Genomic DNA, 144,179 nt, shown 5'->3' on the forward strand with positions numbered 1-144,179 from the left:
TACACACGCACGCACACACACAGACAAACAGACAGACAGACAGACATACTCACACACACACACACACACACACACACACACACACACACACACACACACACACAGACACACACACACACACACACACACACAATCCTACTCACACTCACTGCCCCAGATTTCCCCCATCAAATACACCCACACACACACACCTGCACTGACGATGCGATGTGTAGCCAGCTGCTGGGCCAGGGGGCCCATGTTGGGGTCCCGGTGGGGGTAAAGCTGCCAGCGGGAGATACCAAGGTGGAAGCGGAGCCAGGGAGGGTGAGTCTGACTGCTGCTGTTCCACTGGACCGGATCATACCCATCATCACTGTCACTCACCCTGGGATAGGTCCAATAAAACATAAAGTCAATAAATAAAGTACAATTGTGGGATGGGATGGGAAAAAGGAGTAAAAGAGAGGGAACAAAAGGAGAGGGTAGAGATCTGGATGGATGGGTCGGGTTCCACAGATTCATAGCGTTTGGCCAGTGGCTTGCCAGTATGTTTGCCCCCCCCCCCAACATGACATACACACACACACACACGCGCGCACACACACACACACGCGCACACACACACACACACACTCACCACATCTGTGTGCTCTGATCGCTGCCTTCACCTTAGGCTTCACTTTCAGCAGCATGTCGTCCTCAGGTATGGCCGGGCTGGGCAGGTTGTACAGCGGGTGGCTAAAGGGCTTCCAGCTTGGACAGACCAATCCCCAAGGCCTCCTTGTTGAACGAGTCCTCATCGGCAATCCTAGGCGCAGCGATACCTATTCCATGTGTCCCATCCGTGTGAGAGGAGCCCACGTGTCCGGGGTCGGGGGAGAGCTTGGAGCGGTCGTCACCCTCTGAGGAGGCGTACTTGGTATCTACCAGGGCCCTGAGGCTGTGGGTCTGGCGGTGGGGGGAGGGGGAGTCATCACAGGGGGTCTGGTCGTCAGAGAGCGAGAGGAGGGCCAGGAGGAGGTGGAATACCACCGAGGAGAAGGCCAGCGACAGACAGGCGACCCGGGAACGACGACGCATACACCGCCTCATCATACTGAGAGGAGAAAAGAGAGAGACAAAGGAGATGAGAGATGAGAGAGAGAGAGAGAAAGAGAGAGAGAGAGAGAGAGAGAGAGAGAGAGAGAGAGAGTGGATACGGGTGGGGGGAAAGTAACAAGAAAGAGTGGGGAGGGATACAAAGAGAGCACTATAGAGAGAGGTGAACAAGTGGGGAGACAGGTGACAAATCCACGTCACTGGTTCTATAGCAGGTCACTGAACAGAATGAGGGCACAGCTATCACCTTACACACCTTTCTTTCCCGATAAAGGTTACTCGGAATGTTCCCTCTCTCCTCTCTTTCTCTCCAGAGTGCGATGGCTCTCCAGTCTCCAGAAAACCTTCGTTCATCTGCTTGTACTCTTTCGTTCCTCCCTCCTTTATCTCTCTTTTATAAGCGGGGAATTGTGCCAGGTTAGGGTGATCTGGTGGCACAGAGATAAATGTGTTTGCTTGTCCCTCTGTCTGTCTGTCTGTCTGTCTGTCTGTCTGTCTGTCTGTCTGTCTGTCCCTTCACACATATTCACAATGTAGGTATGTGAGTGTGTGTGTGTGTGTGTGTGTGACCTGACCAGACACACACAAGTCCCATTTTAATTGGATAGCTATCGTATGGTCCGTACGGTATGGTGTGTGCTTTATTTACTCAGAACTCCAGCTTTCTTTGATACAGGCTCCATGGAACATCCCTGAGTACACTCTCTCTGTCTCTGACGCTTTTAAGAAGGAATATGTATTAGAATGTATCATGTCTGCAGAAGAATACACGCGCACACACACACACACACACACACACACACACACACACACACACACACACACACACACACACACACACACACACACACACACACACACACACACACACACGCATTTTATACACATATACAGGGTACTCTTTTTATGGCTGCTTAGTAGCAGTGTGTGTGTGTGTGTGTGTGTGTGTGTGTGTGTGTGTGTGTGTGTGTGTGTGTGTGTGTGTGTGTGTGCGTGTGTGTGTGTGTGTGTGTGTGCGTGCGTGTGTGCGTGTGACCTGACCAGCTTTGAGGATCTGAATGTCATCAAAATGTGATGCTCATTGTTTAGCTGACGCACGCTACAGTACGTACTTGTAACTAACATCGCTGCATAGTGTCGTCACAAAGACACTTCACACCTCAATGATGTTCATCGATGCCTACTTCCTCCTGCTTGACATTTTCCTTTGTCTCTCCTGTTTTCCTCTCTGGTCTTTTACATCCCTTTTACTCTCCTACTTCTTCTACCCCCTTCTTTTCTTTTCTCCCCTGTACTCCACACAAGTTGAGCTGATGATGTAACGTCTACCACTGCCACATATTCAAATGGCCTCTGAGATTTGCCACGCACACACACACACGCGCACACACGCACATGCGCACACAACAAGCACACACACACACACACACACACACACTTGGTGGTGCACAGTCATATTTATATTGGATTCTTATTCATCATTCCTCAATAGAAAATCCCATTGGCACAGATGAAAAATTCATCCCTCACAATCTTTTGGCATCTCTTTACAATAATTTTTTTAATCATTCATTTCTATTCCTCCAAAGGCACTGTCGTTTTAAAGAGACCCCCGCCCCTGTTTCCTTTTGTATGTCTATCAGGAGGATAGACACACACACACACACACGCACACACACACGCACACGCACACGCACACGCACACGCACACACACACACACACACACACACACACACACACACACACATACATGGTCAGGGGCAAGTCCAATCTTTATGTGAAGGGATCCTGTGAAGGGGTTGCTAAGATACAGCACTGAGCTTTCAGCAAGCCAACATGGAGTGAGAAGTGAACATGTCCAGTATAATAATGGAAGAAGTACTTAACGCCTGCATTAAAGATGCTTTTACCCAAATCACACTTCTGGATTCATGTATTGGTTTGGTGCAGCACTGTGTACTGTGCAGACTTTCATGTTGACATTTTGTCGGCAGAAAAAAGTCTGACTGTGTCTGTGTGAATGTATGAATATTTGAAGAGACCAGGGCGGACATGGGGGACGAGATATATAAAGAGCATCTGAGTTGAATTATCCATGAGATCAAACCGCCACCTGAGAGGGGGTCGGCGGTTTGCTGGAGAAACTCTGAAACATTTTGGTTATGGTTACATGAACTTGCTAAGGTGTGTGCGTGTGTGTGTGTGTGTGTGTGTGAGAGAGAGAGAGAGAGAGAGAGAGAGAGAAATTAGAGATAAGGGTAGTGTGACTGTGTGTGTGTGTCTGTGTGTGTGTGTGTGTGTGTGTGTGTGTGTGTGTGTGTGTGTGTACTGTCAGAGGGCACGCTGACCTGAACAGAGGTCAATCTGTGTCTCTTTGAGTAAACATCTGCTCAGGACCAGATTGCCACACTCCCAGTATAATAATCTGCCACCAAAATCGGGCCTCCGTCCAAATTCCGACCCCTTTTACCCTCCTCTGTCAAAATCCCTCTTTCCTTTCACTAAGTCTGTCACTCACTCTCATCTGCCTCATCCAAAATCCGCTGCTTTCCCCCATTTGAACAGAATCTGCCTTTTTAGTTGCTTAAATCTGCCAAACTCTCATCCCTCCCTCCTTCCACTCCTCTAACCAAACCTGCCTGTTGCTTCATCCTCTGAATAACATCTGCCTCTTTTCCTCTCGCAAAATCAAAACCAGCCTTTACTCTCCTCTAGAATATCTGCTTCTCTTTTGTCCTCTTCTGCTCGTCGGACATCACCTATTCCTGGAGGTTAGAGAGGCCGGCTAGCAATCCAATATAGATCATTTTGACATTTTCATACTGTAATAATGTTAATGTGTCTGGCAACTAGATACCACAGCCATGTTCCTACAGCATTAGTAGGTGTTCTGTAATTACTTTTTATAACCCTAAAAGCATATTTCCCATTGGTCATTGATCCTTCTTCCCATCTCTCCTTACCTCATAATGTTCTAATGTAAAGAAGTGAGAGGAGAAGACAGAGAAGTCGCCAGGTACTGAATGTGTTGTTAAGTTTGGGAAAGAGAGAGAAGATTGCACAGTGAAAATGTCAAGGCTTTAGACTTTAGTACGATGAGGGTAAAAACGTATAACAAAACGCAGTTAAGAGACAAACAAGTTCACTTTTCAGTACAATTCAAATTTTATTATACAATCAATTAATTTCAAATACAGGCCTACTCCATGTGGCCATTAAAACTTGCACCAACTTTGACATTCATCACATGACTAATATTACCATGAGGTGATATTTATTCACTGTTTGTGCTATTAGGCTTGTTGTCATGTCAACCTGTCTGGCCTCACGTCAATCTATATGTTTGAATATTTTATCATTAATGAGCGACGTGATTCAATCATCCCAACAGCTACCTTCCAATAGCACATACAGTCTGGAGCCAACAGGCATATATTAATGAGGGTATTAGTACAAATACTGTAAGTCAAAAGCAGACATATTTAGGAGTGTAACGGTTCACTAAGGCCACAATTCAGTTCTTACTTCGGTCATGGTTCTGTTCACGACTCAGTTCAACGTCCTATAACTTTGTTGACTTAGTTAGCAAAAACAAAGTGAAATAGTATCCCTCTGCCAATCTCTGTTGTTGAAGCAACTCATCCATCAAGGTTACAGTGGGAATTGAAGGAGCACATGTTCAAAGGAAGCCGCCAAAATAGTTTTTCAGCCAAACGGCAGCTGCGTCTGTCATGTGAAATGGACAGCATTGTTTTCAGCGAGCTGTACAATGAATCACATTGTGTGAATTAGTTTCAGTCTACGAATACACGTAGAATAGAATGTTGAGCTTGTTGATAAAACTGAGAACTTACGGAAATGTTGTAGACATGTGGGGAACCAAACACATCCCCTAACCCTAACCCTTTACTGAGGGGCTGTACCAACCGACATGGTGGATACCCAGGAATCATTACACCCCTGCCTGACTTGTATTGACTCTTGGTTTCTGGGGGCCTTAACAACATTGAGACATTACCTTAAAAAAAAACAACTAAAATGCATCACAGTATTTACACATACCTACAATTATTATAAAATATTGAAAATATTAGAAAAAGACTGAGAATGGTGAGGGAAGAGAATGGGGGAAAACATGTAACATGAAAGTACATAAGAAACAAAGAGAGAGAGTGGCACGGCTTTTCATGTTTACACAAAATCTGCCCAGATTGATGAGGGTGGAAAACATGTTATCAAAAAGGTGTGTGTCCAGCACACACACTCACACGCACACACACGCACAGTCCCTGAAAAAAATGGGTTAAGGCCATTGGAGACCCTGCACATAGGCACACACATTTTTTCTCCAATACAGTTAGTAGCTTAGGGATGTATTGATTTGAATAGAGACTGAGAGAGAGAGAGAGAGAGAGAGAGAGAGAGAGAGAGAGAGAGAGAGAGAGAGAGAGAGAGAGAGAGAGAGAGCGAGAGAGAGACCAAGAGAGAAATAAAGAGATGCTAAGAGCACTTCCACACACACACAGCCAGGCTCCCTCCGAAGAACATGTAGAGCAGGTTCTTGACCTCGTGTGTCACCTCGAAGCCAAAGCCTTCCCCGATCACTACATGCCACGAGCTACCAAACTTCTTATCCATCGACTCCTTTATCATCTTCGCTGCATTCTGAGAGAGTGACAGAGAGGGGGATGGGGATGAGAAGAGAGAGAGAGAGAGAGAGAGAGAGAGAGAGAGAGAGAGAGAGAGAGAGAGATGGTCTTACAGCAACAACAGTCTTTGAGATTGAGCCATTCCATAAGTAACATCTCAGGAAAATCTAGCTGCATCATCCGGCATAACAAAATATCCAACAGCAAGCTATGGATTCAACATTTGTGACAACACTCCCGCTGCTCCTGCCTCCTCCAGCTGAGTGGAACTGCTGCGCATCTCACTCATGCTTCTCCTACATATTCGCCATTTAGCTGACATACATATTCGCTATTTAGCTGACGCTTTTCTCCAAAGCGGCTTACATTGCAGTGAGTGCATACATTTCAGTATAGATGGTCCCAGCAGGAATCGAACCCACAACCTTAGCGTTGTTAGCGCCATGCTCTACCAACTGAGCCACAGAGGACCCCCTGACTTCCCCTGACTTTCAAACAAACCCTATGAGCTTTCGTAGTTACAACCTCGCCTCTGGTTACAACCTAAATAAAGCAACACAGTCAAATTCAACTACACCCGACAGTACGAGGTAGCAACTTACACGCGACCGTGTGAGATAGAAAACAAGCGTAACATCCATCATTTTCAATGCGTCAGAAGTCATGCTAATGTGTTTTTTTTTATATCTTTGCCTTAATATTGGTTAAAAAAAATTTAGACACCTTGACTGGTAGACCAAAAAGTGAATTGCATACCCACTATCTAGCTAGCACTAATATTCGCTAGCTAGCACTAACATTAGCAAGCATACGGCTCCATAAATGCTCTGCAGTCTTTTTAGTTAATGTGAGATACACTTTACAGTGCTCATATTACAGTGTAATTATTATTGTTAAACACTATTGTGAATAATCATTGTTATGCATGTGTTGAGAATCGCCTCATGAATTCACTAGATTTCATAGACAGCTCTCTGGAATTAAACCATACAGGGTATGGCAACCTCTATTATGCATTCATAAAGGCTTACAATTACACTTTTTTTTCTTTAAAAACAGTCCTATTTCTATGGGATTAGATAATTTTTGAATGTTTTATTTGAGTTTTGACTTACAGGAATTTCCTCCTGGACAGTTCCTAAAACGTTATAACTAATAACTGAGTTATTAGGAAGTAGTTAGTTAGTAGGTAGTGTCGCCGAGGGCGAGATTAGTATGGCCTTTTCCCGGCCTAAACACCATTCCCAACGTTACCCAGTTAAGCACAGCAGGATTGGCCCGAGGTTTGAGAGCAATCTTGGTGAATCACCATGACACTGCTAGAAAGAGAAAAAGTTTAGCAGCTGGGGGCCCAACCTGACGAGGGACACTGCGGCTGCGGATGTTCCTGAAACACATTTTATCTTTGATCTATCCTTCAAATAGGTGCAACTGCATAACTACATATGAATGATAAGTTGATTAAAATAGGTGTAAACTGCATTACTGCTTATAAATGATAAGTTGATTCAAATGTGTGTAACTGATTAATGATAAGTTGATTCAAATGTGTGTAACTGATAAGTTGATTCAAATGTGTGTAACTGATAAGTTGATTCAAATGTGTGTAACTGATTAATGATAAGTTGAGTCAAATATATATAATTGGTTAATGATAAATGAGTTCAAATATGTGCAAAAGGCAAAACTGAATAAAATAAATTATAAAGGTAGTGTATGACTCCGGGTCAACATATCTGGTTGGACCTCGTAGTGATAACGGTTTAACTGATACTGAAGTAGGCAACCAAATGCATTAATGTTTGACTGTATAATTCTTACTCAGGGATGATTACTGAAGTAGGCTAATCATGTGTGCTAATGTTAATTGTATACCATATGTACTAAATGTTAACTTTGAGAAAGGCCTAGATTAGTATGGCACAAAAATAGAGTAGGATTGCAGAAGTCCACAATAAAAAGTGGCCTTGAGTCCATGTTTGAGCAGGAGAGTGATAAGTATGTCTAGTAGACATAACAACAGGTGCCCTTATGCCCATGACTAAGCATGGGTGCGAACTCAGGGTGATGTAATGAATTAGATCGAATTCTATGCTTGACTGAGAACTAGATCGAATTCTATGCCTGATGAAATGAATTAGATAAGAAAGGGTGGGGGTAAAGGAAAGCCCCATTGCAAATTATAAAAAGAGCTCCCTGGAGCAGTACAACGGTCATTCCCCGCTGTGGAGCGTAACACCTGAAGGACCGGAGCAGGACTGAGTGTGCTGAAAACCACCCCGAAGTGGAAACTGGAGCCTTCATACTCTAGCAGATCTCCTTGTCCGGAGCTCACACTCTGATTGAATTCTGACTGTCGGCCTCGCCACACTAGCACAACGGAGGACCTTGGCGGACTTTTGTTTGCATAACAACAGCTCTGGCGGATAGAGGAACCGGCTACGCTCGGGCCAAGTGAAACTGGGACTTCTCTAAATTTCACAGGCAGAGTAGGGACAGACTGATAGGTTTTATTCTTTTCTAATTTTTATCATTTTTGAATACTAGCATTTTACCATTTAATCACTCTGCCTGTAATGCTGCAATGTTTTAAGCCATCATTAAAGAATTTAACCTGCATTTAAAGGAACAGTTTTCTCAATTTTAATTATTAATTTTTATTTTTGTATTATTATTATTATTATTATTTTTTAAATATTTTTAGTCATTCCATCCCTCATAAGCCTTTTTACCTCCTCCTGGTAACATAAAATATTATAGACTACTGCGCATAATACATCTTAGGATCTGAAGGGTTATATCTGGCCCCTTATTACCTCCTTTGACTAAATTATCCTTACTGATAAACCCTTTATCCGCAACCACACCAACTGGCACTCATATCAGATTAGAGCGGTCGTTAACCATAGAGACTACCCACTTCGGTGTACAGTTTTTAGGTTTGGGGTGATTTTTCAGTGCAGCTGAGGTGGGTAGAGGAAGATATGGGAGGAACTATGGGATGTAGACCGTTAACAGCGGAGTGAATCAAATCGACACCAACCTACATAGGACCAGTCAGCATCTGACAGGGTAAGACCCCTCAGGCTGAGGATCCATAACCTGTTATCTGAGGGTTGGTCGGGGGTTCTGTACAGAGCCTAAATTCCCGGGAGACAGTAGTTAGGAAGAACTGAAGCGGGTGCAGAGGAAGCTCAAGGAGAAGCTGAAGGAGAGCAGGGACACCTACAGGCGGAAGATGGATAACAACCTGCAGGACAACAACACAAGAGAGGTGTGGAGCAGTGTGAGGAAGATCAAGCAAGTTAGCGACCCGCAAATGGCTGGAGATCTGGACAGGGCCAATCGACACCACTGCCACAGCCAACGACCCTCCCACCCACCGCCTGCTCCAGTGTTTTCATCAGTAAGGCTCAGGTGAAGAGAGAGCTGGGGAAACTCCGCACCAGGAAGGCTGCAGGCCCTTACAGTGTGAGCTCGAGGCTGCTCAAAGTCTGCTGGACCAGCTGTCTGGAGTACTCCAGTACCTCTTTAACCTGAAAAGGTATCATCAATGTGGAAAACATCTTGCCTGGTACCGATACCAAAGAAAAGGAACCCCAGTATTCTGAATGACTATAGACTGGTAGCCTTGACATCCCACATCATGAAGACCATGGAAAGACTGGTGCTAGCACACATGAGGCCCCTGGTGAAGACATCCTTGCCATCATCTACCTGCTACACAGAGCTCACTCCCATTTAGATAAGGCTGGCAGCTCTGTGAGGGTCATGTTCTTTGACTTCTCCAGGGCATTTAACACCATACAGCCCTTTGTTGCCCTTTGGACTCCCCATTGTTTCCTGGATTACAAACTACCTGACCAACAGGCTACAGTTTGTACGGCTGCAGGGATGTGTGTCAGACTGGGTGGTGCACCCCCCAGGGGACAGTTCTGGCTCCCTTCCTCTTGACCATCTATACTTCCGACTTCAGGCACAACACGGATACTTGCCATCTGCAGAAGTTCTTGGACGATTCTGCTATTGTGGGATGTGTCAGTGGAGGCCAGGAGACCGAGTCCAGAGGACTGGTGGACAGTTTTGTTGAGTGGTGTGAGTAGAACCACCATCAGCAAGACAAAGCAGATGGTGGTGCACTTTAGGAGTACTAGGGTCCCCCTGTCTCCTGTTTCCATCCAGGGAGAGAATGTGGAGGTGGTCCAGAGTTACAAGTACCTGGGGGTGCACCTGGACAATAAACTGGACTGGACTGGTAACACAGATGTCCTGTACAAGAGGGGCCAGAGCCGGCTTTATCTCCTGAGGAGGCTCAGGTCCTTTGGTGTGCAGGACACTGCTGAATATGTTCTACCAGTCAGTGATGGCCAGTGCAGTGCTGTACACGGTGGTATGCTGGGGGGGCAGCATCAAGGAAGGTGACACCAAGTGGCTGAACAAGCTTATTAGGAAAGCCGGTTCTGTTGTCGGTGTCACCCTGGACACTGTGGAGGAGGTGGCCAATAGGAGGATGAGGACCAAACTCCTGGCCATCATGGATCCCTCGCATCCCCTACATGACACTGTGGCAGCGCAGAGAGGCTCCTTTAGCAACAGATTATTACAACCATGTTGCACTAAGGAGCGTTATAGGAGATATTTTCTGCCTGCCGCAATAATAACTCCTCCTCCGGCTGGCTCGATCAGGGTGATCAGAGTCAGGCTGGGGGATGTTAAATCATACTTGACTGTATATAATGTTTCAGATGTCTATTGTATTCTATTATGCTATTGTCACTTTATTGTGTTGTTGTTTGTGATGTGAGCTGCTGCAATGCCTTAATTTCCCCTTGGGGATCAATAAAGTACATATCAATCTATCTATCTATCTTATCAAGCAAAAAAACACGGCATGGCTCTTTACAATTAATTGGAAAGTAGAGTGGTTCAAGCTTCTAAAAAGACAAGAAAGTGAGGGAGTCTCTGGCTTTAACCCAGCTACATGATGCTGTTGTGAAGTACGCACTCACACTCACACACCTCATTGTTGGTGGCAAACTTCTCGCAGGCAGTGACACACAGCTCCATGGCCTCTACTCTCATCTCCTCTGGCATATCTGTGTGCTGAAGAGGGAAACAATACTGATATGAGACGTCTGAGAACTATTCTAATAAATGTCTGTCACTACATACTCTCGCATCCTTGCTAAATGCCCTCCCTCTACCAAGCACACACACATACAGACAGACAGGCAGGCAGGCAGGCAGACAGACAGACAGACAGATAGACAGACAGACAGACAGACAGACAGACAGACAGACAGACAGACAGACAGACAGACAGACAGACACACACACACACACACACACACACACACACACACACACACACACACACACACACACACAGAGAGAGAGAGAGAGAGAGAGAGAGAGAGAGAGAGAGAGAGAGAGAGAGAGAGACACCCACCCACCCATCCACACACATTACCCTTATAAGAGGAAAGCTGTGGAGCCTTTTGTAGTCTGCCTCGTCTTTCTTGCTTTCTGCCGTCTCTGCCATCCCCCTTCACAGCTGCAAAAGAAAAACACAGCATGTCAGCTAGCTAGTTTGCTTGCTTACTTACTTACTTACTAATCAACTGCCGATAGTGTAGTTAGCTATCAGCCACACATAACAACGTTAGCTTGTAGCTAGCTACAATAGCTACCATGCTAGCAAACCTTAGCTAGCTGGCTGGCTTGCCGGTATCAGCTAAAATTCCCTTGAATTATCACATCAAATAATGATGCATTGGCTCAGATTATGGCACTATGTCAACATACACTATAGCAACTGCAATTTACGCACCGTTTGCGACAAAACAGAAGTTTCGTCCACTTTCAGCCCGGTTGTTAAGGAGACATTTCAACCATAGCAACAAGCGCAGTCCCTTCGCCCTCGTTGTCCATAACAACGTCTGTTTGACGGCAGACTTTACGACCCAAGGGATCCATTCGCTTAATATTTTGTAAATGCTTGTCATTGCTGGAATCATTTTGTTAATTTAATTAAATATGCCATTTATGATAGATTTTTCGTATGGATGAATATAGTAAAATGTGATATGTACAATCTTCCGGCGGCTAAACATGTACACTAAATGCCCGACTGTTGCATATGTGAATGATAGTTTCATCAGCAGACTGGAGCAAGGACAGTATCATCTCTTGCTTGGCCTGGGCCCTGATTTATGTCTGACCTATATTGTACAGCTGGCACATCTGTTTGGGTGAAATCCCCAGGTAGTTTTGGCCCAAATATTCTGTCCTAAAAAAAAATCATCTGCACACAAGCATCAAATAGATCATGTTAGTTCCGTGGCCCTCGGCCGGGCTGAGTAGACATGTGTCTTATGCCCTCTTTTAGGCACTAAGTCATTACGGCGCTCTTGTTTTACAAAAAGGCATCGACATCAGAGAACAGAAAATTAGTTGAGCGTTTAGTGTGTGAATCAGATCTGGATTATAGGGATTATTCATTTCTGGAGAGATGGACAAACAGAAATCTCTCCTATTTCATTCTGTTGAATCTGGGAGATGCAATGAAAGGGATATTATAACATATACCTACTGTACTGTATATGTCCTTCTCAGTTTTTCAGTAGGGTAAGTTGTCTGAAAGAGACAATGAGTCATTAGTTAATGAATGGTTGCAGATTAGGCCTACATTAGAGAATGGATTGACATGGGTTCGTTGGGTTTCTATCTGCCTGAGTGAACCTGAGGTTATGACATGAGTTGGTGACTCGGTTAGATGTATGAAATGATAATCCAATATCACATTGAAAAGTCGCAAAAATAAGTTACCTCACAGGAAAAATAACGAAAAATACGTCACATGTGTGTGTGTGTGTGTGTGTGTGTGTGTGTGTGTGTGTGTGTGTGTGTGTGTGTATGTGTGATCACTTTCTGAGTGAAAAGGTGACTCAAACCATCTGTTTATCATCTGTTTATAAGCCCATTAAGGTAAGAAGATTTGATGGACTAACCATGCTCAATCCTCATCCACTTGAAGTGGGAGAGGGAGAGGGAGAGGGAGAGATATGAAGAAAGAGACAACAAGGAGAGAGAGAATGAGAGGTGTTTGACAGATGGGAAAGTGTAAAGAATGACAGCAGAGATACCAGCTGGAGAGAGGAGAAGAGGAGTGATGGAGAGGAGGAAAGGTAAATACTCATTGCCTTCAGTGGAGAACTTGACAAAGACATTGATCATCTCTGCAGAGGGGGGCTGACTCACATTACAACCATGAAATACATGCTGTTTTGACCAAGAAAACCAGTTTGTGACAAAATGTTAAAGGGAGAGAGGGAAGAAAAGAGGAGCAGGTAAATCAGAAGGGAAGGGAAAGGAAGGGAAATAGAGGACAGCATAAAGGAGAGAATAAACATAAAGAAAAGTGCAGAAGTCAGATGGATGACTAGTGTTTGAAAGAACAAAACAATGGAGGATGAGAGAAAAGGTTAAAAGAGAAAACGGAGAGTCGATGACTCAAATATCAATATTCATGGTGAGAACACTGAAGACAGGGGTGAAGACAGGGGTGAAGATAGGGGTGAAGACAGGGGTGAAGATAGGGGTGAAGACAGGGGTGAAGACAGGGGTGAAGACAGGGGTGAAGACAGGGGTGAAGACAGGGGTGAGGACAGGGGTGAAGACAGGGGTGAAGACAGGGGTGAAGATAGGGGTGAAGACAGGGGTGAAGACAGGGGTGAAGATAGGGGTGAAGACAGGGGTGAAGACAGGGGTGAAGACAGGGGTGAAGACAGGGGTGAGGACAGGGGTGAAGACAGGGGTGAGGACAGGGGTGAAGACAGGGGTGAAGACAGGGGTGAAGATAGGGGTGAAGACAGGGGTGAAGACAGGGGTGAAGATAGGGGTGAAGACAGGGGTGAAGACAGGGGTGAAGACAGGGGTGAGGACAGGGGTGAAGACAGGGGTGAAGACAGGGGTGAAGATAGGGGTGAAGACAGGGGTGAAGACAGGGGTGAAGATAGGGGTGAAGACAGGGGTGAGGCCAACAGGTTCCCAAGCAGAGTGATAGGTAATTAAGACACATATTTTATTCAGGAGGGGAGGGAGAGGACCAACAACATCATATGATGCTGGTAATACCCTAACCAGATGTAATAGATAAAATGGTGGTTAGTGAGAGCCACAGCACAGGCTATTGGACAGAGAGACAGACAGAACAGGTAGACAGAACATTTTAGAAAACATAACAATGACTAGAAAGTATGTAGTGACAGACATTCATTAGAATAGGTCTCAGAAGTCTCATATCAGTATTGTTTCCCTCTCCAGCACACAGATATGCCAGAGGAGATGAGAGTAGAGGCCATGGAGCTGTGTGTCACTGCCTGCGAGAAGTTTGCCACCAACAATGAGGTGTGTGAGTGTGAGTGACTACTTCACAACTCCATCATGTAGCTGGGTTAAAGCCAGAGACTCCCTCACTTTCATGTCTTTTTACAAGCTTTTGGCTCAATCTTGTGACTCATATGAAAATAAGAAAGTCAGAAAACTAGCTATGAGAAGCTCGAGGATCATAAGAGTGGCAGACAGGCAGGCAGGCAGACAGGCAGACAGACAGACAGACAGACAGACAGACAGACAGACAGACAGACAGACAGACAGGCAGGCAGGCAGGCAGACAGGCAGGCAGGCAGGCAGGCAGACAGACAGACAGACAGACAGACAATGCAAGAAGTGGGAACCAGAGCACAGTTCAGTTGTGTGGGCGTAGCAGCAGTCACAAATCTGTATAAACACACGGAACTGCTAGCACAGACATCTCTACTTCACAACGTATTATACCTGCCTTCGGCTATGAATATGATAACAGTAACAGGATGCTGTCAAAGATCAAGCTGTCTGTTTTTTTTTTTTTTTACTCCTGTGGATTCTAGGGTTATTTGTCCTGTTACACAATTCTTTGAGATGTAAAAGTCGTGGACATATACTTTTCATGGAGGAAATGTACAGTAAAGGGGTTGAAATGCCAACATCGTTCAGGACCTGGTTTCCCATCACAGCGTAGGAGGGGTTGAGTAGGACGGTTAGGGATGGAAGGGAACCGCCAGAGTCCGTCTGGAGCTGGGGAAGTGGATGGAGGAAAGAATCGGAGGACAAGCTTGTGTTTGATACCATTACTCGTTTTATTCCATGTGTTACAATGAGCCTGTCCTCTGATTTCTACCTCCACCAGCCTCCCCTGGTTTGGACAAAGGGTTGAAAGGAGAGGATCGAGTGGGCAGGCAGTTGCCCAGTTGGATGTTCCAAGTTGCGGGACAACAGCAGGAGGGATGTTAAACCAGAGCTCCGTTGTATTCTGTGTGTGATGTGTGTTGTTTTGTTGTAAGCCATGGAAACCGAATACTAATTCACATTTTAACCTAAAAAATTGACAATAAAGCTTTTAAACTGTCTATCTCAGGGATCTGGGCAACACATACATTGAGAATCATAAGAAACACTTTTCAAAATGTTACAAGGCTAAGATTGCAAGACTTGAGAATGAAATGTCTTCAGCTTGAGACAAACAAATTCATGTTGAGTCTCCACGGTGTGTTAGTCTGCAACTAGTATCTGACCAGACCTATCTATGTGTGTGTTGGTGTGTGTGTGTGTGTGTGTGTGTGTGTGTGTGTGTGTGTGTGTGTGTGTGTGTGTGTGTGTGTGTGTGTGTGTGTGTGTGTGTGTGTGGATTTGTGTGTATATATGTATATGTAATCTGAGAGTAAAAAGGGTTAGAGAGAGGAGGGACAATAAGCTACATACTCTCTCTCTCGCACACACACACACACACACACACACACACACACACACACACACACACACACACACACACACACACACGACTATAAGCTGATCCTTTGATCTGTAGAAAATCCTTTTCTACAAAACTGTTTAAATACCAGCCCTTGGGCAATTAGTTCCCTTAGTTTTAGGCGTTAGCTAATGGTTTTAATTAGTAGCTTTTGACATGTGCACAACCTGACTGTACACGGCCTGCAAATTGCAAGCCTCCCAAAGAAGAAAGCCAAGCAACTGGCAAAATATTGCTCTGTGTCAGCTGTTCTGGTTAGTTGAACCTGTGTGACGGCAAGTCCGGCATCTGCAGGACCTTTGACATGTTTTGGCTTCTTTAAATGTAATGCTTTACTGCCAACCCAAATGTATTTATTATGTTTGTGTATGTATGTGTGTGTATGTGTCTCATTCCTCCTAGTCTAAATTGTAACTTAGAGAGTGAGAGGGTGAGAAAGAAGAGCAACAATAAGATGACTATCATGTTGCCAGCAATATTTGATATCATCACCATTTTATTTCTTTTCATCCACATATTTTACGATATCATAGAAGATCCACGGAGGTGCAAATGTGAACAAGCACAACAATGACATCACCATTAGCAGAAAATAAAGAAAAGAGAAAGCGAAAGAAAGGAAGAGGAAGATAAAAAGACGTTTGACATTGTTTTGGGGTGTGTATACCCAGACAGGCACTTAATGACTGTAATATATCAATGGTGAGGGGAATGCAGTTGTTGTGTTCCAGGGGCAATGCACAATAATAATCTTCAGTGCTCTTTCAGCTGAATTCCACTGCCTTAAAGTCCAATTGTTAAGTTTTGTGAGGTTAAAAGAGCTCATTAATCATTCATGTGAGGTGTGGTTCACAGTGAGGATTGTATGGTAACAGCTACAACTACAGTATCTTCAATATTTTTACAATTTGGATTATTTTCTTCGAAATATTAGAAATCTGACCTCTTCACTGAAAATGCGTTGCTCATGCATACAGTTAGTTCAATCAGATATATAACATAACATTCATAGGATATAGAAACAGGTCAGAAATCACTCTAATTCACCAAGATTGTTCATAGTTTTGAGTATCTAATTGTATCTTTGAAATCAAGCTGGCTTAAATGCACTGTACATACCAAAAGCCACATGACTTGCACTATTAAGCGCAACGTCCCCATAACAATACATAACAACCCATAACATTGCGTTATACAATAGCAACTTTGTGAGAGGTTTTTGTGAGTAAAAGTAAGGAGAGTTGGTTGTACAAATCTGGCACAGGACAGACGTTTAACTACGTAATACACATACACAGAACAATACGGTGTTACCACAACCATCTCTGCAAGAAATCAACATAATGTGCGGTAAAAAAAACAAAAACTAACTTAACTTAAAAGAAATACAGCGATACATGTCGCAACATGAACCGGTGTCATTTAAAAAAACAAAATCACCATTCAAAGAAAAACACAAGCATCAGAGCATACAAAGACAAAGCTCTGGAACACTAAACACTCTAGTTTCATTTCCTTTCCTCAGTGGCAACGCAGGGTGCCACATAGAAACACACATTTGGCAAACAAAAAGAAATACCGGTTACATTCGCAAAGACCCACAGCCTCTGGTTAGAAACAAGTACAGGGGCCACCACTGGAACTTAAAGTTACAGAGTGCACCTTTAACTACTGCTTCCAAAAATCAACTCAGAAGTGCCGAACGTTGATTCAGACACTATCTCCCCTTATAAGTGAGTTTGCTGTCATGTTCTGTACAAGTTGCACTGTGTAGAACTGTAGAAGAACACTCAGTGTGGACATCTAGAAAAAAACACCTATACTGCTCCTAACCAACTCACCTTCGCCCGCAATCCATCATACCAGCCTTCATTCCCACCTTCCAAAAACCCACCGTAAACCCCTTCTCTAAGAGGCAGCACCCCTAAAAACAGACATACACTTCGACCCCCATCTCTCTTCACTGTTTGGGGCTGGAGTGCTGGGCGCAGGGGTCCACAGGCTCCTTGGTGGCCCCTCCGTAGACCTCCACGTCACGGTCGGTCCAGGGGGCCACGGTGCCCAGTGCGGTAGAGCTGCAGTCGGCCAGGGCGGCCACCTCTGCGGGCTTCAGGAGCCGGTCCCAAAGGTTGAACTGGGACAACTCTCCCACCAGGGCTTGGGAGGCATCAAAACGACCGCCCAGGGTGTCCTAAACACAGCAAAACACAACCTTACTGTGCTGCCACGTTGGGATATGGGTCATATTTCAAGACAAGAGCAGCCAGGAGTGATATATATTCCAATATATACAGTGGGGGAAATAATTATTTGATCCCCTGCTGATTTTGTTAGTTTGCCCGATTACAAAGAAATGAGCGGTCTATAATTTTTATGGTACTTTTATTTTAACAAATAGAGACAGAATATCAACAAAAAAGTCCAGAAAAAACACATTATATAAAGTTATAAATTAATTTGCATTTGATCGAAGGAAATAAGTATTTGATCCCCTACAAACCAGCAAGAATTCTGGCTCATACAGACCGGTTATATGCCCATGAGGCACACAGATTAGTCCTGTCACTTTAGGAAAAGTACTCCTAATCTCTGCTTGTTATGGGTATAAAAGACACCTGTCAATAGAATCAATCTCTTCCATTCCAACCTCTCCACCACCATGGGCAAGACCAAAGAACATTCAAAGGACATCAGGGTAAGAGTTGTAGACCTGCACAAGGCTGGAATGGGCTACAAGACCATCAGCAAGAAGCTTGGTGAGAAGGAGACAACTGTTGGTGCAATTATTAGAAAATGGAAGAAATACAAAATAACCATCAATCGCCCTCGGCCTGGAGCTCCATGCAAGATCTTGCCTCGTGGGGTAAGGATGATCATGAGAAGGGTGAGGGATCAGCCCAGAACTACACGGGAGGAGCTTGGTAATGATCTCAAGGCAGCTGGGACCACAGTCACCAAGAAAACCATTGGTAACACACTACACCGTAACGGATTGAAATCCTGCAGTGCCCGCAAGGTCCCCCTGCTCAAGAAGGCACATGTACAGGTCCATCTGAAGTTTGCCAATGAACACCTAAATGATTCAGAGAAGGCTTGGGAGAAGGTAATGTGGTCAGATGAGACCAAAATTGAACTCTTTGGCATAAAAAAGACTCTTCGTGTTTGGAGGGAAAGAAATGCTGAATGCTACAATCCCAAGAACACCATCCCCACCGTCAAACACGGAAGTGGAAACATTATGCTTTGGGGTTGTTTCTCTGCTAAGGGTACAGGACGACTTCACTGCATTGAGGGGCCAATGGACGGGGCAATGTACCATAAGATCTTGGACGAGAACCTCCTTCCCTCAGCCAGAGCACTGAGGATGGGCCGTGGATGGGTCTTCCAGCATGACAATGACCCAAAACATACAGCCAAGGCAACAAAGGAGTGGCTCAAGAAGAAGCACACTAAGGTCATGGAGTGGCCTAGCTAGTCTCCAGACCTTAATCCTATAGAAAATCTGTGGAGGGAGCTGAAGCTTCGAGTTGCCAAGCAAAAGCCTTGAAACCTTCAGGATTTGGAGAAGATCTGTAAAGAGGAGTGGACCAAAATCCCTCCTGAGATGTGTGCAAACCTGGTGACCAACTATAAGAAACGTCTGACTTCTGTGCTTGCCAGCAAGGGTTTCTCCACCAAGTACTAAGTCATGTTTTGCTTGGGGATCAAATACTTATTTCCTTCGATCAAATGCAAATTCATTTATAACTTTATATAATGTGTTTTTTCTGGACTTCTTTGTTGATATTCTGTCTCTATTTGTTAAAATAAAAGTACCATAAAAATTATAGACCGCTCATTTCTTTGTAATCGGGCAAACTAACAAAATCAGCAGGGGATCAAATAATTATTTCCCACACTGTATATACACTTACGGGGGAGCACTTTATTAGGAACAATGTTAACCTTCTCATGGTGGAGATGGTGTAATGGTGTTCGGAATGTTTTCTTGGCACACTTTGGCTTGAATGCCACAGCCTATTTGAGTATTGTTGCCATGTGCATCCCTTTATGGCCACAATTTACCCATCTTCTAATGGCTACTTCCAGCATGATAATGCACCATGTCGCAAAGCAAAATTCGTCTCAAACTGGTTTCATGTACATGACAATGAGTTCAGTGTTCTTCAGTGGCCTTCCCAGTCACCGGACCTGAATCCAATAGAACACCTTTGGGATGTGGTAGAAGGGGAGATTCACAGCTTGAAAATGCACCTGAAAAATCTGCAGGAATTGCGTGATGCAATCATGTCATCATGGACCAGAATCTCAAAGGAATGTTTCCAACATCTTCCAACATGGAATCAATGCCACGAAGAACTGAGGCTGTTTTGAGAGCAAAGGGAGGCCCTACCCAGTATTAGTATAGTGTTTCTAAAAAAGTGTTTGTGAGTGTATATATATTGGAACCAGTGGCGTGTGGTACGAAGAGGCAAGGGAGGCAGTGCCTCTTCAAAAAGTTGAAAAATACATTAATTTGTCAAGAAATATGAGAGAATATACAGATATATAGAATACACAGAGCGCTGAGATTTTCAGACGAATAGAAAAGTTTACAACACTGACCCAGTATTGTAGTGGTCAGAGACGGTATTGTTCCTGCCTCCCTGAGAGCTCATGCCTCCAGATAGGGGACATACAGCGTTATGTGATTATGAATGGTAATGCCCTTATTCATATTGAAAGTCACATGATGAAGGCAGTGTCTTTACGTTCCTGTAATTGAACAACTGCTCTGTCAAGAATGGGTAGACCCTCCTACATTGATGAAAGTAGTCATGCCCAGCTGTCAGTAACAGATGGATGTGATGAGGAAACAGGGCCATCCAGGAGAGGTTTATTAGCTGTTAGAATGTCTGGAGAGGACGCGATGCTCAATCTGTGTAATGTGGTGACAGCTGAGATGGCACACTTTGGATAGTAGTAGCAAAACCCTGACAGGGCTGATCACATCGGCTTAGAACATGCTACCAGCGAAAGTGGTTACTGAGCAGTGTATTCATTCACTGTTTTATGCACGCAGGTTGAATCTCATGTTGAGTCAAGGGGCAAAGTGCAGCAAGCAAGAGATCCCCCAAAACCCCCAAGTAAGGTTTTGCTCCTCAAATCCCAGAGGCAGGAAATGCCACTAATGGAACTAATGCCTCTACTTTTATGAAGGGGTGATGGGCTCCACAAGTAGGTGTGAAGGATGATTATGCTTTTGGGTGTTTTGGATGTGTTTTGGAGGCTCTACGGTAATGAAACATCACTCGTGTTATCCTGTAAAATACTGTAAAATACAGTATTACTATATGTGCCCAACAATGCATACAAACCAGTCATTAGAGACCCTCCCCCCCTTACCTCCGCCTCTCTATCTCTCCACTCCTCAATCCCTCCACCTCTCCACCCCTCTACCTCTCCATCCCTCCAGTCCTCTACCTCTCAACCCCTCTACCTCTCCATCCCTCCACCCCTCAACCCCTCTAGCTCTCCATCCCTCCACCTCCACCCCTCAACCCCTCCACCCCTCCACCTCTCAACCCCCCTCACCTGTTCCTGCCCCAGAATGAGCACTCCTCCGGGCTTGATTGGATGCCAGGCAGCCAATCCCTCGCCCCGGCCCTTCAGCTTGCCCCCCTGGTAGGCCTTCCACACCCCGTCCCTCAGGGTCCAGCTCACACAGATGTGCTGCCACACCCCCTGGGGCAGGGACAGGGGCAGCTGCGCCACCTACAGGTGAGTGAGGGTAGTGAAACAAAGAATAAGACGTTATCGATGTTTAATGAATCAAGGAACAAACAGAACACTATGACTTCATATGTTAGAAGTGATTGACATTTTTCTTTTCCACAACATCCCTGATCCTGTCTCCCTACCTTGTCATTGATGAGCAGCTCCACGGGGTTGTGGACACCCTGGAGGAGGACCAGCTCGTTGGGCTGCCCAGGGACGGAGTAGGAGAAGGGGGTGCCGATGCCGCCTTCTTTAGCCTTGAGCCACACGCAGGCGGTGAAAGCGTACATCTCAGGCATCTCTCTCCTCACCAGGCCGTACATGTAGTTGGTCCGCATGGGGAAGGAGAGAACGTAACCGTCGGGGAAGTTGTAGTCGGTCAGACCTGAAGATGAAGACATTTCAATGTACAGGGAGTCCACCCACTGTGCTCAGAGTCCCAGAAAACGTCCTCTAGTGACATAAGACATTTCATTTCCTTAAGGTATAAAATACAGTTCCCCAAGAGAATACCAGCCTTTGTGGCTCAGTGGTGTATTTCTCTAATCATGAACATGAATTATATGTTGCATCTGTCCTCCTAAGTTGTTTCTTAGGTTGCAACAAGTAAAGAATGACAGTAGCTGAAATAAATGCAGAAGGCTTTGAATATTAAAGTCATGTGGTACGCTTGAAGCTCTGTTGAGAACAACTTTTTTGTTTGACTTACAATGAGCCCCTGCTTTTTTACACAGCTTACAAATATCTGTTACGTCAAATCAAAATCAAATCAAAGTTTATTTGTCATGTACCTATAATACAGCCGTAGACGATACAATGAAATGCTTCGGCCATGCTAGCTCCTCAACAATGCAGCAATCAATAATCAAATAGTCAACAATGCAATGCAGTATAATAGTGCAACAATGACCATGAGGTGACAAAGTGTATAGATTGGATTTCTAAGAGCGTTATCTACACAATTAGGTATATTCTGGACCCCCCCCCCCACACACACACACACACACACACATACATGAGCCCCACTCACTCTGTTCCAGTTCGGTGATGCGGTGGTGCAGTGTGTCGATGCCCTGGTCTATCTTCTGATGGTGACTCTGCGTGTCCTTCCTCAGAGTTTTCCTCTCCTTCTCCAGAATCTTAATCTTCCTCTCCAGCTCGCCCTCCAGGTCCTCCACCCTCCAGGGGCCCTTTCCCCCAGGGAAGCCAGGGGCGGGGGCGGCAGGGGGGCCAGGGGGGCCATGAGGACCGGAGACAACCCCTGCTGCTGCCCCCTTCACACCCACACCACCACCCTCGGGACTTACAGTTGGCTCTGTGAGGTTCAGAGCAGCTGGGCCAATCTCTGACTGTGAGAGGAGAGAGAGAGGGAGGAGGGATTAGTAAAGAAGAGGGGGGAGGGAATGAGGGAATGAGGTAGACAAAGAATAAGAGAGAGAAAAGAAAAAGAAAAAGTGAGAGTGAAGAAGAGAAGAGAGAAAGAAAGAGAGAGGGAAAGAAAGTTAACGGAAGGAGAGGGTAGGAAGAAAGGAGTAAGAGGTCAGTGTGAGCGTGAGCATGGAAGAGGGGGATGAGAAAGAAAAAATGGCAGGAGGCATTATAAAGATTAGGGAGAGTTGCCACGTGGAGCTGATTGGGACAGATATAAATTCCCACTAAATGGACACACACACACACACACACACACACACACACACACACACACACACACACACACACGTGCACACACACACACACACACACACACACACACACACACACACACACACACACACACACACACACACACAGCATAACACAGCAGAGCACAGCACACACAAACCTCAGCTATAGTTTGATGGCTTACATGTAAAGGTCTCTCCTCTCTCAAGGCAGCATCATCACATATTTTATTTATGTGTCTAACCCCCCTCCCCCATCATTCCTCCCCCACCATCTCCCCCGGATGTGGAGATAAGGCACACAGGGGAGAAGCAGCAGGTGAGAGGGGAGCGATAATGATGAGTGGGGAAGTGGGTCGTTTCTAACTTGGATGGATGGGTGGATGAGATGGGGGGGGGGGGGGGGGGGGCGGTGGAGTGAGGGAAGAAGTGGGGAGTCAGGACCCTTACGTCAGTACATTCCCAGGTTGATGTTACTCATTGTCATTTTGGGATACTAGCTCGTTGGCGTGATATACACCCTGCCGGCTATATGTCACGTTCGGTTCTTATTTAGATTGTGTTCATGTCTGTTGTTTGTGTTGCTTCAAATAAAGGTTAACATTTTCCCTTTGTGTGATTATTTGCGGCATTTACTAACATATAATCCTTCATTTTGGTGGCAAGAAGCCAAAAACAGTTCTCAGAGTCAGATCGTAGGGCTTTCTCTGCTTCACCGTGTTTAGACTGTTCATCATATTGGAGATCTATAATAAGCTTTCTGTATATCTTGATTAATATTTACCAATTGGAGATCAATCAAGATATACAGAAAGCCGAACTATAGGCACACACATGCCGCTATATAGCACCTATACACTTACAGGCAAAATAGTGCTCCCAGACACCAAGTGCATATGGGGAGACAGGCAATGACAACTTGTTACAAATTGTTGCATTGCATTATTTGAAGCTATACGTCTACTGTCTACCTCTCCGCTAGCCTACTAGACCTAATATTCACCCAGCTCACCTCTAGTTTCTCGATGCGATCTTTCAGGTTGAGAATGGCCCTTTCCAGCTCCTCTACGGCCCGTGCTGTCTGCAGCTGCACTGCAGCCGACGAGCTCACGTCGTCCCCGACCATAAGGCGGCGATTGCCCGCCCAGACCCCGAGGCTCCGCTCGTCGAGACCCCTCTCTTCCAGGCCGCTCTCGCATTCGGACAGCTTTCCCGTCAACTCTCGGATGGTCCGCTGGTCCATCAGAATCTGGTCGTTCTGTTGAACGACCGTTTGCCGTAGCTCGTCGGCGGTGGTGCGGAGGTAACTCCAGTCCTCGTCTCCAAAGAGCGACGGGTCGTCCGCCTGCTGTTTGAGACTCTTGGGCTTACATTCTCCGACGGGGATCGGGGTGCAGATAAGCCGACTGAAGCTAAACTGTTTCGGCGCCCCAGCGCCGGTCACTTCGCCCGGGCTGAGCTCGTTGAGAGTGGGAGCTTCCAAGCCCATCCCCAGACCGCCTCTTCCCTCGTAGGATTCAGCACCGTGGAGAGCGCCCAGCGGACCGGCGTGCGCTACGGAGCCGGGGGCGAAAGGCTGCAGCAGGGTCTGGGAGGTCAGCGTCCCGTTGTCGGCCAATGCTTGGGGCGCGGCCCCGTCCTTACGAGGGTACACACTGGCGATGATGCAGATGACCGCGCCGAGGAAGGCCAGGCTTCCCGCACCAACCAACATCACGATAAACTTCATTGCAAGAGCGATCAGAGCGATCGATTCACGAAGAAGATTGTTTTAATTGGAGATATAAGATCGAACCGTCTTTTAAATCAGAATCTGAAACACATGCATAGGGTTTGTCTATAGGCTCGCCAACATCACTCAACCATTTTATAATCCGCTCTTCGATATCGGATGATGGATTTTTGTCCACCTGGTACTTTTCCTGGCAAATTTTATCACCCAGAAAATGGCTTTTAGCCACAGAATGACTGTCGGCGGATGGCAAACACGTCCTTACCAAATGAAAAATGTCAAATGAATGTAGCACCAGACCGCTCACTCCATCCGCCGATAGACGGTATTCTTCTCTCTGTGTTGCTAAGCTGCTCTCCTCCGTAGTTACTATGGGGACCGTGAGAGTAGGCGGAGAGAGGAGGGTGTAGAGAGGAGGGTGGATAGGGGAGGGTGTGGGATGCGTCACTCAGAGTTGGACACAAACAACATCATGATGAACACCATATTAACGCCAAGGTTACTGCAACTAGTATCTGACCAGACCTATCTATGTGTGTGTGTGTGTGTGTGTGTGTGTGTGTGTGTGTGTGTGTGTGTGTGTGTGTGTGTGTGTGTGTGTGTGTGTGTTGGCCTGCGTGCGTGCGTGCATGTGTGTGACGAAGAGGAAAACAACATCATATGGCATCTGCACCCACCCTCCTCGCCTGGTCCCACATGCCCAGTAGAAATGGGAAAGAAAAAGGGAAGGATGGAAGTTAGAAGAGGAGAAAAGGGGAAAGCAGAAGAAGAGGAAAGAGGAGAGGGAGTCGGAAGGAGTGTGAGAGTTTTTTTCAATTCCACCAATTAATGATATGATTTTAAATTAAATTCAAGAATTGAAGTGCCACTTATTATAAATTTTTTTTGTTTTTATTAAATTCAGTTAACTTCAGTCAAGAATTGGGGGAGACCAGGTCTGGTTGTCACATGTTTTACTCTTTCCAATATTATTCGGCCTCTGTGAGTCACACACAACTCTTTTACACATGAATTGAAAGAATTGCAGAGTATTCCATGCATTTACCACTAAAAGCTCTCCTACCCAGCTCTGACCTGGGTCTGGACCTTGGTTCTGTTCTGTGTAGGAGAGTGGTCTGTTTTTAAAGCTGCCCTCCGCAGTTGTGAATTGGCTGGCCCACCACTTGTTGCAGCTAAAAGTAACCCGAGACGGCTTGCTAAAGCCACTGGCCCTAAACAATGAGTTCAGATGTAAAATCATAGTAAGGTTTATGGTTACAGCAGCACACAACAATCTGCAGCGCTTGTTGTTTACGCACCTCCTCTGGGACTGTGGAGCCTCAAGGAAGATCCATATTTCTCCTATTTGTTGTAAGTCGCTTTGGATAAAGGCGTCTGCTAAATGCCACAAATGTAAAAATAAAATAAAAAGGATTTTCACTCAGGTAAGCTTACACGCTGCTAACAATTTTGCTATAAACCTTAACTTTTCAAGGTTGTCGTGTTGATAAACTGTCTCCAGGTTTATTTTTACTATGTGAAATGCCATGTCTTCCACATTGTTTACCCGGAATGAGAGCCCATTCCACTTGCGGAGGGAAACTAAATGAAAATCACAGTTTGCAAATGGTCTCTTTGAGTTATGGATGCCATTGCATTTCCCTAAACAACAGAACAATAATTGATGTGGCATTTAAAAGAGATTTAAATGTTTGTATCTGCCATTCACATCTACTCATTAGATGGGACCACCCTGGAATCTGTCAGCTCATGAAATACCTAAGTATCTGACTGGACACAGCATTAACATTCCACACTCATATCAATAACCTTCAAGCAAAGATCAAGTCCAGAATAGGTTTCCTCAACCAGAACAAATCTGCATTCACACACTTTAAATACTACATACACCCTGGTCCAAATGACAATCCTCAATATTTGGGATTATGGAGATGTCATCTACAGAATTGCCCTCAAAGTTGCCCTCAACAAGCTGGATGTACTGTACTGTATCACTCGGTCAAATGCTTCATCACCAGGGCCCCGTTCTAAACTCTGCCACCATGACTCATCCATCAACTGGCCATCCCTACATATCCGACGTCAAACCCACTGGCTCACACTCATATCCAAATCCCTCCTCTGCAAGACCCTCCTTTATCTCAGCTCACTAACACGTATTAACACCAACAGCAATTACATCAACCTGGACACACAGTATCTTCAGAATTAAAAGGTCAGAATGCTTTTCAATTCTCTGCCACTAGAGACTGGACCATCCTCCAAAAAACAGTGAAATTAAGCACTTATGTTTCCATTGGTACTTAAAAATAAACTGTCAGAGTCCATAACTAACAACTCTAGGTGATTTGCCTCTGAAAGCTGCCTGTTATTGACTGGATATTAGAGTATTAATATGAGTATTTGCTACTGTTGTTTATATGTTCTTGTTACTGTAACTTATGTTTATGTTATACTAGCTGCGCTTGCTCCTTGACAGGTGGTCATTGTAAATAAGAATTTGTACTTAATTTACTTACCTGAATAAATAAAGGTGAAATAAAAAAATAAAAATAAAGAATGTGTACTTACAAAGGGATCAAGATTACAAGACCACCCTCCTGAAACACCGCTTTAACCAGCTGCACAAATGAAAAAGCGAGCAATTGGATATTACTGGTGGGGGTATTTCAACTTGAGGAATGAGTTTAACCAACTAAACTGGTTTACACACACAGAACATTTACCCTTCAGTGGGTAAACCAGATACAACATTGTTATGGGGGATCGCTCTCATCGACAGACACGCCTGTGAAGCCACGGCTGTGAAGCCACGGCTGTGAAGGCCGTTGGCCAGTCTGAGGAATCCCCGTCTTTCTTCAGGGAACAGTGGTTACAGACGTAACCTTACATTAACCTTTTGTTTTCTTACATAAGGGTGCAGCTGGTTATTGTATTGATCCAATCAGGCCACTTGTTCTATTGTATTATGGTATTGAATTTATGTGACTTGAAACAACTGAATATGAATGTACATATATCCCCATTAGTCCCGCCAAGTATTTTACAGTATATACTAGGGTTGCACAATATACAGTGCCCTGCGTAAGTAATGGGACAGTGACGCATTTTTTCTTCTTTTGGCTCAACAAAAATCAAACAATTACTATGAGGTTAAAGTAGCTATTCCCAGCTTTTATTTGATGGTATTTGTGTACATATTTGTTTCACCATTCAGAAATCACAACACTTTTTATGCATTGTCTACCCTATTTTAGGGTACCCAAAAGTAAGAGGACAATTGGCTTGACAGGTGTTTCTGGTAAGTCAGGTGTGTTCCGTCACATAATTTGTGCAGGCATAAGAGAGCTGTCAATGTGTAGTATTGATTCTAGGCTTTGAAACATAGCCAACACCTTAGGCTTGCCAAAATCAACAGTTTGGAACATCATTAAAGAAATGCACTGGTGAGCTCAGCAACCGCAAACGGGCTGGTAGGCCAAGAAAGACTTCCACAGTGGATGACCAGAGAATGTTCACCATAATTAAGAAAAAAAAAAAAACGGGATCAGGAACACTCTCCATGAGGTAGGTTTGAATGTGTCAGAGACTACCATCCACAGAACACGTCACCAGCAGAACTACAGAGGCTTCAATGCAAGGTGCAAACCACTAGTTATCCTCAAAAAGGATAGTCAGGTTACAGTTTGCTAAAAAGTACCTAAAAAGCCTGCAGAGGTCTGGAAAAAAGTATTGTGGACAGATAAGATGAATGTGATCATGGATCAGAGTGACTGCAATAAGAAAGTTGGGAGAAAAAAGGATCTGCACAAGATTTACAGCATACCACCTCATCTGGACTTGATCTTTTCTTGAAGGTTATTGATATGGGTGTAGAATGAATGAATGCTGTGTCCAGTCAGATACTCAGGTATTTTATGAGCTGAAACATGGTGAAGGGGGTGTTAGATTTGGGCATGTATAGCTGCCACTAGAACTTGCTAACTTGTCTCAACTGATGATTGTAACTGCTGATGGAAGTATGTATTCTGTACTGTACTATGTATTATGTATGTATTCTGAACTGTACAGAAACATCTTGTCTGCTCGAGTGCAAGCAAACCAAATTCATTGGATGGCGCTACATCATACAGTAAAACAATGACCCAAACCATACTGCCATAGCAACTGGAAAAGTCAATCTTCATATTTAAATCCAATTGAACATGCATTTCCTTTCCTGATAAGATTTTGCTTTTGTTTTACTTTTTTTTATTTTTTTTATTTCATTCTTATTCTCTCCATGGAATGTAGTGTCTTTCAGGACAGAGAAAAGCGCTATACAAAATAAATGCATTTTTATTATTGTTATTATTTTAACAAAAAAGACCTAGAAACAAACAACAACTGAAGATGGCTGCAGTACAGGCCTGGCAGAGCTTCACCAGAGAAGATACCCAGCGTCTGGTGGGGTCAATGGGTCACAGACTTCAGGCAGTTATTGCATGCAAAGAATTGTCCACCAATATTAAATATAGTAATATATTCCAATATTAAACATGACTGCTTTTTGATTTGATTAATCTGTCGCATAACATTTGGGTACTCTGAAAAAGGGGGAGTATGCATAAAAAGTGGTTTAATTTCTGAATGGTGAAACCAATATGTACACAAATACCATCAAATAAAAGCTGAGAATCTCTACTTTAACCTTATAAATCAAACTTTTGGAGTATAGAGCCAAAAGAAGAAAAAATGCTTCACTGTCCCATTACTTATCCAGGGCACTGTATATCGTATGACTATCGATATTGCAATATGAACATGGGCAATATCCACATTGCAAGAGGCTGCGATATTGGCCTTTCTTTGACACTCACTCAATAAAACTAAAACTCATGAACACGGTACATTATGCAACAAAACAGCATAGTCAGTTATAATCTTAAATGTTATTTATTTAAAATTCATATATTACCTATATATTTATTTATTTAGGATTTGCACACATAATAACAAATGAAAGGCAAAATGGAAGAAAAAAGCAAATTGTACAGGAGAGGTTAAGAAACCCGGTAGGGCTTGTCAAGAAGCCTCCCCTAAAAAGTAACAGAATAATAAGAAAACATAAAATAGTAAATGAATATAATATGAATAATAAAATTAAACAATACGTTATGTTATTGTTGGCTAGTGAATTGTGAATGCTGCCCCAAACAATCAAATAAAAGCTTTCACAGTATGAAATAAACAGATATATCATAGTATAGTACAAATAAACAATACTTTTCCTATAGGTAGAAGACGTTTTCCAATGACTACACCAATATTCCTAGCCATTTAGTTGGAGATCAGACATTTTTTCAGTAAATATATATATATATATATATATATATATATATATATATATATATATATATAGACAGAAAGGTGATAACCCTAACCCCTGGCCATAGCAACATGTTTAGAAAGCGCTTTCGCAGGACCAAAACAGCGTTTGTAAATGAAATATTTCTTTCAAGGGATCTCATTCCCTGATCGCTACCGATTAAACACAGTCATGACAACCATTAGGAAGCTTTTAGAAAGCTTGGATGTTTCAGTACATACTAAACTACTGGCTAAAATGTGCTGTGATACCGTTACCTTGGTTATAATGTGTAGAATACTCGTAAATGAAACAAGAAATCTGTCAATTAATAGTTTTTCTCCAGCAAATTTCTTAGTTACATGACCTTGAAACAAGCAAAGGACTTTGGTGGTTGAAGGTGCAACAGTTATTTCGTTTGAAATGTACACAAAAACTAGCATAGATCGTTCAGTGAGCCAGCCAGCTGAGCAAGTCACATTGCAACTCAACAACGATGTCGCAATATCCATAGGATTTGTCATACAAAAACTCATGGATACTGTACTGTACTTCAAATTAGATGGTTATCATATTTCAACCATGTCCAGTGGAAATATGTGTTCTGTTGTCCATGTCCAGTGTTCAATATGTGTTCACCCAAGTGGTATATCGCAACTCATATCATTATCGAATAACTAACAAAAATATCCCAATATATTTTGTTCATATCCTGCATGCCTAGTACATACTAACTAAAACACTCCATCACTGGTGCCTTGCTCATTAAATTTAGTACTGACCTTATTCACCTCTGGAACTCTCTAATGCAATGCTTCTCAAAGTGCGGTCATCGGAAACGTTTCTGGCGGCCCGCGGTGAGTTAAGGTGACATGATGAAATGCATGCTTACGTTATATTTGTAATCATCCATCACACAGTGCTGTACTTTTAAGAAGGGTAAAACTGCGTCCTCCTGGGCTGTCAATCCTAACTTGACAGCTCAGTCTAAACCACAGGTGTCAACCTCATTCCATGGAGGGCCGAGTGTCTACAGGTTTTTGCTCTTCCCATCTACTTGATTGATGAATTAAGGTCACTAATTAGAATGGAACTCCGCTTTGACAAGGTTTTAATTGAAAGGAAAAACCAAAAACCTGCTGACACTCGGCCCTCCATGGAATGAGTTTGACACCTGTGGCTAAACTGTCAAGTTAGGAATGACAGCTGGTAGAATCTTGCTAGGCAACTGGTTGCATGGCAACTAGACATCTCGCGATGACGCGGGAAATGACAATCTGTTTCTGTCAGCTAGACTTTAGCTAGCGATTTTAGTCGTTGCCATTTTTGCGAGATCGAAAGTTAGTTAGTTAATTAGTTAACGTTAGTTAGTTAGGTTGTTTCGTTGTGGAAGCGAGATGGAGGAGCTGAGGCCATCGCGCATAAAACGTTGTGTCAGTGAGGAGAAAAGAAAGTTTCAGGAGAGATGGAGCAACGTTTACTTCGTTGTACCTCATGGCTCGGATAAAGTCATGTGTCTCATCTGCAAGTAGGTGAATGCAACGCTGAAGGAGTTCAACATAGTTAATCTGTGTGTCTATGTTTGCAGGGCACTTTTGAGACAACCGAATGTTTTCATGAATCTTAAACTGACCTCTTGAACGACTCTTGTAAAGAAGTTTTTGTGATCACTGGTATGTATGATTGGTTAGGGTTTAGCTAATAAAGAGATGATTTTTTGGGAATTATTTTGTGTTCCGTTTTTTCCTTCCTCAATCCAATGTGGGGTCCCTAAATTGGCCCTCAGTCATCAACACTTTGAGAACCCCTGCTCTAATGTGTATTTACTCAGGAGTGGGTTCCATCCAGTACAGATATCCAGGGCATCACAATCCAGTCCTCATATCACTATGGTGTTAACAGTGTCACTGTGTGGTGAAAATCTGGAACAACCTGAAATGTTCTCTGCATTCAGTTTAAGACTTCAGACGGATAAGTGACCACCGTCTGACCAATAAAGACCTGAAAGCAGAGGACAAGGTATCAAAAAGGATCAAATTCATTTGTAAAGAAATAAAAAGGTCAACAACCCAAGACCTGTCTTTGAGGTGGGTTTTTATTAAAAGCCTCATACAAGAAACACACATAAAGCAACAACAATAACATGACACTTATACATAACCTGTACAATAAGGGTTTGCAAAACATGCTTCAGATACATCACAATGTAATCATCATCTTCATCATTATCATCACCATCAACAGAATGTACATACTTCATATTACCATTAAGGAGACAAAATGCTATCTTGACACATTAAATTCATTATCAGGGTTTCCCTTCTGATCAAACCCATATTGGACAATCAAAACAACAACAATGGCAATCAAATAAAAGCATCACAGTATGCTTAATTCAAAGGTAGAAAGGAAAAAAAAAAAACGAACGAAAAAAATGCACATTATCGGTAGACAAAATATCTCATTCGCCTTTTCAGGATCCTTCCTTTTCGTTAAGTGCCATGACTGGCCCTCAAAATTATATCCACCAAACAATGTAAAATAAAATATAATGTAAGAAAAGTATTTACAAAAAAAAAATCCAATAAAGGAAAAGAACACCGGAGCCCTGTTTGGTATAAATATAGGCCACAATGTAGAGTTGTGCTACCCTTTTGACAGAAAACCCATCTATATCAACTGTTCAAAATCATCATGAAGTAGGTGACCGACTCCCAATGGCTTAACCAAGGACATTCAGCTAACATCTTCACCATTACAGGTTTGTGGTGCAATGTGGAATACAGAATACAGTATCGACGACAACTAGGACCACCTACAGTACGGATGAAATGCATTTTTGAGTTGGAAAGAGCAGCTATAAGGCAACACATGCTTTGTTTTAAATACCATGATATTATACAAATACACCAGACAAAGAGGAGGGGGGGAGGCTGAGGCAGGGTTTTCCAATCCATTCCTGAAGTACCCTCATGGTGTACATGTTTTATTCGAGCCCTAACACTGACTCACCTGATTCAACCCATGAAGAGCTTGGTGACTAGTTGAAAAGGTACCTTAGAGTTGAGCTACGATATGTAAACACCCTTTGGGGGATCCTCTGGGAATGGATTGGGACACACTGCTCTAGAGGACAGAAGGAATCCTGAAGGGTACGGGGTTAGCACCAGAGGATGTTCTGGGTCTGGGAAAACCCCCAGGGGTCAAAACCCTGGCCTCCAAAACCCCAAAGATAACACAACAACAGCAACACTAGTCTCTTAGCGGTCATGTGTCAGAAAGAGCCAACAAGTGAGGCTAGCCCCACCCATACAGGTTCAGAAGGCCATGGAAAGGTTGGCTTGGAGTAAGGGGGTTATGCAGATACTATCTGGTATAGACACAAAAAAAAATCTGACAAGTATGTGGGGGGGGTTAAATACCATCTACGATCACTCGATGCAGTCCACAGCTTAAATACCTCAAAAGAGTCAGTTTAGAGTCTTCTCGGACATTTCAGAATTGAGGGTGAGTATAGGGACAGACAGACGCTGAAAGATAGCAAGGAAAGCAAATCACTTAATCCTTTGCCTCGTCCTTTTAATTTTTGCAGCTTTAACATTGTGCGTGCATATAAATATATATTCATATACGTATGCCTGTGCGTTTGAGGGAGCAAGAAGGGCTTGAAATTCATATGAGAATAAGTTAATCATACAGCATCAGGTCCTTTATGATGCAATCAAGTGTGTTTATCTCAATGTAATAATGCAGTGTTGCCGAGTTCAACTAAGCAAGTGCAAAACAATCATCTTATTTAATTTTAATTGTTACAGGTCGGACTTTCAACGAAACTAAAGTAAACCCGATGTTATGACTGAAGGCATCCAATACCAGCTTCAAAACTAGACCTTCATCAAAAGAGATGTTTTCTATCAATTGTATGAGGTACACTTGATTTAGCAAAGCAACTAAAACCAAGCGCACCTGAAATAATTGAAAGAAAACAAATTATTTGACCCAAGTCTACACCAAAGTCACTGTTGTGCGAGTTGACATGCACTAGGAAGATTACTAAGTAACAGCAGCAGCCCTGCTTCAGATCTATACATCTCTGTTTAAAAAATAAGCTATTTTTTATTTATTGGTTGGGTGGTGTAACATACACTAAATAGATTTAACTAAAACATGATTTTTCATGTTTTAGGGGGCCTGGTTTGCAGTATTTGAAGGGTGTTTTGCGTATCACAATGGCAATCTGCTGTAATCTCTTCCTATGGCTTGGGGTTTTCAGTGGTGGGCGGTGTAGATGACTGGGTTTTTTCTGGTGGTGGGGCGGGGGAACCTGGGTGAGAGGAGGGAGAAGAGGGTCCGGAGCCAGACGCAGACCCAGTCTCGGCGTCACGTGGCTGGCAGAACTCCTTGATGGTGACGGTGAGAAGGTTGGTGGTGACGTCGGTCACAACCACATTCTCGCAGCTGGGTGCCGTTTCGGGGTGCCAGTCAGGGTCCCCCTCTGCAGGGACCCTCTGGGGGGCGGGGGCAAGGGGGGCGGAGGCGGTGTCGGAGTCCCGGGGGGGAGGCGGAGGGGAGGCGGTGCTGTCGGAGGCAGCCTGACGTTTCTGCCGGCGTCGACAACGTAGCTTCCTCTTCCCCTCCTGAGGCACGGAAAGGTCTAGAGCATCCTCGTCTTCCTCTTCGTCCTCACAGGAGGAAGAGGAGGAGCAGCCAGAGGCAGAAGACAGGGTGGGGGACGAGGGGAGGAAGGGGGTTGGTGCTGGTTTGGGGTCAGATGTCAGGACAGGGGCAGGCTGCGGGGGGTTCTGCTTCTTCTGGAGCTGTAAGGAATGGCTGGGGCCAAGTTGGGCCGAGGCCAAAGCCTGGGGGTTTGAGTTAGGATGCCACCCTGAAGCGGAGGCCCCTGTGGCAGGCTGGGGCTGGGGGGGCGGAGGGGTAGGCTGGATTTGTGGCGGGCAGGGAGGCTGGATCTCTGAGCCACTGGAGCTGGAGGGGGTTGAGTGCCTGTCCCTGGCCCCTGTACTGGAGCAGGTGCCTGGGTGGGAGTGGAAAGGACCAGGTCCCCCACACTGAAGCCCAAAAGGCTTCCCATACATGGGGAACCCAAGCATCTTCAGGGGGGGCTGGAAGGGCCTGTAAGGGGCTTCTCCTTGTCTCTTCCCAATGATGCGGTTTCGGGAGGGTATGTTTTGACGGCCCCCTGAGAGGAGTAGAGGGGACCTTCGGTTATTCCCACCACCCCTGCCGCCGCCACCGCCACCGCCACCGCCGCCACCACCACCACCACCACCACCACCACCACCAACACCAACACTAACACCTCCTCCTGGTTTGTCGATGACCTTGAGGTTGAGGATGATGCGACCCCTCTTGACCTCTCGGGGCTTGACCCTGCGGTTGAGGATGCGGACTGTCTCTGAGAAGGGGGAGCCGGGTGACCGCAAGGGGAAACCAGGGGTGGAGAAAGGGCCCGAGGCGGGGGCCAGGGGGTCCGGGCGGGGCAGGGGCCGGCGTGACATACGGTGGCAGCGGCGAATGTCTTTCTTCAGCTTGTGGGTTGCCGCCAGGGAGTTGAGTTTGGGAGTAGGCGCTGAGGAGAAGGAAGAGGAAGATGGGGGATGGGAGGAAGTGGAAGAAGATGGTAGTGGTCGGGTGGAGGTGCGCGGGGCTTGCTTGCGGGCGTTTGAGATGCGCGTGGAGGTCTCTCCTTTCTGGGCACGAGCCTGGTGATAAGGAGAAAGAGAGGACCAACATTTTCACCTAACAGTGTTATGAAACAGTGGTATGAAACTTCTAAAGGTATCATTTGATTTTGGCACAGAACAATCCAGAGCAATACCTTCGTGACAAAGTTTTTGGGTTTGGGTCCCCTTTTCTTTGGCCCATGGAGTTCTCTCTCACGCTCTCTGTGTGAGTAAGACAGGGAAAACATGCATCACCTGATAAGTCACAGTTCCAATACTTTCCAGATTTTCCCATCTTGAAACAACTCATAGCCTTTAGGCTATGTATAAAATAGCATATGTTGACCTTGGACAAAGCCAATATTGAACTAATGATAATGCTTATTGAAAGATCATCATAGTCAACTGAGAAGTGTATTAATATGTCATTGTGTGTAAACAAACAATGTGTGACTTTGAAATATGTTGAAAACGATCATTTAAATGTCATGGGCTGTGCTGTCCTGGCATTTTATAGTCCCATCTCTAAACCTTAAACCAAAACAAGTAAAGAGGCCCACCATTTGGCTGAAAATGTACTTAAAGATGATGCTGTTTGTCTCACATCCATTAGTGTATCATCAACGCAAACCGAATATTTTCACATCATGTAAGAATTAGGCTACTCACACACACACACACACCTTGCAGTGAGGTGGGTATGTGTATCAATATATTGACATACAAATATTTTGAAAAATTAAACTACAGTATTGTAACTGTTACTCACTTCTGTTCAAAGCCTGCTATCAGCCGGTCATCGAGAATGTTCTCCTCTGGTTCCCATGTGCTGTGCCTAAAAAGCAAAGGGATTGCAATTGATTGGTGGGTTTTGAGGTTAGACTTAAAAGTGGTAACTTTTTCTGACCCCCTAACAAGGGCAGGCAGGCTGGCAGGCTATTCCACAGAAGTGATAGCTGGGTGTGTTGTTCAAAAAGGTTACATCTTTGCAGAGTGTCCGGATGCGATCACTTACTTCAATGCCCATCCTTTCCATTTTACCAGGTACTCAATGCGCGCCTGCAAAGGTACAGAGGAATCAACAAAAAGCACAACATCGTTAACATTGATCCTTTTCCAGCCATCAGAGTTAATACTACAAACAAGTTCCATGTCGTATCTACCTAGCTAAAACAAATGGATTTAGCTAGCTAACTCGGAGAAACTTGTCTTGTTCTCACATTAAAGAAAACTACCCAATTCCGTCAGTGTCCGCTGAACAAAAAATTGTGGTGTAGAGACAATGACTGAACTAACGTTAGCTAGCTTCTAGCATGACAGCTTGCTGTCTGTCTCAATGACCCCGGGCAGACTACAACATTGCAAATTAGCTCATTTACACAGGCAGCTACAAGTTAATTGAGAAACTGGCTAGATTATAGCGAGGCAATTGACGAGGCGGGTGCAACCATCCTCTCTGACAGTCAAGTCAGTGACAGACTGAGGCAGACAACACACAGCCTTTCTTTGGCTAGAAAACAATATATACTCCTCTGTTAGCTTTAAGTTCATCTTCTCCGCAACCCCATCTTTTGTGTCGCTATTTCCAAAAACACTAGCTACCTACCTACCTTCCACTGCACTGGCTGGCGACTATTACCTAGCTAGCTAAATAACGCGGCTAACTAAGCTAATAATTCAGCTAGCAGCAAAACATCCGCTATTAGCTAGCTAGCTCTTTACAAGGCCTCCGCGTTGTGAAAACAGAGCCTCGAGTCGGGCCATTCAAGCACGCCTTGAAGACCCTCGCCCACCTCTGCATGCTGCGGCGACAAAAAAACCAGCGGGACGCTCACCTTGCGAACGCGGCGTTTCAGAATAGCTTCCGCGGCGAAAACGCGTTCGCCAACCGCCGAGAGCTCCATCTTTTATGGCCGACTGCTCTCTCTCCAGATGCCCAACTCCGCTGTCTGGCGGCAAATCCACTTTCCCCAAATCTATTAGCAGAAGAAGCCAGCAACACACTAGCAAACCCCCCCGAAGCAAGTTGAGTAGAGCGGCAGCAGCAGCAGCGGGGCATAACAGTGGTGGAAAGGCGGGGCTTTGGCGGCAGAAGGAGCCGATCTATCATGCGCCCAGGTCGTCCTAGCAACGCCAGAGGACCAGAGAGGATGCACAGAGCGGATGCACAGAGCAACTCCTTCCACAAAGGATGGAAGAAAACTTTATAACGTCTTGTTTCTCTGATGCAGAATTTCTTGGGACAAGGGTTGAAAGTCGCTTCCTCTTCTACACACATGCATTCATAAAACCTCATGCGACAGATGAAATAATGTATGCGAAGCAACACGCCACTGTTATTCGTCATACTTAATTAGTGGGCTTGCTTCAGTAACTGGTGTTGCTCACTAGCTCGCTAAAATCAATGCCAAATTAGGCTAGCTAGTTAGTCGGTATCACCGGTAGCAAGCTTGTAAATTGATGCCAATGCGAAACGCACCTTTCAAACTGTTTATTAACTTATCTATTTTCATTCCGCAGCAGGCCAGTAGCCTTGCTGGAGTTTCTGAATTGGGTTATGTTTTGTTAAAAGTGAATGCCATCTCTGTCATTACTATAGTATAGACAAGCATGATTAAACAATTGACGTTAATTATTCGTTTATGACTGCTGTTTATGACTCATGCAATGTTGGATCACTTTACTTAATGTCCCCTATAAACATGAATTACTGTTCATTATTGCTTTGGAAAGGTAAGGCTACTTCATTTGGAGTGCCTTATTTTAGATGTTATACTGTAGGTGCACATTAATTATGCTTAGGTACAAATGATTGTAACTCATTCATAAATGGTAAATGGTGTTACACTTTACATTAAGGTCACATTTTGTCAGTTACAAAAGTTGATAACTCATTAATAAATGTTGGTTAACTGGTTAACGGTGAGACATTATATGGTCAGAGGTTTTCTCCATAAGTACACAGGATAGAAGAGATCTACTCATTGATATACCCAAATCAGTTCAGAGCATTAACCACACATGTGAACATGCTCGTGAACACAGACAAGCGGTAAGTAGTGGATAGATATATCAACAAATAAAATATGTGAACCTGCACATGTGTAAATGAGGAACGTGTTGACAAGGACATCAGGATTTCAAGTATGGGCCATGGTTAAAAAAACAAAACATGGTGACAGCTGTACTGTACTTCGGGAGATCTTCACATTGTACTGTATGTAAAGATGAGTTGAATCAGTTTGGTGCCAGTCGAAACATCACCACAATTCAGGAAATAACTTTACCAACTGTGCAACCACTGCAAATAATAATCCATTGCAAATAATGTTCCATGATTTAACATCAAGCATTTATAAGTGTATTTATAAAGCATTAATAACTGGCTCCTGATTGCAAGCTCCCTATTTGGCAAGCGCCAAGTGAATATCGAACAATCTAAACTAATGAGTTATAACTGTTTGTAAATGGTTTATAATTGAATAATAAACTGGATATAAGTGATTTATTAACTAATTATAAACCATTTATAAACCGTTTACAAATGTGACCTTAATGTAAAGTGTTGCCTTAGCTTCTTTATTGCAAACCTATACAGGCTTTCAAGCCAAATGGCAACTGATACAAGAATACAAATGTTACAACTGGTAAACCATACATTACGTAAAGACAGATGCAGGACATTGCTCTCTTGACTCGTGTCTTAAGTCAGTTTTCATCAAGACTGCAATCTGGCAGAGCACGCACACCTGAAATACAATGTTAACAGCAATGCTAAACAGTCTATCTCCTCAACCACCGTAGGCACAATCAACACATCACAAAGAGGCACCAATGCAAGAACAAGGTAACATCACAAAATGTACAGCCGCAAAGCATGATGGGCCATGACAACAGGGTTAGGGTTAAACAACAGGAGCTGGCATATGTAGTGCCGATGTATAACCGCTGGTCGGCAAAGGAGTGGCTGGAGATAGTGTCGAGATGCACTTTTTCTGATGTAAAAAAAGATCTGAGAAAAAGATCCCCATGCTACAGCATGTTTTCTTCTTTTGGATCTATACTCCAAATGTTTGGATTTGAAATCATACAATTACTTTAAGGTTAAAGTAGACATTCTCAGCTTTAATTGATGGTATTTGTGTACATATTGGTTTCACAATTTAGAAAGAATAACATTTTTGATACATAGTCCCCCTATTTTCAGGTTACCAAAAGTAATGTGACAATTGGCTTGCCAGTGGTTTCTGGTTGGTCAGGTGTGTTCTGTTATATAATTTGTGCAAGCATAGGAGACCTGCAATGTCTAGTATTGATTCTGGACTATGCGTTAGCCTTTGGAGTCTGCTATTGATGTCTGTCAACATGAGGACCAAAGAGGTGTCAATGAATGTCAAGGAAGCCATTACTAGGCTGAAAAATCAGAGAGCCAAAACCTTAGGTTTCCCAAAATCAACAGCTGGAAACATAATTTAAAAAAAAAAGTATTTCTGAGTTTAGAAATCACAAACAGGCTGGTAGGCCAAGGAAGACTTCTACAGTGGGTAACCGAAGAATGCTCACCATAACTAAGAACGTTCGATACTCAGCCTGCATAGTGCCAAATGTATACATGCTTTCTGGTAGTTGTAATGTAAACAAATGTAAACAAGATAACAATTATATATTATTCTTCTCTATGTTATTCTCTTCTCTAACATGACTCCTCAGATGTTAGTGTCAAGAAATATTACAATAAATCTGTCCCATGCATTTCACTCTATGGGTAATCCCATAGGAATGATTTTCATCCAGTGTAGAGTAGTTATATATACATAGTTATATATATTATATATACATATAATTTTAGCAAAGTGTCTTAAAGATAAGAGCATAAAACCACTTCTGATAGAGAGGGACCTCAAAAATGTAATTGGATATAGGGCCATCGCAGATTTTGTCCACAGCCGCCCTCATGGCGGTCATTTAAAAATAAATAAATTAAAAAAGCATAGCTAATGATGGTTAAAACTCTTTGTAAAACACCACATTTCCTGATTCATGGCTCATTCTGAGAACTGGAATCATATACCTGTGGGTCTAATGGCAGTGGAAGTTTGTTACTGTACCCCAAACCCTTGTTTTTATTATGTCATTTTATTATAACATGTGAACTTTGAACATACATTCATCAAATACAGCCCTTGCATTACTAACTAGAGAGAAAATCTACACAGTGCAACTCTGTAGGCTCAAACACATGTGTTACAGCTTGATGTGATGTCACAATGATATGATGTTACATATGATGACATCATACAGGGGTTGCCATAGGGATATAGTATTGGGTATGTGAACTTTCTGGGAGTCAGGTAGTTGGGGAAAGACTGAGCATTGGTAAGTCCTATGTACAACTTGTTTATCATTTGACAAATGTTTAATTCAAAAGGCTTTAATAGTTATCAACATGATATAACTTCATACTCATTTTGACAGTATTCTGCACAGAAATATTGTCTTTGGTGTGAATTTCCAGAAGTAATTAATGGTGAGCCACATGTATTTCTCTTGTAAGATTGGATGTAAACTGGAATTTATTTATTACCCCAACTTCAAAAAATTGCTGATTCATTTGTATCAATGTGTTTTTAGGTTAGGGTAATATGCATGAATTTTAAAACAAAACATAACAAAATAAAAAACCTTGTCTTTCCTATCAGCTCAGTCAAAAGCAAACAAAGGTTCAACACACTTAGTTTGAGATAGCACTAAATCAAGACGAGTGGTATATTTTACGAGTGGTGTATTTCCTTGTGGTGTATATACCACTTGTACAAATTATGAGAACTGAAATCATCAACCTGTGAGGTGGTCTTATGGCAGTGGTAAATGGTTTCTACAGTACCCCAAACAACTCTTTGATTTAATTTGGAAATGTAAAAAAGAGCTTGTGTGTAAATACTGCAATGTGAGCTCCACCAATCTCAGCCCTTGGATTAATACAGTTAAAGTAACTAGAGAGGAAATGCCCGAACTGCATCTTCACAGGCACAAATACAGTTTGATGTGATGTCACAATGATGTGATGTCACAAACAATGACATCATACAGGGGTTGCCATAGGGATAGAGTCTTGGGTATGTGAACATTCTGGGAGTCAGGTAGTTGGAGAAAGACTGAGCAACTGGTAAGTCCTCTGTACCAAATGTTCCAAATGTTTAGTTGAAAAGGCAATTATTGTTATCAAAATGATATGTTTTGCCTTGGTGTGAATTGACATTTTAAGAACCAATTCATTGGTTCGCAGCATGTATTTCTCTTGATAGATTTGATGCAATCTGGAATTAGTAATAATTGTTTCTGAAAAACATGAAACTTGCATTGATATGTTTTTTTTCTAAGGGTATTATTATTATGCATGAATTCCAAAAATATCTCTAAAAAGATTTACTAGCATTCCATAAACATTTTGTTTGCTTTTTAATACATTGGTAGCATAAAGAGAAAGCTGGATAAGTGTTTGCTAACATATAGTTGGGATATTTGTTTGTTTTGGGCTGTCTTATGTTAAGATATATCAATAAAATGTCAGCATTATTGAAGGCATTGCACTGTAGATCGTTTTATTGAAGGCCTATGCAGGCCCAACCTAGTGCATGGTTGTAAAAATGCTATAATAATTTCAATTGTTCAGCATGGAATGAATCTGGTTGCCATAATTACATGACATGATGTCACAGTGACATCATCAGTGGTGCCATAAGAAGGCTCAGAACCATATTTGACACTGGCTGTCATGGTAACCTACTGTAGGTCAGATCTCAAATGGCATTACACATGTAGCACACTGCTTTTGCACATGTAGTTCACTATTATACTGTAGGAAATAAGCTGTTATTGGAGATGCAGATTGTGACATTGAAAGTCATATTTTCACACCTAACATTAGAGAAAAGGTACTGGCCAAATGCATAGAATGTAGGCCTATACATTTTCCACACATTCTAAGGTGATCATGTGTTCAGTGGTGCTTGTGGAGTGAGTTGCAGGTCAAACTCTTTATTATTTAGCTACTTTATTGTAGTGTGTGGATGTAAATGTATTGCTTTTAACTATTTACTGTATTTTGGAAATGTAATGGACTGCTACTGTATCTGATAATGTGCTTAAATGTGTCTGATTAATATTGCCTTTATGTGCCTGACACTATGAACAAAGTACCTTCTGGAAAAATAAAATTAGATTCTAATCTAATCTAATGCCAGCTAGTGGTCAAATGCAAAAAGTGTTCAAATGCAAAAAGTGAGTCACAGTGAGTCGTGATATCACTGGTTATCACAGAATGATAACCGTCTGTTATAATAGGGTCCTCAGGTGATATTCTAGAAGGTTAGAGTTTAGCAGTTAACACAGAGACATCATTGTGAAGAAGTTAGATGAGTAAGTAAGATATCTCTGAATGTTTTCATATGTATATGGCCGAATAATTAAATTAAATTAATATCTGTATAAAAAAGTTTTTTTTTTTTGTTTAACAGTTCCACTTTGTCTTTTTTCCATTTTCTTGAAGCAATTGCACTCGATTTTCAGCATCATTTACGTTAGTTTACATCCAAAAACTCTCTCTGTCTAAAGAGCATTCACTATGGAGGGATTGAATAGTGTTGGTCAGAAAGACTGGTGTTTTGGTGATGAAGTTGCCCTCATACAGCAGAAGAAACTAAAGATAGAGAGAATATGCAAACTGTTGAAGAAAGCACCACTCAAGTTCAGGCTTTTAATGAAAGGCATGAGGAGAAATGGAGAGAGAAGTAGAGAGAAGGGGTATATGAGACTGGAAGAGGAGGATGAGAAGACTAAGGGAGAAAAGATGAAGGCAGAGGTGAAGAGAGTGTCACTGAATCAGTGGAAGAGAGAGGAGGAGTGGGAAATGAAGGAGAAAGAGGAGAGAAAGAGGAAGAGAATGGATACTGTGGGGGAGGAGGACAAACGGAAAAAGGAGGAGAGCTGGGAGATGGAGAGAGGTGAATTGATGGTGGAGGAGATGAAAGCGAGGGATCGAGAGCGAGAGGAAGAGAGGGAGAGCATTCAGAAACTGATGGTGATCCAGAGGAGGAAAAAGGAGATGCACAAGATGGAGAGATCAGGACAGAGGGATGTAGGGTGGTGGCAAGACTGGACCAGGACGCAGAAAGAAAGTCTGAAGGAAAAATTGTCAAAGAAGGTAGAGGAAAGAATGGAAGGAAAAAGAAAAGAGATGGCAGCAAAGAAGATGCTAATGAAGAAACTCTGTCTGCATGATGGACAGAGTAAGGAAAGGAGAAGAGAGACGAAGGATAGGACACTTAAAATGTACTTTAAAAATGTCATGCAACAAATAAAGGAAGCATATGAAGAGAAAAAGAGAGATCTGCAGGAAGGAGAACAAAAAGAGAGACAGAGAAAGACTGAATTAAAGAGAGTGATGCAAAAGCAAAGACAGAGAGAGGAAGAAAAGAGACAAAGAGAGGAGGAGGAGGAGGAGGAGGAAGAGGAGGAGAGAACAGAAGAGGGGAAGGTGATAGAGGAGATTGTGGAAGAAGAGATAAAGAGGAAAATTATACGTAATGAAAACAGAATTACAGAGAGAGAAGAAAGAAAGAAAGAGGATTGGAAGAGAACGGGGGAGCTAGTGGAGGGGAAACAGTGGAATGAGAAGACTGAGGAGGAGAGAAGGAGAAGAACAGAGGACAAAATGAGAAGACAACAAGAGGAAATACAGAAAAATGAGAAAGTTGAGCACAAGGACGAGGAGAAGCTGGAAAGTGATGAAGAATGGTCAGAGACTGACTATAGTGAGAGTGACCAAAGTGATGATGACAATGAGGATGGTGAAGCTGAGGACAAAACTAGTGCTGATAAGAGGAATGACAAAAATGTGGAGGAATGCAAAAATAGAGAGGATTGCATGAGCAAGAAAATATACCAAAAGGTTTATAAGAAAGACTGCAATGAAGAAAAGAGAGGTGACCACAAGTGTGATGGGGAGAAAGACACAAACCATGAGGAATAGACAGATAGTGATGATAGTGAGAGTGTCCAAACAGATGACATGAAAAAAGCAAAAAGAATGCAAAAGAGCCAATTACAGTACAAAGGTAATTAGTGAACAGGAGAGGAGTCCCATCACACAATTACTTGAGATATATATATATATATATATATATTTTTTTTTTTTACAATTCTAGTGTTTCTTTTTGTTCATCCTCTTCACTTGCTTTCCTCTGTATCTCTCTACAGTTTTCCCATCTGTTCCAAGGGCAAACAGACCTGAGTTCAATACCCATCGACCACACTTCAGTACACACTCCAGTAGACAGCGAGCACAATGCAAAGGTGGACTAATGGAAAACTATTTTTAAAGATTCAACAGTTTAGATTGTAGATTCATTGATAGGTTGACTGGTTGATTTACATTGATCAGAACCCCCTCTCTCTATGTTCCTTCCTCAGATGTCTCTTCACATCTGGACAATGGTCTTTGCTGAAATGAATAGTGGATTAACAGGAGAATTCAAAGGTAAGAGTGGACTAAGAGAAAAAATAGCTTGTAGCTTGAGTAGAAAAACCTGAAATAATAAGCTTACAACAAAAACCAAGGCATCAGCCTCGTTACATGTAAGTGTGGACTATTCAGACACACTGGGACACTGGCTGAGAGTTGGAGAGATTTTTGACAAGACAAAATTTCATGTATCCCACTAACAGCAATACGTTTGTATTTTTCAGAAACTTCTGTTGTCCTGATGGTGGAATGGCCACTCTACTTATTGTTTTACATCCTTTTACATTTATTTATCTTCATTGTTTCCCTCACTCTATTCTATGTATCTAATTTCTATATGCATGATAAAAGAAAAAAAAAAAGCACCTAAGATTTGTGTAGTGTTCCAGTTGATGTTGTAGGTCAAACCAAGACAAAAGCTGTTTTGTTGGCACGTGTGTGTGTGTGTACATGTGCACGTGTGTGTGTGTGTGTGTGTGTGTGTGTGTGTACATGGGCACATGTGTGTGTCTGGTTGTACATTATCTTGGCAGGTGAATCTGTGTGCAGGCTATGGGAGTATGTGTTTACACCATGAGTGATGGTGTTTTTAAGAAAGAGAGAGACATAACTATGAATAAATAATAAATGTGAGGCTGAAGCCACACTTATTTTTGGAGTACAACAATAGCTAATAGAGAAAAAACCCCACAAGAACGATCATTACAAGTCGACACGCAGCCAGTATTTGCAGTATTATAAGTCGGCATTTGTATAGCATGCATGCCTCTTTATTTTTGTTGGGGTAATTTAGATGCATCGATAAATTGCTTTTAACAACCATCAACTAATCAACTGTGAAAAAATTGAGTCAGAGCCATCCCTACTAGCAACTTAAATTAACCTGCCAGCAACTTAAGCTAACTTGGGGCTGAGGGAAGAGCAGACCCCCCACTAGTTATTAGCATATACAATGTTACAACTATCAGTCATCATTAGAGTTGTTGATAAAGAAGGGTAAACATTGGACACATTTAAGAAGTACAATATTTATTCTGTTGCACTTCCACCATGATTAGGCGCCCCTTAATCCACCGTGAAGTACCATCAATTCTGGACTTCCTGTTGGAAATGGAAAGAATGAAAGTAAGTTCGCTATGCGATAACACCCTTGGACATCAAATAACAAAAACACATAGGCCTTATTGTCTGTGTATAACTTCTTAATGACGCAGGTCCTTGTGAGTTGCATAAAATCGGGATTACGTAAACAGGGTTAGCTACAAACTACTAGATACTCGATACTAGCTACTAGATTGCCACTGTATCTCTCTCACCCCAAAGTGTTCCCATCCTTTGATCTCTGCGTAGAGGGCATCTCCAGGGCAGGAAGTGTTGACCAGCTGCCTGTGCCCATGCAGGGTGAAGGTAGCAACCAGTCGCTTGCCGCCGACGGCGCAGGATGCCAGCCGATCTCTCACCAGCTCCATGGTGTACTGGGAGGGCAGGCTGGAGGCATAGTCACCAATAAAGGAGACCCCGTAGCCTTTGGAGTTGTGACCCTTAGTGTGGGCTCCTTGCCAGGCCCACCCTCGGCCCTCATAGAGGTAGCCGTCAGAGCCTGCCACGAAGCTGGATGGTGGATGGTGGAGTGAATATTATTAAGCAGCCTGCCAATGAAGTCAAATTTTGTTTTGTATTATGGGAACAAGAACTTCTCTAAGCAACTAAGTAGGACAGATTTGCAACCGTCTGTTAACAAACATTGACCTAACCATAGACCCAACTCAAGCCTGAAAGCATTGTGACTGCAGAGATAACTGAATACAAAATAGTCAAAATAGTATTTGCTTCAGTTTGCTTCTTCAGTTTGTAACGGTCAATAATGAATATTATCAAGATTGCATCACAAATAGTAAATAATATATGTATTTCAACAATCAAGTAAATAATATATGTAATTCAGCAAACAAACACAACAGAGTCCATATACAAACACAAAGCCACACCCTAAATGTCCAACCATTCACTGGCTTTTTCCATACTAAGTCTAAGTCCTGCCCTAATCAACTCAGTCCCAATAGAAAACGGATCCGTCCGCTGACATGACTTCAAACTAAATAATCCCCGTGAATTTACAATCCAAACAAAAAGGAACCTTCACTAACCTTAAAAAAAGAAACAAATAGCGGCTTGGCAAAAACCCACTGGCAGTGCAAAAGGGCAAGAGGGCAAACCCTCTTTTTATGACTTTCCATTTACCCATCAGTCCGACATTTAAAGTCACATACAATCACCATTGATCACCATATGTTATATCAAATACAAAAACTTAACAAAAACATCATACATACAGCAGACCAGACATATCCTTCATGTTAATTGTGAAACTTACTTACTTAACCTGCGTAGTTAGGCCTTCTCTGAAGGGGCTCCTTTTCCCCCATAATAATAATGTGTGACCTGTGCAGGCTATATACTACGTTTGACTGATACATGTCACAAGTTTTTGAAGCATTTGCTTCAGTCTGCCTGGAGTGCCACATGGGCGGGGTTTGGGGACTATTTCATTGGCTCCTTTACGCTAGGCAAACTTAATAAAGCACAGCAAAGTATTTGAAATAATTTCAAGTACTATTTGAACCCAGGTCTGCTATACTACACCTGTATCCAATATCGTCCCAGCCACGGTCGTCCTGGTGGAAGCGCTGCATGGCCCTCATGTCTTCGGAGCACTGCTGGAAGGTCAGACAGGGTTGGCTTGGCGTGTGAGTGTGGTGGATGTACATGAAGGAGAGGGGGAGGGACAGGAGGGTGGGAGTGCCTCTGTACGGCTCTGCCCCCCACTGACACCGTGGGATGATGGTTGGACAGTCTTTCGGGAGAGAGAGAGGGATTAGATTTTGAACATGCTTCGTTTTTTTAAGTCATGAACATGTTTACATTAAATTATTCTGTCATATTTTGTGTGTGATGTGTATTGTGTTGTGTTGAAAGCCATGGAATCTGAACAAGAATTTCCATTTTTATTACCATGGAAAATTGACAATAAAGCTTTTGAACTTGGAACTTAATGTTGTAAACTATTGGGTAATGGATATTTACATCTGTTTAAAACTTCTCTCAAAGTCAATGTGATCGATAAAATCTGTCTCTTCCATCTGTAGTGGGGGGTTCACTTACCCATGTATTTGTGGACAAACTCCTTAATTCCCTCCCTCACCACGGCTGTCAGCTCTTCCTTTTCTTTTCCCGACATCCTTGACTCTTTGTTCATTCTCCGGAGCAGGGCCAGGGATCTCATCACCTGCCTCTGTAGGAGGGGGGGTCTGACCAGCTCTTGGAAGTTCTCCCTACGACGAGGGCTGACCAGACGGGTGCCCAGTCCTCCCCCCTCCAGACCGTGGCAGTAGTAGCTCCTCAGCAGGCTGCTCAGCTTGAGAGGACGCCGAGACTGCACTGACACCTCCGTCCCCAGAATCACGCCGTCCATGCCCCCGTTGACCAGGGCATCGGTGGTGAGAGTGGGCTCGCCGGAGAGGGTGAAAACCGTAGGTGAGGTCACGTTGTCCCAGCAGCCGTCCGGGCCCAGGCGTTGAGAGAGGAGAGAGCCGTGGAAGCGTTGGAAGGCCAGGCCTAGGTTTTTAGCCAGAGTCAGTTCGTACAGCCCACGGACCCGCCCCCTTGTCGTAGACAGCAACGCAGCTTCGATACCGAGGAGGAGTGGGGTCAGAGCGACTGTGGTGCCATCAGCAGTGAGCACAACTCCTTCCTCCCGGCCTCCCTCATTGACACGATGCTGCACAGCTCTGCCAATGACCTCTGAGAAACTGGCGTCCATGACGGGTGCATCTGGGTCACTGTCCTCTGTGATTGCACCCAGGAAGTGTTGAAGGAAGTCATCCATGCTGCCTGTTGCCCTGCGCAGGCCTCTCAGCACGGCTAGGGGCTCCAGACCCGGGTTCCTGTCCTCTACCTGCTCAACCACCCTGATGAAGTCATCCATGTGCCTGGAGGTGGTGGCTAGAAGCAACACACCAGCCTGTGACACAGCTCTCCCTCAGTCTGCCTTATGAATGGCTGCACTACCTTTTACCAACTTATAAGTCTGAGACTGAGTCTGCCTCTGTTACGATACAGTAGGCCAGTGTTTAAAAGGTTCATATTTGAGCAGCAGTACCGCTACAGCAGTAGCGAGTCAACTTTGGATTTTTCAGGTTTTACTTTTGTGGATGGGCTTGTTGTGAAACAGTACCTCATATTTGTGTTTTCAATTGCCCAATTTGTGAGCTGACATTAATTGTATATTTTAATTGAATCATTGTAATTTATGTTTTTCTTTTTATTCTGAATGGACAATGTTGGCAGCCTGGATGAATTATGTGAAGAGTAGCCTATGAGTTGTTGTTTGTGTGGACAAATTCAAATTCAGAACAAATCATGTCTACATAGACATTTGATGAAATTATTTCAGACATGGAATATACTGTATGTAGCAGTGTTTCCCCTACCATTAAATAGGTGAGGCAAGCAGAAAATCTGAAATTGCATTCATTAATTAATTGCATTAATTAACTCATAACGATATAATGTTTCTCAGTTGATTCCACACATTTCAGCAGTAGGCTATATGGACACAGTGCGCTGACAATGCAAAGAGCGCAGTGTGTGTCATTAATTTTCAGCTAAATTTTCACCACAAGTTCACGTTGAATATATTTCACATGATTGAAATGAGAGCTTTCATAAATCAATAAAAAAAAGTGAAGAATGGTGAGATGAAGAGAGGAAATAGTTTAAATATCAAGGTATTTTAATGGGGACCAACTGGTGTTTAAATAAATTCTTATCTACTCTTGACTCATAGTGTTTGTTGTAGTCAACACACATTATTTCTACCAAAGCTCTCATGGGCAGCAATACAGGCAACATGCGGTGGAAACGTTTTAGAGGTATTTTGAAATGAATAGCGTGAAATGTGCTTTGATATTGTAACCTATGGATTATAGAATGACGTGAGGAATATTTATTGAGACAGAAGTCAGGGTTTGGAATTTCAGAGGGATTTTCTAGGATAATTGCCTAGGCTCTATGACAGGAGAAGAGAATTTCTTCCAGTCCCATGCCTCTACTCTGAATATGGTGTGACAGTAAGCCTATGAAATGTGTGACTGAAGATTCACAATAACAGCTCAGAGAGGAACAAGTTCTTATAGGCCTACTGTAGGAGTGTCCTCTGTCTTTGGTGGTAATGTGTCGTAACTTTGGCTCCCTTCAAGGCTCTAGATTGCAGGACATGGCTGTGAACCTCCCTCAAAGACCCTTATAAGGTTCCCTGATCCCCCGGTAGACATATGATGTGACAATATGAACCAATATTGGATAAATACACACGCCGCGCAAAGCGACTGTGGACACCCGGCACCCATCCTAAAAGAAATTCACTGATATGTGCAGCACCTTTCAGAAGGGGTTTTCCCCCTGTGTTTTGGCACGGTGGCAATACAAACTGTTGATTAGAAATAATGCTGAAAACTATGTAGAAGTGCATGAAATGTGTTTACAGTAGACCACATTTTCCTACAGGATTCCCAGACCCTCCGTCCAAATTATGACTATCAATTTATATTCTGACATACAGTGCCCTGTGTCGGTAATGCATACAAATGATGAAAGGACTATGCATAAAAAGTGTTAGAATTTTGGAATGGTGAAACTAATGTGTATACAAATACCATAAAATAAAAGCTGAAAACCTCTATTATCAAAATTGTTTGATTTGAAATCGGAACTTTTGGAGTGTAGAGCGAAAAGAAGAGAAAAAGCTTCTCTGTCTCATTACTTACGCAGGGCACTGCATATGTGTAGCTGAAATTATGTTGGGTGTAGGGGGCATAGGCCTACTCTAACTAGTAGCTGACGACAATGAAATGTAGCCTTTGGGAGGAGCACCTGGCACTAAAATGCACTACACCGCTGGTTTGGACACACATTCAGCTGTATCTCTCTCTCTCCGCCTCTCGTTGTCTCACACTCATTGCAATTGAAAAGATTAACCTCCCCATCAACATACATCAGCCATAACTTTGACTGAAGTCTGTGTACTAGATGTGCCAAAACTGAGATTTGTTATAATGACACAGTTTGCTACAGTTGTCATCTAGCATCATCAGTAGGCTAAATCTTTGTAAAATATGATGTCAAAATCTAAATTAAAAAAACAATGTAAGCCTAATTGAATCTTGTTTTTTGTACACATGTTCTATTATAATGCCCTTGCCAACCACTTCGTCCCACTTCAACCCACCCAAATAGGGGGTGAAAACCTGAAGCGGTTTGTTAAGAGACCATTTGCACCCTGGCCATTGTTAACAAATGGGTGAATGAATGAGAATGTGATGACTAGAACAAACGTTATGACAGTAGATAAGGATATTTGAAAAACACAACTTGGTCCCATTTCCTGGTCCCCGTTAAGATAACTTGATATTTAAACCAATTCTTCTCTTTATCGCCATGTAATTCATGAGCTAATCTGCCATAATCAACTCGATTTTCCCAAATATAGCTGTCATTTGTGGAAGGAGGTAATCTATCTAACAAGCTGAGTAAGCAAGGCTCGACAATCACAAACCATTCTCTATCATTTTTATTTGAGTGATTATTTGTAAGGAATGCCAATAATGTCATCACTGTCAGTAATTTATACCAACAGAAGGATGAATCTTTTCAAACATCCTTCACAGCTCTTGTCACCACCAGCACTTCACACGTCTTCAAAACTCCTGTCTCCTGCAGCAGCGGCATTGAAGTTGACCACTGTTGCGATGGCCGTATGAACCTTTTAAACACCTGGCCTACTGTAGCTGTACCATATCATAGCACTTAAACAGTTTCCATGTATACCCATACTATATTAACATCCAAATAGAAAAAATAGATGCAATCATGTAATTACCGTCAGTGTAAGCCCAGACCAAAACCAGGAGAATGGTCAGAGACAGTTTCCACTGCCTTTCCTTTACTGTATCCATTGAGCCCACAACACGTTGTGCACCTGCTACTCTTGTGAAATACCCATTGCTTTGGCTGCCCTCAAACACTTATAGGGAGGCACACACATTTAGTGAATTACATAACCACTGTACACAAAGATACGCTGCTGTTTAACATTTGATTAATCTCACCCATTTCATTGAACAACGTGTGGGAAATTGCCAGCTGTTTGGAAAATGTGTGTGTTGTGTGGGCATGTGTGTTTGTCCTCATGGCTCAAGGTCTTTCTGTATATCCCATTCCCCTTCATTGTTCACATTATTGCAATCTAGCCCCAATTGAGTCATAATTACAATCAGGTCAGTGATCCTCTCCCTTGCTTTTTGTGTGATTTGTATAGATTGTTGCTCATAAGAACCTACATAAAAACTCCAAGAGTTGTCTACTGTACACAAAATCACACACTGCAATGTTTCAGTGACAGCCGTATTATTAACTCTGTGACGTATTGCCATAAAAGTACACCTGTTGTTATTGCATGTCTACGATCACAGCTAGAATGCACAAACCAAGGAAATCACCAATCATTCTTTACATCATCAGTTCCCAAACCTACCCAATGTAGAGTCCCTGATTGACCTCTATGATTTGATAAAATAAGATACAAACATGCAATGTCTACTTATTGCACCAGCTTATAGTGCTGTTTGTTGTTAAAATCCAACCAATTAGAGCATATTTAAGCGATTAGAATACACTTGATTATGTAGGCCTGTCCTGCAATGAAGTTTGAATGAATTTGCATTGGTGTCAATGGGCAACTTGTGGTCATATCCCTCTTACAACTTTAGTTATTACTGCCAAACCAACTTTAAAATGTGCAGAGTGACTGCAATTAATTTACTCTCAGATAGCGTTTGAATATTACAGTATTAACCCTAACCCTATACATTTTGAGTACTTTGAAAAAAAAAGTTAAATAAATAGAATGTTTTAATAGTTAATATATGGATTGTGTAACGCATGCGTGTCAAAGCCTACTGTCAGAATATCTTCACAATGTCCTACTTGAGACTGCACGTTTCCCTCTCTACTTCCCACTGTCAACAGGCCTATTTGTCAATAAAATATGAAAGGAGAGTGAAATACTGTTCTTAAAAAAGCAAAACATAACAACTAAAACTCCGTCTGTCCTCGTTTGCCTCCGCCTGCTTTCAAGGCGGTTCCGTTTTCACGTCAAACACGCTGTATGACTATTGCCCTCATTAATGTCCCGCCCACCGTAGAGATAGAACCGCTCACCAACTCAGTGGGATTGGTGCATTGGCGAGACATTGGTGCAAATGTTACTTGTTTGTTGGCTGATTGGTTAAGCGAATACGTCAATAAAGCTCTGTTGTCCTAGCAAGGTAGGTTGAAGCCAGCCGATTTTTGATAGGCTGTCAGAAGTCGACTGTCACTGTCACATCTAGAAGTCGCTGCTCTCAGGTAAGGATGTCAACTAGCCTGCTAAATCTGATCAAGGTAAAGCGATTAGCTTTTGCTTGCTGTCGAGACCGAATGTTTATCCCGCACATAAATGCTTTTTGTCTGAATCAATGTCCATTCAGGGACAAAGCTGTGTAGTCTACTCCTGGCTGCTGCCCCTGACTGGGTGCCTTGTTGTTGTCGCCTTGTCAAATTGATTCTATTCTATCAGGACTGACAAACTCGCTGAGAAACTGCATGAATGGAACCGCTTGTTCACTGGGCATTGCAATGTCTCTCTTTGAAAAACAGCTTTTCTCGAAGGCAAACTCACTTTCGCTGTCGCATTTAAATAAACGAAACTTGTGTCACTGACTGTGACGATGTTGCCGATCTGTGTTACCACCACGTCACTTCCCCAGTTTGTTTTCTGAAGACAAATTAAATAGTCTTTTTGAGCATGTCATGCTTCTGGCTGTAGTGAGACATCGCCCCTTTGCAGATCTAGCTGGGCCAACAGGGCCGAATAGAAATGCTTAACTAAAGAGAATGATTTCCTTTGTTATTTAACATATATTGTCATTTATAAATTCACATCATGTCATTAACTTTATTTGCAGAAAGATTTGTAGTCATTTCCAAATGGTATTCAATTGTTATCAAGAAAAAAAAGTCCACTATCTGCCCTTTTGGCCCCCAATTGCATCACTCACTGATTGCAGATACTTGTGATTTTCTAGAACAGAGAGAATGACTCGAGATACAGATGAGAGAACCTTTGTACACAGAGAGCCCATTGAACTGTTTGTTTTGTTTCTTGCTCAATGAGAAAATGTATTGCACCCTATATCTATGCAGTAAACATTTCTGATGTGTATGTTCTGCATGTCTTTATTTCACCCTTTATATCCTCCCTATATAGCCTCTGCACACTCTTCCAGATACTTTCACAGGTCACCATGCAGTTTCTTGGGCGTCTTTTAGACACAGTCCACTCTGTCTCCAACCTCTTCTCCAACCCCTACCGCGTCAGGGATGCACAACTGTCAGAGTACAGCGGAACGGGCAAAGTCCGTCTGAAAGAAGAGGGACGGATGGTGTTGTACAGAAACTCTCCTAGCCAGTCATGGGACTGTCTGCTACTTTGCCCTGATACTCCTAATGTGGCCTTGAGGTGAGTTTTGAGGGTATGGGGCGGAACGAGTGTGAATTTGAGGGCTGTGCACCCCTTTACACTGGTCAAATATAGGACATAAAATGTGAAGGGTCTCTGCTCCTCTGTAGGGTATCTGTATATTGACCTCCTCCAGTCTTGCAAGTCTTCTAGTCTATTGCTTCATATTCAGATCTACTTTGGCTAACCACAAGGAGGGTTGGGGGGGGGGGGGGGGTCATGATGGAAAACAGGTTGTCAACGTTTACTTTTAGTAGATGCTTAATTGGTTAATTCGACTACAGGGCTGAATATCTGAATCCGCCACTTCCTGTTCCAGGTTATTCCAGGTGGGCTCAGAGGAGGACGCCATGAACTGGTTTCCTCAGTACGCCCTCAAACTGCGGCCGTTCTACGAGACGGTTCCCCTCAAGGCTGAGTCTGCCCAGCCAATCGTAGACTGCCTCCGCAACCACCCAGACTGGAGCTCCGCCCATATCGCTGTGGATACGGGCCTGAGGGAGTGCCTGAAGCACAACTATGTCCAGAGGTGCGGAGAGAGGAGGGGTTATAAGGGGTAGTGTTAAGCACGTTAAAACCAAAAGCTAAAAGGTAACATAATTAATAGGTTCATACGGAAGATAGTCTGAAAAAGCTAAAACCTCTACAGTAAATTCTGTTGAATTATTTGAAGAGGTAAAACTCCTTTTAAAGTGCTCAAAAGTAAGTCAAACCAATACGTTCCTGGAAGTACATGTTTTAATGCCCTATACTTACAATCTCTCCTGACCCTCCTCTACTACAACCCTACCACCATCTCCCCTTCTCCAGTCAGATCAATGCGCGGGATGGGTCGGGCCAGACCCCCCTACACCTGGCCTGTGAGCGGGGGGACGTGGGGTGTGTGAGAGAGTTGCTGGAGGAGAGCCAGGCTCGCACGGACGTCAAGGACCGCAACGGGGAGACACCCATGCACTGTGCCGCCAAGCAGGACTCGGCTGTCATCATCCAGGTGAGACAGAGGCCGCTGTTAGAGAGGGTGTGGTGCATTTTCTGTGAGAGGATTTTTCCTACCTGTGTACATGTGAGAGAGAGGCCTCTGTTTCCTGTGCACAAGTGAGATACATAGGACTGTTGTCTGGGCTTGTTACTGTTCCTTGTCCCTGAGCGTGTGTGACACTTTATAATGAAGTAACTACACCGTTGTGAAACCCTTGTCCCCCTCCTTCTCTGACTTTTCTTAAATGTCTGTTTTTGAAAACATTTAGAGAAAAAAAAATCTGGAAGCATATTCATGACTACCACAGCTTTTTTTTATAGCCAACATTTCCAAGTCACGTTCTGAAGCGCGATTAAAACCTGCTCCTGAAAGGCTCCTCACCGTAGCTTTTACCCTCATCATGGTGATTTGAAACTGACCTTACAGTTATGAATGGCATACCCATTTTAACTGTTATGGCGTTATCAGCAGCATAGACAGACAGACAGACAGACGATAACAGTTAATAGCATGATCAAAGTCATGAATAGAAGCCTGCACAGTGTGCACCCAGCTTGCAAAGAACAGACGCGTACCCTTCACCCGTATGTAGGCTTATTACATTTGTTTTACTCAAGCCAGAGTTTTGCTCTATTAGAACATATATTTCTCCACCTGGGTGTACATGTAGGCTACAGTAGCCTACGCGTGTCTGATTAATGATGAAGAGTACAATATCCATGCGCAGGGAGACGGACAAATTCACCCCAATTACAGACATTTGGAACACTTTTGTGTGTAACTTTATTGCTTGTTATAAGCCAGGAGACATCGTTATTTGTTTTGAATGTGGTTTGCATGGTAGAGCATAATAGCCCACAGATTTGTTTGTGGACTTAACTGACGTATTTGCGAAAAGGCGCAAATCTGATCTAATTCTATGGTTACATTGTGATACTAACATCAACAAATGTAGGTCTCCAGACGTCACTAGGCTTCTAGTGTTATAGAGCACACGGTCAAGTGTTCAAAGCCAATGGCTCTTGAGATTTGGCTAATATATCTAAACGTTGTCTGCTCTTTGTTTTACCTCCACTTCCCTCCTTCTTTCCCCTTCCCCTCCTTCCGTCCCAGGCCCTGTGTTCTCGTCTCTGTGCAGGGGTGAACGAGCTGAATGCTGCCGGGGAGACCCCCCTCCATGTGGCCTGTCGCCTGGGGAGGGTGGAAGCAGTCAAAGCCTTGCTGGGAGGTGGGGCCAGGTGTGACATCATCGGCAGCAGCGGCTACGCCATTCATGCTGCCATGAAATACAGTGAGAAAAGGTGAGAGTATGTAGACACTAGAAACGAAGCGGTCACCCTGCCACTGGGGGTTGGAGAAATGTAACCACTCTCAAATTCATTGACGGAGCTATAGATGCAAGGACTGACCATACATGATATCAAAATGATAGTTTCAACCATGCTTTGAAGCTATACAGTGTTTGTTTACAATTACATTCCTGACAAACAATGGAATAGAACAGGGTTATAGTTTTGGTTCTGATGGGGTAACACAGTTGAACTAAGCGTATGTAAGTTATATTGCTAAAGAATCAAAGACTTTAAATAATTTATTAAAAAGCCAAATGCATGTATCAATCCCAGATTGCCCCTTTAAAAAATACCTAATACAACAGTGAAAGCTTTGAGGTCAATGGAATTTTCCCAGTCTCTTTCACTTTTTGTGACTGACTGTTTCTGTGTTTGTCACTGGTCTATTTGTTTGTCTGTCTGTTTCTCTCTCTCTCTCTCTCTCTCTCTGGCTGTCTCAGCTGTGCAGAGGCTATTTTGACAGCAGACCCTGCCCAGCTGCAGGCAGAGGATGCTGTTTACGGAGGCACCCCCTTACACTGGACCAAGACAGCTGAGGTTCGAAAACACCGCCTAATAATCCCTGATAATCTCCCCCAGTTTTGATTTCTTTTTAGGGATAAAAGAAGGGGTATTCTCCTGAAAATTAATAGTTTTACCAAGCTGTTCCGTTATTGACCAGTATATTGATGAATACTGAACTAATGTAAAAATGTGACCTTTTAAAAATTAAATTGAAGTGAACCAGATGTAAACTTTTCAATTTGAAAAGGCGTATTTTTTAGATACAGTGCCCTGCATAAGTAATGGGAACAGTGAAGCATTTTTTCTTCTTTTGGCTCTCGACTCCAAAAGTTTGAATTTGAAATCAAACAATTACTCTCAGGTTAAAGTAGAGATGGTATTTGTGTACATATTGGTTTCACCATTCAGAAATTACAACACTTTTTATGCATAGTCCCCTTATTTCAGGTTACCTAAAGGTGATGAGACACGAGAATATGTACACAAATACCATCTCTACTTTAACCTGAGAGTAATTGTTTGATTTCAAATTCAAACTTTTGGAGTCGAGAGCCAAAAGAAGAAAAAATGCTTCACTGTCTCACAACCTCCCGAGTTGCAATGCAGTATGTTTTGGGTCATTGTCCTGCGGTATGATGAGTTTGGATGCATTTGCTTGTACTTGGGCTGACAAGATGTTTCTGTACACTTCAGAATTAGTCCTGCTGCTGCTGTCAGCAGTTACATCAACAATTAAGACAAGTGAGCCAGTTCTAGTGGAATGTACATATATGCCCAAGTCACTCCACCATATTTTACAGATGAGGTGGTATGCTGTGGATATTGGGCAGTTCCTTTTTTTTCTCCACACTTTACTCTTGCCATCACTTTTGTACATGGTAATCTTTGTCTCATCTGTCCACAAGACCTTTTTCCAGAACTCTCTTTTAGGCTCTTTTAGGTACTTTAGCAAACTGTAACCTGGCCATACTGTTTTTGTGGCTAACTAGTGGTTTGCACCTTCCAGTGTAGCCTCTGTAGCTGCTGGTAATGTCTTCTGCAGGAGGTAGTCTCTGACACATTCATGCCTTCCTCCTGGAGAGTGTTCATGGTCTGTGGGACAGTTGTTTTGGGATTTTTCTTCATCATTGTGAGCATTCGGTCATCCACTGTAGAAGGCTTTCTTGGCTTGCAAGGCCGTTTGCAATTTTTGAGTTCACCGGTCCTTTTTTAATGATGTTCCAAACTGTTGATATTTGGTAGGTTTATGGATTTGATTATGTTTCTGATAGATTTGTTTCTGATATTTCAGCCTCGTAATGGCTTCCCTGACACTCGTTGGTCCTCATGTTCACAGACACCAATAGCAGACTCCAAAGGCAAATGCAAAGCCTAAAATCAAAACTAGACATTGACAGCTCTCTTATGCCTGCACAAATGATGTGACAGAACACATCTAACTAACCAGAAACACCTGTAAGTCAGCCAAGTCCCTTCAATTCTGGGTACCCTGAAATACGGGGACTATGCATAAAATGCGTAATTTCTGAATGTTAAAACCAGTCTGTACACAAATACTATTAAAGCATAGCATCTCTACTTTAATCCCCCCCCCCCAGATGTGTCGTATGTTGCTTGAGCGAGGCAGCTCAGTCAACTACCTGAGTAAGACTGGGGAGAGTGCCCTCCACGTCCTGACCAAGCGAGGGCGCTTCGAGGCAGCAATGGTGCTGCTCACACACGGTGGCGAGCCCAACCTCAAGGGTCAGGACGGGAACACCGCCCTCCACCTGGCCATGAAGGTGTGTGTGTGTGTGTGTGTGTGTGTGTGTGTGTGTGTGTGTGTGTGTGTGTGTGTGTGTGTGTGTGTGTGTGTGTGTGTGTGTGTGTGTGTGTGTGTGTGTGTGTGTGTGTGTGTGTGTGTGTGTGTGTGTGTGTGTGTGTGTGTGTGTGTGTGTGAGAGACTGCTCACTGCAACTATTGACTTTTTTCAATCATTGTATTTTTGTAACTGTCTATTCTTCCGTAAAGTTTATATGGGGACTTTTAAATGTCCATTGAATAAAGTGTTATGATTTGATGATGTAATTGACTGGCTGCTGCTGCAGATGGACCACATGGAGCTGATCAAGGCTCTGATCGTGTTCGGAGCCGATGTGGAGATCCACAACGACTTGGGGGAGACGCCCGGCCTCATAGCTGCCCGCACCAGCAAAGGTGAGGGAGGGAGGGAGGGAGGGCATAAAGATGGGGGAGAAAGGGAGGGATGGTGGCTGGGAAGGAGGGAGAGAGAGACTCAATAAACATGAATTCCTGTAATGCCAGCGAAGCAGACTTGCTAGTGTGTATCAAGATGTGCTGCAAACATTGGTTACATTGTATCAGGCAAACTAAATCAAGTGCAGCTCAAGTATCTCAAAGCATTTGACAGATTTGACTCAGGTGTGGGTTTTTTAATAGAGCCATTTAAAATGGTGACCTCACAAGCCAGTACGGGAATCACAAAGCTAACATAACATAAACATTTAAAGCCAGTCCATTGAAGAGCATGTTTCATATTAGATGGTTAATAAAATCTTGCATGAATATGTTGGAGGTTGTGAAAATAACTTGAATGAATATTAGATGTGAAAGATCTGAGACTCATCGCCTAATATACTACTTGCAAGTTGTTAAAATGTGTTATCCTTGTGTAATATCTGTATTTTTACAGGTATTGTCTGTCAACAACCCCTCAATATATACAAGGTTTCCATGGTCAACCATTAATATGGGTATAAGTTAAAATGTCATTGACAGTATCACTCCAACACAATTGGACATACTGTTGTTGTTTTAATTGTGTATAGAATTTTAGCGTTTTACTGATGTGCACAAATAAACTGAAATTCAATCTTTGCTGATGAAGGCATAATGGAAATGCCTTTCAATGGAAACCCTGTATGCTGAGAACATCTGCATTAGACCTGGGTCAAAAAGTATTTAAAATACTTTCTAACACGTTTTCCATCTATCTAGAATGGCAGATGGGCATGATTTGCACTTTTGAAACTATTCCATTGGTTCCATTGTGCCAGGCAAGCTGTCACATTGTGTTGACATGTGTTCAAATACTATTTGAACCTAGGTCTGATGTGCATGCATGTCTCTATATGAATGATGACTCCTACTCCTACAATTCTGAGGTACAGTTCATAAGTAATGGGACAGTCAGGCATTTTCTTCTTTTGGCTCTTGAAATCAAACAATTACTATGAGGTAAAGTATAGATTCTCAGCTTTTATTTGATGGTATTTGGTCCATATTTCTGTCACCATTTAGAAATGACAACACCTGTTTCTGTCATATTATTTGTGCAGACAATGTCTAGTATTGATTCTAGGCTTTGCGTTTGCCTTTGGAGTCTGCCATTGTCTGTCAACATGAGGACAAAATAGGTGTCCTCATGAAAAAAAAAAAGAAAGTCCAGGAAGCCATAATTAGGCTGAAAAATCTCAGAAACCACACCAAAATCTTAGGCTTGCCAAAATCAACAGTTTGGAACGTCATTAAAAATAAATAAAATCATTGGTGAGCTCAGCAATCGCAAACAGGCTGGTAGGCCAAAGAAGACTTCTACAGTGAATGACAGAAAAAAACCAAAACATCTGTCCCACTGATCAGGAACACTCTCCAGGAGGTAGGCGTGAATGTGTCAGAGACTTCCATCCGCAGAATAAGTCACCAGCCAAGCTACACTGCAAGGTGCTAACCACTAGTTAACCTCAAACTTACATTTTGTGAAAAAGTACCTAAAAAGTCTGCAGAGGTCTAGAGAAAGGTCTTGTGGACAGATAATATTAATCTTATCATATACCAGAGTGATTGCAAGGACAGTTTGGAGAAAAAAGGATCTGCCCAAGATTTACAGCATACCGCCTCATCTGTGAAACATGGTGGAGGGGGTGTTATGGTTTGGGTATGTACAGCCACTTCGAACTAGCTAACTTGTCTTAATTGATTATATAACTGCTGACAGCAGCAGCAGAATGTATTCTGATGTGTACAGAAACATCTGGTCTGCTCGAATACAAACAAATGCCTCCAAATTCATTGGATGGCGCTTCATTATACACTCTGATGATGAAATCTGCTAAGTCGGATTTAAATCCATTTGAGCATGTATTTCATTTCCTGATCATAAGATTTTAGGGAAAAAGACCTAAAAACAAACAACTGAAGATGGCTGCAGTACAGGCCTGGCAGAGCTTCACCAGAGAAGATACCCAGCGTCTGGTGGGGTCCATGGGTTGCAGACTTCAGGCAGTTATTGCATGCAAAGGATTGCCGACCAAATACTAAACATGAGTGCTTAATTGGGACATTATATGAATCTGTCCCATTACTTTTGTTGCCCTGAACAATACAGTACAAAACGTATTGTAATTTGAAACCAACATGTACAAATACCCTTAAATAAAAGCTGACAATATACAGTACTTTAACCTCATAGCCAAAGAAGAAAAAAATGCTTCACTGTCCCATTACTTATGCAGAACACTGTATATACCGTGCATGTGCACGCATGTACTGTATTCTTTGCTTTTACACATCAGCTCATCGTGCTGTCATTCTCTCTCTCTTTCTGTCTCTCTCTCTCTTTCTCTCTTTCTCCCCGTCATGGCATGTGTGTTGTGTGTGCATGTCTCTAACCCCGCTGGCTTGTGTGTTGAAGGCCCCAACAGAAAGGTTCTTCTCGACATGCTGTGTAGTGTAGGGGTCCAACGGTGCCTCCCCCCCTCTCCCGACTCCCTTACTCCCAGCAAAGAGAGGGCTGCTGCACCTCCAGGCATAGGTAACGTCACCCCTCTCTGGGCTCTCTCCCACTACCCCAACATCTCCCTTTGGTGCCATTTTCATGCTTTCTTCCCATCTGTTAATTTTATTGTTAATAGCTTAAGTCCACCAATCCTTCTGAACCCCTCTTGATCCGTCTCTTGATTGTGTTGTGTGAACAAGACTTTCTCCTTGACTGTAAAACACATTGTTTTTCCTTTGTTTGTATCCCTCCTTTGCTACTCTCCCTCAATCCCTAAAATTAGTGGAAGGGGTATAGTGTCCTCCGCTCCTATCGAACACTATGGCTGAACTCTGCCCCTACCTCCCCTCTCTTGACCCTCCTGCCTTCTGCTTCTCCCCCTCCCTCTCTCTCTCTCCTTACGATGGCCCAATCCCTAAAGTGGGTCAGTCCTTCACTCACTTTCTACTGAAGCCTAGGAGGGACACGAGGAGATGATAAAGGGGGAAATGAGGAAACGACAGGAACAGGAAACAAATGAGACGGGTCATGATGAAATACTCAATATAATATATTGAAACCAAATAGCTGCTGATGTGTGTAGTAGCCTGTAAGCACTGACATATGAAATGGTTTATATAATATTATAATAATCTTGATAATTTCCATTACTAAGTAGTCCCTCTTCGTTCAGTTGTGTGTGAAGGAGACAGAGGAGGCGAGAAGACTTCACACACTCCTTCTTATGGGGCTTATTGATTTAACAAAAGAGAGGGGGACGGAGGAATCTACGATGACTTCGTCCTACCTCTTCTCTCCCCTGCCTCTTTTCCGCTCCCTCGTCCCCCATCCCTTTTCTCTACACCTTCCTTCCTTCATTCCCAGCCTCTCTACCCCCCTACCTCCTCAGCATCTCTTCCTCCCAAGCCCCTTCAGTTGGCCTTTATCAAATGATTCTCCTGAATACAGATGAGTATATGTGTAAAATGGAGACACAATTATCCATGAGGGGTACTCTGCATTCTATTTGTTGCATTGAATCTTTGTCTGCATTGAATCTTGTCTGTGATTGGCTGGCAGGGTTTGAAGACATCATGAATGTGGCGGCTAGAGTCGGAGCTATGAGTCGAGGCAGAGCGGAAGTGGACGGGGTCAAAACAGGAAAGAGGAAGTACGTGAGACTGTATTTTCCAATCTGTTGACCTCTGTTTCAGTTTGTGACTGTTATGAGTGATTTATTATATTGCTGAGTCTACTTTTTAAATCCTCTCAGTAGGTAACACACTGCCTTTAGTAGAAACATTGAATTCCATGTGGTATTGTTTTTGTTCCTCTAGTCTATAACTTATCTTTAACGTTCTCTACTGTATGATGTGTTTTATGTTGTGTGGGCCCCAGGAAGAGTAACTGCCGGGATCCTAATGAACTAAACTAGAAAGAGCTTTCCTAGCTCTGACAGCAAGGAAGTATGCCAATCACCTCCAGTAGATAGATCGAACCCTTGCAGCTGAAACCTGGAACTGTGTTCTGTGTTCATAAAGTAGGAGTAGTTAGTTTAAATAGACAATAATGAATCAGATGATATGCACATGTGGGGACCTGAACCTAGAAGCAGCACTCCTACTCTGAGACGCTTGATGAATACGAGCTCTGAAAAGAGTTAGCTCACCCTAACTCCCTAACTCCCTTTCTCTTCTTGTCCATCTATAATAGACAGACTACTGTAGTAGAGTTTACTATTCTCTCATCCCTCTCTCTGCCCCTTGTTCTCATCCCCCTCTCCTCTCCTCCTCTATAGGATCGATAGATTACTCTGTCTGGATGGCGGTGGCATCAAGGGCCTAGTTCTGATCCAGTTGCTGATCGCTCTGGAGAGGGAGGCGGGGCGGCCCGTCGTAGAGCTGTTTGACTGGGTCTCTGGGACCAGCACCGGAGGGATCCTGGCCCTGGCCATCATCCACGGTGTGTGTGTCCGTCCGTCTGTTTGTCTGCTCACGTGTGTGTCCATGCATACATTGTGCTAAGAAGCTAGGCGGTGACATTGGAGGACGTTTTGTTGTGAGAGAGACAGCCATATGTGTGCAATTGTGTTGTACCTGTGCAGGTAAGTCAATGGAGTACCTGCGCTGCCTGTACTTCCGAATGAAGGAGCAGGTGTTCAATGGGTCGCGACCCTATGAGTCGGCTCCCCTAGAGGACTTCCTGAAGAGAGAGTTTGGAGAGAACACCAAGATGACGGACGTACGCCACCCCAGGTAACCATGGAAATCGTGTCGGTCAATAGCGGACATGCATAACGATGATATCCCTTCAGTTCATGCTACGATTGCAACCATCATTCCACCGCACATGTCCCACAGTGCATTGTTTGCTAACTTGAGCAGTAGCATTATGTGCAGTATTAGTTGCGCTCCGTTTACCTTTCAGCATCAGTAGGCTGCAATACTGCATGTTAGCATGTCTTGCTCCTGCGCATTGGAATTGTTACAAAAGTATAAGAAAATGATGCACTTAAAAAGGTTTGCGTTGCACTGTGGTACATGTGTGGGAGACTAATGGCAGCAATGGTAATGATCTTTATGCACGTTCACCTTTCAGTAAGCTTATGTTAATTGCTATTTGGCTATTCATCTTCCATTCTAAGCACTTGGCGGTGAGTAAACGACTAAGTCCCAAAAATATCCCTTTGGTCCCAAGTTAGGGTAAGTCCAAATATCCCTTTGGCCCAAGTTAGGGTAGGTTCACCAAGACCATGGCCCAGAACTTTTTTTCGACCCGTCTATTTTGCCTTAGCTCCGCCCAAGCAAGGTATTTGATTGGTTTGATGTGTCGCGAGGCGTCACTCATTTCAAATGGCTTTCCACCCCTTTGTAGCTACTTTCTGCAAAGCATGCCTCTCCCTCCCTAATACTCCCTCTCTCTCTCCCTTTTCTCTCCTTCTCTCTCCCAGGGTGATGGTGACCAGTGTCCTGGCAGACAGACACCCAGGGGAGCTGCACCTCTTCAGGAACTACGAGCCTCCCTCCATCCATCGAAAACCCCCCTATGCCTCCACAGCCACCTTCAAACCCCTCACCATCCCCCAAGGTCTGTTTGTGTGTGTGTGTGTGTGTGTGTGTCTGTGTGTGGGTCCAGTTGTCTCCCCGTATGTAATGATCCTGTCATCTGAGTGCCAGTGTTGTTGTTGTAGGATGGGAGAATGAGGATGTGTTGGTAGTAGGATACACTCAGAGGCCTGCAAAAATACGTAGGATGGTGACTGATGAAGGTGCGTGTGTGCATGTATGTTTGGTCTGGTGACTGGGTTTTGAAGGGAAAGTGTCACAGCGAGTAAGATGAAATTGGTGAGCCTATCACATGGTGATACCGTTTTTTTTATCAATCAGTTCAACCGTATCAGTCAGGAGTTTGACTGTCGTCACTCTCGCCCAATCAGAGCAGTGCGTGTGGCGAGCTGCCCGCTCCAGTGGCGCCGCCCCCACCTACTTCCGACCGAGCGGGCGGTTTCTTGACGGAGGGCTTCTGGCCAACAACCCCACACTGGACGCCATGACGGAGATCCACCAGTACAACAAGGCTCTGAAAGCAGAGGTGGGTTTCTACGGATGTGTCCCAATCATCTGTCTTGCTCCCTTCCTCCCATCCCTCTGCCTGGCTTCCCCCTGCTTTGCTTAGGTTCCTCCCCTTAGATATTCTCCTCAGTGCTTTTTGTAAGGAAAGGCAGTGAGGAGAGAATATGTGAAGGAATAGAGGGAATGCTTTTGGGATGCAACCTCAATCTTTGTCTACCTTGCTCAATCCCAATCCAACAAGATGGGGACAAGACATTCATGCTCCCATCAACCCTCCAATTCCAGCCCTGTACCCTTAGAATACATGGATAGAAGCTCTTTCCTATCCATTCAAGCATGGTTTACTGTCTCCTTGTGGTCACAATGCAAGCCTTGACACTGTTTCAGCTGAAACATTCCTTGTTCTATGCCTTCATACTGCATATACTGTAGTGACTCTGAAACACTCTCAATTGTTAGAAACGCAAGGCACCAAAAGTATTGGAAAATTGGCTTGACAGGTGTTTCTGGTTAGTCAGGTGTGTTCCATCACATCATGTGTGCAGGCATAAGAGAGCTGTCAATGTCTAGTTATTGATTCTCGGCTTTGCATTGGAGTCTGCTAATGGTGTATGTCAACATGAGGACCAAAGAGATGTCAATGAAAGTCAATTCAGCCATTATGGCTGAAATATCAGAAAAATCTATCTTGAAACATAACCAAAACCTTAGATTGACCTAAATCATTCACAAAGACCAAAGTTGCTCTCTTTCTCTGCTCCATCTCTCCTTCCACCCTCCTTTCCTTTCCTCCCTTTCCTGTCTGTGTCCTAGGGACGAGGAGAGGAGGTCCAGAGGCTGGCTGTGGTGGTGTCTCTGGGTACAGGTAAACCTCCTCAGGTGGTGGTCAGCTCCGTGGATGTGTTCAGGCCCTCCAACCCTCTGGAACTGGCCAAGAGCTTCGTAGGAGCCAAGGAGCTGATCAAGATGCTGGTGGACTGTGTGAGTGGAGTGACACTGTTGTTTACACTCGTTTTACTCTCATGTCTACATACAGTGCCCTGCGTAATTATTTATAGGCTTTTTCTTTTCTTATTTTGGCTTGCTACTCGAACCGTTTCAAATCAAACAGTTACTATGAGGTTAAAGTACAGATTCTCAGCTTTTATTTTGAAGGTATTTGTGTACATATAGGTTTCACTATTTAGTAATGACAACACTTTTTAAACATAGTCCCTCTATTTCAGGGCACCAAAAGTATTGGGACAGATTCATATAATGTCCAAATGAAGCAATCATGTTTAGTACTTGGTCCCAAATCCTTTGCATGCAATAACTGCCTGAAGTCTGCGACCCATTGACTGGTGATGTTCTGCCAGGCCTATATTCAGTTGTTGTTTGTTTTGAGGTCCTTTTGCCCTTAGTCTCATCCTCAGCAAATTAAATACATGTTCAATTGGATTTAAATCTGGAGATCTATCTAATGCAACCCTTAGAATCTCCCCCAGTGTACTGCATTCCTCACTGGAGACACACAAATAAGCGCACAGCATTGTAACACTGACATGATAATGCTGCCAAACTTGCTCTCACCGTAATAAAATTGATGAGTGTTCATTATCTCACTTTCCCCATCATCCCAGAAACGGAGGCAGTGTGAAAAACAGTACAGCTTATAAGATTTATTTTCAACAATCAGTTTTCAGTTATGTTAGCGACTGGTCACGTTAGCCACGTAACTTGTACCAGTACATATCTCAAATATCAAATACAAATATTTGATCACGTTCAACAATCTGGCTAAAGTAGCATTTTCAGGACGTCTAGCACTTTTCTGCCCTCGATTTGGAGCCGCGCCTCGTAGTTGTGTGATTTGCTCAGATTTTGAATTGACTATTATTTTACCCAGTAAATCTACTCCCAAACAATGCCACACTGTTACCAGACTCTATGCACTAGCTATTCAAGCCTGTGGGTGAGGTTAAGCAGGTACTTAGTAAAAAAGGACTGGGGGTGAGGTTAAGCAGGTATTTAGTAGAAAGTACTGGGGGTGAGGTTACAGGACTGCAGATGCTGCATGCAAGGCAAGCTTTCCAATATGTATTTTGCCCACGTCTAGTTGACAAACCATGTTGTGGCTAACAGCTGACTTAACCATGCTGTTGTTTTCTCCCTGTCTAACCTCCTTTCCGTTTCAGTGCACAGACTCTGATGGTTGTGCTGTGGACAGGGCCAAAGCATGGTGTGAGATGACTGATACCATCTATCACAGGTTTGTCTTCAATCTCACAACTCTTTACCTATAATCAAAGCAACTACAAACGTTATGGACATTGCAATGAAGCAATTCTCGGTGTCGAGTAAGCTCATTCTTTCCCCCCTCTTCTGCCTCATGTTGTCAAAATGTCCTTCCACGCTCTCCCTGTCTTTCTCCTCCCTCAAATGTCTCTCCATCCCCTCTTATCTTCGGACTACACTCTTATGTTCTCTCTCCTTCCATCTCTCCCGCCCTCTCCTTCCATCTCTCCCGCCCTCTCCCCAGGTTGAGCCCCCAGCTCTCACAAGAGGTGATGCTGGATGAGGTGAGGGACGCTGTCCTGGTGGACATGCTGTGGGAAACCCAGATGTACCTGTACGAACAACGGGAGAACGTCCAAACATTGGCACAGCAACTACTGACTGGCTGAGAGGGAGATAGAAGGGCTGGGGAAAGGTTGGAAGAGAGGGGAGGGGGTGAGAGGGAGAGGAAAGGGGTGGGGAAAGGTTGGAAGAGAGAGAGGGTGAGAGAAAAACAAGTTGGGGTAGACCCAGATGAACTTGTACAGAGAAAGGAGGTCGCAAATACAGAAAGACGAGGTGTGTGCGTGTGCGTGTGTGCGTGAAAAAAAAAAAGATAACTCCCACAAAGACATGTATTTTCTCTTCCATGTGCATTTGACACAATACTGTACTATTGTGAGAGTGATTTGTGTTTTACTATGGAAATGAAAATCCAGATTTGCACACAGGACAAAGGACTAGGACTGAGAGACTGCGAATAACTCAGAGAGACATAATTCAAACACATTACCTCATCTTGATGACAATGAAGACCCCACCCCTTTCCTTATGTAGGGCCCAGTTTTTCCTAACCACATGACCATACCAGATAAAACTCTGGACTGAAGTTATACCCTATAAATAGAGACCAGGGCTCAGTATCCAAAAAGCTTTGTAACTAAAGTTGTACTTTATTTCTCTGGAAAGTCCAGCCAGAGCTCAGAGGAAGCAACAATTGTAAAATGTATGCTTGAGGGTCAGTCCGAGAGAAATACACTGTCATGTCAGCTAGGAAGCTTTTGGGAGACTGGCCACAGAGTTTTTCCTGGGCAGATCACAGGTCAAGTAAAACTGAAGGCCCCACTGATGAGGAAACTGAGGTGCACACTGGAATCTCAAAGGTCAAATGTGATGATGATTATTATAAACTGTTGCTGCCTTAGGAGTCCTTTGTAGCAGCTGTCAGTGATTTTGATATATCCTAAAAATATATGACATATTTTTTTTTATATACTCCTAGATTATGATTAATATCACTCCTAAATACATTAATGAGCATGGAACAAGCTTTGTACCTCTTCATAACCAAAGAAGGACCTATTGCTGTATTGTTTGTTTTTGTTTAGAATTTGTAAACACATGATGTATGGTATAGCTTCAAATCAAGTTTTGAAAAAGTAATGCACAACAGATAGGTCATAGAAATCTAGTGCTATTTGCATGTTGAAATGTATTTTCCCAATTGTTTACAATTTGTTGGTAACCCTGCCTGTAGAAATCACTGATAGCTGCTTTAAGACTAATCATATTACATGTATTTAATTAGTGTCATAGTCATTATCTATGTTCAGATCAGCATTCCTCTATCCTGACCCTGGGATCTCACAGGATGAATAAGATCTTAATATGATCTTAATATGACAGACCAACTGACCTTTTACCACTTATTTGTTGTTTTATGTCTGCTTTCTGTCGACACACAAACAAGTATAGTAACTATAATACCATGCTTCTTGAAGTATTGTTCTCATCAAGCACAGATACTTATCTGCACTATTATGTAAACTGAAGTAACAGTAGCGTCCTTTTGTTAACAATAGTTTGTTTTGTTTTCAAGTCATATTCAGTGTACTGTTTTCATATTGGGTTTATTATGATAATGTGGATGTGAAGATATTAATAAAATGTTGACCTGTGGAACCATGCATGTTCCTGCGTTGTGTTGTCAGATTCGATTAAATGACATGGTCTTTCCCAAACGTGGACAGATAAAACATTTAAAAACAATTAGCAATTATTTTGGCAACCCACCATTCACAGATAGCTTGTCTGTTAAATTAGTCAACAATTGTATGTCATGGAAGTACAACACTAGAGTCACAAAGATTGCAAATTATGGATCAGATTTATTGTCAGAAAGCCAGGGTAGGCGACTGCGGGAGGAGTGACCCCTGGGGCCTTGAACTAGCTTGGCAATTTGTCTACGAATCAGAATGATTTTGGCAAGCTTGGCAATGTTTGTCTACGAATCACAATGATGTTTAGGACTTTTCTGAAGTAGTTGAAAGGCTCCACAGAAAAGTTGGGGAACACTTTTCACCTTTCTGTCAATTTCTCAGAGATTGATTGAACTGCTATATTCAAGATGTGATAGAAACAACTTACACCTGTCTGCTTCCATTTGGTATAGATATTATCTCACTAAAGCAAACAGACAGGGTGTGACGTCTGTCTCCCGGCAAAAGTTGAGTTCCAGTTTAAAATATGAAATTCACAAAACCAGAACTCATAGCCCAGTACAGGGCTCCGGTACCAACCCTCTAGTAACAGGTTTGGACCTCGGGGTCCGGTGTAGGTCGGTGGTGGTTAGATTCACTCCGCTGTTAACAGCCTAAAAATCCCATAGTTCCTCCATAAAAGCTTCCTTCACTCACTTCAAATGCACTGAAAAGTCACCCCTATAAAACCGTGCACAGAAGCAGGCGACCTCTATGGTTGTACGGCTGCTCTAACCTTAATGAGTGCCAGTTGGTGTGGTTGCGGATATAAGATTTATCGGTATGGACAATATACCCAATGGAGGTAAAAATAAGGGACCAGATATAACCTTTAAGATCCTATGATATCACATGCACAGTAGCCTATAACTTTTTACATTACCAGGAAGAGTAATATGACTTATACTGAGTTCTACAATTTAGAGTAAAATGATAATACATCATTAAATTTCTTGAAACTGTTGCTTTAAATGCAGGTTATGATGTTTAATTAATAATTCAAAGCATTACAGCATAGCTAAAATATCAATAAATGGGGTTACAGACAGCTTGATTAATTGTTAACATGATAATACTAAAATGATATAACTTGAAAATAATAAAAACCTATTAGCATGTCTTACTACTGATCAGTGAAGATTTAGAGAGGCTCCGATTCCAAACCCCGTCGAGTTAGACCCGCTTCCTCTATCCGCCGTGTTTGTGGTCAGCTCGAGCTTCCTCTACCCAGCCAAGAGGCTCTGATTCCCCGCAGGGCTTCAGCCTTGCCCCTGACAGGCAGGATCCAGAAAAACTACTAAAATTATTTTCTTTTGGTATTGATTGAAGAATCCTGAATTCCAGACGATCCTGAACTCCCAATGTTCCGGAACTCCAATTGATCCTGAAATCCTGTGTCCAATATTATCTGTGAAACTGATGAGAACTCCTGTAACATTACTGTATCCAAGGGGGTTCCTCTTAAAACAATAATACTTAGAAAACAACAAAACTATAATAATTGTTCCTTCGTGTGAAAACCTATGATAAATGCTCCTTAGAATGAAAATCTATGATAATAGCTCCTTAGAATGAAAACCTATGATAATAGCTCCTCAGAGTGAAATCCTATGATAAATGCTCCTCCGGGTGAAATCCTATGATAAATGCTCCTCAGAGTGAAAACCTATGATAAATGCTCCTCCGGGTGAAATCCTATGATAAATGCTCCTCAGAGTGAAATCCTAAAGCCACAGCCCCAACAGCTAAGGGTTAAGCCCCGTGCTGAAAGAGAAGCTGTGGAGTTCTCAAATTTTGGTCTATTCCCTAAACTGAGTTCCAAATACTTATCAAGAAGACTCGTCTCCAAAAGTTGTTCGGCGGTGGCAATCCGTAAGTCAGAATATAATCAGAGTATGAGCTCCGGGCTTGGTCTCCAACACACTCAATCCTGCTCCAATGCCTCCAGTATTACGCTCTGCAGCGGGGGTACGCGTGCCCAGCGAAATGCCCCAAAATGTAGGTTTTATACCTTGGATAAGGTACCTCCCTGTCTGGGACACTACGTCAATGCCTGAATCACTGGGTCCAAGCCTGAATCATTGGGTCTATGTCTGGACATTGTCTATATCTGAATATTGTGGGTCTAGGTCTGCTTGCACAGTACATATCTATGTTTTGCATGCAGAACTTCTCTATCTGTTGTACATCTATGCCTTGGTTACAGTGCATCTATTACACTATTACACATCTTATTACACACTTCACATAGTTTGGTTCTCTGGTTGGTACACAGCAGGCCTGCCATGCTTCCTTTCCAGAAGTCAAAAGATTAGAAGGTGGGGGCTGCTGTTGCTCCGAATGTAGCAACCCTGTGGTGAGGCCGTTATCCCTTCCCCCAACCAGTATGGCTTCCAGGCTCCATTATCTACGCACTTTCCTATCGTATAACATATAGTAATTAATCATGTTAAAAGCCTTAAAAACCAGCAAATCGCTATATTCCTTATATTAATAATATCACACTTCACACAGCATATTTCTACTTGATTTCGGACGCCATGGCACTGTCCAGCTGGGGACTTTCCATTACCTGACCTGACCTTTAGACGGGTCTCACTTCCCATTTTCTCTCCTACAGCCGTTGCCCTTTGTACACATGACGCCAACTTTCCAAAGATATATTGCCTTGTCTCAGCAATCAACTCTGAGCAAGAATACACAGTTAAATATGATTAATTCTAGCACTTCCTTTGTTAGCGGGCCTACTCTTACAACGAGGCCTAAGCAGATATAGTGACACGGGGTCAAGCACTTGCATTCTAATTCCTCTTATTTAGTTATGCAGTTACACATATTCAGTTATAAGCAGTTATGCAGTTGCACCTATTTGAGGGATAGATCAAAGATAAATTTGTTTCAGGAACATCCGCAGCCACGGTGTCCCTCGTCTGGTTGGGCCCCCAGCTGCTAAGCTTTTCCTCTTTCTCGCAGTGTCGTGGTGATTCACCAAGGTTGCTCTCAAACCTCGGGCCAATCCTGCTGTGCTTAACTGGGTAACGTTGGGAATGGTGTTCAGGCCGGGGAAAGGCCATACTAGACTCGCGCTCGGCGACACGTCTCAAATACAAGGAGTGAACTGTGTACTCCACCTCCCAGTTAGTTGTAACACTGCTTGAGATGAAATGTAGCATTTTCAGAAAATGCATAAATCATAACCTGCAACTTAGCAATAGATATCTTCATTGAGCATTTGAAGAAATATCAGAAGACTGTTAAAACACTATTTTTTTTTTTAGATTAGATTAGATTCAACTTTATTGTCATTGTACAAGTACAGAGACAACGAAATGCAGTTAGCGTCTAACCAGAAGTGCAAAAAGCAGAAAGTGCAATGAACAGTATATACAGGTAGTGCAGTATATGAGCAGTAAGTAGTGCAGTATAGTATAAGTAGTGCAGTGTAAGCAGTATATGAATAAGCAGTAGCATTATAAGCAGAATAAATAGGTTGCAGTATGAACAGTGTAGCAGCATATGAGCTGTATAGGTAATGCAGTCTAGCAGTATATATGTATTAACAGTAACATTAAGGTAGATAGCAGAATAAATATAAATATGGAATGCCGTATGAACAGTATAAACAGGTATGTACAGATATGTGCAGTGTATTAACAGTAGTATTAAAGAAAATATAGGGATATGTGCATTATGAACAGTATAGACAGATTTTGGCATTATTCTTAACCCAGAACCTACTTATATTCAAATACCTCACCACAATTAGACTTCAACTGAAAAATATTTTCATAAGGTTTGTGAGTAGGACCTAGGGGCAGAGAGGAGACCAGATGAGGGAATGCAGTTGAAAGGCAATAGGTTACTTTACTGAGAAATCCACAGTAGCATACAAAGGAAACACTACAGAATAACCAAAACCAGGAATACATGAGACAGAGGAACAAAAGATATAAACTAGGGCGGGCTCAAGAGGCTAGAGCGTAATGTATGAGATTTCAAACTAAGACACTGAACAAAGGAAAAACACAGTACTTACAAGGAAGGGTCCTTAATTAGTGATTAGCAACAAATGGGAGTCCATAGTCCATAGTCTCTGGGAGTGATCTCTGCCGCCCTCTGGTGGCTAGAAGGAACCGTGACACTAATGAAACAAAATGTATCTTCTTGTTACCCATACAACTAATTTAAAACAATCATTCTTATATTGTTTGTGTGTTTTCACACTTCACTTAACTTGTAAGTTAATCAACAATTAAATGAATCATTATCATACAGTGCCCTCCATAAGCATTTTGTTTCTTTTAGCTTGAAACAGGAGTGAAGGAGAGAAAGAGAAATGTGCACAATGACCCTTTCTCAGTGGTTAGAAACTCGGTTCCTGGCATCCTCTCCTCCGTTCTATCACTTCCTACTCAAAACATATTGGAGGAGAAGATTTACAGTACCCTACATAAGTATTGGAAAGAGGAGGCATTTTGTCTTCTTTTAGCTCTATACTCCCAACAGTTTGTATTTGAAATCAAACAATTACTATAGGGTCAAAGTAGAGATTCTCAGCTTTAATTCAATTCAGTTAGAAAGTACAACATTTTTAAAAGATACTCCCCCTATTCCAGGGCTCCAAAAGTATTGGAAAAAAAGTCATATAATGTATGGTTGACAATCCATTGCAAGTAATAACGTCCTGAAGTCTGTGTATTGTCTGGTGATGCTCTGCCAGGCCTGTACTGTATTCATCTTCGTCTTTTTGCCTAAAATGTTATCATCAGGAATTGAAATGCATGTTCAATTGGATTTAAATCTGAAGATTGATTTGGCCAGTCAAGAACTTTCCACTTTTGGGCCCTCTAAAACTCCCTAGTTGCTATGGCATGTATGTTTTGGGTCATTGTCTTACTGTATGATGAAGCGCCGTCCAATTAATTTGGAGGGATTTGCTTGCACTCGAGCAGACACAATGTTTTTGTACACTTCAGAACACATTCTGCTGCTGCCATCACCGGTAATATCACTTAACACCCCCTCCACCATGTTTTACATATGAGATGGTATGCTGTAAATCTTGGGCAGATATTTTTTTCTCTAAACTTTCCTCTTGCAATCACTCTGGTAACATGATAATATTTGTCTTATCTGACCATTTCCCAGACCTCTTCAGGCTTTTTAGATACTTTTTAGCAAACTGTAATCTGACCATCCTTTTTGAGGATAACTAGTGGTTTACACCTTGCAGTGAAGCCTCTGTAGTTTGGCTGGTGACATATTCTGTGGATGGTAGTCTCTGACACATTCACGCCTACCTCCTGAGTGTTCCTGACCTGTGGGACAGTTGTTTAGGTTGTTTTTTTGATTATGGTTCTAACATTCTAACATTCTAACATTCTTCGGTCATACACTTTAGAAATCTTCTGTGGCCTACCAGCCTGTTTGGGATTGCTGAGCTCACCAGTGCTTTCTTTCTTTTTGAATGATGTTACAAACTGTTGATTTTGGTAGGTCTACGTTTTTGGCTATGTTTCAGATGTTTCTGATATTTCAGCCTAATAATGGCTTCCTTAACTTTCATTGATGTCTCTTTGGTCCTCATGTTGACAGACACCAATAGCAGACTCCAAAGGCAAACGCAAAGCGTAGAATCAATACTAGACATTGACATGCTGTCTTAGTCCTGCACACAGGAATGTCTTATTCTGTCTTATTCCTAACACATCTGACTAACCAGAAACACTTGTCAAGTCAATTTTCCAATACTTTTGGTGCCCTGAAATAGGGGAACTCTGTAATTTCTAAATGGTTAAACCAATCAGAAAAATGAACACATTGAAATAAAGCTGAGAGTCTCTACTTTAACCTCATAGTAATTGTAGAAGTAATTTTATTTCAAATCCAAACTGTTAGTAGACTGGAGTATAGAGCTAAAAGAAGACAACATGCTTCCTCTTTCTAATACTTATGGAGGGCACTGCGTGTGTGCGTGCGTGTGTGTGTGCGTGTGTGTGCGTGCGTGCGTGCGTGCGTGCGTGTGTGTGTGTGTGTGTCACATCTCACTTAGGATAGTTGTAACATTGTGTTACCACTCGCCCCAACCTTAGCAGCCATTACATTGCTCCATGTTGTAGCTTAATGCTCCAACTTTTGCATGGACAACTAGCATCAAAGACATCTCCAAGAACTGGTGGTTCACCGGCGGCAAACTTCTAAATTCTTTGTATACAAAATAAATGTATTATTATTATTATTATTATTATTATTATTATTATTATTATTATTATTATTATTATATGAACACATGCATTATCCATATTGCATCAGGCTTTGACACTCACTCAATAAAACAAAAACTCATAGACACTGTACAGTACTTCATATTAGATGTCCAGTGGAAATAATGTTATATTAAATAAAGTGTTTGGTATATCACAACTCTATCACAATATCTAGCAAAAGTATCCCAATATGATATTTTTTTCTGCAGGCCTACGATCAAGCTGTTCCCTTGATATCACTTTTGTTAGACATGCACAAGTCATAAATGTTCAGAAACCGTTAAGGCCCCTCTGGCCAAAGAGTGTTCTTACCATTTCTAATTTCTAAAGCACTTGGCAAGTTTTTGAAAGCGGCATAGGCTATTTTTCAAAGGTGGGCATTTAAACTGCTTTTGGCTTCTGGATGTTTTTTTTTATGTGCGCATGATTTAAAGTCATGAACATGTTCACATGCATTCTGTAGGTCTTTGAGGAGTGTGTAGCCAAAGTTTCAGGTAGAAAGGCTTGGTAAGGAGTCTCGCCTCACCAAGCTATTCCATGTCATAGCAACAACTCTGTTTAAAGGAAGGCCAGCCTCGCCCAGTGCCTTAGTTGACACTGCACTCTTAGGGTGCTTTTAACACTTACCACGTTTGGTGCTTTTGCTCAGTTCGGATCATTTGGACAGGTGTGAAAACTCCATGTGAACTTGGTTGCGCAGCAAACAATCGCACCATAGTTCGCCAAAAAAGGGCGGTCTCGGTCCCCTACCAATCGAACCGTGGTGCGGTTCTTTACTCGTATGAACACGATTTCGCAAAAGGTCCGGACCAATCACAGGAAATAAACTATTTGTGGGTTAACGTTTGGCGTATGTTGTTGATGTTAGCAAAAAGAGAATACAGGTAGCAGACAGCTACAAAAAAACTGAAGCGATGAAGAGGTCAAATGCCTCTTCGAAATATGGGCGGCCGACTTCATAGAAGCACAGATCGAGAACATATAACAATTCCCATACATTCAACATGTTCAGTAACAAGTTGCGCGACAGGGGATTTCATCGAACCGGTGAGCAGTGCCACTTAAAGGGGGGAAAAAAAACTCAGGCAAAAGTATATCAAGGTGTGCGATGTCCCAAGGAGAAGTGTCAGTTCAGATATGATGACCTGGACAAAATACTAGGGACAAGACCAACAAGTAACCCACCCAACATTAGCGAGTCATTTGTCAAGATGCCAGACAGTGGTGGGTTACTAAATGATTACGTAGGCCTATGCCCCGTCATTTACGTAAGAATATATATTTTTCTTTTGGCCTTTTTGCTTTTTTTGTGTGACTGTGTGTCCTTTTGACAACCTTCTCTCCGCCTTCTCCTGAACGGTCTGTCGATAGCTGCGCGTCTACGATGAATGATGTGTGAAGCAGTAGGTTAACAGCACGCAGTCTAAACAAGTGTCCATGTCTCTCTGTTTCCACCAAGTGTTGTTGCTGATAGAAACACCAAAGAAAAAGCAATAACAACAAAGTTGTAACAACGCCAGTGCTGCTCCATTGTTTATTGTTGTGAAGTGTGGGATTTGATATAGTGTTCGATTTGTTTGTTGAACCCCCGCTACATTTCTGGACAATGAGCAAACGATTCTGCATCAGGACATGATTTTGAATAGAACTGTGGTGTGCTTGCAATTTGGCAATGTGAAACGTACCGGACCAAATGAAAAAAAATACAATGTAACAACCAAGAGAACTTTGAGTCGAACTTTAGCGAACGAACTAGGTGTGAAAGCGTCCTAATAGAATCCTAGCTTTAGGAAGAGTGCAGACAATTTCACATTGGCAGACCACAGCATATCCCATGGCTAAAAACTTTTAAGATACCTAAATTGTGAATGGCCTTGTGTGTCAATTTATATTCTATGAAGTGTAGGGCCGGTCATTATGTTGTAATATCTCACTAGCCAATGTCCCTGTGATGTTGGTTCTTGTTTGACTCGAGCTGTATTGGCATATATTATTACTGTATTACATCTGTGACATCCCAACTTCAAACATGTGTGATGCATGTAATGAGACAGGTAAAAAGGTTACAAATAGTACCTCTTTGATGGTTCTATAAATGACTTTGTTGCACCCCAATGTAGCCATAAAGAACCCTGAACAACCTTTTGTGGCCTTGCATGAAAACGCAAACTTTTCTCAGTGCAACAATGCCTGCCAGCACATGGTGTGCCTCAGAGAGATATACTGTACAGCATGATTATTGTTGTTGTGTTGTTTATTTCAGCTTAATTGAAAAAAATAAATGTTTAAACTGTGACGCCCGCCGTGCGAATGAGGGCTCACGGGAATGTAGAGTGGTGATGAATGGAGTGTATATCTCGCCCCGCTATGTCTCTGCTGTCGCCTCTCTCTCTCTCTCTCCCCTCGCAAGATCTGTGGCATGCCCATATATGGAGTTCCGCCGGCCAGGGTGATTTCAGCAGGAGAACGCAATCAGCGGAGCGCAGCTGAAACAGATCAGCGCGAGTGGAGGCAGCATAAAAGGAGGACTCAGACAAACAATGGGGGGAAGTAACTTCGGTGAAACAAGGTGGTAGTAAGGTGGTGAGAAGAGTGAGAAGAGTGAGAAGAGTGAGAAGAGTGAGAAGAGTGAGAAGAGTGAGAAGAGTGAGAAGAGTGAGAAGAGTGAGAAGAGTGAGAAGAGTGAGAAGGAGAGATTTAACAGCGCTGTGTATGACCCATTTGTGTAGGAGAACCCTGTGGAAAGTCCGACTCACTGACCGTCTGAGAGCCCGCCTGTGTACCGAACTTCACCTGCCCGACTACCCTCCTGACCGCCTCATCCTGGATCATATGACAGCCCGAGCCCGTGTACCGAACCTAGTGTTTGACCACCGACGATGGATCGACAGCCCAGCGGACGCATTGACTCCCGATTCTCCCTTCCCCTATCACCTCCCTTCTCCCCTCCCCGAATCCCAAATAAAGTTAATTAATTTGGATCCTGGTGCGGAACTCACTTCTTTTACTGTGTTTGGTTCAGTGACACTCCCTCACGCCCCAGAGGGTGTCACAGTTGGTGGAGAATGCGGGCAGCTGCCTATTAGAACCAAACACAGTGAAAGTCACCCAGAAATCGCCATGGCTACAGCCCCCGACTTCCAGGCGCTGATTTCGCAGCTCATAGCCATGAATCAGGCCCAACAGGAGCGGCATGAGGAGCTAGTGGTGGGACTGCTGGCTAAGGATCAGGGACGCCAGGCGAACCCAGCGCGCTTCCTGGTAAAGCAGACGGAGACGGACGACGTGGAGAGAAGGATGGCCACTGGAGTCTTGGACGGACATGGCGGCACCATCCCGTACGGTGAGCTGAAAGATGAAATATTATATTATTATATCTGAAATATAACTCTCAGAGTCCCCACGCGCTCAGATGCATGAGCTCACTCGACTCGCCCACAAATGGTTAGTGTCGGAACCGCAGACCCTAGGGCCGGTCGAGCGAGTCGTAATGGACAGATACATCCGGGCGTTGCCATTTGAGGCCAAAAAGTTTGCCTGCCAGAGCAACCCCCAGAATGCGGAGCAGCTGGTGACACTGGTGGAGGGCTACCAGGCCGCCCAAGGGGTATTGAGACCCCCACGACCACCGAAAGTGGAAGCACCGGTCCGCCAGAGGGCGGCGCCCCGAGCCCTCGACCCCGTACGACCCCCTCCCCTCTTCCCAGGGGGCCGGCCGGCGGGGATGGCCGACCCACGGAGGTGCTACACCTGCGGGGGGGTAGGCCACCTCTCGTGGTCATGCCCCCGAAATCCCGACACCTCCATGCCAACCGCCCCCTCCGAGTCGACCTCCCGGGGACATGGGAGACTCCTGGCAGCCTGCTGGGCTCAGCCGGCCGGACAACCCCCCGTCACCCCCGTAAGCATTAATGGCCGGGACGCCACGGCGCTATTAGATTCCGGGAGCGCGGTGACGCTAGCCCGCCCCGAGTATGCTCAACTCCCCTACCTCGTGGCCTCCCTCCCAGTCACCTGTATACACGGGGAGACGAGGCACTATCCCACCTCCCACCTCCGGATACAGACCACACGGGGCGTGTTCGAGGGAGCCGTCGGCGTCGTCCCGGACCTACCAGTAGAGGTCCTCATCGGACGGGACAACCCCCTCTTCCTAGAACTCTGGCACGCCAGAGGGAGGTATGACCGGGCCAACACGCCCAGGAAGGGGAAGAAAAAATCCACCCCCAAAACCCCGACTCTGTGCGCGCTCCCAGGGCCGGAGTCAGGAGACTCCACGGTCCCGCTGTTGGACAGCTCAGGCAGTGCCGCCGCCGCAAGGGCAGAGGAGGAGGCCCTCGCCCCGGCCGCAGCAGGGGAACAGTCCCCATCGGAAGAAGAGGAGGCAGGGCTCGGGGACATGTTTCCTATGGGCACTGACGCACCCCCCCTACCAGCGCGTCTGACAGGACGTTTCGGGACGGTCCAGCTAGAGGACCTCAATCTCGCCAGCGCCTTACAGCAGGTGAAGGTAGTGGATGGCCAGCTGATGGAAGGGGTAAGACAGCTAACTTATCCGCACTTTGCAGTTAACAACTTTATTGTATCAAGTGGTAATGAAAGATGGGATAGCCCGCGAGTTGCTGTTGGTGCCCCGCCCCTTTATCCCCTCTGTCCTCCAGCTGGCCCACACCCACATGCTGGGAGCACACCTGGGAGGAGAGAAAACGCTGGAGCGCATCAAGGCCCAATTCCACTGGCCAGGAGTAAAGAAGGCCGTGGAGACATACTGCAGGGACTGCCCGGAGTGCCAGATGGTGGCACCCCGTCCCCACGTAAGGAACCCCTTAATACCCCTCCCCATTATTTCAGTACCCTTTAGTAGGATAGTGATGGATTTGGTCGGACCATTACCCAAAAGCAGCAGCGGATACCAGTATATCCTAGTGATCGTGGACTACGCCACCAGGTACCCCGAAGCCATTCCCCTCCGCACGATGGCCACGAAAGGCATCGCGAAAGAACTGGTGACAATGTTCATGAGGGTCGGCATCCCCGACGAAATCCTGATGGACCAAGGGACTCCGTTTATGTCAAATATAATGAAGGATATGTGCAAGCTGTTGCGAATCAAACAAATACGCACCTCTGTGTATCACCCCCAGACTGATGGGCTGGTGGAGCGATTCAATCAGACATTAAAACGAATGCTAAAAAAGGTGATGGAAGTAGACGGGAGGAACTGGGACCAGCTCCTCCCGTTTCTCATGTTTTCAATCCGTGAAGTACCCCAAGCGTCCACCGGCTTTTCCCCGTTCGAGTTGCTGTACGGGCGGAGACCACGCGGACTGCTGGACCTGGCCAAGGAGGCCTGGGAACATCAGCCCTCCCCCCACCGCACCATGGTGGAGCATGTGGAGGAGCTCAGGGACTGGATGGCCGTCCTATGGCCCACGGTGAGGGAGCACATGATGGAGGCCCAGACGGCCCAAGCCAGGGTCTACAACCAGGGGACCCAGCCCAGAGTATTCGCACCGGGGGATAAGGTACTAGTGCTCGCCCCCACCACAGAATGTAAATTTCTTGCCAAATGTCACGGGCCGTATGAGATAATGGAGAGGGTAGGAGAGGTGAACTACAGGGTGAGGCAACCTGGGAGAAGACCACCCACCAAGGTATATCACATCAATTTATTGAAAAAGTGGGTGGCCCGTGATGCACTGTTATCCCTATTCCCCCCCCTGATTCAACAGAAGGAGGAACCCGAGGCGGTGCCGATGGGCGAACAGCTGACCCCGAGGCAACGACAAGATCTGACGGAGCTGACCAGCAGGAATCGTGATGTTTTCTCCCCCACCGCGGGCCACACCCTCATCTCCCACCCTATCGTCACCACCCCGGGGAAGAAGGTAAAACTAAGGCCGTACCGCATACCCGAAGCTCGGAGGGAAGCCATTAAGGACGAGGTAAACGCCATGCTGAAAGCCGGAATAATTGAGGAATCTAGGAGTGCGTGGTGTAATCCTATAGTATTGGTTCCTAAACCAGACGGAAGCATACGATTCTATAATGACTTTTGGCAACTGAATGCCATCTCACAGTTCGACGCCTACCCTATGCCCAGGGTAGACGAGCTCATTGAGCGATTGGGCCAGGTATATCACCACGCTCGACCTAACCAAAGGATACTGGCAGGTGCCCCTCAACCCGGAAGCCCGGGAGAAAACCGCCTTTGCAACCCCAGAAGGGCTCTTCCAGTACCGACAGCTCCCATTCGGGCTCCATGGGGCACCTGCCACCTTCCAACGGCTAATGGACCAGGTCCTCAGGCCCCACCAAAAGTACGCCGCGGCGTACATTGATGACATTGTAATACACGGAGAGGAGTGGGGGAAGCACCTGGAACAGGTGGAAGCCGTGCTGCAAGCCCTACGGGACGCGGGGCTCACAGCAAACCCCAAAAAGTGTCGTCTCGGCCTACAAGATGCGAACTACCTGGGGTTCACTATCGGGAGAGGATGCGTCAAACCCCAGGTAGGGAAGGCAGAGGCGATTCGTGGGTGGCCCCGCCCCCAAACCAAAAATCAAGTAAGGGTGTTTGTAGGGCTTGCCAGCTATTACCGCGGATTTGTCCCCCACTTCTCTTCCCTAGTAGGACCGCTGACGGAACTAACCCGGAACCGGATGCCGGATCGGTTCGAGTGGACAGCAGAGACGGAGAAGGCATTCGTAGGGCTGAAGGAGGCCCTGTGCTCGGACCCAGTGTTGGTGACCCCGGACTTCACTCAACCGCTGGTGGTGCAGACCGATGCTTTAGAGACCGGGGTGGGTGCCGTCCTGTCCCAGCTGAGAGAAGGTGAGGAACACCCAATAATGTACATAAGTCGAAAACTACTGCCGAGAGAGAAGAATTACTCGACAGTAGAAAAGGAGTGTCTGGCCATCAAATGGGCGTTGGAGACCTTAAAATATTATGTATTGGGACGGCAATTCACCCTGGTCACCGATCATGCACCACTGGTTTGGATGGCTCGGAACAAAGAGAGCAACGCCCGGGTCACCCGCTGGTTCCTCTCCCTCCAGCCCTACTCATTCTCTGTCCTCCACAGGTCCGGGGCAGCGCACGGAAATGCGGACGCCCTATCGCGGCGGGACGCCTTGGGGTGCTGGCCCGCCCCTCCCGCGCGGTCGGAGCTAAGGAGGGGGGTGTGTGACGCCCGCCGTGCGAATGAGGGCGCACGGGAATGTGGAGTGGTGATGAATGGAGTGTATATCTCGCCCCGCTATGTCTCTGCTGTCGCCTCTCTCTCTCTCTCTCTCTCTCTCTCTCTCCCCTCGCAAGATCTGTGGCATGCCCATATATGGAGTTCCGCCGGCCAGGGTGATTTCAGCAGGAGAACGCAATCAGCAGAGCGCACCTGAAACAGATCAGCGCGAGTGGAGGCAGCATAAAAGGAGGACTCAGACAAACAATGGGGGGAAGTAACTTCGGTGAAACAAGGTGGTAGTAAGGTGATGAGAAGAGTGAGAAGGAGAGATTTAACAGCGCTGTGTATGACTCATTTGTGTAGGAGAACCCCGTGGAAAGTCCGACCCACTGACCGTCTGAGAGCCCGCCTGTGTACCGAACTTCGCGTGCCCGACTACCCTCCCGACCGCCTCATCCTGGATCATATGACAGCCCGAGCCTGTGTACCGAACCTAGTGTTTGACCACCGACGATGGATCGACAGCCCAGCGGACGCATTGACTCCTGATTCTCCCTTCCCCTATCACCTCCCTTCTCCCCTCCCCGAATCCCAAATAAAGTTAATTAATTTGGATCCTGGTGCGGAACTCACTTCTTTTACTGTGTTTGGTTCAGTGACACTCCCTCACGCCCCAGAGGGTGTCACAAAACCCTTTGTGAAAATGTTATCCTGTTTACCCCATGTTTTGTTTTTATTTAATTGGTTCTTTAATGAACCTCAGTGGAGTCTCTTGCTGCATTAATAGAGCACATTTACACACACTCATTAGCCGCCAGACACATAGTAATACCCAGGAGGCATCTGGGAGGTCAGAATGGACTTGAGCGTCCCCAAGGGGGCAATTATCACACCCTCTCACTATGTTCATTATGACCACTGACTGTCAACAGTAGCCTTAGGTCTGTCTCTACAGATCTGTATAATGCAATGGTGTACACTTGGTGGTGATGGGCAAAAGGCACTTAATTTGTGTTGGTGTTATTTTGAGGGTGTAGACAGTGATTCAATGTGTTTTGGCAATCTTTTACAATAACAGGAAAAAACTGTAGGTGAATGCAATACACACTGTATATACACTGTATGATCAACAACTCAGACAAATCAGAAAATCAATATCTTCTACATTAATTCGATGAAGAGTGGAAATGGTTTAAATTATTTTTTTAATAAGGATCATGCAATGGTCTAGACGGATTTGGTGGTGCCAGCTATTTGATCTAAATGTGTTTAAATCTGGCTGAGACAAAGACAGTGATCATCTGATCTTCCAGTGTGAATGGTGATCAATGCCCCCCTCTCTCAGCCAGAATACCTATTTACAGTTGAATGAGCATGCCTGGTGGACATCCTAAAGAAATCACGCCTTGCCTGTTGTCAATTCCTTTGCTATTGTAATGTATATAGTATAGGCCAACTGGCTCCCACACCTATGTTCAATTGTTGGGATGGTATTTAAGGACAGCAAGATTTTCTCTGAGTTTCTCAGGTTAAGCCTATGTGCACTGGTCTCCTGCGTTGTCCTTGACACACATAGCGTTAAATGTATGCTTAAACATTTGTTTACTACAATTTGTCTATTTTATATGTTACTTTGAAAATGTTAAATTGGTTAATTTGTTGATACTCTATTCTCATTCTTCCTATGTGCATTAATGTGATGTTGTGCGCTAGATAAAGGTTCTGTTAAAACAGCACAACATAATCGTGGTTACCAGGAAACCAGGTTATCTGATTCATGTCTAATGTTCACATGCATTGTTAATAACACGTAGAGTCAAGTCATTGGCTTCAGGTATAGGACTAAGTGTAAACTCCTCGCGATTCATTGTAACTTGAGAGCATGGTGGTGGCATATTGGGTATTCTTAATGTAATCTAGGATCCGATGTGATTGAGTGTCTGTCACACATGGATGAGCAAATCATTATCAATCTTTATTAGCCATAACATATATTTTGGAGTCAGATATAACATAATATTAACTTGTGTTAGTTGGTCATGTGACCACTTGTGTAGAGTCCGCTTTATCATGTCCATAACTGTCTGAAGTTGTACTGGAGAATATATTGGCCACAACATTGCTGTAGCATGTCCAAAACAAATACTGAATGATTGATGGTGTCATAATTTGGGGCAGGCTATTTTTTCATGTTGAATTTATGTGTAGAGAGGCCAATGCCACTTCTATTGACCCATAGCCTATGTGGGAAATCTGTTCTGACAGCCCTAGACCAGATGGTCAGATGAGAGTGGTCTTGTTTGATATAAACCATAAAATAATCACAGTGTTTTCAATGCGTTTCTATCAATTGGGGGGCAACTTGGGTTAGGGTTGGGCATTAAGCACCAAAAAAAAACTACTGTCCCTAGCGTGATTTGAACCAGCAATGTTCAGGTTACAAGTCGGGTGGTTCCTTTTTCCCCCTGATATTTAATCTCTTTGGTCCTCATGTTGACAGACACCAATAGCAGACTCCAAAGACAAACACAAAGCCTAAAATCAATACTAGACATTGACAGCTCTCTTATGCCTGCACAAATGATGTGATGGAACACACCTTACTAAACAGAAACACAGACCAAGCCAATTGTCCTATTACTTTTGGTTCCCTGAAAAAGGGGGACTACGCATAAAAAGTGTTTATTTCTAAATGATGAAACCAATCTGAAAAAAACCCAACATTGAATTAAAGCTGAGAATATCTACTTTTACCTCATAGTCATTGTTTGATTTCAAATCCAAACTGTTGGAGTGTAGTGCAAAATGCTTCCTCTTTCCAAAGTTATGGAAGGCACTGTATGTGAGTAAAAGCCTGTGCAGCGCACACCCAGCCTGCAAAGAAACATACAGACAAATTTGCCCCGATTACAGACATTTGTAACCCTTTTGTGCGCAACCTGATGGCTTGTTATTAGCCAGGAGACAACATCAATATTTGTTTTGAATGTGGTTTGCATGCAGAATAAGAGCTGACGGATTTGTCTGTGGACTTCCTGACGCAATTGCGTAAAGGCGCATAACCACTGGTAGAATAAGCAATTTTGTGTCCACTTTTACTTTTTTTTTACTTTAGCAAATGACAGGTGTTTAGACATTCTTGGATATATGTATTATTATGTTTTATTACATGTCATTGTAGCTTCAGAATGTTCTGTTTTACTTTTTATCAAGCATTGACGCTTGTTACACCGTAATTATGTCCTTTAATATGTTATATTCAATAGATAGCTCTTTACAATACAAAATGTGGTATTCTAATGATTGTTTATCGTCAATATTGTCTCTTGGCACTCCACTGCACGTCGTGCCTAACAACTCCCCCTACCTGTGACAATAAATCATTGACGATAAATCATGGCCTTGGTAAATCACTCGTGCCCGAGATGAAGCCTGTCTCCAAAAAATACGAGTGTGTCCAGTTTTGTTTACATTTTGCAGTTTGTGACATGCCCACTTTCATAGCGTATACAGTCATGAGAAAAAGTTAGGACACCCCCCAAAATATTAAGTTATTCTCTTAAAAATATGGACATATCAATATTTTATCTTCTTTCTAACAATATCTATAGATAAAGGGGATGTAATTGAACAAAAAACAATGAAAATGTAACTTTGTAATCATTTATTTAACGAAAAATTACCAATAATGCCAATTCCTACTGAGGAAAAAGTTAGGACACCCTATGCCCTAATAGCTAGTATTGCCCCCCTTGGCTGAAATAACCTCAATTAGACGTTTCTTATAACTGTCTACAAGTCTCTGACATCGATTGGGAGAAAGGGGTGTCTTGCATGCACAGCCAGTTTCAAATCCATCCACAGCATCTCAATATTAAGATCCGGGCTTTGATTTGGTCATTCCAGAACTCTCAATTTCTTTTTCTTGAGCCATTCCTTGGTAGATTTACTGGAATGTTTTGGGTCATTGTCATGTTGCATGGTCCACATCTGCTTCAGCTTCAACTTTCGAACAGATGGTCTCACATTTTCCTCAAGTACCCTCTGATACAATACAGAATTCATCGTGGATTCTATGATGGTGAGCTGACCAGGTCCTGCTGCAGAAAAGCAGCCCCAAACTATGACATTTCCACCCCCATGCTTCACAGTTGGTATGAGGTTCTTGTTCTCAAATGCCGTCTTGGTTTTGCGCCAAACATGTCTACTCTTACTGTGGCCAAATAGTTCAACTTTGGATTCATCTATCCAAAGCACATTGTTCCAGAAGTTCTGGTCTTTCTCTAGGTGTTCTCTGGCAAACTTTAGTCTTGCCCTGATGGGTTTTTTTGACAGCAGGGGTTTCCTCCTTGCACACCTCCCATGTAATGCAAACTTGTTCAGTCTCTTTCTTATGGTGGATGCATGTACTTTGACATCAATTGTGGCAAGAGATACCTGTAGGTCCCGTGATGACATTCTGGGATTGTTGGAGACTTCTTTAAGCATCTTTCGGTCAGCTCTTGGGCTGAACTTGCTTGGGCGGCCTGACCTGGCCATGTTGGTGGTGGTTTTAAATGTTCTCCACTTGTAAATTATTTTCCGGACAGTGGAATGGCTAATTTCGAATTGTTTGGAGATCTTTTTATATCCCTTCCCAGACTCATATGCATCTACAATTTTTCTTCTGAAGGCCTCAGAGAGCTCTTTTGAACTCGCCATGGTGATGCAACTCACTTCAACAATCAAGAGCAAACCAAACTAAATGTCTGAGGTTTAAATAGGACAGGCTCCTCCAAAATCCTCTGTAACGATGTTCTAATCATTTGCACCTGATGTGGTGCTCTTGATTATAATTTTAGGCATTTTAAGTGGAACTAAATGTGGGGGTGTCCTAACTTTTTCCTCACAAGAAGATTGCATTTCTATTAATTACATTTTACCAATCATTTTTTAAATAATTAGTTTCAGTTGTATTTGTTTAGTTATATTACCTACACTTTCAATCAATATTGTTCAAATGAATATCAAATGTCCATATGTTTGAATATGTTGAAAAAGACATAGGTTTTCATAGGGTGTCCTAACTTTTTCTCATGACTGTAGGCAAAGAGGAAAATATTGCTTCTCACCCGCTCTTATTATCTCAGAGTTATTATCAAGAGCAGCTTTAATTTCACTCAGAACCTTGATCGTAGGGTCAGCACTCAAAAGAGAATAGAAGTTCTGGGCTCCCTGCCATATTATATGGTCGTTTAACTCCATGCAGCCAAGCTTAAAGGTGCAACATGTAGCATTTTCCCCTTGAAAATATCGTTAAATAACCATGCTGAACCATTACTTATGATGCATTGGCAGTGCGTGCCAAGACCCTGCCCCTTTGGCTGAATTTGCTTTTACAAAATGTTTGATTTCTGTGTCTATGTTTCCACGAACATTTCCAAACTAAGAAACCACTGCATTTCAACCACACAGGTCCTTTACAAGTTTCAAGGTCATGTAAATAAGACATTCACTGGATAAAACGTGAAAATGATTGACAGATTCATTGTTTCAGTTAAAAGTAGTTTGCATTGAGCAAGTCGAGGGAGAGAGGAGCAGGCACTATTCTGAAATGTCATTGCAATTCCCATTGCAGTGAAAAGAGGGCACAATCCTGTATACAGTGCCTTTAAATACACTCATCGGCCACTTTATTAGGTACACCTTGCTAGTACTGGGTTGGACCCCCTTTTGTAGCCCATCTGCTTCAAGGTTCGACATGTTGTGTGTTCAGAGATGGTCTTCTGCCTACCTTGGTTGTAACGAGTGGTTATTTGAGTTGCTGTTGCCTTTCTATCATCTCGAACCAGTCTGGCCATTCTCCTCTGACCTCTGGCATCAACAAGGCATTTTCACCCAGAGTACTGCCACTCACTGGATATTTTCTCTTTTTCTGACCATTCTCTGTAAACCCTAGAGATGGTTGTTCATGAAAATCCCAGTAGATCAGCAGTTTCTGAAATACTCAGACCAGCCCGTAGACCACCAACAACCATGCCACATTCAAAGTCACTTAAATCACCTTTTTTTCCCATTCTGATGCTCGGTTTGAACTTCAGCAGGTCATCTTGACCATGTCTACATGCCTAAATGCATTGAGTTGCTGCCATGTGATTGGCTGATTAGATATTTGCGTTACCGAGCAGTTGAACAGGTGTACCTAATAAAGTGTATATATTATTGTATATAAGAGTGTATATTACCATGTTCATGCAATAAATGGTTAAACTTGATCTGACTGTCCTGACAGAATTATTATTATCATCATTGTGAAGCACTTTATACAGCATGACATACTTTATAAATAGGAGTGACTGTCTTTTGTTCTCCAAACATTGAGGAAGGCAAAGCCGAAAGGCATCTGTTTTGATGGCTGCTGCTGCTATTATTCTGAATTAAAACTACAACAGTAATTCCAGTGAGTGCGGATATTTTCCTTGCTTCAAACACTTATTGTATCACATGTAAACAAGTATCAACGATAAAAACAGAACAGACATAAAACTTTATCCATGCTTTGTACACATGCTTTATTGCATTCAGGATAACAAAGTGTCAACTTTATTACATTTTAAATATCTAATTAAATGAACTTTTATCTCTTTTGTTCCGATACCATAAATTACTGGATTCAAACAAGTAGGAACAAGAAGATACATTAAGCTTGTTAAGACACGCACATCAGGGGGGATAGTATTAACCCTATACCCAGTAAATGCAATCAAAACACTTCCATAGGCAACACAGATAACCATTATATGAGAGGTGCAGGTTTGGATGGCTTTTTGGCGTGAATCTCCTGAGGATGATCGAAATATATTGACAAAAATGATTATATAAGAAAGCACTATAGCAATACAGTCAATAGTTGGTATACAGAAAGCCACAACACCTGCTATGTAGTTTCTGAAAACATCACCACATGACAAACTAACCACTGACGTATGCTCACAGAAGCAGTGGTAGAGAACATTTGATAAGCAAAATGTGAGTGGTACAAACAGACCAACCATTGCAACGATAATCATAGTATTTCTAAGAACAAACACAAAGGTAAAAACAAGTGCATTTTTCAGATTCATGTAATCATTGTAGCGTAAAGGGACACAGATGGCAACATACCGATCTATTGCCATCCCAAGTAAGATTGTGGATTGAAAACTTGCACAATAGTGAATGCAAAACATCTGAATGAGACATTCCTCTCGAGAAATAATATTTCTGCTAAATAAGAAGCTGAATAACATCCTTGGTACAAACATAACTGGAACAGCAATGCCGAGACATGCTATGGCTCCTATCAGTATGTACATGGGGGCATGTAATTTGGGATGTCGGGCAATGACAAATACAATAGCTGAGTTAGCAACTATAGAGAAGACAAAAATGATAAAGAAAGGAATGAAGAGTAGAGGGCGAAACCGTTGAATATTTGTGAATCCAGCCAGATATAATTGAGTGTGTGAGTAGTTGCCTGGTGACTTCTCCATTCCAACATTAGCATCAGCAGTCGTTATATATGGCACCTACAGTGGATAATCATTTTTAAAAAATGGCATTGATTGTTGCAAGAGGTTCATTACATTGTATGCTCACTTTTTTGGACTACACACTGAGTAACATTCAGCATTATTGTCGACTGACTATTCATTACTTGTTATTTGATCCGAAAATGTATCGATATAGAAGTCAATTTTAGCTAGACAACCAATACATTTACTGTATTTCATTGTGTTAGAAAGAAAATAATAACACAAAAAGCTGAATACTAATACATCAACTTAAAAACTGATGAAGTGAATTGTTAGGTCTTATTCTTGATTTAGTAATGCATTGCCAATACATAATAATAAAATCAATTGGAAAAGTAATTCAGACCTGTGTTGAAATATATTTGACATTGATATTTGTTCAAATACTGAGCATTTGCACTTGGGAAAGCCTGAGTGCCAGATTTGCACTTTTGGAACTATTCATTTGAATATAATTTGAATCCAGGTCTGATGTAATTTCATAGAAAATGACTCAACCACCAAACTTAAAGAAGGCAGTCATCAAGTAATTCACAGTATTGCTTTTAAACTCAGCATCTTGCATATCATATGAAGCATAACAATGAAATAATAGATTACGGTACTGTACCTATGTTGTAGAACACTCAGATGGTACTGAACACAAGAGAGGAAAAAACTAATTGTATTTCTGGCTCCAGTAGGACTTCATCTTTTGTGAGAGAAGCTCATCTTATCAGTTAAAGTGCCTTCCCTTTTTCCTTTTCTCTGTCAATTTCTCTCTACTTACTTTCTGACTACTCGTAAGTCCTCCTTAAATATACTTTTTTCCCACTCCCCAAGTAGAGTCCAATTCTCCTGGCCAAACACTCTGTACCACTCTGCACCATGTTGTGATATTTGGGCCAAAATAGGTGAGCACACTTGGTTCTCATTAAAACCACATTAGGGAAGCAAGAGGGCTGGGCTGACTTCCAAACAAGTGAAATTAAATGTGCTCAGGAGGAATTACAAGGTGACCTTGTGTTCACTATCAACACTGCTCTTTACAGCCATTCCCACTTAACATGGAACTGTAATTCTACAGTGGTCGTCTGCAATGTCTCACCTCAAACAGGAGTTTACATCCGTTAAATTATCATCAAATGTTTTAATAGTTTATAAACTAGAGATGAGCATTTGAAATTATTTGACTGCTCAAATGACAACAAATACATGTTTAGAACACAAGGGACAAGGCCTGCACTAGTAAATAAATGTGAGCATCTACGTATATGCCAACAGCGCGCAACAATGCCTAATTTATCATAACCATTACAGAAAACAAATCCTTATAGCTAAAGTGCCCCATATACAGTGCCCTGCGTAATGGGACAGTGAAGCATTTTTTAAAAACATTTTTTACAGAGTCCCAGCTTTTATTTGATGGTATTTGTGTACATACTGGTTTCACCATTCAGAAATTACAACACTTTTTATGCATAGTCCCTGTATTTTAGGGTACCCAAAAGTAATGGGACAACTGACAGGTTTGACAGGTGTTTCTGGTACATCAGGTGTGTTCCGTCACATCATTTGTGCATAAGAGAGCTGTCAATGTCTAGTATTGATTCTAGGCTCTGCATTTGCCTTTGGAGTCTGCTATTGGTGTCTGTCAACATGAGGAAAAAAGGTGTCAATGAAAGTCAAGGAAGCCATTATTAGGCTGAGCAATCTGAAACTATCAAAAACATAGCCAAAACCTTAGGCTTGCCAAAATCAACAGTTTGGAACATCATTAAAAAGAAATAAAAAGCACTGATGAGCTCAGCAATCGCAAACAGGCTGGTAAGCCAAAGTCGATGACCGACTATTATCCATAGAATACGTCACCAGCCAAACTACAGACACTTCACTGCAAGGTGCAAACCACTAGTGACCCTCAAAAAGGATGGTCAGGTTACAGTGGCTAAAAAGTACCTAAAAAGCCTGCAGAGGACTGGAAAACGGTCTTGTTGACAGATAAGATTAATATTATGATGTACCAGAGTGATTGCAAGAGGACAATTTGGAGAAAAAAGGATCTGTCCAAGATGTATAGCTGCCACTAGAACTTGCTAATGTGTCTTAATTGACTATTGTAACTGCTGACGGTAGCAGCAGAATGTATTCTGAAATGTAAAGAAACATCTTGTCTGCTCAAGTACAAGCAAATGCCTCCAAATTCATTGGATGGCACTTCATCATACAGTAAGACAATGACCCAAAACATAATGCCATAGAACTGTGGAGTTTTTCTGGGCCAAAAAGTGGAAAGGTCTTGACACTCCAAGTCAATGTTTCAATTTAAATCCAACTGAACATCATTTCATGATGATAAGATTTTAGGCAAAAAGACAACTTTCAAAACAAACAACTGAAGATGACTGCAGTACAGGCCTGGCAGAGCATCACCAGAGAAGATACCCAGCGTCTGGTGGGGTCAATGGGTCGCAGACTTCAGGTACTCATTGCATGCAAAGGATTGTCAACCAAATACTAAACATGAGTGCTTAATTTGGACATTTGATAAATCTGTCCCAATACTTTTGGGTACCCTGAAATAGGGGGACAATGCATAAAAAGTCTTGTAATTTTTGAACGGTGAAACCAATATGTACACAAATACCATAAAATAAAAGTTGAGAATCTCTACTTTAACCTCCTAACTTGTTTAAATTAAAATCCAAACTTTTGGAGTGTAGAGCCAAAAGAAGAAAACATGCTTCACTGTCCCATTACTTATGCAGGGCACTGTATATTTAGTCATTGTCTGCACTAATAATGTTGGTTTCACCATCTCCCTCTCCCTGGGCGTCAGCTCCTCCTTGTGATCTGGTGGTCCCGCATGGAGCAGTGAGAGAACTTGAAACTAGTGGGAAATATACTAATTGATTAAATGGCGCGGCCCGCAACTCAAGGTCATAGAAGACAAGCAGATGTGCACGTTCATCATTAAATTAGCTGATCTTCGCCAGTTTGTGAATGATATGAAGTAAGCATTAATGCACTCCAGGGTCTGCATTCACAGCAATATCCGCACACTTGACAGTGCACAAGACTGCAGGCTGAGTGTGCTTACCGCCGGAAGTGTGCAGATATCGGCTGTAAATGCCCACCTTGGAGTGCATTAATGCGTCTATAAAACAGATCCTATTTTTTGCGAGGATTCTCCCTGAAACTTGCTATTTTAGCTGTTAAAAATGTACTCCACAAACGGCCAGAAGAATGAGGATAGGATGTTAATGTTAATGAGGATGTTAATGCACACCTCCAGTGTTCTAAACCACACACTACAACACCTTGAAATTCTGCAGTGTTAATACTAATATAATATAATAATTATAGTTCCCTCAAAATGCTCCCGCACTTAGGCTGGGGGAATGTCTCTAGCAGCCAGGTAGGCCATACATATTTCCCCAGGAGTTCACAACCTTGCTGCTTGTATCCCTATGGCAAATCTGATGTGCAGCTCCCTCTTGTTCAAGTATAAAATGTCTAGAATTAAGTAAATTAAATTAAAGTTGAATATGCCAACATAGGGATACTGTTATTATTTCCCATTTAGCCAACTACTTAGCCAGCTGCATTCTCAGAAGTAATCTTTTGTGAAAAGTAGCTAGCGAACAAGTGAGCTAGTTTGCTAGTATTTTACCGATGCTAGCTATCAGTTTAACTAGACCATAGCTGTGCATCCAAACAATTGCTTGTAAGCTTGTATGACATCCATCAGCGCAATGTTATTACAGTGTGGGCAGATTAGATATATATTTTAGGTTTGAGATATTGCTGTAGTTGTATTGTGGTAACCATGCCGTAGCATAATTTGAGGCAACAGAGATGCCAGCAATGTTTTTAGTTTTTAAAAGCCATCGGGTTGGCAGACGTGTATGTTAACCTTTAACCGCCCGGCACATCTTTTTTAGCTGTGATTGTCAGAGGTAATTGCATGGCATGGAACTCAGTTTTAGCCAATTAGATCACATATGTCTCCGAATTTGTTTTATAGCACATGGATGTACAAAGACAAAGATTCAAGATTCAAGATTCAAGATGGTTTTATTGTCATATGCACAACAATTACAGAGCAATCGCTGGCAATGAAATTCTTAAGTCTTGGGCTCCTCCAACAGTGCAATAAGAAGTGTAAATAATAAAAATAAAAGAAACAACAACAATAACAATAATTACCTAAATACAAAACTAAATAAATGTAAATGTAAATGTAAAATGTAAAAAGTGAAATGTAAACAGACGTTTTTATCCAGATGTCGACTGGTATAAAGTGGCATTTTATAAAGTGGCATGTTATAAAGTGGCATAGTTAAAGTGTCATTGTGGTGAGCTAAGTAGCTCAGGAGTTCAACAGTCTTATTGCCTGTGGGATGAAACTGTCCCTGAGTCTGGTGGTGTGAGACCGGATTGCTGCGGTAGCGTCTGAAACAATTTGTTGCTGGGGTGATGAGGGTCTTTAATAATCCGGTTAGTCTTCTTCCTGCAGCGCTGAGTGTAGAGGTCCTCCATGGATGGCAGCTCCGTCCTGGTAATGTGCTGGGCAGCTTTCACCACCCTCTGTAATGTCTTACGGTTGAGGGCGGAGCAACTGCCGTACCAGGCGGTGATGCAGCCAGTCAGGATACTCTCTATGGTGCACCTGTAGAAGTTGCAGAGTATCCTGGAGTCCATGTTGAACCTCCGCAGCCTGCGGAGGAAGAAGAGCCGCTGTCTTGCCGTCTTTGTGATGGCGTCGGTGTGGTGAGTCCAGGTCAGGTCCTCGCAGATGTGGACCCTGAGGAACTTGAAGCTGCTGACTCTCTCTACTGCCGTCCCGTTGATGGTGATAGGGGCGTGCCCGGCTCCCTGCCGCTTCCTGTAGTCCACAATCAGCTCCTTAGTTTTGCTGAGGTTGAGCTGGAGGTTGTTGTCCTGGCACCAAGATGTCAGGGCTCTCACCTCCTCTCTGTACGCCGTCTCGTCGCCGTCGGTGATCAGGCCGATGACGGTCGTGTCGTCAGCAAACTTGATGATGGTGTTGGAGCTGTGTGTGGCCACGCAGTCATGTGTGAACAGGGAGTAGAGGAGAGGGCTGAGCACGCAGCCCTGGGGTGCGCCGGTGTTGAGAGTCAGGGTGGATGATGTGGCGCCTCCTATCCGCACTGCCTGGGGTCTGCCCGTCAGGAAGCTCAGGATCCAGTCACAAAGCGTGGTGTTGAGCCCGAGGTCCCTGAGCTTCACAGCGAGCTTGGAGGGCACAATGGTATTGAATGCTGAACTATAGTCAATGAACAGCATTCTCACATATGTGTTCCTCTGGTCCAGGTGGGAGAGGGCAGTGTGGAGGGCGAGGGCGATGGCGTCGTCTGTGGACCTGTTTGCCCTGTATGCAAACTGCATGGGGTCCAGTGAGTCAGGGAGGGAGGAGGTGATGAATGATTTGACTAACCGCTCAAAGCACTTCATGACGATGGAAGTGAGTGCTACTGGTCGGTAGTCGTTGAGGCAGGATGTTTTTGACTTCTTTGGGATGGGGATGATGGTGGACTTTTTGAGACATGTGGGGACCACCGACTGGAGCAGTGACAGGTTGAAAATGTCTGTAAACACACCTGCCAGCTGATCTGCACACACCCTGAGAGCCCGGCCAGGTATGCCATCCGGTCCAGGGGCCTTGTGTGGATTAATCCTTTTGAAGGATTTGCACACATCTGCCCTTGTTATTGCTAGTGTGCAGGGGTCCTGGTCCATCTGTACTTCCTCAGCCGGAGAGTAGCTCTCAAAACGTGCGAAGTAGATGTTAAGGTCATCTGGAAGAGATGGAGACACTTCCTCAGTCACACTCGTAGTCCCTTTAAAGTCTGTAATTGTTCTGAGTCCGGTCCACATGTGCCTTGAGTTGGAGCCCTCAAAGTTGGACTCCATTCTGTCCTCGTATTGTCTCTTAGCAATGTTAATAGCTTTCCTGAGTGCATACCTGGAATTGCTGTACTCCTCCAAATCACCTGAGTTGTAGGCGGCAGTCCGTGCCTTAAGTTTGGCTCGGACTTCTCCATTAACCCAGGGCTTCTGATTGGGAAATGTCCGTACAGTAATCCGCGGCACGACGTCATCAATGCATTTGCCAATGTAGCAAATCACAGAGTCCGTGTGTGTGTTTAAATTGTCGTCCTTAAACACATCCCACTCCGTAGTGCTGAAACAGTCCCGTAATGCGGAGTCTGATTGGTCAGACCAACGTTGAATGGTCCGCGTCACCGGCCTGTCACGTTTGAGTATCTGCCTGTAGGAAGGCAGAAGCAGTACTGAGCTGTGGTCAGATTTGCTGAATGGGGGTCGTAGGAGGGCCTTATATCCGTCGCGGAAGGGAGAGTAAACATGGTCGAGCGTGTTTGCGCCTCGCGTAGGAAAGCTGATGTGCTGGCGGTATCTCGGCAGGACTTTCCTCAAGTTGGCTTTATTAAAATCCCCAGCCACAATGAAAGCAGCCTCGGGCCGTGAGGTCTCCGTCCTGTCGATAACTCCATACAGCTCGTGCAGCGCTTGGTTGGTATCAGCGTCTGGTGGTATATAGACAGCTGTAAGCACAACCGATGTAAACTCCCTGGGCGAATAATAAGGTCGACATCCGATCATGAGGTGCTCTAAATTGGGAGAACAGTCCGATGAAAGTATCTCCAGGTCTGAGCACCACTTGTTATTCACCATGAAGCAGACACCTCCCCCCTTGCTCTTCCCTGATGTCATTATCCTATCCTGGCGGTGAATGGAGAATCCGTGTGGAACAATGGCGCAATCTGGGGCCGAAGGGTCGAGCCAAGTCTCCGTGAAAACCATAACGTTACAGTTCTTAATGTCCCGTTGAAACGCCATCCTGCTCCGGAGTTCATCCAGCTTGTTGTCCAGTGACTGGACGTTCGCCAGAAGAATACTGGGGAGAGGAGGCCGGTTCTCACGTTTCCTCAGCCTGACCAGCACTCCAGCCCGCGAGCCTCGCTTCCTCCGTCTCCTCCATTGTCCAGGTGAAGCAGCAGGTAGCCAGGGTAGATTGCCATTGTTTGCGGGTGGTGGTGAAAAAGTGTTTTCCACCGACGATTTAATGCGCAGAAGTTTTTCTCTATCATATCGTATGATAGGGCTCGCTTTGGCCGTTCGCCTGTTACCGAGAGTTAGGCGTAAATATAAAAATAAACTAGCAAGATAAGTTAAAACAATAAAAAGGTGAGGAGGAGCGTGAGACACGGCAGCCTTCCTCGGCGCCATCTTGCAAGCACAGTACATAAAACAATACCCATTTATTGTCTACATCCCATTTTATATTGCCTTACAGCTTGAAATGTCTTATCTTTAGAAGGCCCTGTACACAGAAGACATCAGTGAGGAGTGTGTGGAAAAAGACTGACAAGAAAGGTAAGCTTTATGCAGTGATGGACTGTTCTCTCTCCCTCTCTCTCTCTCTCTCTCTCTCTGTGTGACTGATGATATCAACAGTATATTAGGATAGGATTCCATCTGGACAAGTCAGATACCTACGTGAGAATGCTGTTCATTGACTTCAGTTCACCATAGTCCCCTCCAAGAGTCCATGGACTCTCCCCCTTTCTCTTACATTTTCCTTATCTTTTGCTTCCCCTATCCCCCAAAATATTTGCTTCCTCTGGTGAGCTGGTGACATGTCTGCCAGGCAACAAAGCTTTTAAAAGCAAGGGAAGGAGCAGAGGAAATTCAGAGGTTTGCAAGCGTATGCATGGGCCCCTCGGGAAAAGGGAATGTAACTTGCAGTTGACCTGGGGTTCGATTCCCGGCCAATGCAAGTTACGTTCCCTTTTCCCGAGGGGCACATGTGTGCGCTTCCAAACCTCTATCTTTCCTCTGCTCCTTCCCTTGTTTTTAGAAGCCAGGTCAACTGCTTGGAAGGCAGCTATGCTCTCCGCTATACCACCAATGCATTTGTATGGCCACACGGGACTGCAACAATGATATTACCATCCAGGATCCCCACATTCATATGACGATGTAGGACCACTGCATTCATATGACGATGCAGGACCACCACGTTCATATGATGATCTAGGACTCACCCCTTAAAAATTTCGTGGGGTCTTTGTTGTCACCTTTATTTCATGAGGTGGATTACTCACTGTAAAAAATGGGGGTGAAATAATCTTACAGCAATGCACACATAGAGAAGGGAAACCCCTTGCTTTTTGCCAACAGGGCGGATATGTCCCCCAACCTGAGGCTCGATTACAGGGGAGGGGGAGGCATTAGTCAGAGGGCTTGTTGGTCGGGGTATGATTCTCCCTTTGTCTCCCGGGAATTCAGGCTCTATACAGAAGCCCCCGACCAACCCTCTGATAACAGGTTTGGATCCTCAGCCTGAGGGGTCTTACCCTGTCAGATGCTGACTGGTCCCATGTAGGTTGGTGTCGATTAGACTCACTCCGCTGTTAACGGTCTACGTCCCATAGTTCCTCCCATATCTTCCTCTACCCACCTCAGCTGCACTGAAAAGTCACCCCAAATAAAACCGTACACAGAAGTGGGTAATCTCTATGGTTAACGACCGCTCTAATCTGATATGAGTGCCAGTTGGTGTGGTTGCGGATAAAAGGGTTTATCGGTAAGGATAATTTACCCAAAGGAGGTAATAAGGGGCCAGATATAAACCTTCAGATCCTAAGATGTAATATGCACAGTAGTCTATAATATTTTATGTTACCAGGAGGAGGTAAAAAGGCTTATGAGGGATGGAAAAAAAAAGAAAAAAAAAAAAAGATTAAGAATTAAAATTGAGAAAACTGTTCCTTTAAATGCAGGTTAAATTCTTTAATGATGGCTTAAAGCATTGCAGCATTACAGGCAGAGTGATTAAATGGTAAAATGCTAGTATTCCGGGGTAGTCTTCAACACACTCAGTCCTGCTCCGGTCCTTCAGGCGTTACGCTCCACAGCGGGGAATGACCGTTGTACTGCTCCAGGGAGCTCTTTTTATAATCTTGCAATGGGGCTTTTTGTTACCCCCACCCTTTCTTATCTAGTTCATTTAGTCAGGCATAGAATTTGATCTAGTTCATTCAGTCAGCACTCTGAGTTTGCACCCATGCTTAATCATGGGCATAAGGGCACCTGTTGTTATGTCTACTAGACATACTTATCACACTCATGCTTAACCATGGACTCAAGGACACTTTTTGTTGTGGACTTCTGCAACCTGACCCACTACATCCTGCAGATCCGGAGTCATACACTACCCTTATAATTTCTCTTATTCAGTTTTGCCTTTTGCACATATTTGAACTCATTTATCATTAACCAGTTACATACTTTTGAATCAACTTATCATTAATCAGTTACATACTTTTGAATCCACTTATCATTAATCAGTTACATACTTTTGAATCAACTTATCATTAATCAGTTACACACATTTGAATCAACTTATCATTTCAGTATTACACTTTAACCAGGGTCATTTCATAGAGAAAATCAAGGAAGGACACCTCTCCTCCATAGGCCATTTCTGGTGGGGAATCTAACTGTAAATCCTCTGTGTCTCGGGTAATGATCGGCATCGGGTCTCTATGTCATGGGTTAAATCGAAGCTGAAGACTGTTTCAGGAGCCTCCTCGGAGGTGCACCGTCCCATCATGTTTGGCATGACAGGATCTTCAGGAACCCCAGCCATTGGATCCAGCATGATCAATTCTGCAACCTGGTGCGTCAATTTTGTTTTTGTGAGCGGCGAGTATGGGGACTGAGCAGGGAGAGCCGAGGGCCTCGTCCAACACCACCCAGTCAGGCGGTATCTCTAGCTCTGGTAACTCCGGTGAGGAGATATCCCTTGGCTCCGATGGGCCCTGTGATATATTGGGTGGTGGTGGCATGACCTCCTTCCTCTCATGCACACCTCTGCCCCCTGTGGGCCTCTGCACACTGTACTTTGCCATTTTGCTAGGGGTTTGTGTAGTGTCAGGCCTAGGTCTGTTGGCCTCAGTCTTGGTGTCTTCAGAGGCCTTCTGTCCACAGGGGGTATAGATTAACCCATTTGTGCCGGATGCTGCGCTACGCACATTTGAATTTGCCGCCAGTTGCTGCGCAGCGCAGCATTTTTGATTTGTCGTAATTTTCATGAGTGCAGCATATAATGCACTGTCATTGGTTCAAATACACATGAGGCGGGTCTTGTTGATTTTTTAAAACCACGTGAGCACCCAAATGTCGTGTGGTTCGCCGAACGCACTTGTATGTCTGATTGATTTTCCGCGACACGACACGACATTCGGGTGCTCACGTGGTTTTAAAAAATCAACAAGACCCACCAAAGTGGAGTAAACAGCGAACTAAGAAATAATAATAACAGGCCAACAAGTACAAGGCAACAGGGTAAACAACTAGATACTAAGGACAACAGACTGATAGGCAGGATACTTACAGACGGAGAGAATCTCCGACAAAGACATAGGGAACACACGAGCTATACAGTTGTGGTCAGAAGTGTACATACACTTGTAAAGAACATGGCAGTCTTGAGTTTCCAATCATTTCTACAACTCTTATTTTTCTGTGATGGATTGATTGGAGCACATACTTCTTTGTCACAAAAAACATTCATGAAGTTTGGTTCTTTTATGAATTTATTATGGGTCTTCTGAAAATGTGACAAAATCTGCTGGGTCAAAAATATACATACAGCACCTTGAATTATCAATTTTGGTAATGTAGAAAGTTGTGTCAATCAAATTTGCTTTGTGGCATGGCCTCTTAACTTCTTATGAGTGTTTATGACTGACTACAGCTGGTGGATTATTTCAGATATTTATATAAATTTCAAATATTAAATAGGGCTCGTTTGATACACTCATTACACTCAGCCAAAAATGCTACAATGGGAAAGACTAAGGAGCTCAGCACGGATCTGAAAAAGCGCATCATTGACTTGAACAAGTCAGGAAAGTCACTTGGAGCCATTTCAAAGCAGCTACAGGTCCCAAGATCAACTGTGCAAACAATTGTTTGTTAGTATAAAATGCATGGCACAGTTGTGTCACTGCCACGATCAGGAAGAAAGTGCAAGCTATTACCTGCTGCTGAGAGAAAATTGGTCAGGATGGTCAAGAGTCAACCAAGAACCACCAAAAAGCAGGTCTGCCATGAATTAGAAGCTGCTGGAACACAGGTGTCAGTGTCCACAGCCAAGCATGTTTTACATCGCCATGGGCTGAGAGGCTGCCGTGCAAGAAGGAAGCCGTTGCTCCAGAAGTGGCACCTTAAGGCTTGACTGAAGTTTGCTGCTGATCACATGGACAAAGAAAAGGCCTTCTGGAGGAAAGTTCTGTGGTCAGATGAAACAAAAATGTAGCTATTTGGCCACAATGACCAGAAATATGTTTGTAGGAGAGAAGGTGAGGCCTTTCACCCCAAGAACACCATACCTACCGTCAAGCATGGTGGGTATTATGCTCTGGGCCTGTTTTGCTGCCAGTGGAACTGGTGTTTTACAGAAAATAAATGGAATAATGAAGAAGGAGGATTACCTCCAAATTCTTCAGGAAAACCTAAAATTATCAGCCAGAAGGTTGGGTCTTGGATGTAGTTGGGTGTTCCAACAGGACAATGACCCCAAACAAACATCAAACATGGTAAAGGAATGGCTAAATCAGGCTAGAATTAAGGTCTTCACAAAGTCCTGACTTAAACCCCATCGAGAACATGTGGAGTGTGCTGAAGAAACAAGTCCGTGTCAGAAAGCCAATGAATTTAGTCAAACTGCACCGATTCTGTCAAGAGGAGTGGTCAAAGATTCAACCAGAAGCTTGTGGATGGCTACCAAAAGCGTCTAATTGAGGTGAAAATGGCCAAGGGACATTTAACCAAATATTAGCATTGCTGTATGTATATTTTTGACCCAGCAGATTTTGTCACATTTTCAGAAGACCCATAATAAATTCATAAAAGAACCAAACTTCATGAATGTTTTTTGTGACAAAGAAGTATGTGCTCCAATCAATCCATCACAGAAAAATAAGAGTTGTAGAAATGATTGGAAACTCAAGACTGCCATGACATACATGTTCTTTACAAGTGTATGTAAACTTCTGACCACAACTGTATATAACAAACACAGGACAAACAGGTGATAGGAATCTTGGTGATTGGAGAGCACTGGCACCAGACCGCCAGAGGAGGGCAGCAGAGTCACCAGAACAAAAACAGCATTCTCACGTAGGTGTCGCTCTTGTCCAGGTGGGATAGGGCGGTGTGCAGGGTGTATGCAATCATCTGTGGATCTATTGGGGTGGTATGCAAACTGAAGAGGGTCCAGATTGTCAGGTAATGATGAGTTGATGTGCGACTTAACCAGCTTCTCGAGGCACTTCATGATGATTGGGATGAGTGCAGCGGGGTGGTAGTCGTTGAGGCAGCTAGTCTTGGTGTACCGTTACTCCCCTACCTAGGTGATTAAATGACAATTAAATGGGCTACAGGAGGCAATTTTATCATGGTAGATTTAGATTTGACCAGAGGCTCTATTCATCTTAGCCAAAGCTGATGGTAACCAGGCAAACCCCAAAAATGCAGAGTCAGAGGCAGTTGAGGGAGGTCCAAGTAGTGATGGCAGTTTGACACTGAAGCTTCGATACGTGCTTCAAACACTGACCAACAATTTTATCGAAGCACTGCTTCAAAGCTTGCTTTGGTGCGAAAAAAATCACGTGACATATGACGTCCGAAGCAGCAACTGCTTCGTTGCCTGAATGAATCACCTGACTGGTTCGCGGTCCAATCAGGTGATTCACTGGCACTGCCTCGTCTCGATTCTGACAGGTGATAGGTTGCGACAGTTTTGAATTTGAGTGCCTCAACACTTTATAACCGCTCTAAACAATGCACAATTTGTGGATTGTCGTAGTAGGTGCGTTGTTGCTGTTGAGTTGTTGGTATTGCGTTTGTATTCTCTGAGTGTTCTTCTTGTAATCTTTGAGTGTTCCCCATCCCACATAATCACCCCCTGCCATAGTTACACAAACACACCCAACCTATGCCATATTTTCCCCAGCACTCTCTCCTCAATAACACAATACACACATTCATCAATCTTTATTTGTAAATAGAACATGATATTCAGTCTTAGTGTGTGTGTGCATCAAAGAATTTCATCAAAGCAAAGAACAGCTTGCCTTAAGCGGGTATCGAACTCGCAATCTTTCGCTTACAAACCGGCCGCGCTAGCCACAACACCAAGAGCGGTAACTCCCTTGGCGGAATTGCTAACGGGCCTTTCACAGTGTCGTTACAATACTTTAAATCCAAGGGTGATCAAAGCAAAGATGCTTCAGAACAAAAGATCTTTTCTACAAAAGTAAAGTAGTTTCTCCAACACTGCTCATTGAGGTGTGTGTGTGTGTGTTCGTGCGTGCGTGCGTGCGTGTAATTAAAAGCCTCCTGTCCACCAACTAGCCTGCCTAATTTGACTGCAGCCTTGCACTTCGCCAGAAGAGGTCACTGTTAGTGATGGCAGTTTGACACTGAAGCTTCGATACGTGCTTCAAACACTGACCAACAATTTTATCGAAGCACTGCTTCGAAGCTTGCTTTGGTGCGAAAAAAATCACGTGACATATGACGTCCGAAGCAGCAACTGCTTCGTTGCCTGAATGAATCACCTGACTGGTTCGCGGTCCAATCAGGTGATTCACTGGCACTGCCTCGTCTCGATTCTGACAGGTGAAAGGTTGCGACAGTTTTGAATTTGAGTGCCTCAACACTTTATAACCGCTCTAAACAATGCACAATTTGTGGATTGTCGTAGTAGGTGCGTTGTTGCTGTTGAGTTGTTGGTATTGCGTTTGTATTCTCTGAGTGTTCTTCTTGTAATCTTTGAGTGTTCCCCATCCCTAGCCACAACACCATAAATAACAAGATGGCGGCGCGCATGCATCGCGACGCTCAGTGTCTCTCCAGAGTTTGCGAACTAGTAGTTATTTGCTTGTTTATCTTAAGTATTCTCGCTAAAAACAGTTTAGCGTTCATATCGTACAGCCGACAAGAACTTCTGGACATCGGTTCCGGCACTCCAGTCATCTTTATCGACGATATACCCGAGATTAGCAAAACAGCGGGTCCAGCTAACTCCGCTACACCGAACGGAAGAGGCCCCAGACCGGCTCGGAAACGAAAACACAGGCGAGGGAGCCGAGGTGGGCTGAGAGCTAGGCTAAAGCTAACTCCACACCGACTCTCACTACCTAGCCTTTTCCTTGCAAATGTTCGTTCCCTGGCAAACAAGATGGATGAACTGCGGCTGCGGATCACCACCCACAAATGGATTACGGACTGTAATATCATGGTTTTCACTGAAACCTGGCTCAACAGCGAGGTTCCCGACAACGCTATCGAGCTAGCAGGGCGCTGCGAGTCTCCGAGCAGACAGAACAGCAGGCGACTCCGGTAAGACCAGAGGTGGAGGTTTGTGCATTTATGTTAACAAGACGTGGTGCACGGACACTACCATCACCGAGAGTCACTGCTCAGCTAACCTGGAGTTTCTCATGGTTAAGTGTAGACCTTTCTATCTGCCCAGAGAGTTCACGTCTACTGTTATCACGGCAGCCTATATCCCCCCGGATGCTAATGCTAAGATTGCTATGAAAGAACTGTATGCTGCCATTAGCAAACAACAGACTCTGCATCCCGAGGCAGCCTTCATTGTCGCGGGTGACTTCAATCACTCCAACTTAAAGACTGTACTGCCCAAATTCCACCGAAATGTCTCTTGCCCCACCAGAGGAGACAGGACATTGGACCAAGTATACACCAGCATGGCTGATGCGTACAAAGCCGTTCCCCTCCCCCACCTAGGTCAATCAGACCACCTCTCATTGTTCCTACTGCCCAAGTACTCAGCACTCATCAAACGAGTGAAACCTACAGTGAGGACAGTCAAGGTCTGGCCAGAGGGAGCAGCGTTTTGGAAACACTGACTGGGGTGTGTTTGCCACTCAGGCCACCCATGACTCCCACACGGACATTAATTCATATGCCTCATCTGTTTTGGACTACATCAATTCCAACATCAGCAGTGTCACCACACTCAAGCGGATCACCACTTTCCCTAATCAGAAGCCATGGATGAACAGTGAGGTCCGACTCCTGCTGAAGGCACGTGACACTGCCTTCAGATCAGGGGATGCTCGGGCCTATAGCTCATCCAGGGCTAATCTGCAGAGGGGCATCAAAAAGGCCAAGCACAACCACAAGCTGAGGATAGAGGATCACTTCAGAAACAACTCTGACCCCCGACGCATGTGGCAGGGCATCCAGGCCATCACTGACTACAAACCATCTAACACCTCACCCCTCTCCGTTGACGCCTCCCTCCCTGATGAGCTGAACCACTTCTACGGCCGCTTTGACAGGGACAACAAGGAGGTGGCCATCAAGGCTGTGCTCCCTGCGGATCACCAGCCCCTCACTCTATCCCCCACCGACGTGTGTGCGGCACTGAGCAGGACTAACGCACGCAAGGCTGCTGGTCCTGATGGGATCCCCGGACGTGTCCTCAGGGCCTGCGCTGTGCAGCTGACTAAGGTTTGGACTGACATATTCAACCTGTCCCTAGCCCAAGCAGCTGTCCCCGCGTGCTTCAAAACCACCACCATCGTGCCGGTGCCAAAACACTCCACTGCAACGAGCTTAAATGACTTCCGACCAGTGGCACTCACGCCCATCATCATGAAGTGCTTCGAGAGGCTGGTCTTAGCTCAACTCAAGACCTGCCTACCACCCACACTGGACCCCTTTCAATTCGCCTACCGGCAGAACAGGAGTACAGAGGATGCCATTTCAACGGCACTTCTCTCCGCCCTGTCCCACCTCGACAAGACTAACTCTTATGTGAGAATGCTGTTTATTGACTTCAGCTCAGCATTCAACACCATCATCCCCTCCAAACTGATCTCCAAACTCAGGCAACTGGGCATCAACCCCTCCCTCTGCAACTGGATTCTAGACTTCCTGACCAACAGGCCGCAGTCTGTTAGGCTTCACAACCACACCTCCTCAACCCTCACCCTGAACACCGGCGTTCCACAAGGCTGTGTGCTGAGCCCCCTCCTTTACTCCCTCTTCACCTACGACTGCACACCTGTACATGGCTCAAACACCATTGTTAAGTTTGCAGACGACACAACGGTGATCGGTCTCATCAGCAACAACGATGAGTCGGCCTACAGGGAGGAGGTCCAGCACCTAACAGTGTGGTGCAACGACAATAACCTGGCTCTCAACACCAAGAAGACCAAAGAACTCATTGTGGACTTCAGGAAGTCTAAAGCTGGCGCACACACCCCCATCCTCATCAACGGGACTGAGGTGGAGCGAGTCACCAGCTTCAAGTTTCTGGGTGTCCACATCTCTGAGGACCTCTCCTGGACCCTCAACACCTCCACCCTGATAAAGAAGGCTCACCAGCGTCTCTTCTTCCTGAGGAGACTAAAGAAGGTCCATCTATCTCCTCAGATCCTGGTGAACTTCTACCGCTGCACCATCGAGAGTATCCTTACCAACTGTGTCACAGTATGGTATGGCAACTGCTCGGCATCGGACCGGAAAGCACTGCAGAGGGTGGTGAAAACTGCCCAACGCATCACCGGTTCCTCACTCCCCTCCATCGAGGCTGTCCAGGGCAAACGATGCTTGCGTAAGGCACGCAGCATCGTCAAGGACATCTCTCACCCCAACCATAGACTTTTCACCCCACTCCCCTCCGGGAGGCGCTACAGGTCTCTCCGCACCCGAACCAGTAGGTTCAGAGGCAGCTTCTTCCCTGCGGCTGTCACCCTGCTGAACACGAACACTACACCTACCTGACAACCTGCAACCCCCCCCCCCCCCCCCCACCCGGACAATTGCACTATTGCACTATTACTCCCCTCCCCTGCTCTTACTCTTACTCAATACCACTGCTCTTCTGTACATACCTGTCCATACTGTTCATACTGTTCATAATGCACATAATGCACATATCCTATATTTTCTTTAATACTACTGCACATACTGTAGATACTTGTTTATACTGTTTATACGGCATTCCATATTTATATTTATTCTGCATCTACCTCATGTTACTGTTAATACATATATACTGCTAGACTGCATTACCTATACAGCTCATATGCTGCTACACTGCTCATACTGTAACTATTTATTCTGCTATAATGCTACTGCTACTCACATACTGCTATACTGCACTGCTACATATACTGCTTATACTATACTATATTATACTGCACTACTACTGATCATATATTGCACTACCTGTAAATACTGTTCATTGCACTTTCTGCTATTTTGCACTTCTGGTTAGACGCTAACTGCATTTCGTTGTCTCTGTACTTGTACTCTGCACAATGACAATAAAGTTGAATCTAATCTAATCTAATCTAATCTAATCCCACATAATCACCCCCTGCCATAGTTACACAAACACACCCAACCTATGCCATATTTTCCCCAGCACTCTCTCCTCAATAACACAATACACACATTCATCAATCTTTATTTGTAAATAGAACATGATATTCAGTCTTAGTGTGTGTGTGCATCAAAGAATTTCATAAAAGCAAAGATGCTGTAGCGAACGGCGTGGTAGAGCAGCTTGCCTTAAGCGGGTATCGAACTCGCAATCTTTCGCTTACAAACCGGCCGCGCTAGCCACAACACCAAGAGCGGTAACTCCCTTGGCGGAATTGCTAACGGGCCTTTCACAGGGTCGTTACAATACTTTAAATCCAAGGTTGATCAAAGCAAAGATGCTTCAGAACAAAAGATCTTTTCTACAAAAGTAAAGTAGTTTCTCCAACACTGCTCATTGAGGTGTGTGTGTTCGTGCGTGCGTGCGTGTAATTAAAAGCCTCCTGTCCACCAACTAGCCTGCCTAATTTGACTGCAGCCTTGCACTTCGCCAGGAGAGGTCACTGTAACTGAAGCTTCGAGTAATGAACCCATTTTCGAAACAATTGGCACAAGTGGTTCAGTGCTTCACAAAAGCTTCATTTGCCCATCACTAGTCACTGTAACTGAAGCTTCGAGTAATGAACCCATTTTCGAAACAATTGGCTCAAGTGGTTCAGTGCTTCACAAAAGCTTCATTTGCCCATCACTAGGTCCAAGGCTTTTACTCAAAAACTTTACAATCATTACAATACACGGAAACACGGTCTCGGGAATAAACATTCAAAACTCAGCAAGGAGGCACTGCTAACAGAGGTCTTTAAATACTCCAACTAATAAGGGCTAATGACTAAACACAGGTGAGAAACATAAACACAAAACACAATCACTCCTGTCATTAGTTCCAGGTGAGTCCCTCGGGCAGGAAGGACCAAATATGGGCATCTCCTGGTTACTTCCTCTTGGTCCCCCTGGAAGTGCTCTCTGTCGCCATCTGCTGGCTGGACAGCCTTGTGACACAATTTACTAGCAGTCAATATCAGAGGTGATTTGCAATTCTGTACTGATTTCAGACACTGCTCTGTGGTGTAAGGAATTAGAAGGTCTGACATATAATCCAGTGCCAGACCATGTCTCGCCTTATACATACAAAATAATCTGTCAGTTTAATTGTCACCCTTAAAACAGTTCAAAATAAAGGCTCTCACAAGGTAACAAAGGAACGAAAAGAAAATCCCTCCCAATAAAACAGTGAAACATTCCAGGAATGTTTCCCTCCCTCCCCGGGTCCTGCTTTAGAATGGACTGTTCCCTTCCAGCATGGAGTTGCGTGGCTCATTCTTTATGAGTAGTGACTGACATCACAGTTTGTATTGTAGCAGCATACTGTTTCCCGACTGGTGGTGGGGGCTCAAATAAAAGTGTGTAAAAAGTGTAGCTATGGCTAACAGATATCTAAAAGTGACTTAGTGGATACAGCAGGCTTTCTGCCTTTCCATCTGGAGTTAACTTAAACAGTCAGTCACCTTGAAATGTCTCAAAACTCAAACTGTAAAGCAGCGAGGGGCCAGCTAGCCTGCTAGTATTCATCGCTCAGTCCCCCACGGGGTGCAGTTCTTCCCCAGGGTGCAGCTCATGGATAAATGTGGTGGTTTCAATGGGCTTTTTTGCTGGCCATCATGGAAGATCCTCAGCGTTGCGGGGTGGAGTAGTGTGAAGGGGATCTTTCTGGCAGTTAGTTCTTTCTTCACCTTGTCATAATCCTTTCGGCGCTTGGCTATACCAGTGCTGACATCTGGGAAGAACATGACAGGTACATCTTCATGCCAGATGGTGCCTTTGTCTTTGGGTTTCTTGGCAGCCGTGCGTAGGATCTTTTCTCTATCCTGGTATTTTAGGAATCTGATGAGAACAGGTCTTGACTTCTCGTCGGGTGCCAGGCGGGGGCCGAGCGTTCTGTGCGCACGTTCTATGATGATGGGTTCGGTGAAATGCTCGTGGCCCAGGATGGAGGGGATCCAGTCAGCAAAGAAGCGTACTGGGTCAGGCCCCTCGCTTGCTATAGTTTTCGAGCTGGTCAACCTTGTCAAGTAGGTATTCGGTATTTCTCCAGCCTTGTCAACATATCCTCAGCATTGCTGATGCGTTTCTCCGCCTTGCTGACGCTTTTGACCAGGCCGTTGATGGACTTATTCAGACTTGACACTCTATCTTGTAAAAAAAAAAACACAATAAAATTGCCTGAGAGCATAAGCCCAGTAATGAAATAGACGTTACAATAGCAATATGTCATCCAAAAAGTTCAAAGAGACATCATTATTGGAGCAACAAAGGGTATTTACCACCACAATCTGGTGATTTTGGAGAAGGGCCAGGGGGAGATAGTGACATGTCGACAGCCATCAGCAGATGCAAGTGACTACCTGCCATGCAATGTTTGTTTCGGGTTCTTAGAATTAAAATGAGCTCTGGACAAGCCAACAGAAAAGTCCAAGAAATGACAGCGAGTTTAAGGGACTGCTTCAGTCTTAATGTCTTATTCCAATCTAAGGTGGCGCAGCAGAGAGGTGCTCCAAGATCCAAAGTATTAGTATAATGCACCATCTCTTGTGTTAAAAATAGGACCTTCGCTGAGAGCAGCATGTGGTATTGTGATTGGGAAAAAACGCAAGGCTGAAGATGAGAAGGCAGCGAACAGAGTAAGGAGCTTCTGAGTGGGATCAAGATGAGCAAGGACAAATTTGGAAGAGGAACAAAAAAATAAATGATCCCTCTCATTGAAGACATAAAGAAATTGCAGAACCATTTAAAGATTATGAAATAAGAGGCTACAGAGAAACTCCTAGAGGGTCCCAATCCCAAAGCGCACAAGAAGCTAAGTGAGAGCCTTCTCTCAAAGTTCATATTGTTTAAAGAGAGGTAGCAAAAATGCTTCTGACGATGTACAACAACAAAAGCACAGATAGACTAAATGAGGACGTTATGCAATGTCTCTTGAGCAAGTTCACTAGATTCATGGACAGAGGAAAGAGGGGCTGAAAAGTATCTGTGCTGCTTACAAAAGTCATGACCAGATCTCTTGATTTTCTCACCGAGCATAGGGAGTGGGAGAATGACATTTCTCATACCAACAAATATATAATATTCAGACACATCTCAGAGATTCTGTGTGGAAAAAGACAGACAAGGGGAAGCTTTATGCAGTGATTAGTTCACTCTCTCTTTAGATTAATGTGTTTGTTGAGGTGTACTCGGTAGTAGTTGACCCTAGTAAACTTACCCGCTTCACCACCACAATGTGAATGAGTTGCAGTTATGTGTTTGCGTGGGGGGACATGCAGCGTTCGGCCTGTAGAGGGAGCTACAGGACCGTGGCCAGGGTTCGGAGGCGAGGCTGATTGCGCAGATGTTGCGAATGAAGCCTCGCTAACGAAAGGTTTTAAGATGTGTGTGCCTCTACTTTCGGGAGGAAGAAAAGAGGGCGACTGGAAAGTCGCCGAGTGTTTTTGAAAGACTGGAAAGTCACATCGAAATAACGATTGTCTTAATAAACGGGACATTCCCTCACCAACACGCTGCGTCTGCCTCTGTGTGTCACGGACATTGTTACATTGGCGCCCAACGTGGGGCACAGAGATGGAGGCATTAAGCACGGCCATCGGAAAGATGGCCCTCATATTGGAACAGCAGGCCCACCTCCAGCACGAGCAGCAGTCCGCGATGGGAGAGATGGCGACGGCGAGGGCTGAGGACCGTGCCCTCCTCCGGGAGCTCGTCGGGGCCATCAAAGCGGGACCGGCGCCCGGGTCGCACACAAGGTCCCCCCAAGGTACACCTCCAGAAGATGGGGGACCTGGACGACCCGGAGGCATTCCTGACGGTGTTCGAGGGGACGGCGAGGATCTCGGGGTGGCCGGACGGCGAGTGGGCGTACCATCTGCTGCCCCTCCTGTCGGGCGAGGCGCAGCTCGCTGCGCCTCGGGACCGCCTGGGCCTCACCCCGGAGGAACACCATCGCCGGTTCCGTGCCCTGACGATGGAGGAAGGGGGCTGGCCCTTTGCCTACGGCCAGCGGCTGCGGGACAGCGCGTGGCGGTGGCTGGACCCAGGGAACAGCTCGGCGGAGGAGGTCGGGGACCGGGTGGTGTTGGAGCACTTCCTCACGGGGCTCCCGGCCCGGACCGCCGCCTGGGTCCAGTACCACCGGCCCCAGGATCTCGCGGCCGCCGTTACCTTGGCGGAGGACCATCTCTCCCTCCCGCCGCAGGAGCCCCGGCGACCAACCCGGGCCCGCATCCCGAGGACGAGATGGCAGGGGCAGGCATGTCGAGAACCAGCCTTGGCCCCACAGGAAGCACCCTGAGCAACAGGGGGGGTGTGTTGGCGATGCGGATGGCCGGGCCATGTAGGGAGGTGGGGCAGGTCGTCCGCATCGGTGACATACCGGGCCCTCCCACCAGACCAGGAGCGGCGTATCGTGTTCCGGTAAGGATACAACATGATACGCACCAGGCGTTCTTGGATTCGGGCTGCATGCAGTCCATGATCCAGGAGCGCCTGGTTCGACCGGGGGCATTGTTAAAGGCATCGAGGGTGTTGGTGAAGTGTGTGCATGGGGACATTCACGAATATCCTGTGGTCGAGGAGTCCCGCAGTGACTGGTGTAGCCCCATCGTGCTTGTCAACAAGTTTTTGAAAGACTGGAAAGTCACATCGAAATAACGATTGTCTTAATAAACGGGACATTCCCTCACCAACACGCTGCGTCTGCCTCTGTGTGTCACGGACATTGTTACAGTTTGATACACCATGTTTGATTAGAATTGAAATGGATGAAACATCATTAAACAATCTATATCATGATTTTTTTGATTGAATTGATATGAATAGTGTGTGGGTACCCTAATATTATTTCTGGGGTAGGGTTAGGGTTAGGTGTCGATTTTAGTTTTTAAAAAAATGCCCAGAGGAGGCCCTGGAGGTCTCCTGAGAGACAAGCTGTCAGGCAACAACTGGGCAGATACATCACCGTGCAGAGAGCTCCAGGGAAAGATGTCTGCCTTAAGTTTCTGGAGGCAGAACCAGTTCTTAAAACCAGGAACTGGAAACATATAAAAAGAACATTTACCAAACTGCCCATCATCCTCGCAGGGGCCAGGTTAAACCTTTTCTAGCTATATCGTTCTGATTCAGCAAGGGAAATGCCAATGGCTATTTAAATTGCCATTTTGTCATTTGCAGGTATTTTCGCTCCTTCCCCTCTGTCATTTGTTCCAATTCGGCAAGGGAGATGTTAATCAAGCGTGATCATCTGATTATAATGGTCACTTCCGGACAGTCCTCAGTGATGGTCTAATCAGCCAGTTGAGCTGTGTTTTGTAATAGTTATTACTTTTTGGGGGGATTCAAACTTTGGTGGATGCTGAGTTGGTAGTGACATCCTAATCTACACAGTGTGTAATTGCTTCCTATGCAAATCAGAGACCCTACAAAATAAGATATTAATTTTAATATAATTAAAATATCAATATTAATGATATTAACCAAAATTACATGAACTATTATCCTTGCATTAAGATGGACTCAATTAAACTTATTGAGTGATTTGTTTTAGCATTTTAACATTTTTTAGCATTGTTTAACATTTTAGCATTTTAGCTAATTTTGAGAGTGTCATAGCAAAGGGTCTGAATACTTATGTACATGAGATATTTCTGTATTTCAATTTTAATAAATTTACAGAAATTTCAAAAAACGTGTTTTCACTTTGTCATTCTGGGGTATTGCGTGTGGATTTTAGGCAAATTATTTTTCATTTATTCCATTTTAAATTGAGTCTATAACACAACAAAATGTGGAAAAAGTGAAGGGGTCTGAATACTTTCCGAAGACACTGTATATAGTAATTTGCTGCCCATTACAGACCCATTTGAAAAGAGAGATCATTCTGTCTGTATACATTTACTGACCTGCCCTCCTCCAGCATGAGCCTGCTAAATGTTTTTATTTGTTTCATAATGGACAGTGTCTTCAGTAAGTTCTTAAAACTTTTGAAAAATGATATCTAGTTAATTTATACAATAACTTATACAATAACTGTAAGAGCAGACTGGATAGAAAAGTAGCCGATATAGGACATAAGAACATGGCTGTGAGAGAGTGTCTTAATGACCCACTTTAGGTTGGCAATAGCATTGATAAAAAATTTGTGCACAAAACAAGATTAAATTAAATTATTTTATAACGAAAACAAAAAATCAAGATTCAGCCTACTGGTGATAGTTGTTCTCTATGACAACTGTAGCAAACATACCTCTGTTATTTCTACAGATATCTGAGCAAAACAAATCTCAGTTTTAGCAGGTCTCTATTCACAGACTTCAGGCAAAGTTACCCTCGCTGTCCCTCACTCTAACCCCACCTGCTTGCTCTCATTATCTCTTGACGTCCTTCTCAGATTTATTCTTGTCATTGCACATGGCAAGTAAACCTTTTTTGATTGATTAATGAAAGCTCTCATTTCAATCATGTGAAATACGTTCAACATTTCCACATGGTGCCCGAGTTATGTTGCGATGAGTTAATGACATAATTTAAAAAAAAAAAGAGTAGTCTGATGTAACAGCTTCCATCTGACGGCTTCATAGCAGAAGACACACTGGAGCAAGCTCCTGGGACACAGTTCATGGTTGTGCACAGTGGAGGTATGGTGACGATTCGTTTTCAAATAATATTTACCAAATTACCCATGGAGTCAGAATTATAAAGAGAACATCAACATCAACACCTTATGCAGATATAAAGTTACTTTGACTTTTTACTATCCAGCTTTGAGGGAAACCAAGGAGGTGCCAGACCTAAATATAAATACAATGGAACACAGCTGATAACAGGTCAGATGTTTTCCCAGGGAGACATATTGACATCACCATGCATGAGGTGCTGGGAGAAGACGGTGCACCAGACATTTGGAAAAGACATGGGAGGAGAAACTGTTAACAAGAACTTCAAATCATTCCTCAGAGAGATATTCTCTGATGCTATATGGGATGAGTATGAGAGAGTATCCTAGCAAGCTGCAAAAAAGAATGTATGAATTCTCTGTACTTAAGTGTACAGATGACAACATAGAGACATGCTGCCCTTTTAACTTGGCAACATTAGCTCAGAAAAGGCAAGACATGCAGAGCTTCTTCAGAAAGGTTAGGGGAGCCACCTGGAATGAGAGGTCAATCAAAATCACAAGTGAGAAAGTGTGTTCTTTCTTTGAGGAGAGCCTTAGAGTGATAACTAACAGCAACAAGGCAATCATGAAGAGAGATCTTAGCATTTCATGCATTCTCTTCGTGGGAGGTTATGCCTCAAGTAAGATCCGGCAGAGTCACATTAAAAAGAAGTTTGCATGTATCAGCAAACAGTAATGTCTTTGGATGTCAGGTTAGTAATCAAATTTGGCTCCACAGAAATGAACGCTAGATTTACATGACTTTTCCAGGTTTGTCTAAACAGATAGGCCTAAAAATGTATCATCATGTTATAAAAATAATATTTGACCCTATTCAGTGATAGGGGTATTGAACTTACCATACCATAAATGTTGTGTTTACTCTCCAGGCTACTCTGCAAGTCAATTGTTATATATAGAATTATGTGTATTCAGATCTAATGTTCATATAAAATTATAAATAAACATACAAATATGTCTAAACAGGAAATATAATTTTAATATATTCTCGTTAACTCTTTTATCACTTTTAGAACATGTTTTTTTTTTTAGGGTTGGATAGGAATGAGTGATTTTTCTGCAGGGCCACATAGTGATTTTTCTATAGTTCACTACTGTGCCCTTTTTGCATAGTCTTTTCATATCCTACTTTAAAATCACAAACCAAATCAATACACCAAATGTATGGTTCCTTGAAACAGCTCTATCAATCAATCGTGATTTATCAATCAATAATTTATTTCTTCACCCCCACTACCCCCCCGTACTAACCCTACCCCATACCCTAGAGACCTCTTCACCCCCACTACCCCCCTGTACAAGTTCTCTCCTGTTAATAATAATAATAATAATAATAATAAATAAATAAAAAATACAGGCTTCTGGCATTACGACTGCCAATGGCCCCTGGTGTGAGCATTGATTACTTTGTCTTATGATGACTGTTGGATAGATGATTCACTTACTTAAACAAATGTATTTGTTGTAAGTCACTTTGGATAAAGGCGTCTGCTAAATGCCATAAATGTAAAATGTACATTTAAAGAAGTTACTTGAAGACTTGAAGTAGCCTGACTGCATGACCCTGACCCAACACCTGACACCATACTGACACCCAGTGGTAAGAAGTGACATCCCAACACTTCCTGTAATTGCTGTTGATGTCAAAAACCATAAACTATCCCATAAGATACTGTTCTGTATGGCGAGTTTAAGAAATCCTGGGCTGGTATCAGCAGTCTGAAGATTCATGTGGTTTTCAATCTGAACCTACAGTGCCCCACTGTGGAATAGAAGAAGAAGAAGAAGACTTCATTTGGCCATGCAATCAATTCTCATCAATTGTAGGAATGTGATACCAGCACTACTCATTATTACAACATTCATCGCATTTTTCTGATACAAGATAGTGATTTTATCTACATAGTCTTATCTATGACACCTGCTGAGTTATTTATTTAATTATTTTAAATTACAGGATTTTATCAGCATGGTGCTCGTCCATGGATAGTATGTGATCTCTGTCTGTCACATGTCTTTCCTCATCATGTCTTTCTTGTGTGTCTCAGGCTCTCCGCTCTCTGGATTTCCACACAGTGGCTTTTCCACAAATGTTTTGCTTTTGGCTTTCGAGTTCATTAGTTATTTTAGGAAGGTATGTTCTTCAGGTTCATAAGTTTAAGATAGTGTTCATGTAAGTATTCAGGGTATGACTTGTAGAACAGCCACCAATAAACTCAAACCTATGGCCTGAAAAAAAAGATGAAGACTTGTGACTGGTTGGGTTATTTGTCTTGATGAGCCAGCTGCAACAGGCAAGAAACTCAAAGTGACCTAAAAAGTTTTGGATTACACAGAATAGTATCCAAACTAGCAAGTAATCTTTGAGAATATCAAGGCAAGATAAGACGGGGTGAAGAAGTAGCTCAACCCTAACCCTATTTGGTCAAGGTCTCATCTCTGCATGTGACTTCATACCCTGCAAGAAATCGATGTGGCCAGCTCACTGATTTGAAACCCAAAACCTGTTACGGTGTTGGTAGGCTGATTTTGATTCCTCCCATTCGAGAATACCAATCAGTGCAATGCTAAATCTGACAGAACTAGGTATAACTGTGAATGCAAAGCAGAATTATACTTTGAGAAATGGCTGATCCAGAACTTTCTCCCAGGCACCTGCTTTTGTGCCTGTTTTGTCTGTGCCTGTCTTGTCAATAAAAACATCTTATACTCTGAAGATCAATCGTCTGATCCTTCATTATTGATCACTTTGAGTCCTTCAGTATCAATCAAAAATGTTTGATACCATTCCTCATTCCGTTCCATGCATTAAAATGAGCCCATCCTCCGGGTGGGTAGACACACCTCCAGCATACTCATCCTGAGCACAGGGTCCCCCCAGGGCTGCATCCTTAGCCCCCTCCTCTACTCCCTGGCAACGCCTGTTCCATCTCAGGCAGCTGAGAAAATTTCTTCCGGAGGATCCTTCAGTCCTTCTACTCTGGAGCTGTGGAGAGCATCCTGGCTGGCAACATCACCGTCTGGTACAGTAACAGCACGGCCCAGGTCAGGCGAGCTCTGCAATGGGTGGTACGCCTGACAGAAAAGACCATGGGAGCTCCAACCCCCCCTCTCCATGTCCTGTACACCAGGAGGTGTAGGACCAGAGTCTACAGGATAATGAAGGACCCTCACCACCCGAAAAATGGACTGTTCCAGCTGCTGCGGTCAGGCAAACGATGCAGCAAGAACAGAGAGACTAAGACTGAGTTTCTTTATACTGTTTATACTGTTTATATTTTTTATTACTTCTATTTTATTTTATTTTATTCTATTTTAAAACTTATTGTTAAATCTTATTGTTGCACTACTCTGTGGCACTGTCACTTTGCATTTCACTGTTGTCTCCCGGCAAAAGTTGAGTTCCAGTTTAAAATATAAAATTCACAAACCAGAACTCATAGCCCAGTACAGGGCTCCGGTACCAACCCTCTAATAACAGGTTTGGACCATAGGGGTCCGGTGTAGGTTGGTGGTGGTTAGATTCACTCCGCTGTTAACAGCCTAAAAATCCCATAGTTCCCCCAAATCTTCCTTCACTCCCTTCCAAATGCACTGAAAAGTCACCCCTATAAAACCGTGCATCGAAGCAAATGACCTCTATGGTTGACGGCTGCTCTAACCTTAATGAGTGCCAGTTGGTGTGGTTGCGGATAAAAGATTTATCGGTATGGACAATATACCCAATGGAGGTAAAAATAAGGGGCCAGATATAACCTTTCAGATCCTATGATATCACATGCACAGTAGCCTATAACTTTTTACATTACCAGGAAGAGTAATATGACTTATACTGAGTTCTACAATTTAGAGTAATTCAGATGCACGTGACAAATAAAGAATCTTGAATCTTGAATCTTGATTTCTACCTCCACCAGCCTGATGTGCTGTATCTTCTTGAAGAGTCTTCCATCATACTAACCTGTTTATAAGAGGGGCTCTCCTGGACACCTTGCACACTGCTGTCATTGGTCCCCTGCACCTGACATGAAAGCACCGCACAACAACAGAACAGGGGACATTTACATGACATTTACATTTATGGCATTTAGGAGATGCCTTTATCCAAAGCGACGTAGAACAAACACATTTGTCTTCGTAAGTGAATCATCTATCAATCAGTCATCATAAGAAAAAGTAATCTATGCCGGACCAGGGGCTGTTGGCAGTCACAATGCTAGAAGAAGGAAGAATCCTTTTTTTAATTTTTTTTATAAAAGTATTTACAGTAGAGAGACTGTACAGGGGAGTAGTGGGGATGAAGAGGTCTTTAGGAGGGACAGTTAAGATGTAGCCTGAAGCGATGGGTCTTCAATCTATGGCGTAAGATAGGTAGTGACTCTGCAGTCCTGACAGCAGTGAGAAACTCGTTCCACCAGTGGGGCGCCAGGACAATGAAAAGCTGTGACAGAGTAGCACGGCTGCTGCATCCACATAGAGGCGGCGGTGCCAGGCGGCCAGCTGAGGTGGAAGAGCAGAGTGATCGGCAGGGGTTTGGGAGCTGACCATTGCTTGCAAGTAGGGAGGGGCTGTTCCCTTTGCCGCCCGATAGGCGAGCACCAGGGTCTCAAATCTAATGCAAGCTGCTGCCGGGAGCCAGTGAAGGGTGCGAAGGAGGGGGGTGACATGGGAGAATTTGGGGAGATTGAACACCAGACGGGCGGCAGCATTCTGGATGAGCTGCAGAGGTCTCATGGCGGAGGCGGGGAGCCCGGCCAAGAGTGCATTGCAGTAGTCAAGGCAAGAGATCACACGTGTCTGGACCAAGAGTTGTGCTGCTTCTCTGATGAGGAATGGATGTATCCTTTATATGTTGTAGAGGAAGAATCTACAGGAGCGTGCTGTCGCTGTGATGTTCGCCGCACAGGATAAGTGGTTGTCAAGGATCACCCCAAGGTGCTTAGCTGTCTGGAAGGAGGTCACAGTAGAATTCTCAACCATGATGGAGAAGTCTTAGAGAAGGCAGGCTTTCCCCGGGAGGAAGAGCAGCTCAGTCTTGTTAAGGTTGAGCTTGAGGTGGTGGGCTGACATCCAAGCGGAAATGTCTGCAAGACACGCTGAGACACGTGTTGCCACCTGTGAGTTAGAAGGGGGGAAAGAGAAAGAGTTGAGTGTCATCTGCGTAGCAGTGGTAGGAGAAACCATGTGAGAAAATTACAGAGCCAAGAGATTTGGTATAGAGGGAGAACAGGGCCCTAGGACAGAGCCCTGGGGGCCCTGGGGGACCTGAGTGGTGAGGGCTCGTGGAAAGGACAGCGTTCCTCTCCACATCACCTGGTAAGAGCGATCGGCCAGGTAGGATGCAAACCAGGAGAGTGCAGAGCCAGAGATGCCCAGTTCTGAGAGGGTGGAGAGAAATATGCACATCCATGTCAGAGAACGACACAGACAACAGCGCTCAGTTCAGTCACTCCGGGCGTATTTAATACAAAAATAAGGAACAGGGGGATAAAGTCCAAGTTAGGTTTGTCGTTTACAACAATAAGGTTCTGGGGAATATAATCTAACTAAGGTTTCCGCCATGTTGAGGTTAGGTGGGGTAGGAGGGCAGAAAGGGGTGGCTCTGTGGGCGCTGGTCATCTGGGTCTCTGGCTCCGTTCTCCGTTCTGTGGGGCCTCTCACTTGGCAATGCCCGGTGCTCACTATGGCGACAGAAGATACACATCAGTATAACACGACTGGAATGTGCAAGAGTTGGTTTCTTGAGAAGAGGCTTGAGGGAGGCTGGTGGAGGTAGAAATCAGAGGACGGACTTATTGTAATGCATGGACTGGAATGAGGAATTGATTGCACTGCAGGATATCAGTCAATAAAGGAACAAGCACAAGTTGACCTTCAATGAATATACTGTGAGTACATGCTTGGGCTGAAGGCACTGTAGGCAAAGTTAAAGAGCATAACCTACCACAGTATCCTTCCCCTGCTTTTGCTTCTTTCTGTTGGTGACTGCCATTGTTTGCTCGCTGTCACTTTGCTTGCTAGCTCTCACCCACACTTGATCTTCAGTTTATAATTCATTTACACTATTTGTACAATATTACACACAGCCACGTCAGACGACGAGCCACGTCAGAAGATAGTAGAAAATGGTTTATGTCAACATCATATTGTAAATAGCTAATGTATTTTGAGTTTAGCCACGCTTGAGCTTTGTTTTGCTTTTACAGATGACGCCTGCCTAACTATCTCTGATTGGAAGTGAAAACAGTATAATTGTCTTCACCAAAGCTCTGCTGTGACTCCTTGTGGTTTGGATGTACATATGCAGTACCTTTTTCCCTTTGTGTCCAAATTTGTATTTCTATGTAAAGAACTTATATTATGAAGGTTTTTGTTTATGTAAAGTATGGATTCTCTCAGAGGAATGACATTCAAATGAAATTGCTAAACCACTTATTTATTTTTCAAAGTAAATGTTCAGTGGAACCTTTGGGGCACATTAATTAATTTATAATTAATCGGGAAAAAAAAGAAAACAGGATGAATCTGACAGGGCACGTGCCTTTGCATGAATTAATTGTTATTTTAACATGATGCTGGTGGGCCTACATGTACCTGTACGTGGTGTGTAGTGGTCACAGCTGATGCAGGAGCATTCCATTTAAAAATCTCCTGAAATTACAGATTTCAAAGTGAATTAATTTTGCTTTTGACAGCAGTCATGTGGTCTGACACCTCGCAGCAGGAGTTGGGTTTCAGCAGAGGGCAGTGAAACATAGGGGAATGTGTTTGGGTCGAGTATTCACAGAGGAAGACAAATTCAGAACCTGCAGTGGCCGCAAATGAAACCTATAGAGAAAGAAAGTCATCAGGTTGGGTTCAACCAAGCGGGATAGCATCCTCCTCTATGCAAGTCCTATGGACAGCATGGAGTTGGAGACCGCCATGTATTCAAATAAAAATGACCTGCCAAGACACAGTTTGTAATAAATCCTTCTTTCACTCAGTCTGATGGTTTGTCGGGTGATTGTCCCCTTAGTTGGGCATCAAAATTGCAAAATGTGCATTCAAAGTAAAAAATAAACAAACTTTGTAAGGGAGCTAAGGGAGTTAGCGAGCTAACTTTAGCTCCAACTCGGAATTTGGACAAAGTTAGCTCTCCCTTAGCTGAAAATTATGGAAAAATGTAATTACTTTGCAAGAGGACATTTGGCAAGCTTAGAATAGACATACAGTATATACTACAGTGTAATGAAACATTCCAATAATGATTTATTTCACTCTGTGAAAACAAGACATATTTATCATAATCACACATAAATGAATCAAATTTATCTTTAAAACATTATGCTCATTCTAAGCAGCTGGATTAATGTATTGGTTTAGCAGTTTAGTTGACAGGGGCAGTGCACATAAAAAAAGATTTCAGTTTTCACATCAATGTAAATGTGTCAGAGAACCTTATTTACATTCATAGTCCCTGGATTAAATCAGCCTTAATCATACATTTTGGGCCTGATTCGGAGTTGGCCCATTCTCATTATTGCAAAAGACAAGCTAAAGAAGTTATGTATACTGTAGCTGCAGCTATACTGTATTTAATCGTTTTCAACATACCACTAGACTGCGCTAGACAACGCCTTTTCTCACAAGCAGCGACCACATAGCTAAAACTGAACTAAGTCACTATTCCAAGCATCTCCGGACACACCACTATTTCAGGCAAACCCCACCGTACCCACACAACACGTAGCGTTTAAGTCTAAAACATATTTACCAATGAACAGGAGAGGTGCACAGTTCTTTTTTTTCATTTTTTTTGTATTTAGATGCATTTACTGTTTCTCAACTCTGAATGGGGCCCTTTATGTACAATAACAGCCCATGACTACTTTTGATATTGATTATTGGCATAATTGTATGAATCACTATGATTTAACAATTGTTTTTACGTAATGCTGCTCTTCACAAGGGATGGTTCACTTATGTCATCTTTGGTTTTTACTTTATAGCCAAAAGACCAAAATCAACATTTTGTTGCTCCATCAGCTGTCTCTGCTCCATCAGAGGTGGAAAAATGGCCTTCTCCCTATTGTTCTCCCAGTCAGGTTGTAGAGGTTGATTGTTCAGAGCCATCAAACTACCCAACCAGAAGCACTTAGCAGCTAGATGATCATAAGTGTCCTGTGTGTCCTGATCTTGGTGGGTTTCAATCAGGAGGTGACTCTGTGTATTTAGCAGAGGTACAAAGTGTAAAACAGAAGTTATGTTCTTGGCAAATAATATATGCATTGAACAATTCAATATTCATGCACAATTAAACTTTATTATTGGGATACATTGGAAGCAAATACATTACCTTAACATCATCAGCTTTCCAGCTGTGGAAAATTGCGATTTGAAGATTTTGGACTGCTAATTGCATGTAATCTGACACCTACAGTAGAAGAAGAATACCTCTCAAAGCATTTAACCAACAAAATGCCAAAAAGCAGGGGCTAAATTGAGTGTGAATAGCCAATAAAATTGTTATTGTGGAGGCTTACTTTTTTGGGGTTCCGTTCTGTGCTGAGTGGAAACAATTGTTTCATCATATTTTTCTTTTCCTCCATTTTAGCTCTTGCATCCTCAAACATTTTCTATCAAGAGATCATATAAAAGTTCAAGATGATTTAGTGACTTTATTGATTTGAAAGAAAAGGTCAAACAATGTTTTGAATATTTAGCTTTGAAACTCACAATGTCCAAAAGATGTACACTGAGATGCTATGCTTTTCAAATTAATTTTTTAGTTTTTGCTATATGAATGTTTGTAAGAAAGTGTCTTATAATAACTACAATAACGTGTTAGTATCACTGGTCTTCTCTTACTTCAGCTATCATATAGAGGTCATGAATTATCTTGCTAAACATTATAATTTACATTATAAAGTTACCTTAATTAACCAAGTTGCAAAGTTTGGGTTTTCACAATTTGACTTCAATTTATTCTTGATTTTTGGCCATTCTTGTAGTCTCAGAACTTCATACATATATCTGAGTTGTGAAGCTCCGCAGGGGTCTGTGAGGTCTTCAGACAAATCTCCTCTGCTCTCTATCTCAGAGGACATTTGACATGCCATTCTTGAGAGAAGAGAAATACAGACAACAATAAACAACAAGAACCAACAAACGTTACCATAATGTACTGAATAAGCATCTCACACATGCATTGTATGCAGTTTGCTATTTTCTTAATGTGACCAACCATAGTTAGAACCCAGGTCTCCTACATGGAAGATATGCATAAACTTACTAAGCTAAAGCCTAGGTATTACCTTTGGGAGCCAAGGCATGTATTCAGATATCATGCACGGTCATTCATCACTTAAGCGTGGTCACCATACAGGACTAGCTGTGTTACACTTCAACACCCATGACATGCACAAACTTGCTAAGCTAAAGCCGAGCTGTCAGTGTGAGGGGCCAACTTATGCAAGGTTACTCTTCAAACGGGTGTGGTCACCAAACCACCTCCGATACATTAACAACTTTTTATTCCATTTTGTTGTATTTCAACATGTCATACAGTACCTCCTCTTGAAGGAAACGTATTCGTTCTTGCATGCTTCATACTTGGAACTGTGGTCAGAAAGTGTAAAAAAAGAAAAAAACAATCATTATTAACACAGTTACTTTGTTTATCCATCCCTCTCTTATCCTTTATTTACTTCATTTTATAATGTAGCCAAATTCTTAATCTTTGCTGTGGATAACTACTATTATAGGCATATATAGTCATGTTGTACTTATGCCTCAACTCAAATTGAGCAGGATCAAAGGACATGAGATTTTGGTATGTAGAGGCACTACATACACACAGTTATTGAAATGTACCTTATGTTGTTGATCTTGTCTTTGTAATGTGATTCCATCTCCTTCATACTGTGTTAAAAACAATGTCTTCAATCAGTAATCTTGATTACACCAATTACAATTACATTAACTGCACTGGGTGGGGCACGTACATACAGCATACAGTGGCTTTGGAAAGTATTCAGACCCCTTCACTTTGTCCACATTTTGTTGTGTTAAATACTCAATTTAAAATGTATTATTGTAATGTTCAATCAATCCACACACAATACCACATAATATATACAGTAATAAACTGTAAATACAGAAATACCTAATTTGCATAATTATTCAGACCCTTTGTTATGACACTCTTAAAATTTGCTCAAATGCAAAAATGTCACTCAACAAGTTGAATTGAGTCCACCTGAGTGCAACGATAATAGTTCATGTGATTTCAGAATTCATATATTTTGCTTTTATAGTCTCTGATTTGCATAGGAATCAATTACACACTGTGTGGATCAGGTTGTCATTACAAACTTAGTAAATGGAGAGGAACAAAACTGCTCAGGAATGCTACCCTGACAGACAAAAATCTACAAAGTTGAATGGCAGAGAGGAAAAAGCACAGTCAATGGGACAACATCAGTCACCCTACAAAATTGGTCTATAACCAAGTGGCCAAAAAGAATCCCTTATAATCGCTCTCACAAACATAATTGTGTTTGCAACAATGAATTCACGTGATACAGCTAAGAAAGTGGCTGGCAAATGTTTATTTGGTTTTACTACAAAGCATTACATTTAGTGCAAATCCAGCACATGCAATGCAGTTTCCGCATCATCCCTTGTGTGAAGAATAGTGGTAGCTGCATCATGTTATGGGTATGTTTGTCACAGGGACTGGGGAGTTTGTCAGGATCAAAAGAAAATTATGAGATTTGCTATTTGCACTCAGATGGACTCAATTCAACTTGTTGAGTGTTTTGTGTTTTTGGTTTGTGATTAAGGGGTATTGTGTGTGGATTGACTGCAAAAAAAGAATGTTAATCCATTTTAAATTGAGTCTATAACAAAACAAAATGTGGAAAAAGTTAAGGGGTCTGAATACTTTCTGAAGGCACTGTACGTATTGTACACCTCAGAATATTGTACTGATGTTCACACAGGTGTCCCTGTTTTTTCTCCCCTCAAGTCAGAGCTTGACTGTCACTATATTTCACTGTATTTTGTGCATTTGCGCCTTGTACCTTTTAGAATTGTGCCAAATGAATAATAAAAAGCTCACCTTTGTTGATGCTCCTGTTCGCTCATGTTAAACCTACAATGCAAGGAAACATTTTAGAGAGTTACTTTCTTGGACTCTTGTGAGTGTCATACTGTACCTCTTTCTAGGATTCTAATTCAACAGGGGTCTGTGAGGTCTGCACATTTCCTCTGTTCTCGATGTCAGGGAAAAATAGAAACTGTGCTCTCATATCTTTCTGACCTTGAGCACAAAAACTCCTTAGAGATTGGCTTAGGTTTATTTTTCATGTTATAATCCCACAGGTGGACCAGCAACTCTTATCCATAAACATATCCTTATTATTTTAGACAAAAAGATTACTGACCCATATGGCAGATACATTTTAGTTTCTGTTTTTTTAAAGGTAAAAATATTTGCTTCCTTAATGTGTATGCCTCCAACTTTGACACCCCGAAAATTCATGTTGGATGCTAAAATACTTTTTAATGAACATTGTAAAGGATTTGGAGTATTGAACATATACAACACACACCCTGCTCTAGATAAATCTTCAAAGGTGTCATCTTTGACCAAATCTGCAATGGTTTTGAACAGTATGAATGAAGATTGATGTTTGGCGGGAATTTAATTGCTCAGTTAAAGATGCTACTTTATTTTCTTATGTACACAACTTTTACTCCAAAATATACTTTTTTTTTTATTCCAAAAAGTTATTTGCATACTTTTTGTACTTGTACAATTGTCTCAATTGTTGAATAATACTTTAAGAACTAATAATTGGAAAAATAATTGCCAAAATGTGAAACTGTATAAAGCTTTATGTACAAGATAAAAACGATCTATAACCCCTGCTATTTTTTAGGATGTGGAGAAAGCTACTTTAAGAGGTCAAATAATTTCTTATTCTTCATTTAAGAAAAGGCTTATGGAGAATCAAAGACTTAAGTTAGAGCATATGTTTAAAAGATGTGAACTATTTCATAAGGATTCTCCATGTGATTCTATTTGAAACTTTTGAACTTAGATTATTCCCGATCCACAGGAGAGAGTATGTTTCACTTACACCAGAGGCATTACGAATATGGCAATAAACCCAGCAAGCTAAAAAAAAAGCTAAAAAATGGAGCAAGCAGCAAGGACAGTTACTAACTGTCAACAACATTTCAACAAACTATGCATTACACCTAGCCCTAACCCGAGCCCTGACCCTAACCTTATTCCTTACCCATCAAAGAGTTGCAGTTGATAGTTTGATTGTTTGTTGATAGTTTGAGCAACTGTGGTTCAGAGGAATATCTAAATTAAATGTGACCTGTGCTTCTATAAAATGCTTATGTTTATTGAAGTTTAAAGTATGACATACTCTCCAGTATTCCAAACCAATAATATTCAGAAGGGAAATATATACAGCAGGCTATAGAAAGTAATACAGTCAATTGACACTGTCTTTTGCTTGACTTTACACTGGACTTCACTCAAATGCATTTTAAATGAATGACCTTATCAGAATCTCCTGGTAACTTGCTGCAGTACTGTAATATTCATTTTGAATATTCAAATCTGAGTTTATCTCTCTCAGTAACTATGTATTGCTGATCCAAATTACAAAGTTGTTAGTCAATACAGTTCAGGAAACCATATAATACCTCTGGAGGGAAACATGTTCTTGTTGGCACTCATCATTTTTGGATCTGATCAGAAGAGAACAGGTAATGCAATGAATTTGTTGAACCAACCATAATTACATTACAAATACATCTACCTGCTGTCTATCAAATTACAATATCCCAGCATGATACAGTGCAATGTTCAAATGTTCAAATACATACACCTTTTGAACGCATGACAAGATTTATTTGTGATTTTGACATTATATAGAGAAAAAACAAACAGTTACCCCAATTCTTTATATGTTTCCTCTCTGTATTCACTTGCAATCAATTAATGTGTTCATATTTCTTCACAATGTGCTATGTGCAATAGGCTATTTGAAGGACAAAAAAAAAATTTGAATAGAGGAGGACTTTGCTCTTTATCCAAATTTGAGATACGTGTAAGTAACTTGAATTTCCACCCCCCACATCTTATCGTTTCCATTCATCATAACCCCATATCCCTTCCATCTGACAGGCAAACATTGAGATTGAAGTACATTTTGTAACATTGCCCAGTGTCCATGTAGGAAGTTAGTCAAAGAAAAGGTAGCCTACCGCTGCTGCTCTCTTCTCCTGATTTTTGCGGAATGTGTGTCATGGCTACAGAAAAATAGAAATAAAAATGTTTATATTTGTAATTGAATACAATAAATTCAACTGTTTGCATCATCTACACTTTTTGATTCAAGACATTTTTTAAAGGAATATGAGTCTTGAAAAATATTTGTACTATCATACTATTTAGGCTACTACATTTTTAGAAAGTAAATAAAATAATTGCTAAAAAGAAGGCACACTTACGGCATTGTTTCTGTCTCGTCCATTAATGCCTTTTTTATCTCAGCACAACATAGACAGGTGTGATTTTTGCTAATTGTGCTGCTGTTCTCTTGTCCTCTTCAAATGGTATCTATAAGCCAGTCTGTTTCTTTCCTGCTTATACCCCTAGCTGACACCCACTTTACATAAAGGTTGGGCTTCTCAGGGATTCAAAATGAAAGCAGATATTTCAGCTATAAATACAACTACAAGTAGAGTTTCAAATTGTACGATTACAAGCAGCATAGTCAATGGTGCCTGGTACTGTCTTGTATTTAGTTGTTACAGTCTACCTACTGTAGATTTATAATTTCTCTAACTCAAACCTGCTAGCCTTTGGTTGTGCAATGGGTGATCCATTTATTATAGCAATTGACTTTGGCACTGCATATAGTGGATACGCCTTCTGTGTGTTGACAAAAGGTTCAACACCAAAACCCAGGGTACCGCACTGGGGACGAGAGCATGGATACGACACCCCGAAGACTCCCACTTGCATTTTGTTTGATCAAAATGAAGAATTCCAAAGATTTGGTTATGATGCTAAAATCGCGTACACAAGAATGAAAGGAGCAGATGCAAAGACAAATTATCTCTTCGAAAACTTCAAAATGGAACTTTACGGCAAAGTAAGGAGGCCTATTAATATATTATCTTCATGATGGCATTGTCATAGTGTTAATGTATATATGAATAGATATTAATATAACACTATTAATGCTTCACTAGAATATATAAGTATTTTTAAATCATTTTCATTATTCTCCAGGCTCTGAATAAGCATATAATGATAGCTGCAAAGAATGGTAAATCAATGAGAGCCATGAAGGTGGTCTCAGAGAGCCTGCGGTATCTCAAGGACCATGCACTGAAAACAATCGCAGATCACACGTCCGGAAGGAAGTTCTTGGCCTCTGATATATCCTGGGTTCTGACTGTTCCTGCCATATGGGATGCTGCAGCCAAGCAATTCATGAAAGAAGCAGCAATAGAGGTGAGATATGGGACTGTTTAGTGCAAAACAAATTCCCCCTTCAAGGCAAAAATTTGTTCTATTCTATTATCCTTGATTGTATTATTGAGAGGTTTCAGTAAATAGGAATATAAATACATTTTTACAGCTCAATTACAGCTCAATTGTTCCATTGTTCCATCAATAATGACGTAAAGTAAAGTATTATTATCTAATTTCTAGGCTGGTCTTGTGACAGAGACAAATTCAGATAAGTTGGTTATAGCCTTGGAGCCAGAGGCAGCTTCAGTCTGGTGTAAGCGGCTTCCATCTGATGGCTTTATAGCAGAGGAGAATAACCAAAACACACTGGAGCAAGCTCCTGGGACACAGTACATCGTTGTGGACTGTGGAGGTATGGTAATTTAAGTATTTATTATGACAGCCACGAATTAGTATTGTGACAAAACAAAATTGTGTCTACCTTGATATGAACGGACACAGTAATAACATTTGTATGTAGTAACTACTGTATATGTTGTGTGTTGCGCCGTTCAGCCTAAATGTATAGACTGCCTTAATTGGTGCCATTTGTCCTTCAATGTCTATAAATATGAACATTTCAGTTTGGGTCCAACTTCAATTTAAATACTATACATATACTTATTAATTCATACATAGTATATATACTTTACATACTCAAAACGTTAACCACATTTTATATCATATTTTGTTAGTTTGTAACAAAAGTTTTGCAAACCGGCAACAATCACAGGTTTAGTGATTCTGTCTGATATAAACTGATATAAATTGTTCAGTTCAGGTAAATGATTCAAAATGCCTATCATTAGAGGAGAGGTCTGTCTTAAAGTATGTTGTACGGTATTATAGGTCTAATATTGTGCTTCCCTAGGTGGGACTATTGACATCACTGTCCATGAGATGCTGGCAGGTGGAGCACTGAAGGAGCTGAGCAGGGCCTCTGGAAATGACTTGGGAGGAGAAACTGTGGACAAGAAGTTCAAACTTTTCCTCAGAGAAATATTCTCTGATGGTCTTTGGGATGAGTATGAGAAAGAATATCCTAGCGAGCTGCAAAAGATTATGTATGAATTCTCTGTACTTAAGTGTACAGATGAGGACATAGAGATATCCTGCCCTTTTAACTTGTCATCATTAGCTCAGAAAAGGCAAGACATGCAAAGCTTCTTTACGAAGGTTCATGGAGCCTCCTGGGATGAGGGGTCAATCAAAATTGCAAGTGAGAAAGTGTGTTCCTTCTTTGAGGAGAGCCTTAGAGGAATAACAAATAGTGTCAAGGAAATCCTGAAAAAAGATTTCAAGATTGAATTAATTCTCTTAGTGGGAGGTTTTGCCTCAAGTAAGATCCTGCAGAGTCACATTAAAAAGAAGTTTGGAAATCAGTGCAAAGTGCTCTGCCCTCATGATCCCCAGAAGGCCATTGTCATGGGAGCTGTCCTTTTTGGGGAAAACCCCAAGGTGGTGTCAATACGAGTAAGTGGCCTGACTTATGGGATTGCTTGTTCTTGCATTTTTGATCAGTCAAAGCACAAACTCGAAAAGAAGTCCACAAATGATGATGGAGAGTGGTGTGATGACCTATTCCAGAAACTGGTTGAGATTCATGAGTCAGTGGGTAGTGATGAAGTCAGGGAGCACATCTTCTGTCCCATAAAAAGAGATCAGACAGCAATGAACTTTAAATTTTTCAGCACAGAGAGACATAATGCCAAGTATGTAGATGAGTGGGGAATGGAAGAGATTGGCTCTTTCACTGTTCCGATGACAAACATCTGTGGGGGCATGGGCCGCAGAGTCAGGTTTGAAATCAAGTTTGGCTGCACAGAAATGACAGCCACAGCTACTGACATAACTTCAAATGAAACAGAGAAAATCAAACTTGACTTCATGAGAAAATAAGAATGTCAAAAGCATATGTTTTTACCTTGCTTTTTAACTGCCTCTCTCTGCCATAATCATGTAATAAGAAACTTTATGCACTTCTTTTCATGATTTTCATGGAGGAAAAATCATTCTAGCATGTTTCCTTTTCACAGGAATTAATCTACTGATGGCCTACGTAAATTCAGTAGAGACAACATAATTTGTCTTATTGTTTCATGCACAATAATGTAATTGCTGAAGTTATTAATGCACAAAACAACATGCATTTAGATTTTCTTATTGAAATAAGATTCAATTCACCAAACAAAATTTGGTGATGTCCTTGATTATGTTTATGAAAATAAAACAATGTACATTGTAAATCATTCAGGGCAATAAGATTCAGGGAATTTTCTAATCATAACATTTTTTTTTAGTTGGAGTATGAAGTTGCCTGTGATGAAAAAATACAATAAACTGACACTTACCATGCTTATATTCTCTCTGTTTCATTCCCCTGACAACACTCCAGGGAATCCATCTCTTATGCTAACCATTCACTTACATCAAAAGACCAAAAATATCAAAAAGCAACCATCCCCATAGCATTCACAGTACCGTACAATAATACAGACCTAAAACATTTGAAAGGACATAGTTGGGATAGAAGTTGGATTAACATATTTGTTAAGTGTTTTTAGCCTATGTTTTAGGGATCCAGTGTATAGTTCCCAAAGAACAGGCTATTATTAAACACATTTGTTCATATCAATCCAACTTCCAAGAAATGCTTTGTCCTGAATTTGGCACTACAGTATGACTCTAAAGTGAGGTTTGCACCCAATCATCTCTGACAATACCACTTCCCCTGTCAGTTGGTTTGACCATGTAAGGGTTAACTGCCTCTCTCTGCCATAATCATGTAATAAGAAACTTTATGCACTTCTTTTCATGATTTTCATGGAGGAAAAATCATTCTAGCACAGTAGAACATTATGAAAGATGCATCACCTGACACTGAAACTAATACCAACATTCTACTCGTAAATATAATAAGCTTCAGAATAAAACAACACTATGAAGCATTTGTAAAACATGTATAGTCTAATTTATAGTCTAACCTAATAGTCTTTCCTGAGAGATGCTCTGGGAGAGTTGAGACAATGCGTGATTTCCCTCAAACAATCTTATCTCTGAAAAACGACTTCATGGTTTTGTGAATAGCTGTTGTTCATGAGCTATCTGTGCGGTATGCCACCAATGTTCCAGGAGAAACTGGTCTTTCTGGATCAGACTACATGCAGCAGCACATTCACCCTACTCATCGGAGACATCGATGATGTTGAGATGCGTCAAAGACTTGGAATATGTTCAAATCAGAATTTTCCACTGAAAAGATGAGGATGTTTTTTTCTACAGCATTCTGTACAGATACCTTAAAGCCAACCATCCATACAACCATTTGTCTCAGCAGTAAACAACATTCCTAGTTTGAGCAGTGATGATTGTTTCATTGATATAAGATTCAACTGACTTACTCTTAAAACAGCAAATGTTGTACTCTGCAAACATGCCATTGTGTTCTTTCCACAGCAAATATCCCACTGTGACAGAGTGTAACACTTCACTGTTCCTTTTCATGTGAATCCAGTAATGACAACACAATTAGACACTATTAGAAAATAGAGTCAACACAATTAGAGACTATTAGAGAATAGAGACAAGACAATTAGAGTCTATTAGAGAATAGAGACAAGACTATTAGAGACTATTAGAGAATAGAGACAACACAATTAGAGACTATTAGAGAAAATAGAAAACACAATTAGATGTATGCTCTTATTTCTCCATGTACAGTAATGTCATTGATAATGTTTAGATTTTTTGTTTAACCTTCCTCTTGTGTTCGGGTCAAATCTGACCGAATTGCAACTTTTCCTAAATATAAATATTGTGTTTTTCATCTCATTGCCTCAAGACCTCATGTTTTCCTCCACACTAGGCATTTGAACATATACAATTGCTGATCACCACTTTCATTGAATTTTGAGTGGTTTAGTCAACTTTGTCACACCTGTGGTGTTCCGGGTCTAAAATGACTGCCATAGGAAATTAATGGGTAATGAAATACATACATACAATTGGAAAAAATACGTATAAATGTAGATACATTTTCAGTGTCTGTTCTTTGTATATTCATTGCAGTTACTCATGTTAACCATTAGCTGAAGACATTGTTTCACAGCTTAAGGTGTTAAACAAAATTTGGTGATGTCCTTGATTATGTTTATGAAAATAAAACAACACACATTGTGAATCATTCAGGGCAATAAGATTCAGAGAATTTTATAATCATAAAAATGTTTTCTATTTGACTGTAGTTGGAGTATGAAGTTGCCTGTGATGAAAAAAAAACTATAAACTGACACATACCATGCTTATATTCTTTCTGTTTCATTCACCTGACAACACCCCAGGGAATCCATCTCTTATGCTAACCCACATGGTATTCACTTACATCAAAAGACCAAAAATATAAAAAAGCAACCATCCCCATAGCATTCACAGTACAGTACAATAATACAGACCTAAAACATTTAAAAGGACATAGTTGGGATAGAAGTTGGATTAACATATTTGTTAAGTGTTTTTAGCCTATGTTTTAGGGATCCAGTGTATAGTTCCCAAAGAACAGGCTATTATTAAACACATTTGTTCATATCAATCCAACTTCCAAGAAATGCTTTGCCCTGAATTTGGCACTACAGTATGACTCTAAAGTGAGGTTTGCACCCAATCATCTCTGACAATACCACTTCCCCTGTCAGTTGGTTTGACCATGTAAGGGTTAACTGCCTCTCTCTGCCATAATCATGTAATAAGAAACTTTATGCACTTCTTTTCATGATTTTCATGGAGGAAAAATCATTCTAGCACAGTAGAACATTATGAAAGATGCATCACCTGACACTGAAACTAATACCAACATTCTGCTCGTAAATATAATAAGCTTCAGAATAAAACAACACTATGAAGCATTTGTAAAACATGTATAGTCTAATTTATAGTCTAACCTAATAGTCTTTCCTGAGAGATGCTCTGGGAGAGTTGAGACAATGCGTGATTTCCCTCAAACAATCTTATCTCTGAAAAACTACTTCATGGTTTTGTGAATAGCTGTTGTTCATGAGCTATCTGTGCGGTATGCCACCAATGTTCCAGGAGAAACTGGTCTTTCTGGATCAGACTACATGCAGCAGCACATTCACCCTACTCATTAGAGACATCTATGATGTTGAGATGCGTCAAAGACTTGGAACATGTTCAAATCAGAATTTTCCACTGAAAAGATGAGGATGTTTTTTTCTACAGCATTCTGTACAGATACCTTAAAGCCAACCATCCATACAACCATTTGTCTCAGCAGTAAACAACATTCCTAGTTTGAGCAGTGATGATTATTTCATTGATATAAGATTCAATTGACTTACTCTTAATACAGCAAATGTTGTACTCTGCAAACATGCCAATGTGTTCTTTCCACAGCAAATATCCCACTGTGACACAGTGTAACACTTCACTGTTCCTTTTCATGTGAATCCAGTAATGACAACACAATTAGACACTATTAGAAAATAGAGTCAACACAATTAGAGACTATTAGAGAATAGAGACAACACAATTAGAGTCTATTAAAGAATAGAGACAAGACAATTAGTGTCTATTAGAGAATAGAGACAACACAATTAGAGACTATTAGAGAATAGAGACAAGACAATTAGAGTCTATTAGAGAATAGAGACAACACAATTAGAGTCTATTAGAGAATAGAGACAAGACAATTAGAGTCTATTAGAGAATAGAGACAAGACAATTAAAGTCTATTAGAGAATAGAGACAACACAATTAGAGTCTATTAGAGAATAGAGACAAGACAATTAGAGTCTATTAGAGAATAGAGACAAGACAATTAAAGTCTATTAGAGAATAGAGACAACACAATTAGAGTCTATTAGAGAATAGAGACAACACAATTAGAGTCTATTAGAGAATAGAGACAAGACAATTAGAGTCTATTAGAGAATAGAGACAAGACAATTAAAGTCTATTAGAGAATAGAGACAACACAATTAGTGTCTATTAGAGAATAGAGACAACACAATTAGTGTCTATTAGAGAATAGAGACAACACAATTAGAGTCTATTAGAGAATAGAGACAACACAATTAGAGTCTATTAGAGAATAGAGACAAGACAATTAGAGTCTATTAGAGAATAGAGACAAGACAATTAGAGACTATTAGAGAATAGAGACAACACAATTAGAGACTATTAGAGAAAATAGAAAACACAATTAGATGCATGCTCTTATTTCTCCATGTACAGTAATGTCATTGATTATGTTTAGATTTTTTGTTTAACCTTCCTCTTGTGTTCGGGTCAAATCTGACCAATTTACAACTTTTCCTAAATATAAATATTGTGTTTTTCATCTCATTGCCTCAAGACCTCATGTTTTCCTCCACACTAGGCATTTGAACATATACAATTGCTGATCACCACTTTCATTGAATTTTGAGTGGTTTAATCAACTTTGTCACACCTGTGGTGTTCCGGGGCTAAAATGACCACCACAGGAAATTAATGGGTAATGAAATACATACATACAATTGGAAAAAAATATGTATAAATGTAGATACATTTTCAGTGTCTGTTCTTTGTATATTCATTGCAGTTACTCATGTTAACCATTAGCTGAAGACATTGTTTCACAGCTTAAGAAGGTGTTAAGCAAAATGTGGTAATGTCCTTGATTATGTTTATGAAAATAAAACAACAGATATTGTGAATCATTCAGGGCAATAAGATTCAGAGAATTTTATAATCATAAAAATGTTTTCTATTTGACTGTAGTTGGAGTATGAAGTTGCCTGTGATAAAAAAACAACAATAAACTAACACATACCATGCTTATATTCTTTCTGTTTCATTCACCTGACAACACCCCAGGGAATCCATCTCTTATGCTAACCCACATGGTATTCACTTACATCAAAAGACCAAAAATGTCAAAAAGCAACCATCCCCATAGCATTCACAATACAGTACAATAATACAGACCTAAAACATTTGAAAGGACATAGTTGGGATAGAAGTTGGATTAACATATTTGTTAAGTGTTTTTAGCCTATGTTTTAGGGATCCAGTGTATAGTTCCCAAAGAACAGGCTATTATTAAACACATTTGTTCATATCAATCCAACTCCCAAGAAATGCTTTGTCCTGAATTTGGCACTACAGTATGACTCTAAAGTGAGGTTTGCACCCAATCATCACTGACAATACCACTTCCCCTGTCAGTTTGTTTGGCCATGTAAGGATTAACTGCCTCTCTCTGCCATTATCATGTAATGAGAAACTTTATGCACTTCTTTTCATGATTTTCATGGAGGAAAAATCGTTCTGCAATAAGCTTATATATACATATGAATATTGTCGAATGTCTGGCCCTCCCCCAACCTGCATTTCCACCTGGAAATGACAGTCGGAGCTTCAGAAGGGGGATGCAACGCTTAAATCATGGCAGGATCTCTTATGGATGAGGGGGAATGGCGGTGTCACGGTGGATTCCGGATGGAAAGCCCAGGCGTGGGGCGATGGCTCCATCTAGTGTCCTCGAACTAGAAGTGTCCAGTGGAGTTGAGAGCTCAGCTCAGGGAATAATGCGGCATGAGCTTAAGAAAGAGGTTGCTGAGCCAGAGGGGGGAGAGGAGGATGGTGTTGTCAATGTTTCTCCTAGGGATCTCCCTGTGACGGTTCCCGCTCCTGCTCTGCTCCCTGCTGAGGGGCAGGTGGGGTCGGGAGTGGCAGAAGGGAAGGCACCGACAGAGACCATGGAGGAATACCGTCATGGCCAAAAATACCTGCACTTCTTTCAGATAATGCACCACTTCTCCCAGAAAATTGTTGCAATTCCAAATGCTTTGGTATTCACATGTTTATTTATTTTGTTTGCATTAGAACAACACAATAAAGCAGAGAAAAAAAGCCAAATCTGATATCATTCCACATAGAACTCCAAAGATGGACTGGACAAAATTATAGTTTTTTTTAATATATTTGGTAGCACACCCTTTGGAAAAAAATAAATGAAATCAATCGCTTCCTGTAACCATGAATGAGTTTCTTACACCTTTCTACTGGAATTTTGGACCACTCTTCTTTTTGCCAACTGCTCCAGGTCTCTCAGTTTTGAAGGGTGCCTTCTCCCAACTGCTGTTTTGAGATCTCTCCACAGGTTTTCTCTGGGATTTAGATCTGGACTCATTGCTGGCCATTACAGAACTCTCAAGCTTTGTCCTAAACCATTTCTGGGTGCTTTTTGAAGTATGCTTTGGGTCATTGCCCTGCTGGAAGACCCATGAACTCTGACGGAGACCCAGCTTTCTGACACTGGGCCCTACATTGCACTCCAAAATTCTTTGGCTGTCTTCAGATTTCATGATGCCATGCACACAGTCAAGGCATCCGGTGCCAGAAGCAGCAAAGCAACCCCAAAACATCTGTGAACCTCCACCATGTTTGACCGTAGGGACCGTGCTCTTTTCTTTGAAGGCCTCATTTCGTTTTCTGTAAATGGTACAATAATGTGCTTTACCAAAAAGCTCTATTTTCGTCTCATCTGTCCACAGGACGTTCTCCCAGAAGGATTTTGGCTTCCTCGGGTAAGTTTTTAGCAAACTCCAGTCTGGCTTTTTTTATGTCTCTGTGTCAGCAGTGGGGTCCTCCTGGGTCTCCTACCATAGCGCCCCATTTCATTCAAATGGCGACGGATAGTGCAAGCTGACACTGTTGTACCGTGTCTGCAGGTCAGCTTGAATTTGTTGGTCTTTATCCACCATTCAAACAATACTTCGTTGTAATCTTTTATCAATTTTTCTCTTCCGCAGTGAACACAGGAACATTAAGATCTCTGGAGATGGGTTTGTAACCTTGAGATTGTCCATGCTTTTCCACAATTTTGGTTCTGAAATCCTCTGACAATTCACAGACACAGACACACAACACAAAGGTTGAGTCAACTTTTCTCCATTTCAACTGGTTGCAAGTGTGATTTCTCTATTGCCAGCACCTGTTACTTGCCACAGGTGAGTTTAAATACAAATTAAAGGAGCATCACATGCTTAAAATCTAATTATTTCTTACAATTTTGAAAATGTGCCAATAATTTTGTCCAGTCCATTTTTGGAGTTCCATGTGGAATTATATCAGATTTGGCTTTTTTTTCTTTGCTTTTTTTGTGTTGTTCTAATGCAAACAAAATAAATAAACATGTGAATACCCAAGCATTTGGAATTGCAACAAGAAGTGGTGCATTATCTGAAAGAAGTCCAGGGGTGCCAATATTGATGAGCTATGTTGAGAGTATGTATGTACTAATACACTGAAACATAATCAGAAGAAACGTATTATATACTACTGATGATATGTATTCCTTCGTGATTATTTCCTGTCACTTCAGGCCATGTTAACGACATTAGCGTTTAATATTTTTTCGCCACCTGTTGCTAGGCAGAATTATGTGAGCGCTGTGAGCGCCAGGTTGCAGAAAGATTTCAAAACTGAATACACTTCATACGCTTCAGCGCTCAGCGCGACACAGAACGCTACATTGTGGTTGCCTATACTGCAACAAAGTAAAAAGATGACAGACACTCACAATATAATTTGCAGGATGTTTTTCATGCTTACGCCAATCATGCTCACGTTGTTCCCCTAGCAGAGTGCTCCACCGCCCCACAGCAGAGAGATAGGACAGGGAGCACAGCAGGAGCGGGAGCACACACACACACACACACACACACACACACACACACACACACACACACACACACACACACTAGTAATTACTCCAAAACAGCACTATAAGGATTTTGAGTCAAGTTTATTATATTTATACACACCAGTTTCACCACTGAATCACTATTTTGTATTAAATATGAAATACGTGTTGCCACAACGTTCAGATGTAACAAGCATCTTGCACCACAGCGTCACCTTTGGTGGGGCATTGCCCCACATGCCCCCAATGTAAAAACGCCACTGGAGCCATCGCTAACCTTTGGGGCTTTCATATGCTAATTCAAGTTCTAATTTGTAGGTCACTTACAAGGCTTGGTATTAAGCGGTAGCAGGGGAAACTGTCTCCACTGTGAATCTTAGGGTGATCCTTGACAATCACTTATCCTGTGCGGCGAACATTACAGCGACAGCGCGCTCCTGTAGATTCTTCCTCTACAACATCCGAAGGATACGTCCATTCCTCACGAGAGAAGCAGCACAACTCTTGGTCCAGGCACTTGTGATCTCCCACCTTGACTACTACAACGCACTCTTGGCTGGGCTCCCTACCTCCGCCATCAGATCTCTGCAGCTCATCCAGAATGCTGATGTTCAATCTACGAGGATGCAGCGGTCGCTATGTTCGGTTATGGCCTTTCACTGTCTTGTCCGGTGATGGAACGAGCTTCCCACTGCTGTCAGGACTGCTGAGTCACAACCTATTTTCCACTGTAGACTGAAGACCCGTCTCTTCAGGCTACATCTTCACTGTCCCTCCTAAAGAACTCTTCACCCCCCACTACCCCTCTGTACTGTTCCTCTACTGTTAATTAAAAAAAAGTAAAAAAAAAAATAGCATCATAGAATGGGTTTGTTTGAGTTCAAGATTGAACCCGACTAGAATTCCGGCGAGAACAGGGGTAACAGTGGATCTGTGCAGTCTTAAGTCTGACTGCACAGCTATGAAATCCTCTATAAAACGTTCCATTCATTCTCTTAGAAAAATCACCACATAACACAACCATCAAGCTGAACCCATGTTCGAAAGAAAGCAAAACACATCACATGTTCATGGGACTAGGCTTAAAAGAGCTGAGTTAGGCAACACTCCACTATGGTTAAGCAGTGTTTTCGCCACTGGCTATGCGAGTTACATTTTGGTCGTCCCACCCCCTGCCACAGCTTCCACCTGCAGGTTTGCTCTGTGTTTACCTATCTGCAGGGGGTTTTAAAAAGTGTATGGGCCTTATATTATTGTACTTAATGTTGTTTAACTTCAGGTGGGGAGCTATAACAGACTTGGAGCCATCCAATTACGCAAAAGTGTCCTGACTGAACTAAATACAAAAACATAGCTAAATACACATCACTCACACAGTAGTATAGTAGAATGATCTTGTGAAGGTACAGGTGACTTTGCTGTTTTGTTCAGAGCTTAAAACACAAATACAGCAATCAACAAGAATCAATTCATTCAACATATTTTATTCTGCTAATGTCTTTTGTATGAAGGAAGAGAGGTAGGTGGGTATGTGGTAGGTAGGTAGGCAGGCAGGTCGGTACTGTATGTGATAGATCGGTGTGTGTTTGTTTGTGTGTGTGTGTGTCCGTGTGTGTAGGTAGGAATAAAGCTAGGTAGGTGGGTAGGTATAAATTGTATGTGAATGGTAAGAGGTATGTATGGTAAGTAAGTGGCTGTGTGTTTCTGTCTATTTGTCCTCGTGCATGTGAAGGTGGGTAGTTGGGTATGTGCTACTGTAGGTAGGAACGTGAGGTAGGTAGGAAGATGAGGTAGGTATGTGTATGTGTGTGTCCATGAAGATGAAATACAATACAGTTTTTCCTACTCTTATACTGTTCATTGTCTTTGTTTACAGCCTGCTGGGCTTATGACACTGGTGAGCAGCAGTCAAACGCTGCGGTGGTGAGTACTTGACAACTTAACAAATAAATTAGTAAGTGGTCCAATAGATCATGACGAGAAATTAGTCTTATTCAACAGACACACTTTTGACATGTTTAACCTCTGTGTCAAGAGTTATTTTAAAGGATGGACACAGATCTCGCATGAAAAAATACAGTACTTATGTATTCTATTTTTTAGATCACAGAGATACAATTCCCATGGAGAAGAAGAACAAGAAGAAGAAGGGGGGAGTTCAAGGGTTCTTCCGATGCCTTGGGAGGATCCTGACCTGCTCCACTGGCCTCCCCAAAGAGGAGTGAGACTTGCCCCCAACCGAGCGCAGCAATATAAAATAAAACAAAATAACGTTCTATTACGGTATGTGTGTGTTCATTTGACGTTTTTGCCGACATCCACATTGCATCTCACCAGCAGGAAAACTGCACCATTGATCTAGTATGTACAGTGGCCTGGGAAAGTGATGGGACAGTGAAGCATTTCTTCTTCTTTTGGCTCTACACTCCAAAAGCGTTGTAATTTCTGAATGGTGAAACCAATATGTACACAATTAGCCATCAAATAAAAGCTGAGAATCTCGACTATAACCTCAAAGTAATTGTTTAATTGTCGAGGGTAGAGCCAAAAGAAGAGAAAATGCTTCACTGTCCCAGCAGGGCACTCTTTGTGTATAGATCAGTGACAGTAACATACGTTACTGTATGTGCATTCTAACAATGTCAGTATGTCCACAGACATAAAAATAATACATGGCAGCACAGTGGTTGAATTTGGCTTCCACTTTTTTTGTTTGTCGGTTTTCCTAAAAGCTGTACCCTCATAGCACATTATCAAAAACAAAGGACACATCAAGATTTCAAATTCATGACTGTAACAGCAGCCAGGAATCTATGGCTTCATCATATTCCATAGTCTTACACAAATCAGCATGATGCTGATATCACACTCTACTGTACAGTGTGTCCAGCTGAAGGAAAACTAAAACAACAATGACAAGTATAAGAAATGATTGTACTTCACATGAATTGGCTGGCTCACTGTGGTGGAAATCTTTGTCTAGGGGATTTACTACAATAACGATCTCGGTGAGACTTTGCAAAAATGCAACACAATACAATACAACACAATACAACACAATATCTGTTTAGTAGATTTTAATAATGGTTGCAAGCATAGCAATCTGTACCATACGGATAGAGAGCACCATACGAACAGATAGCCCCAATACAAGTTACAGCATACAATTTATACCCTTAAGATGGTCCGATGATGAGGCGGGGCCCTCACATGATAATAATGTATCACCTTGAAAACAGGTGGCATGATCTACAGCGGTCCCAGATAATACCCTGTGGACAGCCTCGAAGAACAATGGTCTTGTAGTTAGAAGTTTTACGTCTCTATCTCCTGGGGACAGACTGAACCTATGAAAAGACACTAATGTGTATTTTCATCTTCTCCTGTCAACAAGTTGTGTAGGGTGCCTCTGGATTTACGATTATTCCGCTACAGGCAGTAAATATAATTAGGCTACTAGTTAGGCTTATTGCCCTATGACCCGACCATGGGGTTGTATCCTGATCACAGGTCGTAACCTTGGCCAGGGGCACAATCTAATCAATGAGACTGAAAACATGATACCCTCTATAACCGTCACAGATAATGTAACTGCCTAGGGGGTTACTCATATGGAACACTAAAGCACATTCCAATACATAAGGATGTGTGTTAATCATAATGCTGGAGTATGTGCATATACTGGTTTTTCCATTACACTCACGTTGACCAAAAAGCATACTGAGGCCTGAATTGAATGGCTCTGCCATATTTCTTTACCACTTAAGAATACTGAGAATCCATTTCAAATGCTGTCCAGTTTTTACCTTTACTGAAATAGTGCCACTGTAGAATTACATTCAGAATTGACCACGTTTCATCATCCAACTCTCCTCTCCACCCACTCTCACACATTGTATGTTAGTTGTTTGTATTTAACCACACAGTCAACAGCATTTGCCTCACTATTTCAGTCCTCATAGATCAAAGAATAGATTAAAAGTTCTAAAAGCTTTTTTTTTCCTGGCCTTTGGGCTGCTGGAGTTTCATCATGTAGATCAACAAAACACTAATCAATATATCAATACTCACACACACTTTTTCTGACAACATTGGAAAAAACAGTTTAGCTACAACCTTTGTATGCAGTATCAAAAACAGATTGACAATTAAAAGAATCAGCTTAATCTTTTGACACAATTTAGTCACTTTTTTTTCTCTTGTCTTTGAAACACTCATACAAGACAGGAGATGTGGAAAGAAAAAATATCGGAGGAAGGCGGGGGAAAACTCTCCCTCTGACTTTCCTCTGCTACACTCTTTGAAGAAGAAAAAAGAAAAAGACCCAAATTAGTTAAAAAAGCAGTTTGGGGTTCTACAGGCTAACACACATCCGATCTGACCCGACCC

General features: G+C 42.9%; 8 protein-coding genes and 1 pseudogene across 13 annotated transcripts in view; 2 read left to right on the forward strand and 7 right to left on the reverse strand.

Annotated features, from left to right (window-relative positions):
* The window catches only part of LOC310824182 (extracellular serine/threonine protein kinase FAM20C-like), a 6,881-nt pseudogene extending 5,804 nt beyond the window's left edge, over positions 1-1,077 (reverse strand). Inside the window, exons 1-2 of the transcript in view lie at positions 620-1,077; positions 192-367 (exon numbers count right to left, since the gene is read on the reverse strand). The product of the transcript in view is annotated as an extracellular serine/threonine protein kinase FAM20C-like (transcript). The remainder of the gene's footprint in view (positions 1-191; positions 368-619) is intronic.
* Positions 1,078-4,250: 3,173 nt separating this feature from the next.
* LOC310823771 (dynein axonemal light chain 4-like) lies at positions 4,251-11,656 on the reverse strand. The gene is made up of 4 exons (XM_083696623.1): positions 11,561-11,656; positions 11,201-11,284; positions 10,750-10,833; positions 4,251-5,746 (listed from the first exon to the last, which is right to left on the reverse strand). Exons 2-4 carry the CDS (start codon positions 11,270-11,272, stop codon positions 5,582-5,584), a joined length of 321 nt encoding a protein of 106 aa, XP_083552749.1. The 5' UTR covers positions 11,273-11,284; positions 11,561-11,656; the 3' UTR covers positions 4,251-5,581.
* A 5,884-nt stretch (positions 11,657-17,540) lies between these two features.
* nptxrb (neuronal pentraxin receptor b) lies at positions 17,541-24,727 on the reverse strand (the record flags this gene model as incomplete). Its single annotated transcript, XM_083697034.1, has 5 exons — positions 17,541-17,771; positions 21,155-21,334; positions 21,481-21,722; positions 22,368-22,686; positions 24,011-24,727. The coding sequence occupies 5 exons, from the start codon at positions 24,725-24,727 to the stop codon at positions 17,541-17,543; spliced, it is 1,689 nt and encodes a 562-aa protein (XP_083553160.1).
* A 7,427-nt stretch (positions 24,728-32,154) lies between these two features.
* cbx6a (chromobox homolog 6a) lies at positions 32,155-37,764 on the reverse strand. Its single transcript, XM_083696709.1, has 6 exons — positions 37,594-37,764; positions 36,774-36,817; positions 36,528-36,593; positions 35,914-35,980; positions 35,374-35,797; positions 32,155-35,274 (listed from the first exon to the last, which is right to left on the reverse strand). Exons 1-6 carry the CDS (start codon positions 37,660-37,662, stop codon positions 34,331-34,333), a joined length of 1,614 nt encoding a protein of 537 aa, XP_083552835.1. The 5' UTR covers positions 37,663-37,764; the 3' UTR covers positions 32,155-34,330.
* An 8,574-nt stretch (positions 37,765-46,338) lies between these two features.
* pglyrp6 (peptidoglycan recognition protein 6) lies at positions 46,339-53,436 on the reverse strand. 2 transcript variants are annotated; one of them, XM_083697204.1, is made up of 6 exons: positions 53,298-53,436; positions 52,219-52,362; positions 48,444-49,283; positions 47,925-48,135; positions 46,598-46,892; positions 46,339-46,382 (listed from the first exon to the last, which is right to left on the reverse strand). In XM_083697204.1, coding segments are annotated over exons 1-6 (1,506 nt in total). In that variant the 5' UTR covers positions 53,299-53,436; the 3' UTR covers positions 46,339-46,367. The 2 variants fall into 2 exon arrangements, with proteins under 2 accessions (XP_083553330.1, XP_083553331.1); XM_083697205.1 differs by having other exon boundaries at positions 52,219-53,436.
* A 276-nt stretch (positions 53,437-53,712) lies between these two features.
* On the forward strand, positions 53,713-70,283 carry pla2g6 (phospholipase A2, group VI (cytosolic, calcium-independent)). 2 transcript variants are annotated; one of them, XM_083697075.1, is made up of 18 exons: positions 53,713-53,744; positions 54,646-54,897; positions 55,217-55,426; positions 55,708-55,888; positions 56,990-57,177; positions 57,669-57,765; positions 59,331-59,513; positions 59,820-59,928; positions 62,426-62,545; positions 63,569-63,659; positions 64,287-64,450; positions 64,593-64,743; positions 65,439-65,575; positions 65,925-66,079; positions 66,874-67,041; positions 68,238-68,311; positions 68,582-68,752; positions 68,803-70,283. In XM_083697075.1, exons 2-17 carry the CDS (start codon positions 54,683-54,685, stop codon positions 68,724-68,726), a joined length of 2,388 nt encoding a protein of 795 aa, XP_083553201.1. In that variant the 5' UTR covers positions 53,713-53,744; positions 54,646-54,682; the 3' UTR covers positions 68,727-68,752; positions 68,803-70,283. The 2 variants fall into 2 exon arrangements, with proteins under 2 accessions (XP_083553201.1, XP_083553202.1); XM_083697076.1 differs by lacking the exon at positions 62,426-62,545.
* A 20,085-nt stretch (positions 70,284-90,368) lies between these two features.
* On the reverse strand, positions 90,369-91,319 carry LOC310824183 (olfactory receptor 52E8-like; the record flags this gene model as incomplete). Its single annotated transcript, XM_083696994.1, has 1 exon — positions 90,369-91,319. The coding sequence occupies one exon, from the start codon at positions 91,317-91,319 to the stop codon at positions 90,369-90,371; it is 951 nt and encodes a 316-aa protein (XP_083553120.1).
* A 31,460-nt stretch (positions 91,320-122,779) lies between these two features.
* On the reverse strand, positions 122,780-129,192 carry LOC310824210 (uncharacterized protein). 3 transcript variants are annotated; one of them, XM_083697026.1, is made up of 11 exons: positions 129,073-129,192; positions 128,827-128,871; positions 128,514-128,600; positions 128,263-128,307; positions 126,656-126,688; positions 125,407-125,454; positions 125,104-125,151; positions 124,467-124,653; positions 124,077-124,169; positions 123,890-123,967; positions 122,780-123,756 (listed from the first exon to the last, which is right to left on the reverse strand). In XM_083697026.1, the coding sequence occupies exons 5-11, from the start codon at positions 126,679-126,681 to the stop codon at positions 123,532-123,534; spliced, it is 705 nt and encodes a 234-aa protein (XP_083553152.1). In that variant the 5' UTR covers positions 126,682-126,688; positions 128,263-128,307; positions 128,514-128,600; positions 128,827-128,871; positions 129,073-129,192; the 3' UTR covers positions 122,780-123,531. The 3 variants fall into 3 exon arrangements, with proteins under 3 accessions (XP_083553152.1, XP_083553150.1, XP_083553151.1); XM_083697024.1 differs by lacking the exon at positions 128,514-128,600; XM_083697025.1 differs by lacking the exons at positions 128,263-128,307; positions 128,514-128,600.
* A 111-nt stretch (positions 129,193-129,303) lies between these two features.
* hspa12a.3 (heat shock protein family A (Hsp70) member 12A.3) lies at positions 129,304-132,441 on the forward strand. Its single transcript, XM_083697023.1, has 4 exons — positions 129,304-129,719; positions 129,860-130,084; positions 130,286-130,457; positions 130,956-132,441. Exons 1-4 carry the CDS (start codon positions 129,438-129,440, stop codon positions 131,981-131,983), a joined length of 1,707 nt encoding a protein of 568 aa, XP_083553149.1. The 5' UTR covers positions 129,304-129,437; the 3' UTR covers positions 131,984-132,441.
* Positions 132,442-144,179: the final 11,738 nt, after the last annotated feature.

Source organism: Argentina silus (assembly GCF_951799395.1).
Source record: "Argentina silus genome assembly, chromosome: Y".
Lineage (NCBI taxonomy): Eukaryota > Metazoa > Chordata > Actinopteri > Argentiniformes > Argentinidae > Argentina > Argentina silus.

Coding starts and splice junctions, on each gene's coding strand:
- LOC310824210 (XM_083697024.1), bottom strand. CDS start 129,095: ATGGACGAGACAGAAACAATGCC. Junction 124,654..125,103: donor TACGTTTCCTTCAAGAGGAG/GTACTGTATGAC, acceptor TCTTCTCTCAAG/AATGGCATGTCAAATGTCCT. Junction 123,757..123,889: donor GGAAAGCTGATGATGTTAAG/GTAATGTATTTG, acceptor CTAAATACACAG/AGTCACCTCCTGATTGAAAC.
- hspa12a.3 (XM_083697023.1), top strand. CDS start 129,438: ATGGGTGATCCATTTATTATAGCAATTGACTTTGGCACTGCATATAGT. Junction 129,720..129,859: donor AAATGGAACTTTACGGCAAA/GTAAGGAGGCCT, acceptor ATTATTCTCCAG/GCTCTGAATAAGCATATAAT. Junction 130,085..130,285: donor TGAAAGAAGCAGCAATAGAG/GTGAGATATGGG, acceptor TCTAATTTCTAG/GCTGGTCTTGTGACAGAGAC.
- cbx6a (XM_083696709.1), bottom strand. CDS start 37,662: ATGGAGCTCTCGGCGGTTGGCGAACGCGTTTTCGCCGCGGAAGCTATT. Junction 35,981..36,527: donor ATAGCAGGCTTTGAACAGAA/GTGAGTAACAGT, acceptor TTACTCACACAG/AGAGCGTGAGAGAGAACTCC. Junction 35,798..35,913: donor CCAAAAACTTTGTCACGAAG/GTATTGCTCTGG, acceptor CCTTATCACCAG/GCTCGTGCCCAGAAAGGAGA.
- LOC310823771 (XM_083696623.1), bottom strand. CDS start 11,272: ATGGCAGAGACGGCAGAAAGCAAGAAAGACGAGGCAGACTACAAAAGG. Junction 10,834..11,200: donor ACAGCTTTCCTCTTATAAGG/GTAATGTGTGTG, acceptor TTCCCTCTTCAG/CACACAGATATGCCAGAGGA. Junction 5,747..10,749: donor AGTTTGCCACCAACAATGAG/GTGTGTGAGTGT, acceptor TCACTCTCTCAG/AATGCAGCGAAGATGATAAA.
- pglyrp6 (XM_083697204.1), bottom strand. Junction 48,136..48,443: donor GTTTGTCCACAAATACATGG/GTAAGTGAACCC, acceptor CTCTCCCGAAAG/ACTGTCCAACCATCATCCCA. Junction 46,893..47,924: donor TGGGACGATATTGGATACAG/GTGTAGTATAGC, acceptor TCCACCATCCAG/CTTCGTGGCAGGCTCTGACG.
- pla2g6 (XM_083697075.1), top strand. CDS start 54,683: ATGCAGTTTCTTGGGCGTCTTTTAGACACAGTCCACTCTGTCTCCAAC. Junction 54,898..55,216: donor ACTCCTAATGTGGCCTTGAG/GTGAGTTTTGAG, acceptor TTCCTGTTCCAG/GTTATTCCAGGTGGGCTCAG. Junction 57,766..59,330: donor ACTGGACCAAGACAGCTGAG/GTTCGAAAACAC, acceptor CCCCCCCCCCAG/ATGTGTCGTATGTTGCTTGA.